Source organism: Ostrea edulis, chromosome 6 (genome assembly GCF_947568905.1).
Source record: "Ostrea edulis chromosome 6, xbOstEdul1.1, whole genome shotgun sequence".
NCBI lineage: Eukaryota > Metazoa > Mollusca > Bivalvia > Ostreida > Ostreidae > Ostrea > Ostrea edulis.
The window spans coordinates 27,395,437-27,539,615 of record NC_079169.1 but is presented as its reverse complement, the minus strand read 5'-3'; the positions used below and the strand labels follow the sequence as shown (position 1 = coordinate 27,539,615).

The window sequence follows — 144,179 nt, the reverse complement described above, 5'->3', positions numbered from 1 at the left end:
TTTACAGAAAGACATTTTTAGGAGATATATATTTAAACATCAAGCACCTTTGTTTTAAGAGTAAAAATTTTGTATCTGAAAAGGTGAACTCAAAATATCGCATCTTATTGTCGCCAATGATAAATGCATGAGAACAATGACACATAGTGAATGTACACAATCACACACACCACACGTCCGCTTAGTGAAGTACAAAGATAAACGAAAATTGTAAATTTGTGTTTGATTAAAAGCACGGGAAATATTATAGGCGAAGTGATTACGTTACAATTAATCCAACAGAGGCGCTTTCATTGTGACGTCAGAGTACAGAAACTTCACATTACATGGTAGCTATAGATAAGGAACGTTTATCAGAAAGAAATCCTTATTCAAAATGAAGATACTCCGACAGTGGAAATTAAAAGGAAAAAGCGGTCCATCAGAGAAAGAATCACCAACTATTTCACGAGGAGGAAGAAACCCAAGACGGCGGAAGTTGGTGTACAGACAGACTGGGAGCTTTACTCCATTTCTTTGAGTATCGGCTCCTTAAGAGAAGACTCTCTGATAGAACGGGAAGACAGCACTTCCATCGGAAGCCCAGACTCCCCCGTGCCACCCAGGGCATACTCAAATATTTCAATCTCAGAAATGATTGATTTATTTGAGCAAACTAGGACTCGGAGAACGTCAGTAATACGACATTCACCGTATCCGCTCGTTCTTCAACCTTGACCCCGTATCAGGAAAGTCATGTGATGTCCTCTGAAGAGAGTGATGAAAGCTATACTATACCCGGAAGAATATAATACCTCAAAGTATTATAATCTTCAAGTACATATTTTTTTTAACAAAACAAGAGGGCAAGAACTGCGATTCTTTAGACCCGAACACTTCGGAAAGCGCGTTTACAAGCGTTTCATGAAAAAGTATCTTGGCGTGAAGCGTTGCAGTTCATACCCTCATGTATTTTCAAAAATGTAATTTATTTCTTATATTTATATTCTACTTTCAAATTCTTTTCTTTTAGGATTGCTGACGGTTAAAACTCGGGCACTATATCTATAGATCTAGTTTATATAAATCTAGAAATTTATATGTACATTGTTCACATCTGCATTTATTAATCAAAACTATGTACATATACCAAAAGAGCATCATATCTTCAAAAGTTTTTGACATGTTAAACAATGACAGTTTGTAAGATGTGAATTTTTATTAATGTGTTTAACTATAATACGATAAGAATTGCTGTTTAAGAAACAGTTTGAATAGCACATATAGATTTTATGCAAATCTCCATGTGAAGTAAAAATAGACCTAACCAATAGGACTATTTGGAAAAGTTTGACTAAGCCGTTCTTGGCACACTGATTTTGACTACGGATAACTCCGTTTACCTGACCAGGATATAGGCCTCATGGCGGATGTGACCGGTCAACAGGGGATGCTTACTCCTCCTAGGCACCTGATCCCACCTCTGGTGTGTCCAGGGGTCCGTGTTTGCCCAACTATCTATTTTGTATTGCTTATAGGAGTTATGCGATTGATCACTGTCTGTTATTTTCACCTTTCATATATCATAGAGAGAGAGAGAGAGAGAGAGAGAGAGAGAGAGAGAGAGAGAGAGAGAGATTCAAACTGCTTCAAGAGCAACGAATCAATTATTAATAATCTTGATATTTTGATAGCATTGCTGTGTTTAAGATATTTTAAGAAACTTCAGCAACTCTACAATCAAAAGTCCGACTTCCGAGTAATTTGAAAATAATTACTCGAATTTCCACCAATGCCCACCTTTCCTAGGCCCTATAGCTGAATGACTTGCACGGTCTGTAAGTTTCTATGGTGTCCATAGTTTCTATGGTTCGATCTTGCGTGGAACGTTTAACGGTTTGCTTAAAACAAAACGGATCGCTTTAGGGGTGTAGTAGCACACTTCATGGTCTATATAATATATATCTATATTTACTTAGAATTTCAAATGAGTATATTGACTTAAAATATGCATTGAATTGTATAATTACTTATTCTTATAAAATAATCGTTTTAGGTCAGAGTTATCGGCCCAGGGGTAATTACGTCGGGAATGGTTATGCTGGCGGTAGACGGCGCTACACACCGCGCGACAGGTGCCCGGTTAAACCTTGTACTTTACAGCTTATTCCCCCAGAGTGCCGACAGAGAGAGTTCTTTGTTCATAACGGGAGGCTATGTGTCGGATGTTACATAGATACCTGTACAGGATCTGATGATGGATTGGGGGCCGGGATAAATCCTGTCCCGACCAATCCACTACCCCCTTCATTTGTTATGCCACAGTAATGTGAATTGTTTTTCTTCTTTTTTTCTTTTTTGTGTGTGATGTGAACACATGGGAAATCCTATTATATCTGATGTTGTAAGATGAATCCTTTTATTCTCCAACAACTTCACTGGATTTGTTTTGACATACAATGTACATTTACTAAGTCATTAATACCGGATAATGGCATGAACGACACGAGTGACGTTCAGAAACCTTATTGTGACTGGACATAACAGTGGCAGCCAGCATTCTGGATCCGTAGTACAATCTTTGAAGAAATTGACATATAATAATTAAGGTAGTTAAATCCCCAGCTTTCGTGTACAACCGCGCTGGGTACTATAACTGTTTAGATACTGGTCCAATACTTATTTCAATGAACCAAAAATATAATCAATTTATTACATAAACCTATCCAGTTAAGAATTGTATGTCGATCCAAATTTGTAAAGGATTTGGAGAGGTCTACATTTTGTGGCCGGAGGATAATTTAGTCAAAAATGCTCTAATGTGCAACATTTTGTCTTTTCTAATTTATCCAATATGTATTGGCAATATTTATACTCTAAGACATGTATTTCTCTTTTGAAATTTGTAATAAAAGTAGCATGTTCTTATGAACTGTCAAATTACATACAAGGAAATTTTCCATATTTTAGTGCAAAAAGGTCGGAATTTATTTCCAATCTACTCGCATTATACATGTTTCTATCTAGTTTGCTGGAAGACATACGTATGTATTAGTTTGATGTAATGATTAATTGGTATTGCTTATGTTGTATTGACACAAAAAAGTGCATGAAGGTCAAGTTTGACATAATGTAGCACTATGACCCAATTTTAATAGTGTGGATTGTATAGGTATATAAACAACTCAACACCAATGGTAGGGTTCTATCAGAGTTTGTATTCTTTTCTAATTAACTCTGAAATATATAACAAGAATATCACATATAATATATATCATGAATTAAAACATAGTATAAAAATAACAAAGAAAACTCATTTGCTCAGCACAGTTTACAACCAAGAGTTATTCCCCTTAATAGTGCTTATAAAGATATATTTGACTATTGATTACTATATGGTATAAATAATAAATAGATTTATCTTACTCGACTATTGCACTTAATTAATCATAGACTATTAATAAACTTGATAAGAATATTCAGAACTTATCATAATGCAAATATACAAAAAAATGCAATGTCATACCTTTGTGTGACACAGAGCCAAATTTCTGGTCAGGTCCAGAATATTCTATATGCTGGTAATAAATTTATATAGAAATAATGAAATATCAAATACTTGTGTGAAACTAATAATACATTACTTATTCACACAAGGAAATCATAAAAAGTAAAAATAGCTGAATACTACTCGAACACTCTGACATTCACACATAACATATTTAAACTACTACATTTGACTTAATCATGATTTATAGTTTTAATATACATTCATACTGATATACATTTTACTCTTTAGTTGTAATTGATAACTTAAAGATAACGTAGAAATGCATATGATGACTCTTACTCAATTACCATCATAGAAAATGCATCAAATCTAACTATTCAGCAAATGTATTAATTCAAAGTAAGCACATGTACTTTGAATTATATATGATCATAAAATCTCAAAAGAAAGTCATATTTACTTACAGTCGAATTGTACTAGGAAAATCTTCTAGAAAACACTTCTATACTCTTAGAAGACAATTCAAAATGTGAACAATAGTAAAGAGAGGGAACTTAGACAACCAATGAAATTGGAGAGTTTTATATTCTATAAATATTTACATGGTGCTATTACTGACCATTATGATCTCATAATCTATAAATAACTTTAGAGATATTTGCATATACTATTAAGTTGTACATAAAATAAATTAAAAGTAAAGACAACTTTTGCCATGTACTAATCTTCATAATCTAAATTTTTCTCTCTCTAATTCCAATATATTCTCTTCAATGTATAGTTTAAAAATATACTTCCAAAACAATTGGCAATACTACAATACACGTATCAACACTTCGCCGCGAGTTACGTCCCTTTGCGGGGTCAACCAAAGGTCAATCGGTGAAAAACCAAGTTTTCCTTCTTTACCTTACCAAATGTAAGATGTTATTACTTTGAATTTTAGCCAATTACCAAGTTTTCATACAAGTTAATGGGTTGCCCCAATCTGGGGCATATTGTAGATGACTGCAATTGATGGAAAAATAACAGATATCAAAGCTACAGAGAGGAAAATTACAAAGGCCAACGTAGGGAAATACGATTTTTATCCGGGAGATGGCGGACAAGGGACGTAACTTTCGCGAAGTGTTGATACGTGTATACTCTGGTCCGAACCTCTCTAAGACATACATGTTAGCATATTTGGTTGAACTTTCTCAATTTTTTGTTTGTTTGAAAAAGTAATTTTCAAAAAGAAATATTGATAGAAATCAATTTGATAATTGTCACTTTCTCTGTACATACTTTAATGTGTTTAGCGTGTTGAAATAAATCGTTTTCGATATCTAATCACGTGTGACGTGTAATACGCAAAAGGGATGTGCATTCTTTTGGATGCTCTTCACGTCAAAACACACAGCTCGTAAATCGCATGTAAAAGAATTAAGATTATTTCACAGAATGGAATGTCCGCAGAAACACACGTCTTTTTCTCTCCTCAATAGACAAATTAAAGAATATGAATAAAAACGGAGAAGTCCCAGCAATCCGTGGCACGGATCCAATAAAAGTACACATACAATCATATGTTCAAAAGTTTTCTATGTCTTAATAGTCGGCGATAGAATGTTTGAAGGGTTTTTATAAAGAAATCTCAAACGGATATACATTTAGACACCGTAGAATTACAGGTTATTGTTTTAGGATTGTATTTCTTAGTTGATTGTATCTTGTTTAACGTCACTCTTGAGAATTTATCACTCATATGGAGACGTCACCAATACCAGTGAAGGGTTTCAAGCTAAGGCTTATGCTCGGCGCTTACGGCCATTGAGCAGTGAGGGTTCTTTCGCGTGCAACACCTACTGAGACACGGGGCATCCGTTATTAAGGTAATCTCCGAGGACCCGTGACCTTCACACCTGGTGTCGAGCGTTTGGTGATGGAACTGTCAAGACTTAGGTCTGTCGCGGCCGGGATTTGAACCCCGGCCTTCCGCATGCGAACGTTACTAGGTTGAAACTAAAGTGTCTTATGTTATTCCAATTCACTGTAGGGAAACACCATTGGAAAAACAACACAATACTCAGTATTCAGATGATGACGACGGCTTAACCTCATATAAAACTGTAGAACGTTTAACAAACTCCATTATCATATGATCTCGTATATTGTAAATCAGATATTGGATTTAAGTAGCCTACTCAGATGTGGAAGCAAATGTAGGCATGCATGGCATAACATGGAATGAGCAGCTAACAGCTACCCTGATAAAACAAATCAAAGGATTTTGTTCCGCATGAATGGTGTTCATTTAACGGATTTGGGTAGTGGTCGGCCTGTTAAGACAATCAAAGGTGAATTGAAACAATTCTTATTTTGTAAATATAAAAATAAAACATGTATCTGAATTGGTGATGCTTATTATGCTTTGATATATATCGGAACATACAATTTAATTAACAATATTCAAATAAGATTGCTACACGTAGCCATGAATGTGTGTGTGTAACACTAAGCTTGTAGACACTCCTCAGACCATATCTTCTCTTATCTCCATTGATTTCATATTTCACATGTAGATTTACCACCAAGAGAGGGAGAACCATTTAAAGGTCAAGGTCACTACGAGGCTTCATAGAAAAAGCTTATAGTCACTTGAGTGGCAACATCCTTCGCTTCTTCGTATGTGGGTGTTGCTAAAACGCGGAACGGAAAATACTTTAGGTAATGGTATTATGAGGTCAGCATTTTGTAAAATCTGAAGGCTTATGAATCAGGGAAGCGGAAATTACAAAGAGAACGGAATCTACCGTTTCATATAAACTTCATACAAATACATAATGTATTTTAAAATCACTATAACTTACTATTAAAATAGTATTAATAAGCAAGCATCTGGATAGCACACGCTTTCCCGGACCTTGTCATATTCTGACCAATTTCCAAAGATTTGATTTTTAAAAATCATGAAGCATACTTTCCCCGAGTTTTGGTAATTTCTTAGCTTCATTAATCATTCGATTCTTGCATTTAGGTCCCGTTTTTCGTTCAATTCCGTGTTTTCGGAACACCCTTAAGCTTCATAGCTTTGTTATCAAGAGGGAAAGAAACCTATGATCTTTTATGCATATTTACAAAACATATGAAGAACAAGATCTGTTTGTGAACCACAAATGCCCCCGATAATGGCAAATTACAAAGACAGCCAAGGTCACAATGACAAAATATATTGGTACCAGTAGAATGATCTTGTCACAAGAAATGCTCATGTGCAATATGAAAGGTCTAATATTTACCATTTAGAAGTTATGACCAATGTCATTTTTTTAAAAGTAGGTCAAATTTCAAGGTCAAAAGGTTTAGTATCTTATCACAAGGAATACTCATGTGAAATATCAAAGCTCTATCACTTACTGTTCAAAAGGTATAAGCAAGGTTATAGTTTTCAAAAAGTAGGTCAAACTCCAAGGTCAAGGATAAAATGTGTTGGTATCCACGGAAAGGTCTTGTCACAAGAAATACTCATGAAATATCAAAGCTCTAACTCTTACTGTTCAAAAGTTGTTTAAGGTTAGTTTTTAAAAAAAGTAGGTCAAACTCCAAGGTCGAGTCCACAGGGTAAAAAGGGTCTTGTCAAAAGGAATACTCAAGTGAAATATCAAAGCTCGAGCACTTATTGTTCAAAAGTTATTAGCAAGGTTAAAGTTTTTAAGAAGTAGGTCAAACTCCAAGGTCAAGGGGTCAAAAACGTTGGTACCCACGGACAAGTCTTGTCATAGGGAATACTGATGTGAAATTTCAAAGCTCTAGCACTTACTGTTCAAAAGTTATTAGCAAGGTTAAAGTTTCAGACAGAATGACAATATGCCCCCCCCCCCTCCCCCTCCTCGGGGGCATAAAAATTACTGTGATAGACACGCTATAGGTAACACATTTTGCTCTATTTATTTCATGCTTGACGTGTAGTTTTCTTATCCAGTGAGGATTGATTCTTGTTTATCGTCTCTCTAGATAAGTTTTCAATCATATGGAGACGTCACCAAGACCGATGAAGGGCTTCAAATTTTGGCCTTTTGCTTGGCGCTTACGGCCATTGAGCAGTGAGGGTTCTTTAGCGTGCCACACCTAGTGATTTTGAGGTCAAATGGTAAAGGTCGCTAGAAGACTTCATGGAAAAAGCTCGCAGATACAAGTACTCTGCTGATGCTATTTTTTGCCGCATTGAATTCATACTCCACATGTAGCTTCTTTTTTCAGAAAGGAAAAATCCTATTGATTTGGGGGTTTAATGGTCAAGGTCACCACGAGATTTCATCGGAAAAGTTTGTAGACACTATACAGGCTACTTTTGCTCCATTGTGTAGTTTTGTTATCAAGAGAGGTTTAGGGGTCAAAACGTCAATGTCATAACTGGACTTCATATAAAAACATTGACATTCTACACGCCATATCTTTACTCCATTGATTTCATACTTCACCAATAGATTTGGTATTATGGGGAGATCTTACTGATTTTTCGTTCGAATCATTTGAAGGTATCAATAGGCCTAATTCATTTCATGACAAATCTAGATTGATTCAATATTGTTTAACGTCCTTTTCGAGTCTTTCACTCACCTGGAGACGTCACCATTGCCGGTGAAATCTAAGTTAAAAACATGTTTCCCGCAGCTAGATCTAGTTATTTTTCATCACAACAAATAAGTAATGATTGTAGTTGTAAAACTGTCATTTATTAATGACAAGAAGATATCGATATAAAAAAAATTAAGAGAGATCCAACTTTCTTATCAAATTGTACATAGACTTGGTTTAGGATCTCCCAAAGGTACATGTAAAGATGTAGTATGATAATTATAATCACTATGATGAAAAATAGGGTGGCAACAAACAATAGGCCACAACTATAGCCAAATGACAACGTGTAAAATATATACAGCAGGATGGTTGTAGGGGTGGCGGTGGTGATTCGCTTCAAATAAGTCAACTGTCTAACGGTAATAACTATACTGATGACGTCATGCAATAATTTATTACGTCAAGAGATAATCTAGTTAACGTCACATATGTATTAGTGCATCATTACGTCACAAGCCAGCAAAAATTATGTACCGGTGCATTGTTACATGTATATAAATGGATAAAACGTATTATTTACAATAATACCACTTTATGCCTTCTATATGATAAATCTAGAAGTTAAAACATGTTTCCCGCAGCTAGTTATTTTTCATCACAACAAACAATGATTGTAGATCATAAAAATAGAATTTCTATCAGAACTCTAAGACTATAAGAACCGGACACCAGGGAGCATTGCCAACATGCTTAAGACCTTAGATCTTCCATCTTTACAAGACGAAGGAAAGAATTGCGCCTAACGTTCCTATTCAAGGTGGTTGAAGGGCTAGCACCAGCGATACCGCCTGATACTTACATTGTACTTGGTAGCAGCCACCAACAAACGACGAATCAAGACCAAGAAATTTACTGACTTTGAAACACGGAACATCATCCATAGTACCAACAATAGCCGTTGTTCCAATATACTAGAACCGCCGCAGTGGCCGAGAGGTTAGAGCGTTCGCCCCGTATGAGGTAAGCCGGGGTTCGAATTCCGGCCGCGACATACCCAAGTCGTTGAAACGGGTATTGACAGTTCTATTGCCAACGCACGACATCAGGTGTGAATGTCCTCGGAGATGACCTTAAAAAAGGATGTCCCGTGTCACAGTAGGTGTGGCACGGTGACGTCTCCATATGAGTGAAAATTTTTCGAGCGAGACGTTAAGCAAAATACAATCAATCAATCAATATACCATCATGCAACACACCTATCAGAAGAAACTCATTCTTCATGTGTACAGTCATTGACTGGAATGAACTGAGTGACCACCAAGTGTGTTCAAAGACTGTAGAAGGCTTTAAATCAAGCCTTTGAACAGCGCGAATAAGATCTATATGCGCTCTCTCATTTCCGTTGATCATATGCCAGAAGTGGTGATTCAACGTACCTATACAGATACAGATTTTCTTGTTTGTAAGTTCTTCTAAAGCAATTACAATTGGGAAAATTTTTCATACATATTTGATATTGCGCAAGTACATATGACCATTTATTTGCAAACAATTTAGGATCTAGCACTGCCGCGTAACCTTGTGACCCTGATGCATCAGTTTGCAAATTTAAATGTTCCGAAGACATCCATTCCTAATCTGAGAAAATTGACTTGTCATTGAAGTGTTCAATGAAATCTGACCAAGTAGCCAAGTCGGCTCTCGCTTCCATATGTAAAACTTGTACGGTACCAATTTTGATGCACCAGATGCGCATTTCGACAAATAATGTCTCTTCAGTGATGCTCAACCGAAATGTTCGAAATCCGAAATAACAATAAAGTTTTAGAGCTATTATAGGGGAAAACAGTGTGCCAAAAAAGTGGAGTCAAATTCATCTAAGATAAGAGCTATGCGTGAGGGAGATAATCCTTAAGGAGGTATGCTACACCAGAGAAATTTGATGTAGATGAAAAGTGGAGGATATGTATGTAACAATATTTTGAAGTTGAAAATTTTCAAATTTACTTTATTTTGTCAAAAAATTCAATTTTAGTAGAAGGTAATCTGAAAAAAATTTAAAACCCCTGATGGACTCGAACCTACGACCTACAGTTCAGCAGTCGGCATTCTAACCTACTGAGCTACTCGGCTAGGTACTCAAATGGAAAAGGAAAAGTCAAATATTGCTGATATCGATTTTTTCATCCATGTTTTTATAGGAAGTCAGCCATTATGACGATGTAGAGTACTACCTTAATTTTGAAATGAATTTCTAAATTTTATAACAGCAATTAAATATACATCCGTATTTTCAAGGCTAGTAACGAAGTACTTATCTAACTTAATATACCTTGTAGAATCATCTAAACTACAAGCGAGATTGATTAAATACCGCAAAAAAGTTCTGCCTGGTACTACAATCCCACATGCAAAATTTAAGAGAACTACTGGAGGTTATCCCACCCACCCCATTTTAGCTCACCTGAGCTGAAAGCTCAAGTGAGCTATTCTGATCGCCTGTTGTCCGTCTGTCTGTAAACTTTTTACATTTTCGACTTCTTCTCCAGAACCACTGGGCTAATTTCAACCAAACTTGGCCACAAACATCCTTGGGTAAAGGGCTTTTAATTTTGTTCAAATGAAGGGCCATGTTCCTTTCAAAGGGGAGATAATCACAAAAAATAGGGTGGGTCATTTAAAAATCTTCTTTTTAAAAACCACTGGGCCAGAATAGCTGAAATTTACATGAAAGATTCCTGACATAGTGCAGATTCAAGTTTGTCAATATCTTGGTCCCAGGGGTTGGATGGGGCCACAATAGGTGATCAAAGTTTTACATACAAATATATAGGAAAAATCTTCTCAAGAACCACTGACCCAGAAAAGCTGACATTTACATGAAAGCTTCCTAACATAGTGCAGATTCAAGTTTGTTAAAATCATGGCCCCCGGGGGTTGGATGGGGCCACAATAGGGGATCAAAGTTTTACATACAAATATATAGGAAAAATCTTTTCAAGAACCACTTAGTCAGAAAAGCTGATATTTACATGAAAGCTTCCTTACATAATGCAGATTCAAGTTTGTTAACATGATGGGGCCACAAGGGCGGGGGGGGGGGGGGGTCAAAATTTTGCATACAAATATATAAGGAAAATCTTTAAAAATCTTCTTATCAAGAACCTCTGACCCAGAAAAGCTGATATTTACATGAAAGCTTTCTGGCATAATGCAAATTTAAGTTTGTTCAAATCATGGCCCCCAGGGGTAGGATGGGGCCACAATAGGGGATCAACGTTAAATATACAGGAAAAATCTTCTCAAGAACCACTCAGCCAGAGAAGCTGATATTTACATGAAAGCTCTCTAACATAGTGCAGATTCAAGTTTGTTCAAATTATGGCCCCCGGGGGTAGGATGGGGCCACAAGGGGGATCAAAGTTTTACATACGAATATAAAGGGAAAATCTTCTTCTCAAGAACCACTGAGCCAGAAAAGCTGGCCCCGCCGTCATAAAACTGAGAATTCTCCACACACAAAAAATTTCTCAACTCAACTCTTGAGATCTTGAGAATTACTCAGCTAAGAATATTCTCAAATCGGCCGTCATAAATCGATTTGAGAATATTCTCAAATTTATATTCTCGCGAGAACGTTTTCGCGGATTTTTTTTCAATGTTGGAAGCTGTCTAACGAAGCTCTTGTGAAAAGGACGGTAAACAATATGTACAGTCAATCAATCAAAGGGTAAGAAATATATACTTAGTAACATTTAATAAAAAATTTATTGTCTGCTTTGTTATTTTTCATCAACTTGGCAATTAATTCTGAACAACGAGAAGAAACGGCGACATAATTGGGGGTTGAGGTGATGTTATTGTTCAAGAAGTTAAATTGAGGGCACGTGTGCGTTGTTTGGGTCGTTTATGGGGAAGCGATACTACGAAAGGGAAGTATCAAAAAGAAAAGGTATGGCAGAAAATCGCGGACAAATTCAATACGTAAGTAACATATTGGGCCCCTATGTAAAGTTTATAAAGGATTGTGAGAATAAGATTGCATCTATTTTGGGTTCGCTGTTCCTGTTACTTAATTAGACTAATCGTAAAATGTTCAACTATTGGTAAAATATAGATTGATGAAACCGAATGAAAAAATGCTATGATGCATTTTTAGTTATTTCGTAGCAGAACTCATTCAGAGTTGTCGATTTCACAACCACAGCCTCAATCATGTAGCCTATAAGTTGTTATACATGTAGGCCCCGATAATGCGCTTTTATTTTATTATCGATATTGCAAACAAAGTAATAAAAATTGTAATAAAACAAAAGTTATATTTATTCTTTATTCTCGTAGGATAAAAATTCAAGGACACATAATTGTGAAAAACATTGAAAATTGAGTAGGAATGGTAACCAGGTAACCATACCCAAAAGTAAATCGGGGAAAACCCTTGATGTTCAAAAATACTACTGGCAGGCCTTAATCGGGGGCAAAGTAACGTAATACCGGTGATTGTCTAATAGATCTAGCTATTTTCATGTTTTCGTCCATAATATATTTATAGAACTAGGGCCTAATACGATATTTAAACAAGAGGTACTGTGAGCAATGCTCACTAAGAATACCCCCCGCTTACCCCAATCTCCCAAAGGGTGCTGGTAATAGGTATTTATAAACTACCTCTTTTCTGAGTGTAAAAAACAAATGGCATGACAAACCGAACCATATTGCTACTTCGATGTCCAGTGCGCATGACCTTTGACCTTTTGACCCCAAAATTGATAGGGAACATCTTCATCCCATGGGTAGTCCATATGTATGATATGGTGACTGTAGGTGGAAAGGATAACGCTTTAGAGCCCGGAAACCATATTGCTACTTCAATGTCCAGTGCGCGTGACCTTTGACCTTTTGACCCCAAAATCGATAGGGAACATCTTCATCTCATGGGTAGTCCATATATATGATATGGTGATGGTAGGTGGAAAGGATAATGCTTTAGAGCCCGGAAACCATTGCGTCTACAGACGGACGGATGGACAGACAGACGGACAACCCGATTCCAGTATACCCCCCACAACTTGTTGCGGGGGGTATAAAAAAGGAGAAGTAGATCAAAACAAATGAAATTTAAATAGGTTTGTTTACATTAAACGGACCTGGGATGAAGAAAAAGGAGTCATTGATTTAAAAAATACATGGCGCCAGATACACATGTACATGTAAATCTGGCACTTCTGTAAAATTGATTACCAAGTAGAGATAAAATTTGAATAAACATATTTTTAAATACAGTTTATGAAATTATATTTTGATTAACAAATCGATTTTAAATAGCTATATTTTATATACATAATATGAAATCAATTTATTATTTTAAAAAAACTATCACATTATACATTATATTTACATTTAAAAATATTGCACAAGCAAGTGGAAAAAACAATGAGATTAATCTATAAATTTGCCATTTATTTAATGGATAGCTAATAATATAATTTTTGATTATATCTCTGATATTCACCTTCACACTTATTTTCAAAATAATAGGCAAAGAAAAGTTGAACAGCCTTAAAAGGCCAAAAACTGTAAAGGAGGGCTTCTGACCCCCCCCCCCCCTCCCCTATTGACACATGGGGAGGAGACTTTCCCCTGCCTTTCACAAACAGAGCCTAAACAGGCTGTTCTTGGAAATTCAGTTCACCTATCCAGAGTTATTAGTGCAGCTCAGATCTGAACTATAATTTTTAAACATGTGTAAACTAGAAATAATTATGAAATAAAATCATTGAAAGCAATATTAGCTCTAAACCTGAAAATTTTATTTTGTTATAAAAATGTGTCATGATAGTTTTGTATGTATCTTTAACGAAAAATGTGTTTTGTTTCTATTGACTATAGCAATATATAGAAATCTTGTGTTTTTTGTTTGTTTGTTTTTTGTTTTTTTGTTTTTTTTGTTTTTTTTTTGGTACGGGAATTAAGTAATTTAATTTTGCTTCATTCAGAGCCTTTGAATAGAATTTCTAACACAAATTCCAATAACAAAAATTTACAAACTTTTTTTTTCTCTTTCATTGAAATAATATATCACAATTTTACAACCAAAATGACAGCTAATATTGCTTTAGAGTAGTTAATCATTATTATGGCTCACCTGACCATGTCAGGTTTTCTTATCAAATGTTGTTTTTATTGTTACATATGTATTGAAAATTTTCACATTTTTATCTTCTTCAAAACAATTGACCCATTTCAACCAAACTTGACACAAAACACCCTTTGGTAAAGAGTTTTGAAGTTTGTTCATTTCAAGTAACTTAATACATGTCCCTTTGAAAGGATTTGTGTTAATAAGGTGGGGTCATTTAATAATCAGCTTCTCAAGAACCATCATGCCAAATATAACAAAACTTATATGAAAACAACCTTATATAGTGTATGTAACAGAGCAGGTTTCACAGTAACTAAGCAAACGCTTCTTCATGGATGTCCAATTTATTCACTGACATAATGATTGTTAATAAATGCAATAAACACAATAAATGGAATAATGGATGAAATAATGATCAACACTTTGATGAAAATTAATAACAATGATATGTAGATGGAATAAAATAACATACCACATCAATGGATAAGCATATACATCATGATAATCTTTACCCTAAGGGCCTTACTAAATATTAGCTTTTCTAAACAGAAGGAAGTCCTTAAAGACTTCAAAATCTGAATACTGAATTGACTTTAAAAAGAACAAAGGAGTAGTGGAGGGAAATCCACTGACCAATAAAATACAACTTGACAACCATGCGAAAACCAAAAGAAATTGCGCACAAATACACCTCCAAAACAGACGATATATAATATGACTTGAAAGTATAATAACTAACTCGGGTAAACCCATTGGGAAATGTTCTGTCTGAATGACTTAATTAGCTAAATATCATCATAATATGGAACTTTCGGGATGTGCCGGAACGACCGATTATATTTGACGTTTATACATCACGGTCACGTGATAATAACCAATTGTAGGGCAAAGTTGACATTGATACAAATGGTGTTTCGCTAGCGGACAGCCCGTAAAGAGCTAAGCGCTGTCCTACGATGACGATCCAAGTCACTTTTGGTGCTTAGTACCTGGGAGTAAGTTAGATGGAAGGGAAAGGGCGTATATAGATGCGTATGACTGGATGCAAGGCGTGAAGTTTTACCGACATCCTCAAGATATTCCCTATATTTATTTCCCTCGCCAACTCACATTATTTAATCAAATGCATTTTCCTATAAAATGGTTGTAGTGATTCCATACTTTCAAAGATAGCATTTAAATGCAGGAATTTGATAGTAAATGAAGTATTCCATGCTTGTTTACTTAGTTGTTATTGTAATCCGGAAGTGACATGCCCTACAAATTACGTTCAACGCGCGATAAAAGTCAGAGTGGATCCGTATCTCGAAAGTCCCGTATTATTGTTTATAAATATGATTCATTATATATCAATATAATAAATCATAAATCCCATACTCCTAAATGTAGATTCAAGTTTGTTCCAGTTGTTACCCCCTGGGTTAGAATGGGGCCACAATAGAGGTCCAAACATTGACATTACACATTATTTGGAAATATTTTTGAAAAACTACTCAACAATATGACAACAATTTCTGAAATTAAATCTTAGTTTTCTTATGTACATTGTATAGTACAGATGCAAGTTTTTGTTTTTTCAAATTGTAATCGCTGAGGTCAGAAATGAGGATGCAGTAGGGGTTTTAATTTAACATAGGCTTATATAAGAAACATCTGGTAAGAAAATATCGTTCAAGCTTTGATTTGTTCAAGAAGTGCCAACACAATGTATGGGTGAAGGGAATATACAAAAATGAGGTCCAGATAAACTGATTTTTTTTAAAAATTATATTTTGTATCATAAATGTACAATTTGCCATTTTAAAAATCTATAGTTGTTTTGAGATCTTTTTGATATTGCTCAAGTGAGTGGTGTGGCCCAGACAGAGGAAGAGAGAAACAGACAGGGAGAGGAAGAGAGAGAGAAACAGTCAGATATATATAGAGAGGGAGATGGGCCTGTTGGTTTTGAATGAGAAAGACAATATATGGTATGAAAGAGATTAAAGGTCTATTTTTCAAATTCAAACAGTCTGAGTAGTCCTTTTTGATACTTAATCCACTGAAAGACATGTGTAATTAAAAAAATGCATTAGTGATGGTAGCTCGCTTCAAGATACCATCATTCCTGGTTGGTGCAGCTGGGCCCTGTACTACCAGTGTTTGGCAGTCTCTAACGTTGATGGCTATGCAGTGGTCACTGATCCTAGTATCCTGTCTGTCTATGGCTATGTTGTGAAGAATACAGGATGCTGTGATGTACACTATTGCCAGCTACTGGCGATGTCCTTAGACCAAAATAAAGGGCTTGGAACTTCCTCTTCATGATTCCGAATGGCTGTTCTATTAGAACCCGTGTACGGCATAAACTAGCATTAAACCTCTCCTCAGCAGATGTACGTGGTGTCAAGTAAGGGGTCATGAGGTATATGGTGAGGAGATAGCCAGAGTCGCCCAGTATCAGGTCATCATGAATGCCTATGAATTTTAACACATTTTCATAAGTTAAATTTCTACATTAATTAACTTGAAATAACTTAGATTAATCATGCATGTAGATCACAGCAGCAAATGTTATACATGATAATTTTAATAGATGGATTAATATCAAACTATTTAATTCAATGATATTACTTTTAAATTAATGAAAACAATCTTATAGTTATGTGTTGTACATGTTACTTGTAATGATGTGCAAGCTTTACCGTTTTCAAACTGTTGACAGAGGGATGATGTTCTCCATATCCTAGAATCGTGGCAAGAACCTGGCCATCTGGCACAAAGTGAAGTTACCCTAAAGTTAGGATCACACACCATCTAAAATTTACAAGTGTACATGCAAGGTGAAGATAACGAACAGCGATCGATCTCATAACTCCTACAAGCAATACAAAATAGATAGTTGGGCAAACACGGACCCCTGGACACACCAGAGGTGGGATCAGGTACCTAGGGGGAGTAAGCATCCCCTGTTGACCGGTCACACCCGCCGTGAGCCCCATATCCTGATCAGGTAAACGGAGTTATCCGCAGTCAAATCGGTGTGCCAAGAACGGCTTAACAATCGGTATGAAACACGTCAGACAGCATTTGACCCAATGCGAGGTTGTATTGACGAACTAGATCGTTATAACGACATATATATCAGATTTATTTGATTATATACTGTCAAATCATTAATTGTTGAATGAGTTTTTTTCACTAAACTTTATGGCATCCAAATATGTGTTGGAGGGGGGGGGGGAGACAAATTTCAATTCACTACTTTTGACAAATATGATACCTTTAATTTGTACGAATTGAATTATCTAATGCAAAAACATTTTACTAGTATGATATACATGGGAACTGTATGGTTGTTGGTAATTTGAAAAAAAATATTTTAGACCTAATATCATTACATAGTAATTCATAAAATGTAATCATTTGAACAACTCATATGCATTAATGCATTATACCTGAACATTAAGACTGTGGAACCCTTTTCTGTTGACATAGTCAGCCTCATTCTCAGTTGGTGTACACATTTTAATCTGTGTCCCATCAACACAACTCAGAACTTTAGGGAATCCTAGAAATTGTGTATTATATAATTATGAATTAAAATTTAATATAAAACATTTATTGGTATTTTAGAATTTGAAATCTTTTGATCATTGACAATGACCATTCATTCTTTACAAAAGACATTTGAGGGGACGAATTAGTTATAATGAACTTTTATCAAGAGATAATTACATGTAATATAATAAATATGACCGACATCATTTGAAAATTCAATATCCTTTTGGTGGGGGGGGGGGGGGGGGGGGGGGGTCTTGTTGGTTGGTTGTGTTAGATGAAAATATGAAACCTATAACTTGTCAATAAATGCTAGATAAGTGCCCACATATTAAATTCATGTGTAGTAAGTAAATTATAGATTAAGCCTATATAATTATTTCACATAATTTGTATGTATTAGTATGTAAAACCTATACGGTACCAATTTTGATGCACCAGATGCGCATTTCGACAAATAATGTCTCTTCAGTGATGCTCAACCGAAATGTTTGAAATCCGAAATAACAATAAAGTTTTAGAGCTAAATATAGCCAAAATGCGTCGTTTCCTTAGAGTTAAAATAAACCCAACCTTATATCATTGTCAGTATGACAATTTGTTCATTTAAAACCAATACAAAAGACTAACACCACATATTTATTTAGTTGAATCCGCCAACTTTCAGAATAACTTTTATGCAGTTATGGCTCTTACGGTGGAGCTCTGATAATTTTCGTGAATTTATTGCAGGTAAGCATTCTTTCCGATGTTTTTTTTTATGAATTTTGTATTGCTTTGGATACTCGTTGAATCTTATGCATTGTATTTGGCTCATATGTATTTTGTATTGCTTGTAGGAGTTATGAGATTGATCACTGTTCGTTATCTTCACCTTGCATTTAGAAGTTGCCTGTAACTCTCCTGAAGCCCTCCTTTACTTTGTAGCCATCTCTCCCACTGGAAACTTGATGTAATCGGAAAAGACATCAACAATGGCCCTTGCTACTGATTTCACTGCTCTTCCAGCTGAGGATTCGGACACGTTCAGAATATATCCAATGAGTCTCAGGTGGGCCCCCGTGGCAACGAAACGCAAAATATATTAAAACTTGAATCATTGGAGGAATAGGGCGGTTCCTGGCAGTGTCTGTCTCCAGGCGATTACCAACTCCATTCAAAATCAAGAAAATGTGCACAGTGATTTAGATGTCGCTAAGCCTCTCGTTGTTCATCCATCTTGACCACGAATCGTCACAGAGAATCGACTTTGGTCTAAACGAAGATTTTACATTAACCAAATTAACTTTTATAAGCGTGTCAAGTCTTCTTGCATGTATGTAGGAATCTCCATTCACCACTGACTTGATATTTGCTATTCAGGCCTTTGAGTGGGACATCTACTCTAAATTTTGAAATTCTTAATCTGCAATTTAAATTGTGCAATTTGTGTTCAATGAAACTGGAATTACGAGAAAAATACAATAAAAGCATATTGAGATATATTTATAATTATATAATATATTTGTATATACATACTAAGTCTTATATTTTATTGAAAGTAGACCTTAATGGCAAACTGACAACTCAACTGTATGGCAAATGGAATGATTTTAGCTTCTCCATAGTCAACTTCCCATATTTATTTAGGCTAAGAAATATTCCATTATCACCTGCATATGGTGTTAATATATCTCAACTGATTCGATACGCAAGAGCTTGTTCTGCGTGTGGTCAGTTTTTCAATCGAGACAAGCTACTGACAAACAAGTTGATGGTACAGGGGTTTCAACAGTTTTGTTTGAAGTCAGCATTTCGCAATTTCTATGGTCGTTATAACGATCTAGTTCGTCAATACAGCCTATCATTGGGTCAAATGCTGTCTGACGTGTTTCATACGGATTGTTAGGCCGTTCTTGGCACACTGATTTTGACTGCGGATAACTCCGTTTACTTGATCAGGATATAGGGCTCACGGAGGGTGTGACCGGTCGATAGGGGATGCTTACTCCGCCTAGGCACCTGATCCCACCTCTGGTGTGTCCAGGGGTCCATGTTTTTCCAACTATCTATTTAGTATTGCTGATAGGAGTTACGAGATTAATCACTGTTCGTTATCTTCACCTCTCATACTTCTATTCATAACAGCAGTATGTGTGTCCTCCATATCTCTCTTCACCCCTTATTGATCTGGGACAATTTGACTAGCCTGTGAATAGATTTGAAATGTTTTCTTTTGTGTTTATCGATATGGAATCATTGCGAATTTTTCTAGGCTTTTGAGTTAGGTAGTCCAATAAAAATATTTTCTTTTGATTCCTGTGGTCATAGAGAAAAATCTCTAAAACTCTGAAGATGGGCTAACATACTTTGATAGATGACCCATATATTTTACGTCGTTTCTTTTGATGATCTGCTATACCTCTTAAATCCTTTTCGACACTTTCAATAATTTTCATCATACCCCCAAGTATTTCTTTGCAGTTGGTGAAAAAAATGCCTTCTTTCTCTAGTGCAGCCTTTTTTCCAAGGGTTACTTTTGTCAAACCTTCGATAATTTTTGCATATCGTCCAGGTGAGGATGGTAAATTCTTTTTCGCCCTCCAGATGACTTTTCTTGTCGCGTCCTTAATTTTGTAAGGTGATTCATGATCTTTTTTCTGTGAATCTGTACATGTACCAATGTTCTTAAATAACACAAGTTTGATTGCCTTTTTCCCGCTTTTTTTGGGCTGCTAAATTCTTTCGCCTTTTCCTTTTGTATTCTCTTTGCTTGTGTAAACGTTCTTTCATTTTACTTGATTGATTTGTTTCTATTGAGCTATTTTCAGTTGGTTCCTTTTCACTCTCCAGATTCTGTTGTTGTTTTTTTCCTTTCTCTGTATCTTCTCGTTCTTAATTTGCTTTGTTTTTATGCCCCCGAGATCGAAGTTCGGAAGGGAGGGGGGGGTATTGTTTTTGTCCTGTCTGTAAGTGGTACAGCTTTGATATTTCCCATGAGTATACCTTGTGACAAGACCTTTCCGTGGGTACCAAAATGTATTACCCTTGACCTTGGGGATTGACCTACTTTTTGAAAACTTTAACCTTGCTAATAACTTTTGAACAGTAAGTGCTACAACTTTGATATTTCACATGAATATTCCTTGTGACAAGACCTTTCCATGGATACCAAATTGTTTTACCCTTGACCTTGGGGTTTGACCTTCTTTTTGAAAACTTTAACCTTTGCTAATAACTTTTGAACAGTAAGTGCTACAACTTTGATATTTCACATGAATATTCCTTGTGACAAGACCTTTTTGGAATTTGGAATACCAAGATTTTTTTACCCCTGACCTTGGAGTTTGACCTATTTTTGGAAAACTTTAACCTTGCTAATGACTTTTGAACAGTAAGATATTTCACATGAGTATTCCTTGTGACAAGACCTTTCCGTGGGTACCAAAATATTTGACCCTGTGACTTTGACCTTGGAGTTTGACCTACTTTAAATAAAAAAAGATATTGGTCATAACTTCTAACTGGTAAATATTAGAGGTTTCATATTGCCCCTGAGCATTTCTTATAATAATAATATAAATTCAAAGTCTCATCCTGAAATATGTACGGACAATCTCGAAGCAGAAGTAGACACGACCATGACTCTCCTGGAGGAGTTCACTTCTGTTATAGTTTCTGTGGAAACGAGGGGGTTATTTATATTCGGTCTTTCCTATCCCCCTCGTTTCTGTCCAAGCCTTCATAAAGTATGTGGGAAATCAGTCGCGCTTCGGTTTGAATTTATTTCAGCTTAAATTTTATGTGAATCGTTCGAAAACTTACATAAATCAATTCATGAATGATTTTGCCGCAAGGGAATACAATTGAAACCATTCAATTCCACACTAAAGCAACGATAATCGTCGTCATTTTAAACACTACATTCTTTCGCTATCAAATTCGCCTCCATGATAAACAATGACTTCAGCGCATGCGTCACTTCATTTTGTAAAACACTTAGAGGCCCAAAAGGGGTTTAATGACTTACTACTAGTAAATCGCACAAAAATCTAACGTTTTCAGTTTATTTCTCATCATATGTATTGCCCTTCATTTCTGTGAATGGACTTATATTATTCTTCTGAATATGAAAATGATGAATTACTGGAAACAAAATAAGTAAAAATGTAATTGGGAGTAAAAAATATTAAAAGACCATTCAAAGTGCCAGTGTGTACTGCATTTCTGAAATGGGATTATATATCATATTAAAGGAACCGCATCGCGTGTGTCTATTATTCCCCTTTTATATAATTCACTTTTATTTCATATTTTATTATTATTCTATTATTTCATTATACCTTCCTTTTTAGAGGGGGGGGGGGTGTCTCTTCTCATAGGGAATTTCATACCATGAATTGAAAAACAACGAATGTATGACAGAACAACAAACCTTTGACATAATAACTTTATCTGTTTATTCAGACTGTTAAACTGCAAATCAGTAAAGTCGATTAATTTCATTGGCGGATCTCAACGGGGGAGGGGGTTCACCGTTGCATTCCCCCTTTTGATTTTGGAGAGAGAGAGACAGAGAGAGAGGGAGAGTTTATTTATGTGGGAAAACGACTTTCAATCGCCCACGTCTCTCCAAGAAGAGGTCAGCGCTTGGAAACAGAAGTGGTCAGTCGTAGATCGAGTTGATGCTCAGTGGAATTCTTGTCGGAATTCAATAAAGATATTTTCCAACCCGCAGAAATTATAATTCTACCTCGGCTGCACCTTACCCGTTACCAACTGCAAAGCAGAAAGGTCCTTTTAATTTCAACACGTTCTTGTAAAGATATACTTACGCTCCACGATGGGCAAGGAAGGACTTTCTGAAGTGGCATTAATGAATGATTACCCCCAATATCAAACTGGACATTAATTATCTAACAAAGAGATTCATTCACATGCATCCGAAAAGAATCAATTGAACTCTTTTAGGGAAAATGTCAAATGATCAATGCCGGATCAAAATTTAATTTTAAATGTTCATGGGGGCGGGTTTCAAAACTCCTGCAAGTTTATGCGATCCGACGTTGATATTCATGTACACTGATTATTATTTTCAACATCATTAAATTTTGTTTTAAGGGGGGGGGGGGATGAAGACTAAGTAAATCAAGTTTTTTGTCAGACATTGAACATTTATCAATGAACATTGTAAATACGTTCGTCATTTTAAAATTTTTTTAAAGGATGTTTTGATCGGTAACTTATAAAACTGCATGCATGCATATGATAAAATAAGTGCACTGTACAAAACACATATCATGGTACATTGTATATTAACAACATTCAACAAATCCTTTAGTTCACTTCTCTTTGAAAATCAAGATCCGCGCCTGATATTATGATCGAGATCAATCAAATATTATTCAATCCCATATATTTCAACACTTCTTTTTTTTCAAATTATTTTTTTTTTCTTTTCTGTTGCTTTTTTGTTGTTTTTTTTGTTTTTGTTTTGTTTGTTTGTTATTTTTTTGTTACAACAATGACATTTTCAAAACAAACAGCACAGCAAATACAATATGCGCATTTATCTCAGACAATATCGAACATGCGATTGCATTTAATTTACATTTTCTTTTATTTTTCATTCCACCAAACACTTAGAATAATTGATGTTACAGTAACAACTTCCTTTTTATCTTTATTGTTTTCTGTATTTTCATATTCAGAAAACTATGTCCATTCACAAAAATACGATGCGTGTGATGAAAAAATAAACTAAAAAAGTTCGACTTTTGTGCGATTTACTAAAGTAAGGCATTTCACCCCTCTTGGGCCTCTGGGTGTTTTACAAAATGAAATGACGCATGCGTTGAAGTCATTGTTTATCATGGAGGCGAATTTGATAGCGAAAGGATGTAGTGTTTGAAATGACGACGATTATCGTTGCTTTAGTGTGGAATTGAATGGTTTCAATTGCATTCCCTTGCGGCAAAATCATTCATGAATTGATTTATGTAAGTTTTCGAACGATTCACATCAAATGTAAGCTGAAATAAATTCAAACCGAAGCGCGACTGATTTCCCACATACTTTATGAAGGCTTGGACAGAAACGAGGGGGATAAGAAAGACCGAATATAAATGACCCCTCGTTTCCACAGAAACTACTTCTGTTACAGAGGAGGAGGTAAAGAGAATAATTAAGCATTCACCTAATAAATCGTGTGAGCTAGACCCAATACCAACATGACTTTTAAAATTTTGTTTGCAAGAACTTCTACCAATTCTGACAAACATAAACTTATCGCTTAAATTTGCAAGTGTACCAGCAGCATTCAATAAAGCACATATAAGACCTCTTCTGAAAAAAACAAAACAAATCTTGAACCAAATACTCTTAAGAACTATAGATCTGTATCCAATTTGCCTTTTGTTTCAAAGGTTCTGGAAAAGGTAGTGAACTCCCGCATTGAAGACCATTTGGCATCAAATAACCTTCATGATAAACATACCGCCGCAGTGGCCGAGAGGTTAGAGCGTTCGCCCCGCATGCGATAGGCCTGGGTTCAAATCCCGGCCGCGACAGACCCAAGTCGTTAAAACGGGTAGTGACAGTTCCATCGCCAAACGCTTGGTATCATGTGTGAATGTCACGGGTCATCGGAGATGACCTTAAAAACGGATGGACCGTGTCACAGTAGGTGTGGCACGCTAAAGAACCCTCACTGTTCAATGTAAGCACCGAGCATAGGCCTAAATTTGAAGCCCTTCTGAGTGAAAAATTCACGTTAAGCAAAATACAATCAATCATGATAAACACCAGTCAGCATATAGGCAGTTCCATTCCACGGAATCTGCACTACTGTAGGTACAGACTGATATACTACTATATTTAGACCAAAATGATGTCACTATACTTGTGATGCTGGATCTTTCCGCTGCATTTGACACTATCGAACACGCCACCTTGTTGCACCGACTGGAACATCTGTACGAAATAACAGGCAAATCACTAGCCTGGATGTCATCTTACCTCAGTGACCGTCACCAAACGATCTGCATAGATGGTGCCAAGTCAAGCCCAGTGAAAATTAATTTCAATGTGCCGCAAGGATCAGTGCTGGGTCCCAAATTCTATACAATCAGGGTTTGACATTTACTTTTTTGAGCACTAGACCAGTCGGGCTACTTCAAATGCTATTTAATAGACCTGACCTTACATCCACTAGCCCTGACCAACTTTCCAGAAAAAAAAACCCGGGGATTTCTTCATATATAAATACCTAATTTAAATGAAGTTTGAAATAAAAAGTATTTAATAGTCTCTAAAAAAAAAAAAAAGTCTCGTAATTCAATTTGATGATTTTATTTTCAATTAAACGCATTTTCTGTTTCTTTAAATTCTATCCGGCGCAGAAATTCATTAAGTCCATTTGCTAAAATAAAATGACCTCTACCGTTTTATTTTTTTTTTTCTATTTCATAAGCCCTGCTTTGTTTCATCCCAACCTTTTCCTTTTTTTCTGTTCAACGTGAACCAGTCCCTTTAACATTCAAAGCATTTGAATAAATGTCCTAAAACATCAATTCCGACAGTGACTAATATAGTAGACTGAAAATAAAGATTATGTCATCAATCGGTTCAAAATTGCTCGTAAACTCTTAACAGGTATTGGGGGTTGGGGGGGTTAAGAATAAAATATCTTATGGTTTAAAGTAAAGTTTCTTATTCATCTTTTCAACACGACCAGTCGGACTAGTTTATCGACATTTTACCCGACCGGACCTATCATTGAGTAGACTCGGACGTGCCTTAGTGTCAAACCCTGACAATGTACACAAAACCAATTGGTTCCATCTGTAGATATCATGGACTTGATCACCAATTTTACGCTGATGACTCTCAGCTTTATTTGTCTTATAAGCCTACTGGCATAGCTATACAAGCAGAGACATTTAAATTACATCGTATTGAGCCTTGTCTATACGACATTGTGTTTTGGATGCATGGCAATATGTTGAAACTCAACACGGATAAGACCGAGGTCATTGTGTTTGCATCTGGTCGTAATGGAAATCTCATTTGAAACATTTCAGTGACAGTAGGTGACTCACAAATTAATCCTTCAACCTGCGTTCGAAATCTTGGTGTCATGTTTGACTCCAAGATGGATATGGAAAAACAAGTCTGTCAGCAGATCTTGTTATGCACAGCTGCGGCAAATAGGCCACATCAGAAAATATTTAATAACAGAAGCAACTAAATCTCTTGTGAACTCCCGAGTTGCATCAAGGTTAGGTTACTGTAACGCTCTCCTGGTTGGTGTTCCAAAGAAAGTCCTGAGCAAGCTCCAACATATTCAGAACACTGCCACACGTCTCATATTCAGGACCTCTCGTTACAACCCTATCATTCCAATACTAAGAGAACTACACTGGTTATCTGTGCAGTATAGGACACAATATAAGATACTTACTTATACTTACAAAACCTTAGTTACATGATGAGTGCCCAATTTATATCAAACGATTACTAGAGGTATATAAGTCTACCCGAAATCTTAGGTCTATAAAACAATCAGTCACTCTAGTTATTTCGAAAAGTCGAACCGTTACGTACGGGGATAGGTGTTTCAGAACAATAGCTCCAAAACTGTTGAATGCCCTTCCAGAACATGTAAAGGACTGTAGAACACTTTGCGTTCAAGAAGTCACTGAAAACACATTTTTTCCAACAAGTTTCCCATGACTAGTTTCTATCATTTCAGTAAACACATTTTTTCCATCAAGTTTTCCATGACTAGTTTCTATCATTTCAGTCATTCGTGTTTGCTGTTTCAGTGCATTAAGATTATCTTACCTGTTTTGACTGTGTTTTAGTTTTCGAGTACCATTTTGTGATGTTTTATATTTTTAAAAAATCCTATGTTTTAATGAAAATTGTATTATAACTGAGACATTATATGCTGTGTATGCGTGTGTGTATTTTTCATTATTATTATTATTTTAATACGCCCTGAAACTGATGTTTATTCTTATCTAGCATATTTATGGTATCTTGTGTTTTCATGTTTTATATGTACAATCAGGATAGGTACAGCTACGGACTGTTTACATGTGATAACGCCTTTTATATCATTGTTTTTCAATGTTTTATTTATTTTCTATGTATTATGTGTATAACATTCTGTTGCAAGGTATATATGCATTGTAAAGCACCTTTGAGCGTACATAGTGTATGAAAAGGGTGTTATATAAATATGGTATTATTATTATTACTATTATTATACCCCCCGAACGAAGTTCTGGGGGGTATATAGGAATCACTCTGTCTGTCTGTCCGTCCGTCCGTCCGTCCGTCTGTCTGTATGTGCAGATTCGTGTCCGGGCCATACCTTCTTTGTTCTTTGACTTAGGAATACCATATTTGGCACACAGGTGGATCACCATGAGACGATGTGTCGCGTACCTTCATGACCTCTATATGACCTTGACCCTAAGGTCAAAATTAAAGGGTTTTTTTTACAATGGATTCGTGTTCGGGCCATAACTTCTTTGTTCTTTGACATAGGCATACCATATTTGACACATGAGTGTATCACCATGAGACGATGTGTCATGTACCTTCATATGATCTTGACCTCAATGTCAAAATTAAAGGCTTTTTATAATGGATTCGTGTCCGGGCCATAACTTCTTTGTTCTTTGACATAGGCATACCATATTTGACACATATAGAATATCACACTCTAATGTTGATATCGGACCTGGGATTGGCCCCGAGAGTTGATCTCGGCCCGAGCCCGATCACTCGAGGGGCAATCCCAGGTCCGAGATCAACATTAGAGTGTTATATTGTTTATATCATATACCTAAAACACAACAAGTTGATAAACATTTTTTGAAAGATGGGGGGGGGGGGGGGGGGGGGTTATTGACCCAAACATAAATACATGGTATACTGTACAACGATATTTGACTATTTTATTCCTTCAGTGAGTTTACTTTAATGGTTATGTTTCCAGTACTATTGGCATTGTAAAACATGCTAAAGTCTGGGTTTTGTAGCTTTATTCCACTGCTGGTCACAATAATTGGATGATTTTAACATCATGGACATCCCCTCATGTGGTCTAGAATCTGGACGTTTCAATTAACTGAACTGCTTGGCTGAGAAACTCGTCATATCTATCGCTGTGCTGTTCATGTACATGTATATACAGACTACAATTAAGCAGCTCCTAGGGGCTTGCTAATGAATACTAAAATTGGAAACAAGTGAATTATTTTTATTTCTTTTTTCGGATTTACCAAACTCGCCCGTTTTCATTATTTCATATAATTTGTAAGAGTTGTAGAACTTTGTTTACGTGGCGTCATCGTATGAACGGGAATGTTTACAGATCTGATGCTGCTATTTATTTGCTTAGGGAATGTTACCTTATACTGAAGTAAGTTTTTTTTTTTTTTTTTTTTTTTTTTTTTACCGTTTCCCATCTGTTTAGCATCTATAAGTCGTTGAAAAACGTCGGAAGATATTGGTTCTGCTTTTCTCGTTTTATTGCAAAGTCCTCGGGATTTTAGATTTCAGAAGTCGTTTTAAAGCAGTTTTCTACATCAAAATTACCGTAAATTAACATTTTGGTCTCCATTAGGACCGGGAATTTCTAATAATGCTTTAGTATCACCCTCCATAATCCTCCTACTGTTTTCTGTCGCCTAGAACGTTGATTGTTTTTAAATGAAGTTAAACGTGTTATTGTTCTAAATAAACAATTGTTACTTGGGTTACCCCCCTTTGCTTAGATACTCGCTACAATTTAGCGCTGTTTTTGAAAACGTTTTTATTTAATTTTTCTGCTTAAATTAAATTTTGTCGTGGAAGAAAGTATTATATTGAAAAAAATTGTGTCTAACATCATTTTTTTCATGTAGTTATATTAGATTTCAAAAGATTAAAGAAGAAATAGCCATTTGAAATATGAGGGCGAGACAGCCCCTTGACAACGGGCCGAGACAGAGATATCTCGGCCCTTAGGGCGAGAGAGCTCTACCTACTTGCAGCTGTCTCACCCTAGCCAAGATAGGTGTATCAGGGCTGATACACTACTAGGTATATGATATATGAGTGTATCACCATGAGACGATGTGTCATGTACCTTCATGACCTCCATATGACCTTGACCTCAAGGTTAAAATTAAAGGTTTTTACAATGGATTCATGTCAGGGCCATGACTTCTTTGTTCTTTGACATAGACATACCATATTTGACACATGAGTGTATCACAATGAGAGGATGTGTCGGGTACCTTCATGGCCTCTATATGACCTTGAACTTTGACCTCAAGGTCAAAATTGATTATAAGGTTTTGACATAGTCATACCACAAGACATGGGTGTATCACCATGAGACTCAATCGGTACCCCTCGCCCTTTACGTCATAAAAAGACTCGGGTGTCGCACGGTAGGCATGTTGGGCGGACATGTTGTAAGTAGTCCCCGTCGTCAACGACTCGATGGCAGACGAAGGTAAGAGAAAGTGTGTGTCATGCGGGGACCAAGATAGACGTTTATCTCTTCTCATTGGAACAAAATTCATTCAAATCAAAAACTTTTCAATAATATTTTGCAATTTCTATACATTTCCGAATTAAAGCAGTCCGAAATTTCTCAGATAGGTTTATACATTTGTGATCTTTGTTGCAAAAAAATCGAGTCGTTTTATACTTTTAGAAGGTCTTACCTTCAACAATTAAATTCAAAACGATGTCCCAGTACCCCAATTAGAAACCAACAGAAAAGAAAACGCGTCATCGTTTCACTAATTTCCTCAGTGGAGAAATTGAAGTTGAAACTAAATAAAAGTCTGGATGATTCTAAACCTTGTTCAATACAACCTGTATCACTAGACCATGTTTACTCCCAAGGTCAACAATCTAACCCCAGTAAATGTAAAAGTTTACCACCAGACCATTCCTATTCTACGAACAAACATGTATCCGAAGCCGAAAGTCGAGGAAATTATTGTTCGGCAGCACAGACCACGACTATGATGGAATTAGTGGAATTAAACATTTGCAATATTTATCCCACCAACCCCAGCAATGTGGTGATAACTACAGTGAAATAGACAACATGGTCTCCTTCAGGCACTTTCATCACCAAAAGGTAGCACACTCTCCATTATCAATCACCAAGTTCTATCGCAGTCAAATTTATTTAAAGCAGCTACTGAAGAATTGCAACAGAACTGCCCCTTCCTGCATGATGTTTTATATGCTGCACTTGGTGATAAGGTAATTAAATACATGAAGTAATTGATTCACTTCTCTTCAAGATTATATTCATAGGGTGTCAAGCCACTTTTGGTCTTAAAAAAATACAGGATTATAGGATTTTTGTTTTTTGCAGTTTATAGGGCAAATCTAAGGATTTTTACAGCAGATTTATAGGATTAAATAAGGTTTTTATTAAAGAATTTGTATAAAATTTTATTGTTTCTGGATAAAAATCTAGCAAGCATAATATCTTACCGGAGAGGAAATAATATCAAACATAAACAAAGACAAAATCCTTTCACATGTGGACAGTTTCCCATCCAATATAGACAGTTCTTATACAATCATCATAGTTTTTTTTTCTTCATAACAATCTAATTAAATAAAATATAAATCTGGCATCAGCTCCTGGATTTTTGTTTGTTTGTTTTTGTTGTTGTTTTTTTTATTACCATTTTTGAAAACAGGACTGCAATTTTATTGGATATACAGGGCTTTATAGGGATTTTAATGACTTATAGGGAAAATATAAGAACCTTCAAGTTTATAGGAAAATATAACAATAAATAGGAACTTGACACCCTGTTAAAATTCACTTGCTTACTGTATTTAAATTCAATTTGCCTATGTAGGTCATATCTACATGAATTTATATTGTATTCGTATGTGAGATTAATATTACTTCACATTATATTAACCAAGGCTCTACGTTGATTAATTTTGGTCGAAGCCACGTTTACAGTGTTTTAGCTCTCTTTGTGTACCAGACAGGGTTGGCAAAAAAGTGGTCAATACTGGTTGATTGAAAATTGTTTGGTCATTATAGTCTGTGTTATTGGTTATTTTAAATGTTAAAGTGGTCATTATGGTAAATACATTGTAATTCATCACATGCACTATCAGTTAATAATAAACACTTTTAAAGTCATAACATTAAATAAATAATGTAAATGACTCCGTTGAATTGAGGAAGATGAAAATGTTTCTGTTGAAATCCCTTACTGTAACAAAAACTACTTATTGTTTCAAATCTTTATTTCAATTAACTCAAATAAACATTAGACAGGCTAGATTGGTGATGTTTGTATAACAATAACATGCACACTGGTCAACTCTGGTCACAGTATGTTAATTAACACCTGTCAACTCTTCCTGTGCTCAGGTAATGTCCAGTTTCCTGCTATTCTTAATCTGTCCAGGTACATGTATTAACAGGTCTGTCTCCAAAATGTCAAGGTATGCTATCCGTGACCCTCTAGTATAGTACTGAAGATATTTTGGTCTTACTTTCAGCAAACCAAATATATTACAAAATATATATTAAAAATATTGATCAATATAATGTAAAGACTTAATTCATCTTTACAAGAAATGTACAGAAATAGGAAAATGGACAGTTTAAATCACAATTGACCGGTATTGACCATTTGAGGAGTATTGAGGATGGTGAAAACTGGTTAAAGCCACTGGTTAAAACTCGGAGTGGGTTTAACTGCCTAACCCTGGTACTAGATCAATAGTTTCAACATGGATGATTATTAATTACATGCATGCATGCATAGCAAATATATATATATATATATATATATATATAAGCTTTCTACTAGACTATTATCTTATAAGAATATAGCAAAGATTTTGTTATTAAACCAATCTAATTAAGATTGGCTGCGTCTCAAATGGTAGCAGATTCAAAACAGCTCATTTTAATTAGATTGTTATTAAACAGATCCTAAAGTATTCTAACAAATATCAGATTTCAACAAATTCAAAGACTGCCACAATAGCCTCTATATACGGAATGATCATGCACTCTCTGAACAACAGGAGTTCAGCTATACAGCGAATGTTCACTACAACTGCAATAAGATACCATGCAGATAACAAGGTACACAGTGCAGGGAATTGAAAGTTTCATCACTTTTTTAAAGTTTGACATCGCATGTAGTTGATGTTTTTGTTGAAAGTGAATAATGTAATTTGCATATATAACATATTTTTAGGTGACCTGAGTTAGGAAATTGTTTCTAGAATTCATAGTCCTTTAGGTTAGGGAGACTTTTACCTAAGGTTACTGATAAGGCTAAGAAAAAGCTGAACACTGACACATGACATACTCATCTACCTGTTGATCTATGGAAGGTATTAAACTGTGAAAACTTTAAACTTAAAAACATGATTATGGGCTTAGATTCTTTTTTAGCAACCATATTGATAGTCCTCATATTTCACAAGATATTTACCAGGACATTAAGGCATCAAATGTGCCAAAGTTCCAACAAATTTTAAATCCATTCTAACATTAGTTGTCAGTGCATCAATGTGGCCAAGTATTTTCAGAAAGATATCCTTGTGCTGTTTAAGTATATCACCAATACATGTAAGCAGGTGTCTCTCAGGTGTTCTTGCTGTAAGCTGCTTTTCATCTGACATTTTTCAATCATTCATTGACATTTCATTTATGTGTAAAAATATCTTTATTTTGTTTAAAGTGTCATACCAGATGCCTTGTTTAATGTCAATCAATATTAGCACTTTTTTCAGTTTTTGTTTTGTTGTGACTGTTGACCAGTGTGCATAATTTGAGTTTTGAAAGTTTGAAACAAACTCTTTTTGTACTCTAGTTGTTGGTCACTTTTTTCCATCATGTTCATGGCTGAATACCTAAAATGTTCCATCACCATTTCCAAAAAATGTTGTCAAGGGCAATAGATCCGAAGCTAGTATGTCTATAATACAATTATCCCCCCGACATCCACAGTTGCTTTATACATATGGGATCAGTACCACAGTATAATTTAGCACTAAAAATATCATAATATTGAAATTGAAGTTTGTCATGCACAGGACATTAAAGTACAAAACAGTAACATATATACTTATGTTTTAAAAGGTTACATGGTAATACATGTATGTATGTAAAACTTATACGGTACCAATTTTGATGCACCAGATGCGCATTTCGACAAATAATGTCTCTTCAGTGATATATATTGCACATATATATATATATCAATGCATTTCTCTCAATGTTATTTGTTATGAGTTCTTATTCCTTTTGCATTGTTTACAAAATTGTAATTTGATTAAATGTAATGCCATTCCATCATTATTTGATAAAAGAATGGAGATACCTTTCTTACATTCAGCTTGATTTGGTAAGAAATGAGTATAATGATATGTGTATGTACAATTGTATTGTCTGTTATGAATATGCCAATGCTGCACTTCGCTAATATGAATGATGCCACAATAACTGATATCAACAACTGGTCTGAAAATTCATATCACATATCAGACTAAGCATGCAAAAATGTGTATCAATCCGGCGTCATATAATATATTGAACACCACGATATTTTGAACACGGGTTATAAAATATATAAAAATATATAAAATATTGAACCCAAATATTATGGTGTTGAAATAAACCTCCTAATTTTTTTGTGTTTGGTAGGTTGGGGTTGAGGTTCAAGCTATTATGACTGTGAAATGTTGAATGTCCATTAGCTTTCAGTAATGAAGAGGGAGGGGTTAAAAAAAATAATGGCTATATTATTAGTTGAGGAAGTTTTGTCACCCTCTTGTCTTGTCGTGTAAATAAAAGTATTAAACCCAAAATTCTTAATCACATACTATAATAACAATGTTAAACCACAAAAAGTGGAATCTTTATATATCCCATTCCATAAGATATTTATTTTTTGTATTTAATTCCAGGAGGCATGTTAATAATATTAAATAAGAATAATCTCTCTCTCTTGAGGTAACAGGGATATAGCACCTGTGTATTGTGTGTACACAGGGAGGTGTTATTAAGGGGGGGGGGGTCAGCTATACCCACTGTCTATTGTTTTCTCATTGATGGTTTCATTATTAAGCAACACCATGTTTATGAGTGCACACATTGAGTAGCCCATGTTGAGGATCTTTCTGGTCTTAAAATTAATTTAAACATGGCAATTGGAGTCATTAGCCATACTGGTTAAATATTTTAGGGGGGGGGGGTCTTTATATCGCAGCGAAAAGGTGAACCTGCGTTCAAATTATTATGCTATATATTGAATATATCATGGTATCAAAATATTATGCTACACCGGAAATAATATATGTGCTCATAACAATCAACATATCGAAGTTTTAGTCATGGTAAATCAGTGTAAAATAGTGTTTACTGTAGTACATGTAATTCAATATATTAGAGTTTTTACCATAGTTAATTATACCGAGCTCCAATGATTACGCAATTGAGTCACGTGGTTTGCTCTTCATCAGCTGAAAAATGATGGGGACTACCCATAATGCCTCCGGAAAAATGTCGCCGTCACTGCGGTATACTTCATTGACAATCCCGTAATTAAAATAATTAGATTATTTAGAAAGTACAATTAACGTTTTTAAATTCTAGACAAGCTTTCTCATAGCTTCAAACATTTTGTTTTTGGTTGGTTTGAGAGAAGAAAAAACATCGCAGCTAATATGACATCACAATTTGTAACTGTTTACACCAAGCGCGTTATATTTCCCGCGTTAAATGAAGAGGCGGATAAAAGTCGTGTTGCAAAATGTTAATGGGCTTCGCTCGTTTCAACGGTCTGTACAACATATTAGTTAATGTAATGAAGTTTACCAAATTTAATCGATGATGTATCAAAAAATTGGAATTAGAGTAAAACACACAAGAATATTTTAATGTGTTTTACCTTTTTACACTTTCTGTCCATTTTGAATAAGATTCATCTCACACTGTCAGCCAATTCCAAGCACACTCTTGACAGAATATGCGGATACATGGGATCACAGTTTGATTCAAGCCATATCAAGTGGGATGGATGGAAAATTAAATGGCGATAATCTGGACATTAGGGTTGAGTCAAATGACATTCGAGTTGAAAATAAATCCAAAGATTTTCATTTCTTTGCCTCAGATTGGGTTGCTGACAGAGTTAATGTCAGAACTATTCCTGAAGATGGACCACTCAGAAGTGTTCATAACCTTACTGTAGATGCTTTCATTCCTTCATCATATGAGATTACTACTTTTAAGACCTGTTTGAAAACATTGTTAGCAAGAAAGATAATTTGTTACATTGATGAATTTAAGTGGATGAAGAAACTGGTACCTGAACATATTCCTCATGAATATCAGGCAGAGAAGTCTTCAATATTCACCTTGCCCATCATGTTAAAGAATGAAGCAAGCTACTCCGACTGCATTGAAATCATGGATGAATATGTTCAAGTCACTTCAAGACTTTATACTAAGGCTGGAAGGGGTAATACTTACGAACTACAAAACATTTCTCATCATCAAAGATTAATTACTTTCTAATCACCCCCACGCTGTATCACACCCATACAGTCGAGCATCCCCTCGCAATTAATTGCGAGAAGGGATGTAGTAACTGGTCCATTCATGTGTAGGCGAAAGGTCCAAGTCACCACAGGACTTCATGGAGAAAGCTTATAAACACTTGGTATGAGATGTGCCCCATGTCGCATAGCTCTTATAGTTCTTAAAACTCCATCCACTGTTATCTATTTTAATGGAAATTTTTGTGTTCATGTCATTATAAATTAAAATATATATGTGCACTCTAACTTGATAGGAGGAGAATTGGAGAATTTTCAAATTCCTGTTGGTGGGGATCAACTCACAAGAGTTCGACTCCAAGGAGCAAAATCCTTAAGACTGGGAGCCCATCATCCAAAGGAACGTTTTGATTGTCTGGAGCCAATAGTAGTTGAGATGTTCCATACTATGCAGGATTTTCTCGAGGTATTAGGGGAGAGATAAAAAAAAATTCAATGTCCGACAGAAAACTAAGTTCACATAGTTTTTCAGCAAGACCCCACCCCTTTAAACTAAATATGATGACTGTTGAAACTTGTCAATTAACAAGTAAAAGGATATGAGTATGATTAACACTCTGTATACTTTTTCTACTGTTCATTCACAAATGAAAGTGTACATTAAACTATTTTATGTTCATTAAGATGTAATATTATGTGGTTTTTATGAGTCACTTGTCTTTTCTCTTTTTCCACTAAAGTGTAATCAATGTTGGATGGCAGAAATTCACATGAGTTTTTACCCCTCCACCTAACTATTTGAATTAGACTTTTAACCGACATCAATCTTTTGATTTCGCCCTTTAAGTAATTTCTGTCATTATCATGTTAATAATTTTGGTCAATCACAATATTTTTATATTTCATCATATCAATACCACATTTTTGAACATCTTGACCAATTGAAAAAATCAATTCATTTAAACAGAAACTGTGCGAGAAATTCTTAAAGCTTTCTTTCCCAAAGGACAGATGCACCTTGGCTAATCTAAAGATACTAGTCCAGAGAAGTAATGTAAATGGGAAAGTCAAAGTGCGTTTTGAGGTAATTATGACGAGTCTGTATTATTAATATGCATCTAATTAGTATGTCCTTTTTTCCATACTTTATTTATTTCATGTACATATATTTCCAGGCCCATGACCAGTTTATAGACACCATTGGAACATCTTATCTGCTTGCTTTGACCATGAACTTGTTTTGAATGGAAAGTCTCCATGACAAACCCACTCATCAAGTGATACCAGAGAATGTTGGAAATCTTCATCATGAGAGCAAGGAAAAGGTTTTTCATGCCATTCTAGATCACATCCTAGATCAAACATTCATTCCACCTCTAGATCAAAACACAAAGGTAAGGATAATTAATTAATGCCATGGTATTCATGATGCTTCATTGCATAATGCATCTGAGCGCAATTGACAGACCCTATTAGTTTTATGGTAAAATGGTGCATATCAATTAAGTTATAACCAATAGACTAAGTATGAAAGTGCGATTACCAGATAACAGATGGACAACGTGATTCCCACATGACCCTCTGCTTTGCAGGTAAGATATTTATTGACCTTGGGAGTGACTGAGGATCTATAGAAATGTAAAGCAGGTGACTGCAAACTAGATATATTTCAGGGGGTTCAATTGAACAGGTAACAAAAGATACAGGGTTTTATATTCGATTTACGTGGGATGATGTTTCGGTATTTATGAGAGCATCTGTATTATCACTTTGCACCAGTCTTTGAGAATTAATCATGAAGATACTATGATACTTATATATGCAGATCGACAATTTTTCATGATACGCAGGTGGTTGTTATGGCCCATGGGCCTCTTGTTATATTTGTATTCAGTTTCTGTATCAGAATTATCTTTATTTCAGAATGATCCTTATGAGGTGTTGTGTACTAGTGAGGAAAACGTTAGACACATGTCACACCAGGGACAAGAGACTCAACGTGGAAATAACACTTCTGCTTCACTAACCATTCCTGCAGAACCCTTACCGGATGATTTGCACAACTATGTAATCAATTTCTTGAACTGGCACTTCATATTGTGAGTGATGCAAGATGCAATCTCAGAGGGTAACATTGAATTGGTGAACATTGTCTTGAAATGCATGATACCACTGTTTTATAGCCATTCCAAATTGTCAAAATATCTGACAGAGTGCATAGACTTCATCCTAAAATCAGAGTGGATCCTTAATCCTAGAATGGCTCTGAAAGTTAGGACAGGGGCATTCATTAAGAACTCAGGACAAACAGGACACAACATACTGCGGACATGAATAAAGAGCATGAAGTTAAGGAGTTGAAAGAACTTATTAAAGGCCTTGGATGCAATAAGACCCAATATTCAATTCTCAAGATTTCGAAGGATTCACCAGTTATTAAGGAAGTGTCTAACAATTGTTGCAAGTTATTGGATGTAAAGACTATTCATACAACACACAGAAACAGAAGTGACTCTAGTGATATCAATCTCATTTTAGAAGCTGCTTTACGATCCAACAACCCATGGACATTCACACCTGGGCGAAAAGTGTGTGCCTTTCCACATATATGCAAATCTCCTTACAATTTTGACATTCATGCATTCAGAGGTACGGTGATGAACACTGTGCATAGGTTGAGGAGAGGTTTGAACTTTAATCAAGAAAGTGATGATGAAGATTCTGAGTGAATCTTACCTTTGATTTGATTCATATGATAGTATGCATGTGTGAAGAGAATGTGTTGAAAATATATGAAATAACTTTAAGAAATTGTGTCAACTTTATAGGCATATCCTATTTTTTGTGAACAGAATTCCTTGAATATAGATAATACGGAATTGTACCAGTATCCATACAATGTACATGTATTTCATTCATTGAACAAACTTAATATTCCCTTTGGGATTCACATTAGTATCTTACAAGGACACAAATCAATGTCAGAAATTAAAATTGCACTTAATTCAATAACCATGTTCTATTTTCATATGTAGTTACAAGCTGATTGAGTAATGCAATGACAGACAGTAAGACAAATTATGAATTTTAATTTTAAAGATCAAAATATCAATGTCGAGTTGAAGGCTGATGTTTAAACATATGACATAATGAACAGATCTAAAAGTGTACAATGTAGTCCACTGTATTCTTGTCTTTAAGGTATTCAATGTATAACAGAAGAAGATTGAAAATTGGTGAATATTTTAAAAAATCAATCAATAAGCAAAATTTTAAAAATCCCATGATGGAATATCTTTGTTTAATAAACTCATCACAATGAAACCATGATTACAAATACCCCACCATACATTTATGAAATATGATCATTGGACATTGAATACCTTAAGATCCAGATAAGAACAGAAAATAAATATATCGTGTACTTCATCTTGTTCTACAATTTGAACAGCGCATGTTGATTTCTCCATTATACAGAACAGAATCGAAACCAAAATTATTTACAATTTGTTTTCTTAAGCATGTGGTACTGTTCAGACAGAATTCTCTCATCGAAGGTGAAAGTACTTTCCTATTGGAAGCTAGATCACTCATATTATAGTACATTATGAAATTTGCAGGTTGGCCATTTCTACCAGCTCTACCTATCTCCTGGAAATATTTTTCCAGTGTTGTAGGAGGTCGGAAATGTATCACTGAACTAATACAAGGGGAATTTAGCCCCATTCCCAAAGCAACTGTAGCAAACACAAGGCGAATCTTTCGGTTAGATTTTCTTAGTTCATCAACAATGTGAGCTTTCATTCTTAATGTATAGTCCATATGAAATTGTCCAAAAATTCGATTTTCTGGAATCTTCTCAGTCTTTGGGTGGTATGCGTTGTCTTGAAGTTCATCTTCAATGTACTGATAGCAGTAACCCAACGAAGCAAGGTCATTTACGTACACAACAGTAACTGGAAAGGATAGTAACTTTCCCCTCAGTTCCCTGGCAATCGGCTCCAATGCAGCATCCAGTTTGTCCATTTTGTTCACATTTGGAAGGCCACGACATACCTGAAATTGCAAAATGTAAAATAAATGTACCAAAATTACTGGGGTTTTTTTTTTTTACCAAGGCCAAGGTCACAGTGCATATAATAAGTAAAACGTTGTCCAGGCCATAACATTTTATTGCCCACACTGATGTACATGTAAATGATGTTTCACAGAAATGTAGCCCAGGCCCCATGATTATGTAACAAACTTAGACTTGAGTCAAAATTTCAATCAGCTATAACAAGATGTTCATTAATTATAGACTGAAACTCTTAATTTGCAGATACTAGAAATTTAATGAAACAATATTGAATAAGAATTTTATTTTGGAATAGCTCATTTTTACTTGTAACACGCAATTTGATTCACAGATTATGAAGCATAAACTGCATCAAGTTGGGTTATATAGTATAACACATGTCAAATTTGGCGTCATTCCTTAAATGATTGACTTCTCTATCATTTTATCGTAATATTCAAATCTTAAAGCATAAGATGTTTCATGATCCAGGGGCCAAGACTCTAGAAAGTCATGACTTTGAACCAAGATCCTTTATGCAAGATCACTGCATGAAAGGTGAAAATATTATTACAAGACCATTACCTAGGACCAAAAGGGCTGTTATGACCTATTTGATTATATATTTATATACACACATTTTGGGATGTGAACAATTTGAGTATATATAGTACCTCAATGAATATGTTTGGACGATCTGGGTTTGATGATACAATGACTGGATCTGCAAGACATAACTCCTTTGTCAGATCTGCTACGACCATTCTTGTTGCTGTTGCTGTGAGAGCCAAGTGTACAGATGTTGGTAATGGAAAGAGGCAGGTCAACTCCGACAAATCTTTAAAGGCTGTCCGAAAATCTGGTCCCCTAACAATATACATGTATGTATATTTTTAACAAATAGCATGATAAATATTCTTTATTATAGCAATTTTTCAATAAGAAATCTACTTCCACCTTACACCACAATACTAAACATCTCAATCTGATGGAACCGATATGATGCCTATTAAATATGCAACAACATCAACCTCCAACATGCTATACTTAAATTGTAATACCATCAAGAATTTCTAAAATACTTTGCGATAATTTGACTTAATAACTACTAATGGTCATAGGAGTAGGTGCCTCAGTTAAATTAGAACTCTGAAAATCATAAAAGTGTTACCATTCTGAGATCATATGGACTTCATCAACAACAATGGCACACACATTCTCCCTATAGGTCTTTGATCTTAACATGGTAGATATGGTATGATTTCGTAACAGAGTCTCTGGGGGAGCATAAATGAGATGAAAGTGTCCATGTTGTAGATCATCTAATGAAACATAGTGAGGAATAGAAATGTCCAATTGATCACCCTCTTCGTCTCCACTGGGTTTGCCTTCGATATTGTATGTCAGACCCCCTGTGCCTGAAATAACATATTAAATATTTTAGAAATGTTACTTGATTCTAAATGGGAGAGTGGGCTTGTAGACTTATTCGGGTTAAATAATAAGAAAATTCAACTTGAACTGTAACCTAGATATGTATTGGTTGCACATATCTTGCACTAGTACTTCAAGAGCTTCTCCATAATCCTGAGACATGGTTACTGAAATGAGATCAAAATTTCAAACAACTTCAGACTTTTATACACCCCCTCCCCCTCAAGTGCAAAATTAAAGAAAGGGTTATACACATGCATCATATAAAGAAATAGAATGCTATACATTGATATTAAAGTTTCATTCTTCATATTTCTGCAATTGCTGGTAAAAGTTTTAAAAATCATGGATAGAATTCATGTCCATATTTCTTGTAATACATGTTTTAGATTTCATAAAAATTAGAACAAAAATGAATTCTGAATTATTTTTCATTTGGGTCCTTAATTGGAACAAATCATATCATAAAGGAATTCTGGGTCAAGGTGACGCAGGTGAGTGATGTGGCCCATGGGACTCGTTTTCACATGGCTCACAAATTGTCACATATTTCTAGTTCTATGCATGTCCTTCATTAAAAACTAATTCATGGTTTTATAAAATGAAGAAAACCTCGAAACATATTTTCAATGGAAAAAAACCTCGAAATATCTTTTCAATGAAAAAGTTTAGCCATTGACAAATAACAGGTAATTTTACTAGGTGCCCAAGCACCTAAACGTACACACTTGCATGACCATTGACATTCTTACTCTCAGCTTTACTAGGGTATTAAAAAAATTAGCAATTGAAAACAGAAATATACCTTCAACAGATAAAAAACACGCTTTGAGTCCTTTGTTGGACAGACTCATGACCTGATCCTGCATCAAAGAATTTAAAGGACACACAATAATTACGATTCCAGGTGTCTTGGTTTTTCTTTTAAATTGAAATAAAAATGGCAGAAGTTGAAAAATAACGCTTTTGCCGTATCCAGTTGGTAGGATCGACACACAACCTTTTCCATCATAAAGTTGTTTCAATGTCTTTATTTGTTTGTCCTTTAAATCAAAACAAATGTTTATAGATTTCTTCGCATACGACAGTGCATTTGTAAACATTGTCGCGAATTGCCTCCGAGTGTGATTAACGCATATAGTAAGTGCTAAAACCTACTAACACGTACTAAATTAGAAGAATTGAAATCATTTCATTTTTACAAATAATATGAAATGACAAAAAGTATTCAGATATGAATAAAAAAATTTGCACTTACTTGTTTATCGTTGTCATACAACCAACACTACGTCTTCGCCGAATCACGTTTCAAATCGATGTAAATCACTGCGCCGTGCGACGTCCGAGTCTTTTTATGTATGAACGGAGGAAAGAGCGAGGTGTTCCGATTGCATGAAACTATGTGTCATGTACATTCATGACCTCTTTATGACCTTGACCTTTTGATCTCAAGGTCAAAACTATAGGTTTATGCCATGGATTTGTGTTCGGACTGTATTTTCCATTTTCTTCTACAAAGGCATACCATATTTTTACACTCAGGAAAGAGGTAAATTAAACCTATTAACAACATCCTTTGGGAGATTGGGGTAAGCGGGTGGTATTCTTAGTGAGCATTGCTCACAGTACCTCTTGTTTCTTTTGACAAGATCTTTCTACTGGTGTCCTTGTGACATTGGCCATCTTTGGAATTGGCCATTATCGGGGGCATTTGTGTTTCACAAACACATCTTGTTCTCTTTGTCCAACTGGAACGAGCAAGTCTCATTTCTAAGCCATGGTTGACTTTTTGGTCCATTCTGATCACTGTTTATTGGCTTAAAGGGAAATTTGTTTAGAAATACTTACATGTATATTAAATAAGGCAGCAACCATTAAATTCTCTAAAGTTTGTATATATAAAAGAAGACCCCCCTCCCCCTACCCCACCCCCGCAAACCATTTTTGCCCCCTTTTGCTTTTGACAAAAGTATAATAAAATAAATTCAGTTTATGGTAAAACATTTCATATTTCCGTTTAGCATTGTTGAAAACTTTTTTTTTTTTGGCCAAGGCAAACTAAAGTTAAACCATAAAAACCCATTTTGGGATATACGGACGGACATTGATTAATGCCCCTACCTCCACAATAGGGGCGATAAATCAGACCCGCCCCCAACAAACACCCAAACAATATTCAATAGGGTCGGTGCCTAAATACCAACGCACATATAGTGACAGTGAACGTTTGGTGCAGATAAAAAAAAAACACAACATAATAATAGATTACGTGAATGTCTGGAACTGTTACATATACGTGACACACAAAATCTATTTAAAAACCATGGAGTTCCTTCAGATTTGAGAACAAAATAATATTTTAAATTCTATTTCATTGTGAAAGCAACTATCGGTACGATTTTGTTCAGTTCAAAACGCATAGGTCGTCTTTTTCCACTTAAAAGTCTTCTGTGTCTGGAATTGTTACGTGTCTGTTTTTATAATGTCTGTCAATTTCGATATATTTTGATTGGCCAACACATCATCTGCTATTTTTAAGTCTCCCAAACAAAGTTTGGAGACTTATTGTTTTTGCTCGGTTCATATTATTCTTCCCCTTCCTCATTTATTTCTTTATGTTTTTGATTTCGTAATTTTTCGTAAATACATTTCGCGGGTTTTTGAGCTCATGCACGAGCACTTTTGCGCTTAGTATATATACTACTGGTCAGTTTTCGGGCAGTGCGAGGTTCGTTACAAGCAACAAAGGTCGCTTTTGTATTTCTGTGCCTTGGCCTTCCCTCCCACCCAGGCCATTTTCTGTTTTGAATTCATATGCTTTCATAAGTGATTTTTCAGCTTTGTCGATTTGATGTTTGCTTATTAACAGCGATCGTGTAACGAACGCAACCAACCTATTCACTTTTTCTGTTATGTTTTATTATCAAATAGTCAAGAAAATATTTATTTTCGGACGAGAGCACTGAGGGAGAAAATAATTCCGCTTCTTTCTCGCGCTTAAAACTGTCCGACACCGGTCTCCGTAACCAGTGAATGAAAGTAATACATGTAGATATTCAAGGATATGATAGGCTAATGTATCTGAATGTGCAGAAATGTTTTTGTTTTCAGATTGAAGGGGGTTAGGGTACATTTTGGGGGGATCAAATGGGGGTGGGGTTTAACATAGAACTCTATGAGGGGAAATTAATTCCAAAATTCAACACATATAACTTGACAAATACATGTATGATAAAGAGTCTTGGGATCTTCAGAAATGAATAGAGAATGACAGGGCCTACAAATTAGTATCAAGGTCAAGTGACCTTGACCTCTGACCATAAAAATTGGTATAGCTTTGGAACCAGGACTAATAGTGACATGGAATCTTCAGAAATGGCAAGAGGATGACAGGACTTATAGGATTAGTATCAAGGCCATGTGACTCTCATGACCTTGATGTTTGACCTTAGTATATCAAAGTGATGTTAAGAACCAGGTTTGATAGAGACATAAGGTCTTCAGAAATGATGAAAGGGTGATGACATCTACAAATTGGTATCAGTCAACTGACTTGACTGACCTTGAACATACAGACTCCTATGATTTTAGAATTGATAGAGACATGGGACCTTCAGAAGTGATATGAAGGTGATAAAATCTATAAACAAGTGTCAAGGTCAAGTGACTCCAGTAACCTTGACTTATAGCCTTAGAACATATAATTGGTATTACTTAAGAATCAGGTATGGTGGAGATATGATATCTTCAGAAGTGATGATTGATTGTATCTTTTTTAACGTCTCTGTCGAGAATCTTTCACTCATATGGAGACGTCACCACTGCCGGTGAAGGGCTGTAAAATTTAGGTCTATGCTTGGCGTTTACGGCCTTTGAGCAGGTAGGGATCTTTATCGTGCCACACCTGCTGTGACACGGGACTTCGGTTTTTGCGGTCTCATCTGAAGGACCGCCCCATTTGGTCGTTCTTACGACAAGCAAGGGGATACTGATGACTTATTCTAACCCGGATCCCCACGGGATACCTTTCAATTGAAGAATTGTGCATCAATTCAATATTATGCGCGTAATAATTGAATAATTTTTCTCTTCAATTGAATATATGAAATCACTAATTCAATTAATATTCTCAAAGGTTCTTTTATAGATAACAACTATATAATTAGAGATGGTTAGAGCATCGCGCTCAAAATCACAAGGCCTCTCATCTCTGTCGGCGCGAGTTCGAATCACTTCGGTAAGTGAGAAAGTTTCCCAGTTTACTTTCGGAAGGTCGGTGGTTTCTTCCCAGGTACATTGTATCTGGGTTTTCTCTTCCACCAATACAAACTGGGCGCCACCAGATAACTGAAAAATTGTTGAATGTGTCGGAAAGCATCAATCAATTCAACATACCCACAATTGAATTCAAGATCTGTTTAATTGAAATTTTGGTTTCTTTAAAAGAATTGATGCGCGCATTAATTATTTATACACAAACATAAATAATTACAGATACCAATTACCTTCAATTCAATTGAAGCGATCATCAAATCATTTATACCGAGCTCCAAATTATATTTTGCGAGCAATAATTCCATCACATTGATGTGTGCAATAATTGAATTGATGCACGCATCAAATCAATTATTGCTTTTATCAAATGAATTAATGCTCGCATCAATTCATTTATGGTGCACAATAATTAACTTGATGATATTTTCAAATAATTTAAGATATCTTCAATTATTTGAGTTTATGTTAATTTGGCGCTCCATAATTGTGGCGTATATCAACAGGTTGCGAAATTGCCGTCTTTAGTTGAATGTTTCATTTGGCATAACTTTGTGTAGAGTGCTGTTTACTGGAGGGGGTACTGTTTTCTCCTGACTCGTATCCATATGATATTTCTATAGCTATTTCTGCAACTTTGTTCTGCTATATTTCTGTGATCGGAGGATAAAGTTGTCATGACAACCACGCCAAATTTAATATATATGTTGTTTTAATTTAGAAGCAGTGGAGGTCGGGGTTGTAATTTATTCAAGAAACTTTTCAATTCAAATGGTCACTAAATAATTGACGGTCACGACAATAGTACATATTGTCTATATTTATCCGATATGATTGCCCTATAATACCAGTTGGTCATCGGGCTGATAAGAAATACTGCAATTACAGCTGATTTCGCCACACGTAACGTATCAAACCATAGGACAATGAAGTGGAGCTTTTATATTTTGGCGTTTTTCTTTGTTTCAGGTAAAACCTCATTAAGTCACTTTTATTTATTTGAATGCTGATTTATTTGTTCACCTTCTAAAACGCCACCTAAAATAATTTGTCCCCCTTTTCTTATTGAACATAGATGTTAACGACAAACTACCAACTCAACTTTATAATAAACGGGATGACTTCAGCTTCTACCTTCGTTCACTACTGTATATCCATGTAGCATTATTCAATTATCACCTGTATATGGTGTTTATGTCTCTCAACTAATGCGATGCACAAGAGTTTGTTCTGATCAGTTTTTAAATCGAGGCAGGCTACTGAAAAATAGGTAATTGTAAAACCCACCTTATTTGATTGCAGGCAGTTCATTATGTGTTGTAGGGGGTCAGATTGCATAATCATACCTATGTGATACATATGTTCTTTTATTTTTGTTTTCGACTCATTCTGACTCCCACTTGCTATTCTGTTATATAACTTCGTCATTTTCAAAATAAATGACATTTTTTCAATTCACATCACTGTCCTTTTTTTCACTGCTTTTATCAAGTAACAAACAAAGGCTACTTGGCAAGTCATATTAACTAAGGAACATAATTAAGTTGATATTACAGGGGTTTCAACAGTCTTCTTTAAAAATCAGCATTTCGCAAATTCTATAGTCGTTATCACGATTTAGTTTGCTAATACAACTTGTCATTGGGTCAAATGATTGTTAGGCCGTTCTTTACGCACTGATTTTGACTACTGCTTACTCCGTTTACCTGCTCGAGGTATAGGTTCATGGCGGGAGATAGACGGGGTCGCTCATTGATTAATTTACTGTGCCACTCATTAATTAACTGACTATACCGCTCATTGATTACTATACTCAATCTAATTAAAATCAGATCCTAATACATGTATACGCTTACATTCGCTACTATAGGATCTGACATAACCTCATAGTGGGTCACGTACATGACCTTTTGCTTAGAATATTCATGAGAACTATCAGCCAGTCACATTGTGCTGTACAGAAAATGGTGGCTATTCAGTTCCCGGCAATTCGTAAATAAGTTACAGAAATCTCTTTCCCACGAAGTTTATTGCACACTATAAAATTGTATATTCTCACACAAGGAATTTTAAACTTTTGAAACAATGTCTAATCTATTCCGTTCATCATTACAAACAACAAAACGTACGGTATAAAATACACCGAAATTAAATTAATTGTGAATTGCGATTAATGTACGATAGGGATGGGTATAATTTGAATAGTTTTCAAGATGGTTTACTTTTAAAATTAACGCGAGGAATATCACGCCAGTCGATGTAAATGGTGCATTGTGACGTCACCTCTAGCTGCGATGTGTTTTCTTTCAAACCAAACAATCCCAGCCATTTTCCTTGAAGTGTGAACACCGTCAACTTCAAAGGTAACTCGATGATCGGCTAATATAAAGTTCATATGAACATGACCCGTAGTCGGGATATGTCATATCTTAAACAAAGTATACGGCGCTGATCTAAAAAGTATGATTTTAATTAGATTGTTAATTTACTGCGCCCCTCATTGATTTATTTACTGTGCCACTCATTGATTAATTTACTGTGCCGTTCATTGCTTAATTTACCGTGCCGCTCATTGATTAATTTACTGCGTCACTCATTGATTAATATACTGAGCCTATCATTGATTAATACACTGTGCCGCTCATTGATTACTTTACTGTCGGGTAATTGATTAATCTACTGTGCCACTCATTGATTAATTTACCGTGCCGCACATTGATTAATTTACTGTGCCTCTCACTACATATTCATTGATTTCGCTCATTGAATAATTTACTGTGTATCTCATTATATATTCATTGATTTCGCTCATTGATAAATTTACTGTGCCACTCATTGATTAATTTACTCTGCCTCTCATTGATTAATTTACCGTGCCGCTCATTGATTATATGCTGTGCCGCTCACTATATATTCATTGATTTCGCTCATTGATTAATTTACTGTGCCTCTCACTATATACTCATTGATTTCGCTCATTGAATAATTTCTGTGCCTCTCACTATATATTTATTGATTTCGCTCATTGATTAATTTACTGTGCAACTCATTGATTAATTTACTGTGCAACTCATTGATTAATTTACTGTGCAACTCATTGATTAATTTACTGTGTCCCTCATTATATATTCATTGATTTCGCTCATTGAATAATTTAATGTGCCTCTTACTATATATATTTATTGATTTCGGTCATTGATTAATTTACCGGTACTGTGTCGCTCATTGATTAATTAATTGTGCCGCTCATTTATTAATCTACTGCGCCGTTCATTGATTAATTTACTGTGCCGCTAATTGATGAATTTACTGTGTCGCTCATTGATGGATTTACTGTCGGGTCATTGATTAATTTACTGTGGGGTCTTTGATTAATTAACTGTGAGGTCATTGATTAATTTACTGTGGGGTCATTGATTAATTAACTGTGCCTCTCATTATATAATCATTGATTCCGCTAAGTGATTCCTTCACCGGGTCCAGTTCTGTTTGTTGGCAGTGTACTGTGAGAATTGTAGCCATGACGATGATTGTCAACTAGTCCACTGCTCCACAGGGTCTGTCAACTGCATTCATCATATATGCACCTGCACAGAAAATACCGGTCAAGGTGAGTTTGACATACTTTACGAATAACTGGGACGAGGTCAATGATTGGTTGTGTATATGGTGACGTCTCCATATGAGTGAAATATTCTCGAAAGGGACCTTAAACAATATTCAATCATGTAACATTTACGCTTTAATATAAGTGAGAATGGTTGCCCTTTGTACAACTTTTCAGAATATACAATGGGTAATTATAGAAAATATTGATTTTTAATTTTTATTCAAAAATACGCTTCCTTAAATTACGCTGCAATCAGGGGATTATAAGGGAGACGACTGTGACAGTTAATCTTACAGGTACTATATAGTCACTATTAGGGGTATATTCTGGAGGCGACTGTGACAGTTGATCTTACAGGAACAGTTACTGTAATGCACGGTATAGAACGAGATGAATACATACATACATGTATATTATTTTTCAGAATGTATAGTATAACTAAATTGTGTTAATATAGTATGCTATGATGTCAGGTTCATGAATTCAGCGTGTACAAGGCAAGATGGGCTAGCTGAAATTAAAGTACGATGACGTCATATATTTAGTGTTTACCAGACTAGATCAAAGTTTCTTTAAAGTTCTGTGAAGTACGGTATAATTTAGTGATTACAGGAAAATATTGTGTTTGGTGCGGCATGTCGCCATATAGAATTTGTTTTAACGCGTACTGTTCAAGAAGACTGTATTTAATGCGATGACGTCATATATATCGTGTTTCATTGTGAACCAGACGAGATTTCTGCCTGTTTACACTTTTCTGATGTTTCAGTGTAGGACATTAGGAATTTGATTAATGTTATGAAATCATTATTAATGTCTTAACCTTTACAGGGCAAGATAAGAACATTCCCAGTTCTACTACGTGATATTTATTCCGTTTTAGACTGTGCTTTCCGGCCTGGAGGTTATAAAACTTTACCGTACTCAGACTCAAACTCAGTCATTTTTGTTTTGAGTACAACTGAGCAAGCTTCGAAACATAATCGAAAAATTATGAGCATGTACTCCATTTGAGTGTGAGAATGATTTTATAAAATTTGTATAGCCTTCACTTTTGAGTATGAATACGATTTAGAGCACAGAGTTCGAGTTTGAGTATGAAAACGTGCTCAAAAAAGTTTTATAACCTCTAGGCCCGTTTTAGACTGTAAATTTTGTTTTAGGTTGCACTGGGAGAGATGACTGCGGTATCCACTGCCACCACGGACAGCCTCATTGTGTGGATGGTGTCTGTCACTGTTACGGAGATTAGGGTGCACACCTCATCCTCTACCATTGTTGTACTACGCATTCTTTAGAATTAAATGAAAAAATATCTCCGTAACAGGTTGCAATTTTATGTTTTCGTCACTGCGATCCAGAACTTAACACAATAACAGCAAGTTACACTAAGATAGAGTATACATATTATATTTTTTATTCTATGCTAATGTATGATATCGAGATATTTTTTCCAATGTAATGAATACATTTATACACATCTACAATGTAATTCTGTTAACCATATTCATTTTCATTCCTATGTCAATTCGATATTAACCCAGTGAACTTGAAATAAGACATCTGTTTCACATTTAAATGTGTCAATGACATATGTATATGTTAACTTTTTGACAAACGGGAGGATTTCTGCTTTTTCGTTATGAACTTTCAATATATATGAAGCAATATTTCATCATAACTTGTACAATTTTAGGTATTTATCCCCCTCCCCCCCATTCAAAGCAAAGGAAGAGCAGGTTCGGAGTATGATCAATTTCAATAACGTGGTAGGCCAAGGAAGTTGATGTTACAGAGATTTCAAGAGTCTCGTTTTTCGTCATCATGATTATATTTTTTTGAAAAAAGCCTCTCTTTCGGTTATTTGTTGCCTGATATGTTGAGTACAAATTGTTAGAACATTCTTTTTATACATTGTTTCACTACGGGTCAAAACAGAGGACTCACAATTGATCAATAAGGGACTCCTTTTTATTTAGGCACCTGATTCCCCTCTTGTGTTTCCAGGGGCTCATATTTGCCCTACTCTAAATTTCGTATTCTTTATAGGATTCAGGGGATGCTTACTCCTCCTAGGCACCTGATTCCACCTCTGGTGTGTCCAGGGCCGGGTCCGTGTTTGCCCAACTATCTATTTTGTATTGCTTATAGGAGTTATGAGATTGATCACTGTTCGTTATCTTCACCTTGCATAAGATTGGCCACGAATCATTATCGCCATCATAAATTTTCACTTGTGCATGAAGTTCAAGGTTGTAGCAGAGAGGGTTCTTCGTGCTTCCAACATCTTTCACGACACAGGACCTCTGTATTTATGGTCATATCCAAAGGACCCGTGACTATCGTTTTTCATACCCAAGACAAGTCGCTACCTCTGTTAAACGTCCAATTAGGTTTAACGTAGTCAGTGAGACCTGGCTTGAATTTCTCGAAAAAAATATCAAATTCGCCATAAATCAAAATATATCAAAAAGCAAATTAAAGATTCAGCTAATCATATAAATTCAAGTTGTTCCGTCACTGTTGTTTATATTGAAATAGTGTTTTAAACAAAACAAAACTAATTTGGGCATCATATAAGTATATATTCTCTCTCTCTCTCTCTCTCTCTCTCTCTCTCTCTCTCTCTCTCTCTCGTGATGAAAGATATTAACACACAAGATGCATATTGATATACACGTAATGTGATACTTGGTTCTCGGACATTGTGATACATGTAAGTTAGCATTCAGTAATACGGCTATACAAGGTGCGTGGTATGTATAAAACAACGATAATTCATGATCGTATACAAGTTGACCATCTTTTGTTTCATTTATCATTGTTTAGATAACAGTGACCGAGTGACCCTAGCACTCCAGTTCTAAACTACAACTATCCTTTCGTGACTAATTACACCCCCCCCCCCCCCCCCGAGGGACACACTATATAATGGATAAAAACAAACTTCCTCAGATCAAACCAGAAGTTGTCTAATCAAATGGTCATCTCGTATATTATCTTTTTTATTGAAAATGCTGCTATCAGTAAATAACTCAAATACTAAATATTTCCGATGATGCTTAATAAACACTATTATACCAATAAATAGGATTTTCAGAGAATTTAATTGTTTATTATCATTTCTCTTAATTTGGTACATAGTTTAAAAATTGTTAGAATATGAACACACACCCAACGCCAGCAGAAAATGGATATCTAGAAAATGAACATATCTATACATTCACTATAAATCAAAATGTAAGGTACATAAATGTTATTTTACTTTAATAAAAGAGTGTTTTTGAAATATTCTCTAGAAAAAGAGACACTTTTAGACAAATAGAAATTAGCATATCTTTCTAATACTTTAAATATTCTAATTTAAAGTAAGAAATGCATAACTTCAGTCTAAGAACAATGTATTTACAACGTTTAAATCAAATCTCTTAATGCATTTTTAAGATTCTTCTAAGTTTAAAAATATGGCCAAGTCCATAAGTAGAAAAAATCCTGTAAATGGAAGAAAAATTGTCCAATCCATATGAAAATACCAGGTGCACATCTTCATATGATGAGTAATGAGTGTACAAATTTTTAGAAAAATCCATGCTCTAGTTTCTAAAAATACATGTACCAAATCATGTCTACAGACAGACGGACATGCTGATTCCAATATACACCCTAAACATTGTTTGCGGAGTATAATAAGCGAGAATTTTAAGGAGTTTATTTCTAATATAAACAATGGTATCTCAATACTCAGATTAATAATGAGATGAAATTCTAACTATACCCCCCGAACGAAGTTCAGAAGGGGAGGGGTAAATAGGAATCACTCTGTCTGTCCGTCCGTCCGTCTGTCTGTCTGTGCAGATTCGTGTCCGGGCCATAACTTCTTTGACTTAGGCATACCATATTTGGCACACAGGTGGATCACCATGAGACAATGTGTCGAGTACCTTCATGACCTCTATATGACCTTGACCCTTAACCTCAAGGTCAAAATTAAAGGTTTTTTTTTTACAATGGATTCGTGACCTGGCCATAACTTCTTTGTTCTTTGACATAGGCATACCATATTTGATACATGAGTGTATCACCATGAGACGATGTGTCATGTACCTTCATGACATCCATATGACCTTGACCACAAGATCAAAATTAAAGGTTTTTACAATGGATTCGTGTCAGTGCCATGACTTCTTTGTTCTTTGACATAGGCATACCATATTTGACACAGGAGTGTATCACCATGGGACGATATGTCGGATACCTTCATGACCTCTATATGACCTTGAACTTTGACCTCAAGGTCAAAATTGATGATAGGGTTTTGACATAGCCATACCAGAAGACATGGGTGTATCACCATGAGACTATGTGTCATGTACATTCATGACCTCTTTATGACCTTGGATCTCAAGGTCAAAATTATATGTTTATGCCATGGATTTGTGTTTGGACTATACCTTCCATTTTCTTCTACAAAGGCATACCATATTTTTACACTCAGGAAAGAGGTAATTTATACCTATTAACAACACCCTTTGGGAGATTGGGGTAAGCGGGGGGTGGGGGTATTCTTGGTGAGCATTGCTCACAGTACCTCATGTTTCATTCAAACATCAGTTCTGTGTTATAGCTTTTTAGCTATTTTATATCTGTTAATGTCTTTTACTAGGGTCATAACTTTATAATTACCTTACTTTACAATGATTCTGTTCACTCTTTTTTCGTTAGGCTTAACATATTTCACATGATACCAGTACATGCAATAATTTTCACTTTACATACACCGATCATGAATGAGGCAAACCATTTACACAAAAAAAACCATTTATATATATATATAAGACTCCAAAGTGCGATGGTCACGCCAAACTCCGATGGTCTGCGCCAAACCCCGATGGTGTGACACGCCAAAGTGCGATGATCTGACACGCCAAAGTGCGATGGTGTGACACGCCGAAATCCATTGGTTTGTAAACGACACAGTGTTGTGTTAAAAACTGTACCAACCGTGTGTTGTTTCACTAAAATATCAGTGCAAAATCCATGCATAAAAAGTAAGAAGTTCAACTTATTGCATTACCATCTAGAGTTGTCGTGTTATTAAACACAAAATTTTCCAACGCGAAATCGTATAGAATGTTTTGCATTATAGCATATTCTCAGGGTTTTATTACGTGTACGTCACAAGTAATAAATGATCATGAATTAAAGAAGATAGTTCGACAACAAATGTACTTTGTCGTTCTCACTATCCTCAACCTTGTATACCTTGCGTGTTGCATTTCTTCGGTTTCATTTTGAACGACTTTAAGAATGACGTCACAGTGACGTAACGCCACAAACGTTACTGAACTCCGCACCATCGGACTTTGGCGTGACTATTGCACTTTGGAGCGACCATCGCACTTTAGAGTCTTACACACACACACACACACATTATATATATATATATATATATATATATAAAGCACAAACAAACAATTATAACACCCAACCTTACGTTTACCCCTAGGATCTAAACGATACATGTGAAAATCAATTAATATAAAGCACTAAATAATCACAACTAGGTACTGAAAATTTTCGCCCAAGCCCGGGGTCGAACCACCGACGTACGCTACCCACCGCCTAGCAAGATTGTCAAACCAGTGCGTAAGTCCACTCGGCCACAACGACTTCCCTAAAAATGAAGCTTTGTTATGCTCCTAAAGCGCTACTTATACACACTGATGCAATCTCACACAGTCGCTGTATCATTCAGTGTTTAAGGTAGAGACCGATAGCAACCACGTGATCAGTAAAAATCGTGTATTTTCACGTGAAATTATTTTTCGGAATTCCGTACATCGCCATAGAGTAGTTGAAAAACAAAAAGGGGTTCCGAAAGTACAAGTTGTTGCTGTGACTGAATCGATGATTGAGAGGGTCGTCTCGACGAAAGATACTATAGAAATTTGGCCATAGTTTAGATTAGGAATACGTCAATGTAATAAGAGTGGACTAAATGTTTCGTCCCTGCAGAATGGCACTTTTTACCTCACGAAATTCACCACCATGCATAGCTGCGCTACGTAAACAAAGTTGTTGATGTAGTGTGATCGTGATGTCCGAGTGCTGCGAGTTTCAATACTGTTTATGTAGTCATTGAGAGTTTAAACAAAGTTTCTTCTGAGAAGAGGAATTCGATGGATGCATTCAACGTGGACAACGAAATCATAATTTCGTTTGGTAAGTGAAAAAAATGGCAAATTGAATTTGTATTCAACCCACTTTTCCTCTGCTATTTCACAATGCGATTTTATAATAACATCTATAAACGTACAATTTGGAGCTGTTTCATTTTTTGTGCATTTATGTATTCCATATGTGCCCAAAATATAACTCCTACATGTGCATGTAATTGCAAATGGATGTCATGTATATGCCAGATTTGGAAAAAAATAGGGCTCTCACAAGTTTGAGAGGGGGGGGGGGGGTGTTGCACTAAAATTCTATTTGGTATAAATGATAGTACTTATAGTATCTTGAAATTTCATTGACCTAAGAGATATTTCAAATCTGGGGTTTCATGTTTCATGCAAGCATGTAGGTCTACAAAACTTTATTTAAAATATTTGTAAAATCACAAGCCCCCCTCATAGGCAAATAAATGTATTGTATGAAAATAAGATATGTATGTCCTTCTCTTGACCCACACTCCGTAAAGGAGACAGGTCTGATAAATCTAGAGTTGACTTGTTTTGATATTATTAGAATGAACTGGCAGTTTATGAAAACATATCTGTCATCTCATATTGTAATATGATAATTATGATGTTTATTCACCTCATCAAGGACCCGGGGGTGGGAGGGTATGCACAGTTTAAATAGAAGGTAACTATAACAATATGAAATAAATAACAATCATGCAGATGTACTACTACTGCAAGAGTTCACATTGCTGCACTGCACACATTTAACATACATGTAGTGTTACATATGTAATACTGATTTCAGACAAGATTTTAAAAATTAACATAATAAAATACATGTTATGTGTGTAATTTTCAATATATCAGCATTTTAAAGTTCACTAAACATGCATTGAGACACACAATTTTAAAATTGACATTGTCTAACACAGTATAATTAATGATTAATACTGACTGTGCAAATATTAATTATGATGATTTTTTTCTAAGCATCATCCTAAGGACCAGTGCAAGTTGAAATGGGCTTCCAGCCAACAACTTCAACAGCAATTTGCCATGAAAATCAGCAAGAAAGGTACAATATTTTCTATCTTAGTAAGATAGAATTTTTCATTTTAACACCAGACATTTATAAAGAAAACTCTTAGTATATTAGATATTAATCTTTTTTTTTCAATATTTGAATATACAGAATATATTTTTTATAACAGGTACTTCATTTACATTGATGATGTCATATCCCCTGGACCCCACAACTTTACAGGTTACAGAGAAAATTCAAGAACTTCTGCAAAATGTGGGACTTGGATAGAATCAATAATGTATTTGTGAACCCAGAGCAATGGATATATTGTGCAACATACTAAAGTGTGAATTTAATGGAAAACAAGTACATGTACTCATGTATTACATGCCCTTTTTAAAGACAATAATATTGTATAAATATAGAGGAGGTGTCATTGTTGATTATTCTAAGTTTTTGATATATCAAAATCAGTAAACATTTCTAAATGAAAATAAAATACCAATTTTATAACTTTAATCAATGTGTTTGAATTTCTCATTTTCTAACCCCCCCCCCCCCCCCCACCCCCACCCCCGTTACACACACTCAGTGCATATATACTGTGAATGCAATATGCATGCATTCTAAGTTATCCAAGCGAGTTTTTGTTTCAATGTGAGACTACAAGTAGGACTCATAAACTTATGAAGAGACATATATATTTGTGAGAGCAAGATAGCTGATATGAGCCTTGAGATCAATGGGTCGAGCCACGGTGGTGGTCTAGAGGTTAGAGCGTTCGCCCCGCATGCGGAAGGCCAGGGTTCGAATCCCGGCCGCGACAGACCTGAATTGTTGAAACAGGTAGTGACAGTTCCATTGCCAAACGCTCAGCATCAGGTGTGAATGTCACTGGTTCTCGGAGATGACCTTCAAAACGGATGCCCAGTGTCACAGTAGATGTGGCACGCTAAAGACCCCTCACTGCTCAATGGCCGTAAGCGCCGAGCAAAGGCCTAAATTTAAAGCCGTTCACCAGTCTTGGTAACATCTCCATATGAGTAAACACTTCTCGAGAGAGACGTTAAACAAGATACAATCAATCAATCCATGGGTCGATTGGGTGGAAATCTTTCCATTGATATTAAATATAAAGTTGTTATTTAAACATATTTGATGCACTATGCTGTATAATCATATCAATTTCTTATAATAGGTAATCGTGTCTGGTTATTATAAAAAAATGTATGAAAAATAACTAAATATTAATGCAATCATTGCGAGTGCAAAAAGGTCAATCGCAAGAGCACATACATAAATGCATTGGCGGATATAAGGGGTGGGGGGACGGGGACAACCGGCGCGAGTCCCCCTAAAATTTTCAAGTTTAAAGTAAATCGTGGTCTCTTGTTTAGAGAAATATATACGATAAAAGAAGCCATAATTTCCTCCACTCTCAGAGAAATAAATGTCTGACAAAATCTTTTGATTTATTGAATTACTTTCAGTGGGAGAACTGCTACTTTTTCCAAAAACCCTTAAAATTTGCGTTATTTTATTAATTTCACCTTATTAAAAATGACAGAAAATAATAAAAATGACTACATAGGAGACATATTTTAAGCCCTAAAAAATCTGTAAAATCCAGGAGTTTCTGGGGAATCGCCCCCCCCCCCTTCAAGGCGGCCCCCAGACCCCTGCCTCATACAGTTGCACCCCCCTCTCCCAACTTCAATTCCTGATCCGCCCCTGAAATAGCTTATAGAAACCTTCTTATTGTCATGTTGAATTTTCAAAGAGGTAATTTGGGAATGCTTAAACATTCTAAGTTATAAAAAGGTCAGTAGTTTATCTCTGCTGGCTGAATCTTTCTTCTCAATGCACCGAGTGCAATTCATGACGTCTATGTTCCTGCTCATTCTTGCTCCTCCATACCCTGCAGTATATTAAAGGGGTTGGGATGTAATGGAGACAGTTGTTTTAACAAATATAAATTGTATTTCAATTTTTTGTGGGGATTTTTATTTGGGAAAACTCTTGATATTAATCATCAAATATGATGACGTATGATAAATCTATATTCTGAGTGTAAGTGCACAAAGGTCAACAACGAGAACTACAACAAAATATAAGCTAAAATTTGAAATACATACTTTCTGTATTATATTTATTAATTTAAAAAAGGTATTACAAAGAATCTTCGAATTTCAGCAAGCTGTTTTTGATGGATTGTTTACAACATCTTTTAATAACCCTTTTTCTTACGAAAATGTGTAGTTTGTTAAAAGGGGGTGGGGTTAGGAATTTTTTGCTAGTTCCATATTGAACCCCATTATGGTGTATAATTTTTTTCATATATTTTACTTACTAATAGACTGACCACTTAATGAAATAAAATAAGAAATTTGATGGGTAATTTTTTTGCAGCTTAAGCAAAGGTATGACCCTGTGTACAAATATTGTGCACTGTTTTAAGGTAATTGGCCAATGTAGCTCTGTTGAAGTAATGTTGTTGCATGTTAATAATGATTGCTGAACTTGAAATTGATGTGTAATATACAATTATGTGAAAGGTTGTTTGGAACCATATATGACAAGTTATGATCCTTATGTTATAGCTCTATTTGTATATTGCTCTCTACTTATTTTTCTTCACTTTTTACGCTTTACAGGGACTAAAGAAGGTGTTGTTAAAATCGCCATATTTCTCAAAAACAAGGTCGATTACCTACATTGATTTTTTATTATGTTTTATATCGAAGCTTCATCATAAACATATATCAAAATAGAAAAAATTCAATGGTTAATTTTTTTAGCATCAACCTATCAATCTCTACCTTAAGATATTTTATAAGGAGAGTGGATCTCTCGATGCAATTGTATAGAATATTTAATATAAAACACAAACAAACAATTATAACACCCAACCTTACGTTTACCCCTAGGATCTAAACGATACATGTGAAAATCAATTAATTAATATAAAGCACTACATAATCACAACTAGGCAGCCCGGGGTCGAACCAGCGAAGTTGTGTGTGTGTGAACGGGGTTGTTTTCTCTATAAATTTTTGACATCTTTTTGTGAAACACATACTGTTACAAGCCGGTGGAGAGGTCAAAAATGACGAAACCAGGAAAAGGGGTGGTATCCACAAGCCAAGAAAAGGAGTGGTACCCACAAGCCGAAAAGGGGTGGTCTCCACAAGCCAAGAAAAGGAGTGGTACCCACAAGCCGAAAAGGGGTGGTATCAACAAGCGTTTGCTTAATATTCGTCGTAAGTTTTAATTATTTTAAAATAAATGTACGTTTAATGTAGTATAACTTATGAAGTATATGAAACGATGGAATCTGGGGATAACTTCTCACTCTTTGTAATTCACAAGAAATATCATTTCTGTATCCCTTTATCAACAAGAGAAGGACAAATTGAACTAAGATGGGGTTATGAAAAGTCTTCTTTTCTAGAGGTTCTTATTGTAGATCGATCGTTAACAAACCGTATCATTAAATGATCAGAAATTTTACTGCTCTCTGATTGGTCCAGATTATTTGTTTCTGATCTGTTCCTCAGAGTGAATTCACCTCCATATTAACTTTGGGAGTTTTACTCGGGATTTCCCTCCTGACCAACCATAGGTGTACCGACATAGTGAAACAACTTTTATTTTTGAGAATATGTTATATCTTGAAAATTCAGTCGAAAAGAATCAACAATTCATTGATTAAAACATCTCTGTGAAATCCACTTTCAATTCTTATGCATAAGAATGGTTCTATGAATGCAAGTACAGCATTTTTCGTGTAACATTGCCGCTATAATCTGTAGCGCTCTTTAATCTTAGATTCAGCTATAGTGTCAGAGTCTTTAATTTACCTATATCCCATTGTTTTTGTTTCGTATAATTTCGTGTTTCAGTCAGCACGTGTAGTACGATTCTCGCTTCTATTGTTGAATCATTGGTAGGGGATCAGTCACTATCCCTTACAGAGACGTGGACCTGCCGCATTTGTCTTCCAACACAGTCCATTCCCCGTGTTGTACCCAATTATTTCTCTACACTCAACTGTTTTAAACATTGTTATTGAATATCCATGTTAAAGCTCGTAAGTAATATTCAAACTAAGCTCTGGTAAAATGGTTTCCATGTCTTTGTCAAAAGCCTCGTTTTCGGCCACTGTGAAATGATTTTTCCATTCTCCCACTCCCCCTGCAATAGAAATAATAAATCGGTTTCAATTCTATGGCTGTACATGTATGCGTATTCCAAGATTAAATATTATAAGTTGAAGTTTAGATTATGAAATGAACAAGATCATGAACACTAATTTGATAGACATGAAATTAACAAGATCATGAACATTAATTTGATAGACATGAAATTAACAAGATCATGAACACTAATTTGATAGACATGAAATTAACAAGATCAAGAACGTAAATTCAAAAGATATGAAATTAAAGTTTGATGAAGAGGACATCTATTAGAGTAAATGTCAAACCTTTTCCGTAGAAAACGTGTGTATTTTTAATGTCTGTAATTAATTCCATATTTTGTGGAATATTTGAATTTTTATGAGCTGCCATAACATTGAATTCACATTTATCCGCTATGTCCTCTATCAACTGTGGTGTAGAATTCAAACAAAGGAAATCCGATATTCTTTGAACACTCTCCTTCAGATCCTGAAATTGATATATTTAGCATGTACATTTCATTCAGAGAATGACTAAAAAAATCAGGCATAATGTGAATGAATTGATTGATTGTATATTAATTAACGTCCCTTTCGAGAATCTTTCACTTATAAGGAGACGTCACCATTGTCGGTGAAGGGCTGCAAAATTTAGGCCTATGCTCAGCGCTTATGGCTATTGAGCAGGAAGGAAATCTTTATTGTGCCACACCTCCTGTGTCAAGGGGTCTCAGTTTTTGCGGTCTCATCCGAAGGACCGCCCCATTTAGGCGCCTCATATGACAAGCAAGGGGGTAGTGAGGACCTATTTTAACCCGGATCTCCACGGGCATCCATCATAGAGCATAAAAGAATAATAATCTTAGTGCTATGTAATAGTTCTTCTCTCTCTCCACCCATCTACCCACCCACACACAAATGCACGTTCAATAGTTCCCTGTAAACTTAATCATCGCTGACGTGCATCAGTATGAAATTAGAATCCTATATCGTATATATATATTTACAGCGGTTATCAAATGATGCAAGTTTTAGAACATGATAAAGTTGGGTCTCGTATATTCCAACACAACTTATGTTGGTTTAACGAAAGAAATATTAGAAAGATCAGATTTCAGTGGTTGTTGTATAATGAATATGAGATGACATTTATTAGTTTTAGTGTTTAGTATGACGAATGTGATTTGTCATTTCAGTAGTTTTGTATAATAATTGTGATTTCTCATTTCAGTAGCTGTCAACATGTGTTCCTAAGTTCCTCAATAATTGTAGGTAATGACCTATATGTATATTATGTTAAAGTAACACGGGATGCGCACCTGTCCTAGGTACCTGATCTCACCTTTGTGTTTCCATGGGTTTTACATGTACCTGCTGTAAATTTTTACATTCTTTGAAGGATGTTTAGATTTTATATGTGTTCGTTATCTTAACTTTTTTATCGGTGAAGGTAGCACCTTTTTCATGTCTTCGTACGCTATCTGTAACAGTGGATAATCAGGATTTTCTTTCTTGAATATATTCCATTCTTGAATCCACTGCGCCCAGCTCCGACAAAGTACTATAATGGATGATATAATGCGTATTGATAGAATCTCTTAACCAAACAGTTTCAAAAGTCAAAAACATCCAAAGAAAAATAAAATCATTTACCATTGCCACTGCGGTAATGTCTTAGGTATTCAGAAAAGCCCATATCTCCCGTACTATATTGGTGTGTAACTTTTTTGCTGAAGTTAAACAAGGAAACCGCGACGTCTTTTGGATTCCGATATACCTGAATAATCTTGCATCGTTTTGCCATAAACTGCTTTGGCATGTGTTTTGGATACATGTGAGAGCTGTAGATACGGTTTGTAGCTTGTGCAGTTTTCAAATGTTCCCTAGGGGAGTATTCGAGCATTGGCATCAACGTGTCTGTAAAGTCAGACCTTCCGGTCTTGATCATGTTACATATCTCGTATGTCCAATGTGTACCTGAAAAATACAAATTCGAGGATATTTCTATATACTGTGTAATACGCTTTTAACGAATCTAGGCTTAAGGTAAAGTGATAATTATTCTTCTGAGAGAGGGAAATTCTATTGAAACCTTTTTTCTGCCTGGTAGGTTCGCTATAACCGTGTGTTTCTGTATCCATACATGTACATGTAACATATATATTTGAAATGCACAATGAAAGGTGAAGATAACGAAAAGTGATTAATTTATAACTCCTATAAGCAATGCAAAATAGAGAGTTGGGCAAATATGGATCTCTGGATATACATGTACTAGAGGCGATGCTACACATACATTAGAATTGAAGGTATGTACATGAACCATCGGACGACCAGCACACTAAGTGCGATACTGGTGAGTTGGACAACAGTTTTATTTCTCAAGAAGATGAATCTGCAGACGAAGGGACATCAGAAGCAATCGACAATGATTCCAGTGAGCGTACACAAATGCCTCAACACAATCAGACTTGTAATTAAAAATAAAGTAAAACATGCTTATAACGAATTTATGCTCATTCCTAAGTGATATTTATTCCCTTGTGAGATGAAAATAATGACAGATTGAAGTTTCGTTATAGTGAACAAACACAACATCAGTGGGTTTCAAAACATTGTACTCCGTCAAACCTCAATGAGATCCAACTGTAAATAGCTGCAGAACTGTAGCTCTCTTAGAAAATATTGGGAAATATACTGAGGTACAAGTATAATAAACGATTTTGTTAAACAAACTGACAGTGTGTATTCCTATTTCAATATCCCATAGAAAGATAGTATCAACACAAATATCCATTGACAAACTGCTTTATGAACTTTGATTATTGTACGTTAGAATGTTTTCATTGATATATCTCACCTTGAATAATTGTAAATAAAATGTTAAATCCTTGAATTGAGTAATTGATTTTTGTTGGCAATTTGGATTATTCTGACTCATAACAAAACATACAATCTTGCATAAATATACATGTACTCTTAAATGCATTGTAATTCATAAATACTCCATTTTGCATATTTTTGCAATAAATTTAATTACCTTTTCAGTATACTTAAAAATGAATGTAGTTTTTGCCATACCTGACCTAGGGTACGAAACTATGCACATTTCGTCACCTTCGAAGCCAAGTTCATCGATGGAAGCTAAGTATTCGGCAACGTCTATATCCTGTTGGCATCCTAACATGTTTGGAAATAAGTAGCCGTCATATTCTAGCACTTCGGTGAATGGTTCCCCATTATCCTTCAAAAGTGGCTTCATTCCTAACAGGTAAATACAAAGAAATATTTTATTTCCCATCAAATGTTACAATCGTGTTCATCTCTAATTTGTAATTGACAGTTAAAGGTCAAGATGGTGTCACTATTAAAAAGCTTAATTTAAGTTTCCCTGAGAGCATACCTATTAGTGCAATTACAATGGGTAAACCTACACTTATGATCGCCTTCTATTACGGAAACCGCTAAGGATCACATACCAACAAAAGGACCAATAGAAGTTAGAATATCCCAGGAAATAACACGAAATCCTGATCTCACAGCAGCCATACGCGGAAGTCATAGAAATCGTACAAGCGTAATGGAATCGATGTCTTATACACAAATTCAATATTTAATCAGGGGAGCACACAGTTTGTATTTCCTAATTATCATAATCTGAGATGTACTTACTACTTCAATCTGAATCCAAAGAGTTGAGATTAATACGAGGTTGTTTTTCAACATATCACCCCCAATACGTACGGTATAATAGAAAGCTCGGGGCCTCCGTGGCCGAGTGGTTAGAGCATCGCGCTGAAAATCACACTGCCTCTCACCGCTGTTGGCGAGGGTTCGAATCCCGCTCGCGCCGGTAGGTGAAAAAGTTTCCCAGTTTACTTCTGGAAGGTCGGTGGTCTCTTCCCAGCTACATTGTATCTGGGTTCTCTCTTCCACCAATAAAAACTGGGCGTCATCAGCTAACAGAAAAATTGTTGAGTGTGGCGGAAAATATCAATCAATATAATGGAAAGCTTTGTGCTGATAGCGGTTTATAACTCTTTCTCTATCCATCTACTTCAATTTGTTTATTTCCATTTAAAACCCAAATGGGTTGTGGTATTCATTGGGTGTCTTTTTGAATTATGTTTTATCAAGAGGTCAAACAGTCAACGTAGCTTAGATGCAAATTGTTCGGAATATTCTAATCTCCCGTAAAATGTTATAACAATATAAAAAAAATCAAGAATTGTATTTCTCTATATTGATATAGTAACACATTTTCAAAATTTGATTTAAAAATATAAGTATATTGGCAATAATATAGTATTTCAGGGGTGTGAATACTCGATGATTGGTTTTTTTTTTTCAAAAAGAAGGTTAACGCTTGCACAATGTTGGTTAAGTCATATGATGTTAATCCGAGATTCCTCTGACTCTTACCCCCGCTTTTATATTTGACATGTGCGGGGGAGAGTCAGAGCGGACTCCATATTGAAAAGTGGGAATTCAGCGACACCAGCTGGTGTCGCTGCTTTACCTACCTCTTACAACTTTATTTCGCGGACCCATCTTCCAAGACGCGATTATTCATTTATCGGAAGATTATTCTACAAATACATCATGATTAATACGATGCTATCGCCGTTTAAACGGCCCTAACACCGACAAATGGAGCATCACTTGAATTAGGTCGCCGCCTCGCCATTTGATTTCTTTGCGCATGACGTCAGCACATATAAACACAAAATTCCATCGTTTAAACGGCGATAGCATCGTATTAATCATGATGTATTTGTAGAATAATCTTCCGATAAATGAATAATCGCGTCTTGGAAGATGGGTCCGCGAAATAAAGTTGTAAGAGGTAGGTAAAGCAGCGACACCAGCTGGTGTCGCTGAATTCCCACTTTTCAATATGGAGTCCGCTCTGACTCTCCCCCGCACATGTCAAATATAAAAGCGGGGGTAAGAGTCAGAGGAATCTCGGATTAATATGATGTATGCATTATTAGAGGATTAACATTATTAAAATTCGTCTTTAGTGATCAGGACTTAGTCTTATGGAAATCCAATGGGCACAAATTGTGTTACATTATTAGCTGACCTGTTTTTGTATTTGTATGAAAGGAATTTATTCAAAAGCTTTTACACTGTACATGAGAAGAAAACCTCTCTTGCTGTGGACTTCATATCCACATTCAGACAATGTCGTAAATCCTGTATAGAATATAAAATTAGGAGAAGGGTAAACACGAGCCCCTAGACATACCAGAGGTGGGATCAGATGCCTAGGAGGAGTAAACATCCCCTGTTGACCAGAAACACCTGCCGTGAACCCTATATCTTCATCAGATGAATTGAGTAATGAAACACCATAGGTTCAACTGACTAAATATTAACTAATGTCTCTAAATATAACAAAATATACGTCCAGGTCAGCTGTGCGTAATCCAAATTTATAACAGCGAAGTGAATTTCATTCCCTGTAGTATTAATACATATGATTGATTGATTGAATATCGTTTAACATCCCTCTCAAGAATCTTTCACTCATATGGAGACATCACCATTACTGATGAGGGCTGCAAAATTTAGGCCTATGCTCGGCGCTTACGGCCTTTGAGCAAGGAAGGGTCTTTAACGTGCCACACCTGCTGTGACACGTGCCCTCAATTTTTTTTTTGGGGGGGGGGGGTGTTGCTTGCGGTCTCATCCGAAGGACCGCCCCATTTTGTCGCCTCTTACGACAAGCAAAGGATACTAATGACCTATTCTAACTCGGATTCCCATGGGAAAGTTATTAACTATAATTAACTAATTGGATATAACGAATCACTTTCATGACAAATTAGAATTGTTCATCCTCTTGCTTTTCACAATAAGTGTGTTCTACTGTCACTGATATCTGTGTTCTACTGTATGATTGTGCTCTATAAGTGTGTTCTACTGTATGATTGTGCCCTTATCAACAGGATTTCACTGTCGGTGATATCTGTCAAATAAAGTCAAATGCGTATAAAAGATAACATTGTTTATTCAACGATTACAGATGACATAGATCAAGTACATCCGTTAGATGTACTCAAAATCGTAAAAATGCACGTGTAAAATTCACACATTCAGAAAAAATACACAAACATGAAAGTCTTCGTACAGTTAATGTTTCTGTTTTTGACAATATCATCATTAAAACAGTTCTCAATGTACTTGACCTTTTCAATATCTACGAGATTGCTGTCAATAAGAACCACAGCATCGATATATCTGAAATACAACATCTAGAAGTCGACGACTTGATTTTGAATGCCAAAAAATACAAGACTGACTGACGTGCAATTTGTCATTCAAACACCCAGTTTGTTAAAAATGAATGGAATGATTGTTATTGTAACAATTTTTAGCCAATTATCAAATAGAAAAACAGTAATACAACTAAATAGATGAACGAGTTCATGAGTTTGTTTAAATAAAATCATACGATTTCTTTACGCTTACTTTTTTACGACTTTGAATTTATTGGTTGATTTTGTTTTGTTTTAACTGTCTATTGAATTGAAAACGGGGTGTATTGTTGTTTATAATTGTTTTATTTGAAAGAGAAAACATTCGAGGCTAAATGCGACGTCACATTGCATGGTTAACGTCGGCTGGTGTTGTATTCCCCGCTTTAAATGAATAGGCGGATCCTGTAGAACTGTTATCCTCGTATATCCTCCTTTAATATCTAGATGTTACTGAGAGTTTAGTGCAAGGAAAATTTCATAAATAATATATATTTTGAAATGAATTGTTGTTTATAATTATTTAATTTGAAAGACGAAGAAAGAAAGTTGAGGCTGCACGTGACGTCACAATGCACCGTTTACATGTACATCGGCTGGTGCTATCTTCACCGCGTTGAAGGGATTTGCGGATCCTGTAATTATCCTCATATATCCCACGTTTGATACTTGGCTTTTAGCGCAAGGGGAATTTCATAAATGATATAGGGGCCGAGCTGTTAGAGCATCGCGCTCAAAATCACAAGGCTTCTCACCTCTGTCGGCGCGGGTTCGAATCCCGCTAGCGCCGGTAAGTGAGAAAGTTTCTCAGTTTACTTTCGGAAGATCGGTGGTCGTCTCTTCCCAGCTACATTGTATCTGGGTTCTCTCTTCCACCAATAAAAAATTGGGCGCCACCAGATAACTGAAAAATTGTTGAGTGTGGCGGAAAACATCAATCAATCATAAATAATACATATTTTAAATGAATTATAATTTACCGTACTTAACAGAATTATGACTATCACTTGGGACACGTCAATGACCATTTCATGTTTCGCTCGGTCCAACGGTCACACCGTATATATATATTATTTTAAAAAGATTTTAATAATGAAAATTTAACTAAATCCGATGGTACTGTTCAATACCTAGCTGACATTTAACACAATGATTTTGAATTTATTTCTAAGGAATTTTGTCCTGCAAAATGTTGAATGATTGTAGATGCGTATATCATACTCAGATAGGATACACTGCCTCAAATCATTTTGTTGGAGAGACGTTCATTCTCAGATAGGATATAATGTCTCAGATACATTCTACTTAGGCTATATACTATTATGTTGCTTGAAAATCTAATGCGGCATACAGCAATTTCATGTGGTTTCTTTGATGCAAATCATCATAATTATGAAATTAGCTAACACATCCGTGTGTTTACTTGTCTCCTAATCTGCGTTTGTTTGTCTGTCCTCTGATCTCCCTGTATTTACATGTACCTGTCCCCAAACCTCCGTGTGTTTACCTGTCCCCAATACTCCGTGTGTGTACCTGTCCCCAAACCTCCGTGTGTTTACCTGTCCCCAAACCTCCGTGTGTTTACCTGTCCCCTAGTCTCCGTGTGTTTACCTGTCCCCAAACCTCCGTGTGTTTACCTGTCCCCTGATATCCATGTGTGTACCTGTCCCCAAACCTCCGTGTGTTTACCTGTCCCCTAGTCTCCGTGTGTTTACCTATCCCCTTATCTCAGTATGACTGCGGATAACTCCGTTTACCTGATCAGGATATGGGGCTCACGGCGGGTGTGACCGGTCAACAGGGGATGCTTACTCCTCCTAGGCACCTGATCCCACCTCTGGTGTGTCCAGGGGTCCGTGTTTGCCCAACTATCTATTTTGTATTGATTTTAGGAGTTATGAGATTTACCACTGTTCGTTATCTTCACCTTGCATGATTAACCGTGTGTTTACCTGTCCCCTGATATCCGTGAGTTTACCTGTCCCCTGATATCCGTGTGTTTACCTGTCCCCTGATATCCGTGTGTTTACCTGTCCCCTGATATCCGTGAGTTTACCTGTCCCCTGATATCCATGTGTTTACCTGTCCCCTGATATCCATGAGTTTACCTGTCCCCTGATATCCATGTGTTTACCTGTTCCCTGATATCCGTGAGTTTACCTGTCCCCAAACATCAGTGTGTTTACCTGTCCCCAAACATCCGTGTGTTTACCTGTCCCCAAACATCCATGTGTTTACCTGTCCCCAAACCTCCGTGTATTTACCTGTCCCCAAACATCCATGTGTTTACCTGTCCCCAAACCTCCGTGTGTTTACCTGTCCCCAAACCTCCGTGTGTTTACCTGTCCCCAAACATCCATGTGTTTACCTGTCCCCTAGTCTCCGTGTGTTTACATATCCCCTTATCTCAGTGTGTTTACCTGTCCCCTGATATCCGTGAGTTTACCTGTCCCCTGATATCCGTGTGTTTACCTGTCCCCTGATATCCGTGTGTTTACATTTCCCCCGATATCCGTGTTTTTACATTTAACCCTGATGACCGTTTGTTTGCAATCACATGAAATTGTGCTTTGCCCTCATCAAGGGAAAAGAAGCATACTGCTTTAGGTGAAGTTGTTGAACTCAATAATATAGATATTACCAATTATAAATACCATTACCATTCATAAATACCATGAATTTCCCGTGAGGATCCGGGTAGAATAGACTCTCAGTTCCCCTTGTTTGTCGTAAGAGACGACTAAATGGGGCGGACCGTGTCACAGCAGGTGTGGCACGATAAAGATCCCTCCCTGCTCAAAGGCCGTAAGCGCTGAGCATAGGCCTAAATTTTGTAGCCGTTCACCGGCAATGGTGACGTCTTCATATGAGTGAAAGATTCTCAAGAGGGACATTAAAGCACAGTATAGAACCAAACCAAATACCATTATTAATTATCCAGAACAAGAAACAGGCATTGATTCTGTGTTATTTATCCTGCTTGATGTTTGCACGTGAATGCTACCAAGGGGTAGATATCTATTCCTGTTTGAAGTAACAACCTAAAATGCTGCTTTTTCGAAAGAACCAAATTGTCATATGATTTTTTTCTTCTTCTTGTCTCATTCTTGTTTTGTTTACCATAAGTTTCACCGAGGATTTTTTACATTAATTGAGACGCCATCACCAGCTCCACATGAATTTCCTGTCAAAAATATCTATGCATGGTGCTCAAGTTCTGTATCATACCAACACGGAATCTCGGTTTTCAAACCTGCGACTCCTTCGCATTTGACGTTTTGAAAAATGATTGGCATGTACATGTATCTGCAAAACTTGATAAATCAATCATACATTTCTTTTCACTTCCCATGACATAGTTGGGTGTCGTTAAAGATAAGGCGAGAACTAGCAATATGCGGGAATTGATATGTTGAATGTCTTTCAAAACATTCCAAATGTCTTTAAATACAGTTTGTATATTCAGTGTTGACCTCTATAAACGTGTACACAAACCCAATTCATAAAAGCCGCTGTATATGGAGGTGGTGACGTCTCAAAAGCAATGAAAAATCTTTAAAAAAGTAAACTGCCTTACCTATTTCTATCACACGAATATACAAATACCAGAGAGATACAAGTGTGTTTATACTTAAGTAATACTTCGCTGATGTTTAAAACATGTGTAATGACCTAATTCATAACAAACTATATACTGAGTATATATGGGCTCTGAGGTGGTGACCTCTCAGTAGGGGGTGAAATACGTATCAAGGGGCGATGTACTCGTGCACTAATCCAATTTATTATGAGGGCATAAATGACGAATAGCTGTAAAATAATGTCGTAAATAAATATTATTCGGTTATTCTTCTATATAAATAACAGCAGGGTATTATGATTATATTTTTGTCATATACATGTAGGTTTATGATATTTCACCCTTGCTCTTATTCTAGATAATATGAACTTACTTCGAGACGGTGATGGTAGTCCTTGCAGTATTTATAATCGTTTACTGCTAGAAAAATCGACACCAACAAAACCATTAAATGTTTTTAAAATAAGGTGCACACTGAGCGTGACAGGACGTCACCGTTTTCAGTTGACATACATTATTTTTAAGGTCACCGATAATATCCCCGCCTTAAGTATTTCGATAATATGTACAACCTGTACAGCCCACACCGACACCGAGACAGATTAATGTTTCGATAATGTTGCGGATAGGAGTATCCTTTGTTGCTTTAGTTACCTGTACACAACAAATATTTCTTACATCTCATTAGCTATGAGAATACCATCATTTACTGTCCTCCGTGAATATATTGAAAACCCAAGATTTACTAGCATGGTCTTTTATAATAAGGTCATGAATATGGGGTTTCGTATTTTCATTTAATGACAATGGTCGTCCACATCTTACATCGTCTCCGAAGTCTAACACACACGAATATCCATTTACCCCACTTCTAGTTCAACGGTCTCTGTATATTCTAAATTCTAATTAATCAGTTACTTCAGTTATTTTGTCGTCTCAGCGTTTTCTCCATGAACACAGAATTTTTATTATTGCGTTCTCATGGCTGACGTCTCTTTTTGAGAGTAGTCAGAAATATATTTCTTGTGTTGTTTTCTTTATACCTCCCTCTTTCATCAAATATCCGACATCAATGACATCAGAAAATGATATCAGCTCAAATTATCGATGTCAATCAACCAGACATTTCCAGTAACCGCTACGTGTACCCTGTGTAAAACTTAAACGGTACCAATTTTGATGCACCAGATGCGCATTTCGACAAATAATGTCTCTTCAGTGATGCTCAACCGAAATGTTTGAAATCCGAAATAACAATGAAGTTTTAGAGCTAATACAGGGGAAAACAGTGTGCCAACAAGCTGTGTTTGTGAAACACAAATGCCCCCGATAATGGCTAATTCCGAAGATGGCCAAGGTCACAAGGGCAAATATCTTGGTACCAGTAGAAAGATCTTGTCAAAAGTGCTCATGTACAATATGAAAGCTCTAATATTTACCATTTAGAAGTTATGACCAATGTAAAAAAAAAAATTAAAAGTAGGTCAAATGTCAAGGTAAAAAGGTTCAATACCAACGGAAAGGTCTGGTCACAAGGAATATTCATGTGGAATATCTAAGCTCTATCACTTATTGTTCAAAAGTTATTATCAAGATTAAAAGTTTTCAAAAAGTAGGTCAAACTCTCCAAGGTCAAGGTCACGGGGTCACAAATGTTGGTACCCACGGAAAGGTCTGGTCACACGAAATACTCATGTGAAATATCAAAGCGCTATCACTTATTGTTCAAAAGTTATTAGCAAAGTTAAAGTTTCAGATAGAATTACAAAATGACAGACAGAACAAAAACAATACCCCCCCCCACCCCCTGTGATCTGCGATCTCGGGGGCATACAAAGTGGAGTCAAATTCGTCTAAGGATAAGAGCTATGCGTGAGGGAGATAATCCTTAATTTTGAAATTAAACTTGATTTGTCTGTTGGTGTCAACAAAACATAAGCAACACAAATCAATCATTATATACCTGTACCTTATATACATAATCATGTCTTTTAACAATACAGATTTTTTTTTTTAAAAGTTGAATACAAAATAATGGAAATAAATAATGACCTTTTGGCATTTGACATGCGATAAAAATTCATAAAATCAAATTTGAGAGTTTAAAAGGACATTTAGGAGTAATGTCAATTTCTAAAATTTCACATAATTTGCATGGTCTTGTCTTTAAATTTAGAATGGAAATAAAAAGTGGAGGTTTGAGATCAAATATTTTAATTATTGGCGAAAATACTTAATTTTTATACAAAATTTCGAGTAAATCAATTCGATCTTTTTCAAGAATCGGTGTTCTGTTTGGAAAATATAATAAATTACAACATTTAAACTTCCCCCAAGTCTCAGCTATTTGTATAATAAATTACAGAACTGAATACACGTATAGGATCGATCGAATATTGTTTAACGTTGTTTCGAGAATCTTTCACTCATATGGAGACGTCACCATTGCCGGTGAAGGGTTGCAAAACTTAGGCCTATGCTCGAGGCTTACAGCCTTTGAGCAGGAAGGGATCTTTATCGTGTCACACCTGCTGTGACATGGGACCTAGATCCAAAGGACCGCTCCATTTAGTCGCCTCTTACAATAAACAAGGTGTACTGAGGATCTATTCTAACCCGGATCCCCACGGGATTACACGTATAGGAGTATAAAATAGAAGATGTATGGTTAAAAAAAAAAAAAAAAACAACAACTGTAAAATCATGCAGATTTAGAACTTTTTGACTAATCAATCCTTCCGCCATAAAATTTAGCCCATGTCAAACCCTTTCAGAATTTGAATTGACACTAAAAATTTCAACTGGATACTTAAGGTTTATTAATATATGTGTAATATAAATAACTTCGTCCATAATAATGTATTAAAAACTTACATGTTCACATTCATTTCCAATAAGAAGAAAGCTATATAAAGTGGTGTCAGTATGTCCTTGATAATGATTTGAATCATCATTCATTATCTGTATATTTACATTGTACAAGTAGTTTTTGGGGGGAGGGGTGTATATGCAGTCAGGTAGTGTTATATGTAGTTCTGTAGGTTTCATGGGGGTAGGGGTAAAATCTAGTTTTTTCTTTAAATAATCAAAAGAACTTTTAGTCAATTTAAAATCGCGATAAATTAAAGACTAGACTTTTTGACATTATGCCCATATTCATTTGACAATATCCCATTATCACCCGCATATGTTGTTTGTTTCTCTCAACTGATTCATATGCAAGAGCTTGTTCTGCATATGATCAGTTTTAAAATCGAGGCTGACTAGTGACAAACAAGTTGATGTTATAGGGTTTAAACAGTCTCGTTTAAAGTCAGCATTTCACAAATTCTGTGGTTGTTATATTGATGTAGTTTGCCAATACAACCCATCTTTGGGACACATGCTGTCTAACGTTTTTCATACCGATTGTTCGGCCGTTCTTAGCTCACTGATTTAGACTACGGATTACCCCGTTTACCTGATCAAGACATTAGGCTCGCAGCAGGTGTGACCGGTCGAAAAGTGATGTTTACTCCTCATAGTTACCTGATCCCATCTTTGATATATCAAGGGGTCCGTGTTTGCCCAATTCTTTATTTTGTATTCCTTATTGGGGTTATGAGATTGATCACTGATCGTTGTCTTCCCCTGTCATCTGTCGAATTGTTTATAGCATCGCCACAGTAATATTTCCGGGAATGTAGTGAGTTTTTGGCCACTTGTACGTCGTAAGAAATTTTTTTTTACTGACATACCAAACCTGTCTTTATACCAGTGAACAATTCTAGAAAGGGAAATAAGAATAAAGGAAACAGAAGAAAAAAGACCAACAAAAAAGCGGTAACCTAACATAAAATGATAACATGTCATTGAATACCAGAAATTCAAAAAGCGATTGTTAGAATATTTACAGTACACAACCAGTTAATATCCGAAATTCAGTTCTATCATTTAGTGGATGAAACTGAAGAAATTAATCAAGAACTACTTAACTTATGTCATGAAATAGCGTGTCTGATACCTCGAGGAAATGAAGTGTGGATAAAATACAAAATATGATTATGGATTATAATTTTTTAGAGCCCAAATAATGATGGTTTTGTGGCACTGATTAGTAATACAAATGAATTTTTCGCAAAGGATAGGTTGTGCAACAAGCAAGTTACTATATCATAGAAAATCCACTGATCAATATTCAATATACCAAGAATTATTTCCGTCTGCTGTGTACTTCTAATATAATTAAAATGGCTACCGCGCGAAAAAAACAACTGAGTACTGATTTAAACTAAATCACTCTTTCGTTGTACCTGTCTGCATTAAAACATTTGGAATTACTTCGAAGATTAGACATATCCCGTCCTACAATTACATCTGTAATTGACCAGTATCAGAAGCGGGGAAGTGTAGAAACCATTCAAAGAAAGATAAATAAGCGACGTAAAGTGACAGAGAAGGTCGGGGGCTTTTATGGTTAGTAAAATAAAGTAGAAAGAGATACTCGTCATCGACTAGTTTTTTCAACAAAAGGTAGGCGCTCTGCTACATAAAAAAGAATATCCATCGAAATTCATACAGAAAGAAGAGTAGTGCGCTTTAGCATCAGAGTGGCGAAGAGAAAACCACAACTATCCTGGTGTAGCGGCACCGTATACAAAATTGTAGATGAAAGGTAAAGATAACGAACAGTGATCAATCTAAAAACTTCTATAAGCAACACAAAATAGATAGTTGGGCAAACATAAATGCCGAAACAGAGTCATTTAGTGATTATTGCAAAATGGATGTTTGGACTGGCAATGGTGTTGTATATGGAGAAAAGTGGGCGAAATGGGATTGCCTTGTTGAATCTCCTAACACCCAACGCCACAGTTTAGTTTTGAGATAAGGCTGTATTTATTTTCGACAGTGTGGGGATGACTGTTGTCGAAGGTACTGTAAATATCAAAAATACATTGATATAATTGATGAACAACTTTGGCCAGTTATAGTACGTGTCTTTCCTAAAAATAATTATATACTTCAAGACGACGACACTTCCATTCACAAAGCATTATTAGTCCAAGATTAACCTGCGCAGAGTTCGGTTTTGAATATAATTGAAAAGATCTGGTTAAGACTGTAACGAGAATTGAAAAATGACAACCAAATATATTCCTGTCTAAAGATCAGCTGAAGGAAACTATTAGACGTATCTTTGTGAACAACCCATTATATTGAAAGACTATTCAGGTGAAATTTCAGACGAATACAGAGTCTAAGGTCCAACGGCTATAAAATAAACCTCAAGGTAAAAAATGAATATTTTCTATTTTATTTCTGTGCTTTATTTCTCCAAGTGACATATTACTACAATGACCATTTTGAATTTTGGATGATCACATATGAAACATTACTGAACCTTATCAACTGGTACCGGTGCCGTATTCACACATATAGGATAATTATATATGATTATACAATGTTTTCAGCCCAAAATATAAAGCATAAATTTCCAATCAGTAAAGGTGTGTGACATTGCAGAGGTTTTTTTTGTGTTTTTTTTTTATTTCATCACGAATTTCAATCTCTTATTATTTTCGACATGCCTGACTGGAACATTCAAACACAGATCTGACAGGGGGTCCACCCTGGTTTTCTCCATGGCTTGTTTGTTTCTCTTGTAGAAGTATAGCAGGCTCGACACAATAACAGCAACGACACCAAGACCTCCCACCACTCCACCGACAAGTTTATACAGTGAATTACTGTTCATATCAACTGACAGCTTTTTCTAAATACGCAAAATAAAACCCAAAGCTAAAACTTATTAGTATTACGTAGTTATAAATGAATAAGTAACATGATACAAAATTCAACAATTACAGTAAGAAATATAAATACTGAATAGCGTACAGCAATATATATTATCAGCCATTAGAATATGTGTTACCTTTCCAACTGATGGTTTCACGAGATGTTCGAAGTTCTGAACAGTTGTGTTAAATACATTTCCTCCTGAGAAATCGAAGTGCACGGTTTTCATGTTACTGTTTACATCAACGGCTGTTACTCTAGATCGGTATGAACAACAAGTTCCACTAGAAACAAATACAAGAATTTGAAGACTTACTCAATATATATGCGAATGCTTTTCCTGATGTGGCGTAGTTCCAGACATGACATTTTAATTCTGAATGATAATACTAATGAGATATTTGGATAACTTCACTGTGATGACAAAAGTGAAGATAACGAACACTGATCACCTTTAGTATATAATTTCTATATAGAATATGACATTAAAGGTAGGGCAAGCACAGACACGTGGACATACCAAGAGTGGGATCAAGTGTCTAGGAGTAAGCATCTCCTGTTGACCGGTCACATCCGCCGTGGGCCCTATATCTTGATCAGGTAAACATAGTAATTCGAATTCAAAATCAGTATGTAAGGAAGGGCCTAACAATTGGTATGAAGCATGTCAGACAGCGGTTGACCTCACATCATTTTTAAATACGATGATTAGAAAGACAATGTAATGTGCGAAATGCTGACTTTTAACAAGACTGTTGACACCCCTGTAACTTAAATTTATTTGTCAGTAACCTAGATCGATTCAAAAACCGACCATTGTGTGTATCGAATCAATTAAGAGATATCAACACCATATGAAAGTGTTAATAATATAATCCTAGATAGATATGGGACGTTAACGATAGACTGAAATGCAGTAATGCGATCAAGGGCATTATAGGATACGATCACATGTCCAACTGCATTTTATGTTGCAGTGAAGTTATACATGTAGATATCGAATAGTGAACAGTCTCATAATTACTAAAAAGAATACAAAATTAAGAGTAGGACAAGCACTGACCCCTTCCAGAAAAAAATCCGGAATTACCTAATAGTACCCAGGTATGATTGTGAATTGAACAAACTGTTAGCATATTGAAACTCAATATCACTAGGCGTCACAAAGAGTTTGCTCATGTTGACTGTGAATGTGATATCCATGACAAGTGACCATTGCTGATGGGAACAGTTAAAATAATTCATCATATGCTGTCCGCAATCGTCTGTCCTATTCTTTACCGTTATCTGAGGCGGTGCAACCTCTGCAACCTTGAAATGCAAATAGAAACACTATAGGTATAGAATAGTAAGTCATGTTGCACAGGTTTGAGAAATATTGTCGTTCTGTTTACCTGAATAGTTCTTTTAATGGTTTGCAAAGTTGATCCTCCATGATTTAATGTAACTGTCAGAAGGCTGGAAGATAAGTATTCATGAATTATTTTAGAGAGCATTACTGTTCTTCTTGTCGTCATCTGACGTCATGAAATAGATTAATCCCTCTCAAGCAGTGAAAAAAGATGGAGACAATGACTGATCATATCAAGAAATTTCAAGCCGTTAACGAAAAACCAAACATTGATAGGAAAGATCCTACAGTTTGACAGATTGTATCTATTATGTCTAGTTTTTGTTAAAATTGAAATACACTTACGCCAATTCCAAAGATGGAGCGGTGACTGTGATATTCATTTCCTGACTGCTATGAGCTTCTACTAACACGGTTTTGGAGGACCCAGTAATAAATCCCATAGGGATGGAAGTAGGAGTCACCTGAAACGTTTGAGCTACACTGCCTGTGTTTGTAACGCTGACCGTCACCATTGTGGGTTTTCCTACGACAACCTTCTCTGCATTAACGAAACATTAGCGAAATTCAATGTTGATATTCTGTTGGTTGTATATAGCTTTCAGCTGATCTTTAGAAATCTTTATCTCAAAATAAAAAAAAACCCACAAAAATATTGTTGGTGGCTCTCATACAGTGAGGGTTGTAATATCTCCTAATACAAGCTATCACTGAGTTGAATGCTGCCTGGCTTGTTCCATATCGATCGTTATGCCGTTCTTTACATATTGATTTTGATTACGGTTTACTCCGTTTACCTTATTAAGATAGAGGGCTCACGGCGTGTGCCTTCTCCTAAATTTACATTCTTTTTTGGAATTTATGAGATTGATCACTGTTCATTTTCTTCACTTGTTCAGTAATAATATTGTGTACAATTTCTACAGATCGCAAAAGCATTTAAAGAACCCGGATAAATAGTCTAATACAGCAATAAATACACACTGCAATTGGTCGTCGTCGTCTGCCGTGCGTTAACAATTTTTTTTTTTTTTTTTTTTTTTTTTTTTTTTTTAGAATTTTCGACTTATTGATAAACACCATTCCAATGCTATTTTTAAATTTGGTATGAAGCATGTTTGGGACAAGGGGGTCATAAATTCTAAATTTTGGGACTTCTTTACCGCTGGGGCCTAATTTTCAAAAATCTTTCTCTCTGCAGCCGTATATCTATAAGAAAATTAAATGCATAGTGATGAGAAGTTCTCTACCAAAAATTGTAAATTTCATGATCCATGCGGTAGTGGTTCTGACTCCAGGGCGGTTCCTAACTTGGTATACCAAGTTTATGTGTAAAACATTTTTTCTCAAACATCTCATTTAGTGTATGACAAACGGGATGATTTCAGTTTCTCCATCGTCAACTTCCCATATTTATGTAGCAATATTACATTATCACCTGCATATGGTGTTTATATATCTCAACTTATTCGATATGCAAGAGCTTGTTCTGTGTATAGTCAGTTTTTAAATCGAGGTAAGCTACTGACAAACAAGTTGATGGTACAGGGATTTCAACAGTCTCGATTGAAGTCAGCATTTCGCAAATTCTATGGTCGTTATAACGATCTAGTTCGTCAATACAACCTCGCATTGGGTCAAATGCTGTCTGGCGTGTTTCATACCGATTGTTAAGCCGTTCTTGGCACACTGATTTCGACTGCGGATAACTCCGTTTACCTGATCAGGATATAGGGCTCACGGCGGGTGTGACCGGTCAACAGGGGATGCTTACTCCTCCTAGGCACCTGATCCCACCTCTGGTGTGTCGAGGGGTCCGTGTTTGCCCAACTATCTATTTTGTATTGCTTATAGGAGTTATGAGATTGATCACTGTTCGTTATCTTCACCTTGCATTGATACTAAAGTGAAATTAAATAGATATTTTCAAAGAGCATGTTGTCCTTTACCAAAATTGTAGATTTCCTTACGCCAGGGTTAGGGTTTTGGTATCAGGGTGGGGCCAAAATGGTTTGTGATTAAACGTTTACTTTATAATTTTTTTATAACTACCGTCCCATTTTTTTCAAATTTTTTGAACAAGGGTGAAATAAGTTGTAAATTTCAGAGTTTTTGCTCCCCGGTAGCAGGGTTAAAAAAAATGCAAAACATTGACCGGTCGACTGGGGATACTTGCTCCTTCTGGGCATCTGATTCAACCTCTTGTATATCCAGGGGTCCGTGTTTGTCAAACTCTCTATTTTGTATTGCTTATAGAAGTTATGAGATTGATCACTGTTCGTTATTTTCACTTTTCATTGCGCAATTTTCAGAAATTTTCTTCTCTCCAACAGCACATTTGTAAGAAAAACTCAATGACATAATCATATAGAGCAGAGAGCTTCTTGGTATATAACGTGTATATGTGAGAAACGGTTAAACAATACCGTCTTTAATGTAATGACACTAATTAGAAGCTCAATTTTTATTTAGAGGGAGTAGGTAGTCCTTTACAAAAATGGTAAATTTTATGAGTTAAGGGTTTTGATTCCAGGGTGGGACCAAATTTCTTATAGTGATTATTGTCTTTATCATTTGGAAGATTTCTTTAAGGTTGTTTATACAGTATCAAACTAAATACATGTACTTATATAGAAAAGCATGAAAATGTAACAAATTTGCAACACAGGGATTTTAACTGTATGACGGGTCCCAATTAGTTATATCTTAATGTAACATGTGTTATATTATGTAAAGTCGTTCATCAGTATAGGCACTTTCGAGGGAACACTTCTTGTTTTATATTGTCGCTAAATATTAGAATTTAGGTTAAATATGCAGAACAAATTCCAAAGCCCTTGTGGCTAGTGATACGTATAACTAATACTCAGGTGATCTATAAGGCTTATTGGCCTCTTGTGAAGTTTGAATCGATGCAAATTTATTTTTGAGATTGGTGAAGAACCCGTACCTGGTTTGGATAGGAACTGAATATTTCCAGTGACAGGGGTGATGACGTCAGATACTTCTCGAGTAAATGTTCCAGTATTTAAACTACCATTGATGCTGACGTAAAACACCTATGCAAAAATATTTGCTATCATGAAGAAATATATAATATGCAAGGTGAAGATAACGAACAGTGATTAAATACTATTCTCTATACACATAATCAAAAATATATTGTTCAGACATTAATACATCCTTACACATTCAACAGAAGCCATGACAGATCTAAATATTCAGTAACAAAGTGGGGGCTTACTAGTAATTTCAAAGCCGATGTAAATATATTTTCAAATTCTGGCTAATTGTCAAAGCAATAAGAAAATCTTCATTCGAAGGAAAGTACTGTGATGATTTTCTTTCACAAATATGGAAAAAAACATTCTACACCCCCCCCCCCCTTAGTTGTTCATTCAAATATTTTCTTTTAAAGTTTAAGGTAAAAGTGACTTCTTTTCAAAACCGGCTTATTTTCAAATATTTTTTCACTGAATGAAAGAAGGAATTTATTTTCAAAACCAGCTTATTATCAAAACCGAAATGTGTTCAAAGTTTTAGGATATTTAAACATTACTGTATTTGATAAACTTTCATGGGATTGATGTATTGAATTCGGCTCTGGGCCGATTTTAAACTAATATATCATCTTCAATATTCATTGGCTCAGTCCTCTCAAATTTTACTTGATGTCATTATACGTGATGTTTTTAAAAATGCACCTCTGATTTTACGTCATACTCAGCAAAGAGAACACGACTGGCATCTCTAGATGTGTCTGTAACCGGAAGTACGTTAAGGACATCTCCATTAGGTTTCTTTAGAATTATATCAGTTACACGTGATGTAGCGGGTAAACCAGTAACTGTTACACTGATAATGATATTTGTTCCTGAAATAGAGTCACTTTCCTGTTTAATTCACAGCTACTTCCAAAATCACATCAGAGATACTTTATAATCAATGATCAAACATTGATAAAACTGCCATTTTCTTGTTTATGATTTTCAAAATCGTATCATACATGTTAAATTTATACATTAAACAGTTTGGTTTAAATTACCTGTAATCGGACTAGTTCCACTAATAGGGTATTTCAATCCATGTACATTTTCCATGAGTTTATAAGTGAAATCGATGCTCCCACTTCCGCCTACTTTCACTTTCCAGGTGCCTGCTCTTTTTTTGTGCAACATCCAAGTTCCAGTGGGCGGATTCTGTGAAAATATCATTGATACAGTCAACAGGGGATGATTACTCCTCCTGGACACCTAATCCCACCTCTAGTGTATCCAGGGGTCCATGTTTTCTTTCTCTTAATTTTGCATTCTTTATAGGAACAATGAGATTGATCACTGTTCCTTATCTTCACATGTAAAACTTGAGAAATTACAAAACCTGTATGGATAATACAGTTGTCCTTCCAATGACATCAATGGAGGATGTACCGGAAAATATTTGACCTGTACCTAGAAGAAATGAATTTCAATCATTTACGAGTCTGAAACAATGCATCTTACATGTATAAAAAAAGTTATTGTCAAGATATGTTTCATTTGTATCATCTATGCATAGAATGTCTGTCAGAAAATCAGTCTGGTATGAATATCATACCGTGAACATTATACATGGTTTGATTTGTACCACGTTAGTTTTAAAAAAAAAACATTCGTCGCTTTTATGTTTATTCTTGTCCATGTGGTGTTTCGAAATCTGTTACACAGCACTTTATAAGATTGAACAGGCTTTGAACTTTATTTGAACGTAATTGGTTAGTTGGTTATTGTGATGTCACAAAACAATTATAATCCAATGGTTGTCTCCGGAATGTTTTGCTTTACTATAAAATGATAATGGAATTAAGATATTTACCATCTGGCCGATCCAGTTTGAGAGGAGATACAGATGATAATCCCTCTATTCTTATTGTCATCAGTGATAGTTCGGCGTCTACAGATATTGGATGTACCGATGCGGAGGACATTTCAAAGGAAACGACTTTTATAACATTGACTCCCATGTTGTTCTGTAAAAACATTATTTTTACTTGTCTTTTTATGTTAACAGTTCTTGCAGAGATTAAAATCATAACGATATACAACTTCTTATATGACCCCAAGACATGCTTGATTATACATATGGAACTACCTACTGTCACAAAACTTCCCAGAATGCTCCCAAGAGATGACGAAGAGGTATGTACAATTTGTCCTCCGGTTGCTAAAGCTATTTTGTCAAATAAATCAAAGCCCCCAAGGCCACGTCGTTTTCTACCTATATTCAATTAAAAACAAGCAAATAAAGATTGAAACTATACGTAATTGAAATTGACGTATCTTAATATTTTTGCTTCCAAATTAACATGTTTAATGTATCTATCGTGGCGATATGTGCAACGTAAACTCTTTGATATCATGAGAGTGCATTCTTAACTAATCTATCTCTCGGATATCTACGGTTGGGCTAATTGTATAAAAGGTGAAGATAACGAACAGTGATCAATCTCATAACTCCTATAAGCAATACAAATTAGATAGTTGGGCAAACACGGACCCCTGGAGACACCAGGGGTGGGATCAGGTGCCTAGGAGGAGTAAGCATCCCCTGTCGACCGGTCACACCCGCCGTGAGCTCTATATCCTGATGAGGTAAACTGAATTAACCGTAGTCAAAACTAAGCATGCATTGTGTGCGCCCTCTTCACACGTTGTTGGAAAGAAAACAATTATGTTGATATGTTTTGACACCGAGTTCATCAAGTAATACGAACCTACCAAATCAAAATATTAAGGGGTAATGAAATGCACTCTGACCCACAAATTGCTGGGAAGTAGCACCTGATCAATAAGATTTTCGCACGGTCATAAAGCGCATAAATTTCTAAAACCGTAGAGTTTTGTACATATATCTAATGTTGGATTGCGTTTTCACAGTGGGGTTAAGGTGTCCCAAGTAAAATGACAAATAATAACAGCATATATATAGCTTGAACAGTTCCAATTACAAAGTCTGAAAACGGTATTCTGAATTAAACTACAGACTGGAAGCATCATGTTACCTTTCATGCCAACTTTCGGGATGCAATGTTTATTTCCGGAAAGGTTTAAAACATATGGATGTCTACGTCCGCCATGTTGTTCTCGCGGGAAATAAATAACTTTCATACTTTTGTTGTTGATTAAATTGATAATTTCGTGTTCTTTGTCTTTGTCATTTTTGTCTGCACAAGCAAAGACGAACAAGCACGAGCCAGATCTGGACATCTTTACAGCTACAAGTCAGGAAATCATTTGAATTGAAAATTGTTAAATAGAATTCTCTGAAGACTCAAAACTGATTTTTATGTGCCATACTTTCGTTATTTACAATTAAATTAAAACATTTTTCCCAATACAGGATCTTTACGATACTATCAACAAACAGTAAATTAAGGTTTGATGTTGTATTTGTCTGAAACAACACACCATTAATTAACCCAGTCAGTGTAAGTTTTGGACAATCACTTCCGTTATGAGTGCGCATCACATGTAGCCACAACTTCATTTCTGTTCCGCTTGCGGTTTTTTGAATCGTGGTGTCTATGAAAAAGTTAATAATTATGATAACCACTGACATTTACAATACATGTTTCATTTTTAGTAAAATCACTAAAACAAAGGAAAATGAAAGGAAAAACATTTCTATGACAAATGGCATTCTTTTTAAACGAAGTGACTACAGACCTGAATCATTGAAAGTTGAGAGAACGTAGTCGGAAGTTCCGTTAGATCCAACAAGAACGGCGTGGTTAACAATTTCAATGCTACGTTGAGCTGCATCTTTGATATCGCCATTCATGGATCCCTTATCGTCAACAACAAACCCCAGAGACTGGCTCCGTGTGAAACAGTTGTAGCACGGATTTATGTAATTTATACCCAGTAGCTCCTTGAATGTGTTTAGTCCCAGTACCGATAAAAGTCCAGTGTCTAATAAAGACATGCTAATTAAACCTTCACGTGTTATCTTTTTATGTTTTTTTTTTGTTTTTTTTATTTTTGTATTGGTTTTCTAATAATCATGGACAGTTTTCACATTGGTAGTGATGTTTTGTTCAACTACATTTTGACATCCGGTCCATTTGTGGGAAAAGATGTAAAAACAAACATTAGAATTACACAAAAATATATATAAACACTTAAAAAATATTTGTTTGATAGTTTCTGGAATGTTAGTGAAAATGATTATTCATGCACAGTATGTATACCGAAGACCAATCAAAATCTGACAACAAAACAATTTGAAATTGAATTCCATTCATTGTTATATTATTAAAGAATCTGACTTAACGCATTGTCTTTGATCAAATGCAAGTACCATTTCCGATAAAGAAATCAACAGAGGCCTGAATGGCAGCTTCACCCGCTTGTTGATGGAGGTCAAAATGAGGAGACAACTCCGGACTTGACGTTTCCTTACTTAGTCCCCCTGTTGCTGGAATATGTTTACTATCATCACGTGGATCTCCGTGACTACATTTACCCATACCGGGCGGAAAGTTGCCTACAGAAGAATCCGTAGTCACGTAAACTTACCTTTGTAAACAGTTACATAATATAAAGAAAAACAAATACACTGTCTCTTTCTCAAACAAAACTAACAATCCATACCTAAGGGTTTGATAATTTGTTGATAGCTCGTGTAACCACTGGTAAGCACTTGCCTTTCTGATCTCATATTGTCAATATCGGAAAATCCCCGAACACTAATACAGAAAATGGTATTTCTGACATATTATTTGTGTTATGTATCTTTTTAAAATTCTTCTCTAATTTTGTAATTTGATAATTCATGCATAATGTTAATGCTGTATTTCTACTTGAAACTTTTTAATCTATGACACTGTGTTTGTTTTGGTCTTTAAAAGAATGTTTGCTTACGCCTCACTGGAGTAGTTACGGTTGATGCATGTGACCATGTCGGGACTGGAGACATTCAAAGGGAGAAATTTACCAGTTGCACCTGAAAAAGTTTCAAATTTGTCTACTTTTGAATGTTCATCCAGATTAATAACAATGACTTTAAACAAAATATTCTTGCAATTAATTCTTTTCTAAAATGCTTTGATTCTTTTAAATTACCTAGTTCTTGACAGACTTTATCGCCAAACATTTCTACCCAATTTGTACTGCTGTAAAACTCTTGCATTGTAAAGAGATATTGGCCAATCAGTTCTCTGACAGCGTACCAATTAGGATCGACAGCTTGTGAATGGTAGATTATGTTGTCTCTCAATGATTGAAGAAGTAGATGGCCTTTATAATGAAACATAAACCGCTTTAAATATGCTTTCTCAAATAAGAGACACAAGGGCCTTAACGATCACTTATGTGTCACACAACTAAAATACATTGAATTAGAAGTTTTGCTTTCTATTCGATTGTATCTTTGAAACTTGGAGAACTGGATATAGACGGTATGTTATCAATACTTCTAGTGTTTCTCAAACAAACTCAGCTCCTCGACATTTCTTGGCTAGATGATTTGTTTCTGAATTATGACACACTGTATTTTAAAGATTAATTTGTGTTTTAAGTATACTTTCTATGTTATGGGTTAGAACTTCTTTTACCAGTCACCCTTATATACCTTGGTACATGACGTTATTCTAGTATCACAGCACACCGTCTCATGATGAACACCTTTGTGTCCAGCATGAGCTGAAGATGTTTCAACTTTAACAGATGTAGAGCCCAGAGAAACTTTTCATTCATTTTATACGACCCTGACCTTTAGTAGTTGATGTCGGTTCTGGGTAATAAAGTGTTATATGCTTAATCTTTGTATCAAGAATTGACTGGTAATGTCTTTCTAAACAGTGAAGAAGTTAGTCATGTTGTTATTTTTTATTAGATATTAGCCTTACCTAACAGAACCTTTTCAAGGTCACGAAACCTCGTTTAGTTTATAGGAGTTGCGTTATATATAAACTTCTAATGTATCGTTATTACAAAATATCACATAGGACAAAATATTTCTTACCTTTCAACTAATGACTTTGACGTGGTTAAACTGACCTTTGTACAGAATCAGAATTAAGTCAATACAAGATATTCTTCCAAGAATGGCTATCTAATGTTTTCGATCACAAAATTACGCGAAGATTGGGAGATTTATGGAAAAGCAAACAGACAAAAGACATACACAGCGATGCTTTACAGACTCTGTTTGCAGAGCTCGAGATAGAACCTAAAGGTAGTGTCTTCCATACTTATCATAAATCGTAACCATCTTACCTGCTAAATTTTCAATGACAGCATTGGTATATTGTATTTTTTAACACAAATTCATGCCATTGATCGAAATGTTAAAGGAAAAGTCGGTTACCAACAATAGTTCATGACCAGAAAAGACTTTTCGCAACATGGTCATTTACCTCCATTCTTGGACCACAGTTCAAAATCAAGGAATCGTTAATTTCACATTTTTATAGAGGTTGTTCATTATCGATATGCACTGACTTTGTCACCTATATTATTTTGCATAAACTAGGCTACTTTGAATGTATAATACATTTTTATCATATTACATTTTGTACATACTTATTTCAACCCTGGGCCCTAAACCTTGAACTAGAGCCATGTATGAAAGGTGAAGATAACGAACAGTGATAAATCTCATAACTCCTACAAGCAATACAAAATAGATAGTTGGGCAAACACGGACCCCTGGACACACCAGTGGGATCAGGTGCATAGGAGGAGTAAACATCCCCTGAATGTAGCATTATGAATATACAATTAGTTTAGATGTTAGATACCCAGGAATAAAGATGAATTCAATAATATTTTCTAAAAAGCTTGTTATATGGAGGCATTTTGGTTTCATTTGTACATATAGAGCTTCTAAGATAAGTGACAATTGTCAATATTCTTAAGCGCCTGTCACCTGCAACAATCTGTTCGCAGGTCATCGTTCTTGAAGCATCGTCCATGTAGTTTCTTTGAGCCATGTTGTTTTCATTCACGATATCCGTCACAGCTTTAGCGAAGTTTAATAACGTGTCTCGGTCTAGCAAAAAGAAATTCATCAATACTAGAATTCTTAAGATGCCTGTGAAACATTTCAAATAGCCAACCAAAGTATGTGGTATAAATTTATACAAATTGATGTCACTGGTAAGTATATTACATATACAGACAATGGTGTTAAAGCAAGTGTACTTATTTTTCTGTTTAAGATAGAGTGTTACCATTTCTATTCTAACCGCTTTGAAGGAGTAACTTCAAACTTTTTTATGCCACTATATATGCTAGAAGTGGTTTGGATCAAATCTGGATTCTAAAGAAGTTTTGATAATATTTGAAATTGCAAAACTTTTCCCAAATCAACATCATCAAACGTATGACTTTAGATGACCAGTCCTCACATCAAATTAAAAATAATTTTTTTGGCATCATAGACAACTGCTTCAGAATCTGTAATATAATATGTAATTATGGTAGATAATGCCTTTTATGTAACGTGTTAATTGGGTATGTTCTATGTGTATATTTTGGATAGGTAAATTATGGTAAATATATGTTTTGTATAACATGTTAGATTTGTTCATTTCACGTTTGATGGATGTTGGGTATGGAAAATTATCTGTTTCTGTCCTTTTTGGGATGCTTTATATGGGTATGTTTCTTATCATCGCTGTCTTGGGTGGAAATTTCCGATCAGGCAAACTGAAGATGATGTAATGTTTTGTTTTAGGGCCCCATACTTAGCATACTATATGAATGACCAATCACAGTGCGCCGTTAGGACGCTTTGGTCATTCCTCTTTGTTTGCTTGAAGTGCAAAGACTGCTCAAGTATTTGTGTACGCAAAGAAAATTAATTTGATACCCACCCTCCACATCCTCCTTTGCAATGCTCCTTTGATGCTAGTATGTGTGAGCTGTTTTATTTTGTAAGGCCTGTTTTATTTTGTAAAACCCACCTTATTTGATTGTAGGCAGCTCTATTTCGATATTTCATTATGTGTTGTAGGGGGTCAGATAGCATAATCATACCTATGTGATACATATGTTCTTGTATTTTTGTTTTCGACTCATTCTGACCCCCACTAGCTATTCTGTTATATAACTTCGTCATTTTCAAAATAAATGACATTTTTTCAATTCACATCACTGTCATGTTTTCACTGCCTATATCAAGTAACAAGCAAAGGCTACTTGGCAAGTCATATTAACTAAGGCACATAAAATGGATCATAGAAATATTCATTCGTCCAAAAACGTACTTTGTTAAACACCACTTTGATTCTACTCACAAATACTCACACGCTTATATTTAGAAATGCTGGATTTCCTCATGGACAATATCTACGTGACCTTTGGTGAGCAGATCTTTCATCAATTTGTTGGAAGTACCATTGAACGAATTAGCGGACATGCTTTTATATTCTTACGAGTCAGAATTTAAACGTTTCCATATGTGAAAGAAAATTTCTTGCTGTGACCTTCTACTAGACATTTAGATATATATACCGACGACGTTTTCATTAACAATATTAATTTTCATTCACATGTCGATTCGATATAACCCAATGAACTCGAAGCAAACGACACCTTAGGGTACCTACACCTGCTTCACATCAGCATCTTTGATTGAACATAAATGTTAACGGGAAAAAACTAGTCAACGTTATGATAAACGGGATGACTTCAGCTTCTCCATTGTCAACATCCCATATTTATGTAGCAATGTTCCATTATCATATGGTAATTCGATACGCAACAACATAATTTTGTGTATGATCATCTTTTAAAATCGAAGTCGGTTACTAACAAATAACTTGATGTTACAGTGGTTTCGATCTCGTTTATAGCAAGTATTTCGCAAATTCTATGGTCGTTATAACGATTTATTTTACAAATACAATTTAATAGACCGTTCTTTACATACTGATTTCAAGTACTGATTACTCTGTTTACCTTATCAAGATCTAGATATTGTGCTCACGGTGAGTGTGACAGGTTAGCACGGATGCTTACTCCTCCCAGGTATCTAATTCCACATCTGGTTCGTCCAGGGATCGTGTTATTTTTATATTCCTTTATAGGAATTACAGGATTGATTTCTGTTTGTTGTTTTCACCTTTTTCTTGATAAAAGAACATAGAATATTGCTAACTTGAAATCGTGTCTTTTTGTTGCAATACGGTGACGCTAAATTGATCACGGTAAAAACTGTATGTCGAGTGTTCATTGTAAATAAATGGAGAATAGAGTAAACATACACGGAATCAATTTATTTACACAAATTTGATTCAATACAAATATTAAACTTTCAAAATTCGTCAAGATAATACAAGGATTATGGTCTATTTTATTTGCAATTTGCTCAAAAGAAGACAAATTACAGTTAGCATAGTTTGAGGGGTCTTTCTCTTTCATTCACGATAGCGAAAATAGCGAACAGAAAATGTAGCAATATTCCATTATCACCTGCATATGGTGTTTATATATCTCAACTGATTCGATATGCAAGAGCTTGTTCTGGGTATAGTCAGTTTTTAAATCGAGGTAAGCTACTGACAAACAAGTTGATGGTACAGGGATTTCAACAGTCTCGATTGAAGTCAGCATTTCGCAAATTCTATGGTCGTTATAACGATCTAGTTCGTCAATACAACCTCGCATTGGGTCAAATGCTGTCTGACGTGTTTCATACCGATTGTTAAGCCGTTCTTGGCACACTGATTTGACTGCGGATAACTCCGTTTATCTGATCAGGATATGGGGCTCACGGCGGGTGTGACCGGTCAACAGGGGATGCTTACTCCTCCTAGGCACCTGATCCCACCTCTGGTGTGTCCAGGGGTCCGTGTTTGCCCAACTATCTATTTTGTATTGCTTGTAGGAGTTATGAGATTGATCACTGTTCGTTATCTTCACCTTGCATATCGAACAGTAATCTCATAAATCCTTTGAAGAATACAACATGAAGAGCTGGGCAAACACGGACACGCCAAGTACTTATATAGGAGGAACAATCATCCCTGGTAAACGGAGTAATTCGTAGTCAAAATCACTATGTAAAGAAAAGTCTAACAATTGGTATGATATACGTCAGACAAGGTCCTAATTACCACTCCATGTTTTCCCTACTCTTATTTTTGTATTATATATATATATACTAGCGGAAAAAAGAAAATGTGCATTATTCAATATATGAAAAAATAAATAAAAAATAACGATGAAAAATTTTTATTTTTTGTAATACTGTTAACAAATGTATTCGCTACAACATTTCATAATCCATTAATGTTAACGTCGAATAACGTCAATTTCAGCACACTCGAAAGACACTAGTATTCGAACTTGAATTAACAAAGTTAATAACGCGCGTGACCACCATTTGCATTCACGCATGCTTGACAACGGCGCCTCATTGATGCCACTAAAGTGTTCAAAAATGCTTGAAGGATGTTCCAGATGTTGGTTAAAGCCTGGCCTAAACCAGCAAATGTCACTGGCTGATTTAGTAAACGGCGTAGACGTCGTTCCATTTCATCCCAGACGTGCTCGATCGGCAATAAATCGGGGGAAACAGCTGGCCAAGGCAAGATATCGATATTCTGTTGTAAAAAAAGTCCCTGACTAAACGTACAGTATGTGACCTTGCGTTGTCTTTCTGCAGAGTGATGTGATTTTGCTGTCTATGTATGAAGGGTATCACACGACGCTGAATAATTTCGTCTCGATAGCGTACGTCGGTGAGATTTCCACTGACAATTTGTAGAGGGGTCCTTCCACGTGCTGTTATTCCACCCCACACCATAACGCTACCTCCACCGAATTGTCGACGTTGCACAACACAAGCGTCCTGGTACCGCTCCCCAACGCGACGATACACTCTACAACGGCTGTCACTGTTATCCAAATGAAATCTGGATTCATCAGTGAACAGAATATTGGCCCAGTCCTGTATTCTGAATCGCAGATGTCGTCTGCACCACGCTAGTCTAGCGATACGGTGACGTTGAAGCAGTATTGGGTGCACTGCTTGACGTATTGGTGTGATGTGCTAGCACAGACGATTACGCACAGTTCTTGGACTGATTGGCCGACGTCCAGGACTGCTACGAGCAGTGAAACTTGCTGTCTGGAAACGATTTCTTAGGTGCACAAGTCTAATGTGGTTGTCCTGTCGACGCGACGTCACATGAGGACGCACAGAACGTGGTCGATCCCGAGTATTATCAGATTGTTGGAAACGTCTCCATAATGACTGGATGGTGTTCCGATGAACTCCAAAGTGTTTTGCTACGATATTTTGTGCCATTCCAGCTTGAAGCATTCCAACAGCACGATTACGTTGGTTTTCGCTGAGTCGTGGCATGACAGAAGGGTAAATTTTGTCAAAACTAAAGTGCTTTCCTTAACGAATAGTGTCCAAACAAACCTTTTACACTTCTTACTCCAAACAGTATTGGCCAGTAAAACTCGTGCGTACGAACACTTCAATAAACAACATGTGTTCACTAACCATGAAAAAGTCCGTGCATCTGAGTCGGGTACTATCCAATATTGTTCAAAAACATCGCCTTTGTCGATTGTTTAGATTGTATAAATATAAACAATAAATATAGAAAAATTATACTAAATTTTATAATGCAGTTTCTTTTTTCCGGTAGTAAATAAAGAATACAAAATGAAGAGTAGGGGAAATATGGAGTGGTAAAAAAAAAAATGGTATGGTGTGATGGTACGATTCAAGCAACATTTTTTTAACATTTTGTTTTGGAATATATATTCAAACCAAAAGTTTGATGATGACTGTTTTTGCATTATGGCAATTTTATGATCTATTCATAACAATCACGTGATTACATTGCACTGTTTAGACTCAGTGCACAAGTATCTGAAGCAAATGCTTATCATAGTTCTTGTCGCTCTATGGTTATACTTAACTTGGAACGTGTACATAATGTAAAGGATAAATGATCCGCGCGCTGATTTACTATAACCGCAGTCTTTTTTCTTTTACTTTATTTTTTGGGATGGTTGCCTTTGTTTGTTTGGGTTTTTTGTCAATGTTTATTATACTCCCGCAGGGGAAGTTTGGGGGTATAATCAGCATGTCCCTCTGTCTGTAGACATGATTTTGTCCGTGTATGATCTAAGAAACTAGTGCATGGATATTTTCTGAAAATTTGTACACTTATTATTCACCATATGATGATATGCACCCGGAATTTTCATATTGATTAAACAATTATTCTTAGTTTTACAGACTTTTTTTTCTATTTTTGAACTTAGTCATTTTTAAAGAGAGTTTATCTTAAAATTGAATGCCGATATTTTATTTAAATGTTGTAAATACATTGTTCTTAGCCAAAAGTTATGCATTTCTTAGTCTAAATTAGAATATTTAAAGTATTAGACAGTTATGCTAAGTTCTATTTTGTTTAAAAATGTCTTTTCTGGAGAATTTTTCAAAAACAGATTAAAGGCCTAAATCAGACCTTTTACATACATTTATTTGTAAAGTAAAATAACATTTATGTACCTTACATTTTATTTATAGTGAACGTATGAATATTTCCATTTCATACATTTCCATTTTCTTTTGGTGTGGGTGTTCATACTCTAGCAATTTTTAAACTATGTACCAAATTAAGAGAAATGATAATACTTGCATTCTCCAAAAATCCTATCTGTTGGTATAGAGTTTATATTGAGCATCAGCGGCAATATTCTAATATTTGATTGATTCATTGATTTTTTAAAGCAACGTTTTCAATTAAAAAAAAAATGATCATTTGATTAGACAACTTCTGGTTTGATCTGAGGAAGTCTGTTTTGATCATTATATAGTGTGCCCCACGGGGGTATTAGTCCCAAAAGGACGGGTTTAGTTCTTATTATTTCTTTTGGGAATGCAACCACACACATGTCGTTTGAATATTTCATAATCTATCTTTATGACATCTATAAATTTTCACTGTAGTATTGCATTAGAGAACTAGATTTTAATGAAAGAGTTTTAATTACTCACCGATGTATTTAGATAGAGTGTCACGAATATCAGAGGCGCTGTGTTTTCTGGTATTGGCGATGCTAAGTATGACGTCAGAAGCAGCGTGGTAAATAGCCTTCTCGGTGATGCTAGCATGAGTGTAATCTGCCCTTCCATCACTGCTCTCTTCAGAAGGCAAGAAAGCTTTAGTACAGATTACCAAAGCAGAACAGATGAACACAATTGTCTTCATTTTTTGTCTGTTTTATCTGTGTCCAATATTCGTGGGGTATATTTAGGATAAAACGTGTTTGCCCTTATATACGTATAAAGCACCAACATTTTAAGCATGCCACTCAGTTGTTCAATATTGATTCAAATGATTTTTTGCTGAATTCAAGTATATCAACTCTGGAGGACTTTCCACTTGAAGACAGACATTTGATGTATATATGGTATGCCAATCAAGCAAGGTTTTTTCTTTAAAATTTCTATGTGGTATCAATAGAAAGAAATCTCAAACAATTACGACGAAATAAATCAATAAGTTGACTTGTTAGTCTGTATTAAGGGCGACGCACCTAATTCCTTAAATTTGCGATGGATTTATTTAAATGTTCAACGTATCATTGATACCTGGTAAATATTCCAAGTTACTTCAGAACGCTACGAAGAAGTCTGCATTTGGGCGTTTTGACTGAAATGTTCTTTTTATTCTTCAATACGGGTTTCAAGAATAGCCAGTACAACAGTAACCAAAATAAATATTCACTGAAATCGAAGGAAAGAAAATAACATTGCAACCGTGATAACATGATAGGATCTATGACGTAACCGTATTATTAACTAAGCACACAACTCTGATTGAAAGCTCACATTATTATGAAAAAATAATTAACTTAGATATACCAGCGACATGTTACCATTTGATAATACTGATTTTCATTCAGATTTCGATTCGATGAATCCCATTGAACTCGAAATAAAAGAAATCACAGATTATTCTATGTCTGCTTCATATTTGATATTTCATTGAACATAGATATTAATGGCAAAATAACTACTCAACTTTATGACAAACGGGATAATTTTAGCGTCTCCATCGTCATCAGCTTCCCTTATTTGTGTAACAATTATCACCTACATATGGGCCCGGTTTTTCGAAAGCTGGTTAACTTTAACACAGTGGTTAAGTTTAACGCAGTGTTAACTCCTAACCAAGTGATTAGCTAACACAATGGTTAAATTCTGTTTTTCGAAAGCAATTTAACACATTGATTAGTTAACACTGTGTTAACCGAGTTAACCACTTGCTAATCATTTGATTACCCATAATGCACATGTACTTCCTATGTAAACAATAAGAATGCAGGAGTAAATAAAAGTCTTGTTTGTGGGAGATAGCTGATGAAATGTTCATGTATTGTTTTGTTTCAAAATACATGACAGTGACTGTGAGCCATGCACTTATACTTGTATAAATGCATTTATTAGTCTATTCAATTTGAATAATCATAGAGGTATTGGATATAATGATATACACTAGGCCTTTAGAAGCCTAGTTGAGAAAAACGGTGCTTACATGTATGTTGTAGAAAGCAGGCTCATTCCATAGTTTATCAAAGTGGGGGTTTATAGGGAGTCGAACAAGTTGACTTCACAATTGTCTGAAAATACTTGACAAGCCAAAACAAAATAATTTATACATCCCCCCCTAAAATGAGTTGTTCTGTACGAGCCGAACCTAAAATCCTAAGTTGCGTGATGGAGGAGGGGGTCGATTTCATCATTTATCAGTAAAATATACGGGTTCAGTTCAAGCTTACATTTCAACTACCAATCACTAGTGCTATGATATGAAAAAGCGGTGAAGGGGGGTGTCAGACTTTGCATGTAAAAATAACAGTAAACGTATGTTGTCAGAAATAAGGGGGTGAGGTGCTACATGTTTTGGACTAGGAAATAAAACATGTGGTTTTCTATATTGTTTGATTCATAATTGGACAAAATTTATGGGAGGGGTTTAACGACGATGCTAGCCTATAAAAAAAATCTAAATTTCTAAGAATATCTAACTTTATTTTTTTTAATACTCTTTAAAAGTCTTATTTTCCCCAAAACAGTTAAAGATATTCATGAAGAAAATGATAAATAAATTTACCTTATGATAGTCTGTTCATATACATATCTATAGCATTTTATATCTATGTTCTTTATATGCATTTATTTATTTTAATATTCTTTTTATTTTAAACATAACACTTGATCCACCACTCCATTTCTACTAAGGGAGATTAATCTGGAATATCAACAATGAAAAACTCTTCTTCCTAAGTTTGTGTTAACAACTATTCTGTATTAACCTGACTTGAATACTGTTCATATTAGATAGCCTTCAAAAAGAAAATACATGTATGTACGTTTCATGCATGCAAATCTTCATTTGAATCAGTTGTAAATGATACAAGGGATTTTCAAAAGGTCAAGGCCAGTGTAGACGATAGTGTTTTTAAAGTTGGTGTTTCAATGGAGATTATCATCATGAACTAAGGGCCTACATACACTTTGACATTTGGAAGCCAAAATTAGGTAAAATTATATCTTAAGCATGTGTCCTGTTACAGGATTTCATATAAGTGAATATAATACGAGTTTTATTGACCCCCCCCCCCCCCCTTATTGAAAGTTTCTGCCAAAAGTATCTATAGATGCGTGCAAGATATTGCCACTGACAGAAAAGTGTAACACCATCATCCAACTGTACTAGTTTTTTCCATTAGCTGTTCCCCTTAGGTAAATTTCATGAGATTTGACGAATATATCAATTTATGACAACATAAACAACACACCGTCATAGTTCAGCATCAATACACACCTCAGAATGTCTAAGCCTTTGAAATTTTCATGATGTTTGGTCTGAGGCGGACAGAAAAAGAAGTAGGCGGCCATTTTTAACCACTGTGTTTAGACTTAACACAGGCACTGGAGGTGGATTAAAGTTAACACAACGTTAACACAGTGTTAACGCAAACTCGCATTTTGAAAAACAGTTAATCACATGGTTAACTTTAACACAGAAGTTCAAACTCCCCATCGAGGCCTCATTACGTCACCTACGAATAGACCTCTCCTATGTGACGCAGCACAATATACAGATTTGTATATTGTGAACACCAAAGAAGTAGTTCGCAGTTAAAAGGTTGAAGATATTGATATTAATAGCATTAATATATAATTATGGATTTTATTTTAAACATAAAATGATCAAAAGGTCATTAAAAAGTAGGGAGACTCTGTTCAAATTATTGTGTAAAGTAGTGAACTTGATGTTTACGTTCTTGTTTTGAAAGTTGTTTACGTTTGACGTTATGTTTTTTCGTCATTCTACAGTGACGTCACAGTATACGCGGCCTAAGAAATCGCTATCCCATAATGCCTAAGTGGAAGAGTTTGGTTTGTGAGCAAACGAACTCTGGTGGAAGTTTGCACAGAAGTTAACACCGAGTTAACACTGTGTTAAAGTTAATCAGCTTTCGAAAAACCGGGCCATGGTGTTTATGTTGCTCAACTTATTCGATACACGACAAAATATTCTGCTATGATAAGACCTTTAGAACTTCATTCTATCATATGAATATTTCTTTACGAAGTTTCTACTAAACAAACTGTCGTCTGGGGCTGATATGATGTTGAGGAAAATATGCATAGTATTTGAAATGATTAATGATTTGAATTTAATGTTAACTAGCTGAGTATGATGTCAATTCCTTACATGATTGCTGGTATTTTATTTTCGATATTTCAGCTTCTTCATCGTCAACTTTGCATACTTATGTAACAATATTCCATTATCACCTGCATATGGTGTGTGTATATATTTCAACTGACTCGATATGCAATTCGTATTTGACCATAATGGTTGTAGAAGGAATTTTTCAGTGAATTTAAGAGTTTGGTTTGTGTTGTCTTGACAAAGGTTGAAGCAAGAAAACACCTGTTTATAAAACACTGGAAAAGTTTTAAGAATGTCATAAGTGTTAGTTCATGTTTCAGAGGTCTTAGCTAAATAGGCTTAATCAATGTCAAGATAGGCTTAATCAATGTCAAGATTTAAAGTTTTGCAGAAACTCTGCGTAACAAGAGTTTGTTCTGCGTATGATCAGTTTTTAAATCGAGGCAGGCTACTGACAAATAAGTTAATGGTGTAGGGGTTTCAACAGTCTTGTTTAAAGTCCGCATTTCGCAAATTCTATGGTCGTTATAACGATCTAGTTTGCCAATACAACCTATCATTGGGTCAAATGCTGTTTGACGTGTTTCATACCGATTGTTAGGCCCTTCTTGGCACACTGATTTCGACTACGGATGTTTACCTGATCAAGATATAGGGCTCACGGTGGGTTTGACCGGTCGACAGGGGATGTTTACTCCTCTTAGGCTCCTGATTCCACCTCTGATATACATGTATCTAAGGGTCCGTGTTTGCCTAACTATCTATTTTGTATTGCTTATGGGATTGATGAGATTGATTACTGTTCGTTATCTTCACCTTTCATTTAGAAGATTTTGAATAGATTCTGCTTCGTAGGAATATAAAAACACGTCAGCTAATAAAGGAGTCCAATTCGTGATCATGGTATTTCCAAAAGACTATTGGATGACCTAATCATCAAAGACTACAAATGTGTTAAGGAACTCGAAGACGAAACGTATTATGGTATGACGTCGTCCGTCTGTCTATCCGGACTTTGTGGGCAGGATAAAGACCGAACTCTAAGTTCCAGGATTTTACAACTTGGTACATTTGATCACTTCGATAAAAGAAATATGTATATTGTCTTTCAAGGTCAAATTTCAGGGTCATAGCATCACTTTGTAGGAAAACCTTGTACGCAAGATGCAGATCGAACCGTAACCTCCAGGCTATTACAACTTGGTAAATTTGATTTAGATGATGAGAAGACGATGCCAATGATTAAACAAGATCAGAAGTCAAAGATCAAGGTCGTAGTATCAGTTAATTTATAATGCTTGTACGCAGAATATAGACCGAAATATCGGGGAAAGGACCGTCCAACTCGGTACACATAATCGATATGTTAAGTGGAGGAAACCATTTGGTTTTCATAGGTCAAGGTCGTAGTATCTCTTAACAGTAAAACCTTGTGGACAGGATACAGACTGAACAGTAAGCTCCAGGATTTTACAACTTGGGACATTTAATCACCATGATGAGAGGAAAATGCCTATCATTTTTCAAGGCTAGAGGTCAACCGTGAAGGTCGTAGTATCACTTAGTAGGAAAATCGTGTAGACAAGATACAAACCGAAATATTGGGGCTAGGACCGTCAAACTCGGTACACATGCACATTATGCCAAGCCGAGAATGTATATTGTTTCTCATGATCAAAGGTCAAGGTCGTAGTAACAGGATACAGACCAAACCGCTGTGGCTAGGACCATCAAACTTGGTACACATATACCGTATGTTAAGTGGAAATATTACATAGGTAATATGATTTGTCTATTTTCACGATGCAAAGAAAGTATGTCACACCCTGATGATTGTTGATACTACTTGAAGCCCTGCTCTACAAGTCACGGTGTAAGAAAAGCACCCTATATTAGCTTTTCACGGACGTATTATGTACTGCTGGTGGTACTCTTGCTATATCAACCTCAGAGTAATTGTGCTTAGCATCAGAGTGGTGTTTAAGAAATGAATTTTTTAATGATATCACTAGATTTAAATATTTCCTTTTTCCAGTGTTATTGAAGAAGCATCTTTCTACTGACAATTTGACTGGATTTAATTCCTTGCTCCTAAACGCTAAGTGTCAGCTCCGGGGTCTGCCATTTCGGTGTTTGATCCCTTGTTGCTACGATTGTTTTATATTGAATTCTTCGTCAACTCATTCAATATCAGTTGACATTTGAGTTCAGTGATGGCACCGTGCAGCCTCAATGTAGATTTTCATCAGCTACTCCCGCGACGAAGATATATATCATTCTTTTCTATCCTAATTTATCTCGAATGGGGCAACAATCCGAAATCGGGAACTTTATTTATTTTTGAGTATGACAACAAACTTTAGAATTAATATAACCAGCTTTGACATTTGGAAACAATTATTGTTTTTAATTATGTTCCTGTTGATAATATAAACACGTTCATCTGTTATACATGTATTTTCAGTTTTATTGAAAACATGCGACAATGTAAATGGAAGTCTTCCTCTAGTCAAATTGTAAAGGTTGGTTCGCTGTATGTGGTTTAACGTTTCGCTCAAGAAGTTCTCAGTCATATGGAGACGTCACCATTTCCGATGCAAATTTTAAGCCTTGCTCGGCGCTTAGGGCCTTTGAGTAGGGAGGGATATTTATCATGCCACACGTACTTTGACATGGGACCTTAAACTTTGCGGACCGCTCCATTTCTATCATAATTGATAAAGATATAATGATAATAAATTTATATAGCGCCTTATGAATAGGTGAAGATAACGCATAGTGATCAATCTCATGACTCCTAATACAAAATAAAGTGTTGGGCAAACACGGGTCCCTGGATATACATGTACCATAGGTGTTTACCAGGATGAGGAGGAATGTAATAATAAACAACTGAATTACAGTATGACTGAAGATCTTTAATCTGTAAAATTATCAAAATAAAACATTTAAATTAAGATCGGTAGCTAAAGGTTTTATTTGATGAGTGTTTCGTAATTATTACAGTCACAGTTTATACATATTAAATCTAAAAAGTTAATTTATAAAAATGCATTTTGAGGCAATTTGAAAATTAAAAAGGTGTTGACTTCTTGAAGTCATCTGGAAGGTCATTCCAGAGAGGTCCTTTAGTTCAGTTGAGTTGGTGTTGTCCATATTTATTTGTTCTGATTTTTGGCACCACAAGTCGTGACTTTGATTCAGACTCTATTGCTCGACTTGGTTTCTATTCATTTAAAAGACTTGCGATGTATGTCGGCGCCGATCCATGGAGGGCATAATATGCATAGGTCAAAATCTTGAATAGGGGTCGGTAATATGTGGGAAGGCAATGATGTTCCTGCAGAATCAGAAATATGTGTTCCTATTTTGGTGACCTCGTAACTAAATGATACTAAAGTTTCTGATATAATGAATCAGAATATCAAAATTTTAAGTGTTTATTTAGTAATGTATAATTCTTCATTTTATTGAAATATTTACTGTATTGAAGTACATTTTCATAATAACAAGATCCATAGTTTTCAAAAATGTTCCAAAATAACCCGATACTTCGATAGTCAATCAATCTAGGTTATCAATTATTCCATGATAGATCACAATATCAAAATATAGTATTCAATATTGGTTTTGTTAGCACTGTGTAGTCTGTCAAATCTCTTAAAACCTCGTCAACAAGATGGAAAACGAACTTTGGGGTTTTTTTTTCATACAGAGTTACACGTGATCATAAGGAGTTACATGTCAAAATACTGAGAAACCATTTGTTGTAAAATTTACGCCCTGTGAAATTTTTAGTGGTTTGATAAACGTTTCAGGAAAGCAATACTTCAATAATCCAAAGCAAACATAATTCTGCGATTTATCTTTGCATGCTCCACAGTAGCGCCAGTCATCCGCTTCTTCTTTCCCTCTTTGCTCTTGAATGCTTTCCTTTGTTTTAGCTTAATATGAACAGCTAGAGACACTATGACGATAATTGCAATGAGACAAGCGGCTCCGGCGCCGATCAATTCCAGAATCACAACTGAGTCTACCTTAGACATGTTTGAAAGATTCATCTGTGTATAAAACAAAGCAAAAATTCAGATTTGATTGTTGCAAATTTTATTTAATTTTCCGATACACTTCGTAGGAGATGGTCTACTGTCTAACGAACACAGGTACGTAGAGGAAAATGTTAAGTCTTGGTGGTGATTACCTTCTCATTCACGGTGGGCTTGCTTAGAAAATCAAAGTCCTCCACTGTTGTATTAAAGATATTACCTCCTGACATGTCGATGGATTCCATCTTCATGTTTCCCTGTCCATCTATCACTGTCAATCGTGATAGGTACGAGCAGCAGTTTCCACTGAAAATAAACAGTACAAATAATATAGATACAATGAAAATATCAGTATATATTCTGACTACGGATTTCTCCATTTACCAGATCAAGATATAGGGCTCACGGCAGTTATGACCGGTCGACAGGGGATGCTTACTCCTCCTAGGCACCTGATCCCACCTCTGCTATATCCAGGGAATCCAGTTTTCCCAACTCTTTATTTCATATTCCTATAGGAGTTGTGAGATTCATCACTGTTCGAAAATTTTCAACTTTTCACAGAAAAGACGTCTTCAGGTAACTCATTACTATGGCTTCTCTTATATATTTGACATTTACTTTTATGCTCCTGAGATTGAAAATAAGATATTGTGTTTTGTTTATTGCTGTCACCAACCTCCAATCGTGTGATGATTTTTGAAAACCCAAACTACATGAATCTTAATGAACCAATAACACCAATGTCCTCGTTTACATAGATTTCAAATTTGCCGCAATTGAACTTGAGTACGTCAGATAGCAGTCAGCATTTCGCAAATTCTATGGTCGTTATAACGATCTACTTCGTCAATACAACCTCGCATTGGGTCAAATGCTGTCTGACGTGTTTCATACCGATTGTTAAGCCGTTCTTGGCACACTTATTTTGACAGCGGATAACTCCGTTTACCTGATCAAGATATAGGGCTCACGGCGGGTGTGACCGGTCAACAGGGGATGCTTACTCCTCCTAGGCACCTGATCCCACCTCTGGTGTGTCCAGGGGTCCGTATTTGCCCAACTATCTATTTTGTATTGCTTACTGGAGTTATGAGATTGATCACTGTTCGTTATCTTCACCTTGCATAGCACAGTTTGGTTTGAACAGGGTATTACTATTATTATATACTTACATGAAAATTTTCAGTTGGATTCTGGTAAATAAAACCGTCGAACAAAAACGAAAGAGATTTCATTTAAGGGGGCCGGATACAGTTATTTCTGTCTTAGAGATTTTTATTAAATTTGTATCATTAATGAGTTGTACCTTCTACATTTTATTAAGAAAATATATAATGATTTTGCCCGTACAGTATTGTGTAGGGGTCGTCTCAAAATATCAGCACCTTTACTATGGGACCTTATGGGATTTTCTCCGAAAATAAAGAACTTTTCATATTTTTCAAATTTTTGCCCTAGGGTTTTCAATCTTTTCAATGTATGTGAAAGTCTTACACATATTTGACAATATAATGAAATAAAATCAACATGTCCCCGTTTAGAAAGACCATGGGACCATCTCAAAGTTTCCTCCCTGTGACATTTTTGGCTCTCATAAAACACTATTAGGCAAAAGTTTGAAGACGAAACCCCATAATTTTGTTTGTAACTTCCTCAATTCATAGGGACTTACCAAATCTATCAAAATAATCTATTGAGTGTGTATCATGATAGAAAATGAAATCTGAAGATTGATTAGGGAACGTTTCAAAGTTTTTATTGAGAATCTACTTATTATATATAGTTGTAACTTTTGCATACATCAACTATTATATATTAATGATGTTTAAACACCTTTAATTTTGTAATGACTGATAAAAATAAGAATATCATGGTGTACATGTATACGGTTCAAAGGGACTATCTCAACGTTTAATTTCCTTTTCAGCCAACTTTTTTTCTTATTCATCAATATTAGGCCAAATTTGTTGGATGAAAGCGCGTATCATTTTGTTTGCAATTTACTCATTCCATAGGAACTTACTTATGCTCTTTTAAAATCTATTTTGTATGAATCATGATGGAAAATCAATTTGGGGGAATTGCTTAGGGAATATCTCATTTTCTTCTGATAGTCTGAAATAGTTACACCCGTTACATGTAATAATGATTTTGTGTGCGTGATTTAGATGTTTCTTTGAATCTGGGATACTTGATAATTGTAGTACATTACTAACTTCCATATGATCGGGAAAATAAATTAAATAGCCATATGCATGTTTGATATAGAATAAAGAAATATCAGGAAATAGTTATAAATCTCAGAAAAGTTAAAAGAATCACAAGATTATATTCTCAAAACTTTACAAATATATTTTTCGATCTCATGCGCAAATAACTACAACGCTACTTTATAAATGATACTATCAAAAGTTTAACCATTAGACCTACCAATGGCTCCATGCATAATTCAACTATGGAAAAATATACATAGCTAAGCCAGAGAACATAATTAAAATCATCAGGTCGTTAAGTTTACTATTCGGGGGAGGGGAGCACTGCCATTATGTACCTATACTCGAAATCTCTATGAAGTGTATTGTTTTACCCAACTACATTTACACTATAGATGTGATCTGAAATATATAAATTACAGAATTTGTAATTGGAAAACGTGTACACTATACCCATAGTCTGATTTTATAGGAATGGGATATTTATTAGAGGATCTACCAACAAAATATAGGCCTACGGTGCACAATAAAACTGTTAAAACACTCCCTCCTCTTTCTCATCAGAACAGCAATCCTCATCATTTTAAAAACGTAGGTATACAATATTTAGAAATACGGATTGTATTATAATAAAAGTTGCAATGACCTTTTGATAGAAATAAATTATTTTAGTGAGAATGAGATGCTTTGAATACACAAAAAGTGTGTCACAATGCATGTTGAGTATGACATACGCAATGTGAGGTTAAAGTGTGACGTCAGCAGTAATACAATAGTGTAGAAAATGATTTGTTAGACGCGACAGATCTTTGTTGGGTTTTTTTATGAGAAACAAGTGTTCTACAATAGATTTGCGTCAAATTTTATTAACTATTAATTTACTATCTTCGATATCGCTATTATTTTTCCATTTTGGATTTTTTTTCCTTGTAAACTAGAACAGAGCATACACTTAGGAAATTTATTTTGAACAATAGGCCTATATGCAATCTAAAATAACTGACATTGTGTGTAAACCATGTGTCATGTATATCACTTCTTATTTTTGTTTTTGGCTGATGTATTTATATATTTGTGTGCATTTCCATGCTGCCCCACGAGGGCCCTTAGCGTTTGGAAAGACGATATGAACTTGTAGGGGAAAATATACATGCGTATGATAACACATATTAAAATAAGTGATCTAGCTGACTTTATCTTTGGACATAGGTCGACGTCGAACTTTTTTTCTATAAATAATTTTTTTTGTAATATCCCCATGTGTTCAAACCACCGAGAAATATTGTCTGACGTCTATTCTGGTCTTCTCAAGCTGTAAAACCACTTTTTAAACAATTTTTTCTTATTATCTTTAGAATTTACTATATTTGAACATGAATTAACAGTCCTTTAGTTTTTTTATTTAAAAAACATCGTATTTGTTAAAATATCAAGAGTTCACTTTTTACGACTTCATGAAAGTGAAACGATGCGCAACAACTGCTCAGAACGCGAAAATTCGAATTGTACTAGGCCTCGTTAAATGTGTTTAATACTCCATTTCGTTACCTTAATGTTGACACACAAGTTGGAGAAGTTGTTGCTGTCTTTAGGTATTTAAACTGAACATCGCTTGGTGTAACAAAGAGTTTACTCAGGTTGGACTTGGATTCTACTCTCATGACGACAGTCCAGGTTTGTTTGGTACAGTTGTTGTAGTTCATCATCTCTTTTAGACAGTTTACCGTTCTATTGACTGGGACAATATTTGGAGGAGGTAATTCACTCACCTTAGAAAGATAATGACATTATCAATTTATTAATTGAAGTCTAATTTGTGCAATTTGCTTAAAGTTTACTTTACCAAATTTTCAATTTCCAGGTTAAGTATTGAAAATAGAAAAGTAGTGATACCGTGAGCGTTCTCCTGATGGATTGTAACGTCTCTCCACTAATGCTTAGTTTCACGGACAGGGTTCTGTAAAGAACAAAAAAATTATAATAATAAAGATACCCATTAAAATTATCATAAATAGTTTTGTCATAATTTCGAAAGTTGATGTCGTACACAATTGACGGAGTCGGGGCTACCAGTTCTATATTCATTTCTTGGCTTTCATGAGCTTCAACGGATACTGTGTGAGTAGGCCTGATGACGAATCCTGTTGGGGAGGAAGTGGCAGTCACGTGATAGGACTGAGTTGTACTCCCCGTGTTTGTTACGTTGACTTTAATTATTGTTGACTCTCTCAGTACCAGTTTCTCTACGATGTAAAAAGAGATGTGAAGCGCGTAAATTAAAATCACAATATAGATACCGATAAAATAGAAACTTTGAATCTGAAAGTTGCAATATAAAATACTGAAAGGTGTTTTCCAAATATCTTTCTCATTATCTAGAATGATTATAATTGAACTCTTTAAAGTCTACCTGGTTTAGAAGAAAACTGAATCTTCCCAGTTACAGGCGTCACAATGTCTGACTTCTCTCGCGTGAAAATTTCAGATTTTACGCTCCCATTAATGCTTACGTAAAACTCCTGTATAAAAATAATCTTTATTCTTAGTTTATTTATTTGTTTTACAATATAGACTTCATTTTAAATGATCACATATTTTTAGAGAAAATAATTGTATACAAACTTCTGAATCGACATTATAATAAGCGTAGATGTCTCGGTTGGTGGCCCTCGATGTATCAGTAACCGGAAGTACACATAGTATGGTTCCTGTCGGTTTTCTGAGGATGATGTCCGTTATATATGCTGTTGGAGTCATGTCACTGACGCTAACGCTGATGATCACTTTTGAGCCTATATTTTGAAAATTTTACAACATTAATTGTGCCCAAATTGGTACTTTAAAAAGAATTAAAAATCAAAACACATGTGTAAGGTGCATATGTACTTTCAGGAAAAAAAAACGGGAGAACCGATGACGCGTGACCGTTAGTGTTCTCGATTTGAGCCATTAGTTAAAGAGGTACCTGTGATAGGACTGGTTCCACTGATTGGATACTTTAATCCCCCTGAGTTTTCCATGAACTTATAAGTAAAATCAATGTCCCCACTGCCGCCTACTTTCACTTTCCATGTCGTCCTCCCTCCATTATGAAGTGTCCAATTTCCCGGAGGTGGATTCTGATATTAGATAAATTCGTTATTTACTTATAGAAGAAACTTCTCTTTTCTCTAAACTGACTGTAATAAAACATTTCTATTTACGTGGATGGAAATCATGGTAGTACTTCCGATGATATCTATAGAAGATGTACCAGTAAAACTTTGAGATGTACCTACAAAACAGTTCAGCTGCAAATGACATATCTTTCTTTTATTTCAGTAGATATAATTTTCAATACAAATGTAAATGATAAATATCCCACTACAGGTTTTTGTTTTCGCACTTTCTTGCAATTAAAAAAAACATTTAAAATTCACATTTTTACCATCAGGTCGGTTTAACACCAACTCTGAAGCAGACGTCAGATGCTCTATTTTTACTGTCATTAAGGAGAGACCGGAATCTGCTGCTATAGTATGTATAGATCCAGGGGATGTCTCAAAAGATGATACCTCCAACGCTGACACTCCCATATTATTCTTTTGTTATAAAGAAAAATTATTTTCATATTTGAAAATAAAGTTTAGGCTTATATTGTACCTGTTTTTCAAAACGATACTACAATCCAGATATCATACTTGACCCTGATTTCTGAATTAAGGCCAATATCACAGCACTATGTTACCTTTACAAATGATCCAAGAATGCTCCCTAGAGAAGACGAAGATGTGTGTATGATTTGCCCTCCTGTTGCAGATGCTATTTTGTCGAATAAATCAAACCCACCAGATCCCCGACGTCTCCTTCCTAATATACATTGTAATTTTGAAATTAGCATGCTGAATCATTTTAATTGGTTGATGGATAACAATTTTCGTGAATTATTGTAACTCCCCCCCCCCCCCCCCCAAAAAAACCGAGACATATATTTATATGTGATATTGATAAGTTAAATATAATTCATAGCTATATTTGTGTTAACGATAATCATAAAAGGAAGCGAAACATTGAATATAATTTTTGTTATGAGGTTACCGTGACAAAAATCAACTAATCACAAACCCGTGCTCCCTGCCATATCGTTCGGAATACATTGGACATTTTGGGGAACAGTAAAGGCAGATCGACGCTTTCGTCCACATTGTCCTCGCAGAAAGTACACAAATTTCATATGTTTGCTGTTAATTAAATTGATGACCTCGTCCAGTCTTTCTGGATCTTTGGCATCAGCATCGGTGAAGAAAAACACACAGGAGTTTGGGTTCGCCATCTTTGCAGCTAAAGTGATAATGACGGGGAATGTTCATACATTACTACCGTTAATTGTTGATATAAAACCATTGAAAAGTGCCCTCTAGGACTTTACATAAAAGCATTACATTATGAATCGTGGCATTCAGAATATTGCAGGCTTGTAATATTGAAATGGGAAGTATTCCTTATCCAAGAGCACAAAACATTTCAGTATTACATGCATTACAATAGGTAAAACTTTAATAATTAGATGGAAAGTGTTAATTATGTCTGGTAGATAACAATCCTTAAATGAGATGTAAAACTACCGTTTACAATGCCTGCCATCGCCATTTCCGGACAGTCTCCACCCCCATGTGCCGTCATCCCATGAAGCCATTGCTTCATCTCGGATCCATCCTTTGTCTTCCGAATCGTGGTATCTTGAAATAAGATGGCATGAATATACATGTAAACAAAGTGATCATGATAGTATATCAAATTATAAAACCGCCCCTATTTTCCCTTTTTGATGTTTCTTTCATAACGCATGCAATTAAATTTCTTTGCAATTAAAAATGAAAATATCTTGAGGAAAGACGAAGATAACGAACTGTGATCAATATCATAACTCCTATAAACAATGCAAAATAAAGACTTGGGAAAACATGGACTCCAGAATATCCCAGAGGTGGGATCAGGTGGCTAGGAGGAGTAAGCACCCCCCCCACCCCCCCCCCCCCACCCCCATCGACCGGCCACACCCGCCGTGAGCCCTGTATCTTGATCAGGTAAACGGAGTTATCCGTAGCCAAAATCAGTGTGCCAAGACCGGCTTAATAATCGGTATGAAACACGTTAGACAGCATTTGACCCAATGGTAGGTTGTATTGACAAACTAGATTGTCATAACGACAATATAATTTGCGAAATGCTGACTTTAAGCGAGACTGTTGAAACCCCTGCACCATCAACTTGTTTGTCAATAGCCTGCCTAGATTTAAAAACTGATCATACACAGAGCAAGCTGAAATCATCCCGTTTGTCATAAAGTTGAGTTGTTACATGTAGTTGGCCGTTAATATCTACATGTACTTTCTATAAAATATCCAAGTATGAAGCAGAAGTGGACGACTCAGTGTTGTCTTTTATTTCGAGTTCATAGGGATATATCGATATATGAATCAAAATCATCATTAATACAATGTACGTCGTCGATATATCGAAATGTTGAAGTGAAGGCCATAGCAAGACTTTTTTTATTCTGACGTAGAAGTTTTTGAATAAAGTCTGCTTCATAGGAACATAAAAACAGGTCAGTAAATAACGAACCGCAATTCGTATCCATGGGAATTCCAACAGACTGTTGAAATACCTGATCACCAAAGACTACGAAGATATTGTCAATGAGGAACTCCAGCATAAGTTTTATTTTAACTTCAGAGTACTTGTTCGTTGAATCAGAGTGGCGTTTAACAAAGTAATTTTTTGGATGACTGATCAATAGATATGAATATTTCCATTTTTGTTAAAGAAGCAACTGTCTGTGATGACACCAAGGTCTAGTCTTTGATTCATTGCGAGGAATGATCGTGTAAAGTGTTGAAAATTCCTGTGTTTTGATGTTGATCAGAGAAAGGTTTTGCGATTTAAAATTTACTAAAAGTTCTCTATAGTTTTTTCCACTTCTGGCATATGTAAATAAATCATTTGATTGAATAATTTAATTAACTTTCATAAGACTTTCTTATGTGTCTTATGGTGTGACCGTTGAGACAAGCGAAGACCCTTAGCATCTTACAAGATTTTAGACATTTATCGGTAAATGTATCTTATTATATCACTGTATATACATGCACCATGTCCATGGAAATTCACTTAGATAAATCGAAATGATCACAGGCGCACAGGAGACAAAATGCTTTTTGCACTTATTGCATGCAATCATCACAGCGGATTATACCAATTTTTATTATTGTACAGCGGATACCAAGATCCTGATTGGTAAACATTTGTAGTATTATTTTTATTATTATCATTATTTGTTATTGTGAAGTCATGGAGATTTTTATAGGTTTTTTTTTTTTTTTTTTTTTTACATGAAATAAAGGAATGCAAATACTGACTTAGAGACTATCAGTGACTTAATTCTGGTTAATAAAAGGAATCACTTTGCCACAAAATTCCTCCCATCAATCAATACCATTCTATTTCTCTTACCAAATTATTATTCATGGTTATACTTAGTGGGGGACTCACGGATACTAAAAATTAAAATAATCGAAAATATACAGGATTGTGTAATAATTCAAGAAAGATGGTAGTATGAATAACCCGAAAAAAGACACAGGTTAAAATGTAACGATAATCAGAACAAATGTTTTATTTTTAAGAGAACATTGTCTACGAGTTCCACCCAATTGTAACGTAAATGTTCTATAATGTAGACGCCACCCATGCGCTTCGTTTTATAAGCACTGATTAAATCTTTCATCTGAGTAATTTTGATTAGATTATGCCATCATAACTGTATTCAGTACCACCTGTTTCAAACTGGGGTAAGTTATCCCAGATCAATTCAAACAAGAATAATCAAACCCACCAAAATTTTGCCCGCATCACTTTCATACAAGTGGTTTAAGTTAGGCCAATATACTTAACTTGAAATGAGTTGATTTAATCCACTGTGAGTGTAAACACGAAATATCCCATAAAACAGCAAATTAAGGAAAACGTAATGATAAAACAAAAGCTTCATGTTTTTTTTGATGAAATCGGATTAATGATTGCGAGAGAAAGAGATAGAGAGAAGAAACAGTCTTCTTGGTGAACTGTTTTTCAGCTATACCTGGATCGTTAAACGTCGACAGTATGTAGTTAGATGGCCCATTTGGGCCAAGAAGGGAAGCTTGGTTGACAATATCTACACTGACTTTAGTTGCGCTTCCTATTTCTTCACTCATGGACCCTGTATCATCAATGACAAACACCACAGACAGGCCCGGAGCCAAACAGTTGTAGCACGGATTCTTGTAGGCCATCCCAAACACTTCTTTGAATTTGCTAAGCCCCAAAATTGAAAGTAGTCCAGTACCTAAGTGATAAGAGTTTATTAAAGAAAAAGGATCCGTCTAATTCATAATGTCACGTGGACTCTTTTAGGAATCAATTAAGATTTCTTACCATTTCCGACCAGGAATTCGTAAGTGGCTTGTATGGCTGCCTGGCCCGCCTGTTGATGAAGGTTAAAATGGGGAGATAACTCTGGACTAGACGTTTCCTTGTTAATACCACCTGTCGCTGGTACGTCCTTGCTACTATCGTATGGCCCTCCGTGACTGCATTTCCCCATGCCAAACGGAAAATTACCTAAAATATATACATGCAACTACAGTACCCGCAATGTTATTCTTGACATTCCTATCGTGTTCTATCGTGCGTGTATCCTATCGTATTGTGCATGTATCCTATCGTATCGTGCGTGTATCCTATCCTATCGTGTATCAGGTTTTCCGTTTTCTATCGTGTTTTGCGTTTATCAGGTCTATCGTGTATCGTATTATGCGTGTATCAGGTTTTCCGTTTATCGTGAGAATCGTTTATCGTGTAGCTTCGGAAACTATCGGGATCGTATATTAAATCTAATGAAAAAGTAAGATACTTTCCGAAAGCTTTATTCGTTTTGTTAAAGAAGCTATTTTTAGGAATCGAGGAAAGACAGTATATTTGAAGGAGAACATAAAGCTGTTGATTTTAAAGCAGAAAAAGAGCTATATGTCTGTCCAGAGAGGTTGAAAATTTATCGCAATGTCATTCTGTCTGGAAAGTAGGCAGTGGTTTGCCGAGCAAACCGAGGACAATAAAACTGAAAGCTCCTTCATCTGGAGTTCATAAACAGTTCCTTGTCTAGAAACAATTATTTGTAATTAACACTAACAGAGAAATAGAAATTTCCGATCTGAAAGGAAAAATCAGTAAATTACATTGTTTATTACATATATTTTAATAATGGTTCTTTTTCTTCCGATTTTGTTCACCTGTATTCAACTTAATATATATCAACTACTGAACATGTGCGCGTTCTCATCTATCTGATTTTGTGTATCACCCGTGTTTTGACAGTAAACATTCTCAGGGGCATTGTATTTCACACATTTAGAAGATTAAGTTTTAAAAGAGTGCAAGGGTATATTGCATCTCCCAAAGTTCTGCTCAATTGGGCACGATTCAGCTGTCATCGTTGTTTGGTTTTTTTAATTGTACATGTACATGTACACATATACCAATAGTCGTACGTGTAGATACTGGAAATGTATGCCGGTTTTGATGATTATTTGAATTTTTTTTACATGCTAAACACAAATATTTAATTTAAAGCGTTTCTAAATTGCGACTTTAAATCAAGTCGGGTTTCGTATATGTTTTTAATAGTTTATTTATTTTTTGTTAACAAAATATCAATTCATATGAATATGTTCCAATTACTTATGACTATCAATTATCACTCATAGTGTAGAAATATCTAACATCTGAGCATATGGTGTAGTGCAGTGGATTGAATTTAAAGCGGTCATTATGAAAATAATTGTAGTTGTTGAAAGAGCGGTGAACTCAAAGCTTGATGCAAAATAACCCCCCTCCTCGCTACACACAAAAGATTACTTAGTTTTATTTGATATCCAAGATAATAGACAACAGAATAAGAGAGCTATTGAAGCATGATATCACTACATTATATTCCATTTTGTTAATTCCCTGTTTAATTGCTAAACACTCGGTATCAAGTGTGAATACCACGGGTCCTCGGAGATGACCTTAAAAACAGACGCCCCGTGTCACGGTAGGTGTGGCACGCTAAAAACCCTCACTGCTCAATGGCCGTAATTGCCGAGCATAAGCCTAAATTTAAAAGCTCTTCACCGGTCATGGTGACGTTAAGCAAGATAAAAATCAATCACTCCATTTATGATTCATATATTAAACATTCAAGGTGACAATATACGTTTTAGAATCATTGGCTGAGAAAATTCATATAGATATCAAATAATGAATTCAATACCGTATATAGTTTAGCTTCCGGATTTTAGCTTTAATGACGTTAAAGAAAACATAAATAGAATTTAAAAAAAATAAAAAAATAAACGTACAACCGTGGATAATTACATTATATGCTTTAGGTATATATTAAGTATTGAAATTCTTCAATATTATTATCAACATAATGAAATTATTTTGTACGTATCAAACTTTCGTTCTGTCTAAATTGTTTCTAAATTTACAACATTTCTATCAGGTTTTCCGTTTATCGTGAAGATCGTTTATCGTGTTTTGCGTTTATCAGGTCTATCGTGAAGATCGTTTATCAGGTTTTGCGTTTATCAGGTTTACCGTGTATCCTATCGTATCGTGCGTGTATCCTATCGTATCGTGCGTGTATCGTGTTCTATCGTTTATCATGTCAAGAATAACGTTGCGGGTACTGTATCGTGTTGACATTTACAGAGATAAGTGTATAAATAATGTTCACTTAAATCAAATAAGAAATGTTCCTTATAACGATATATTGTATTTAGGAATTTTTTCTATACAAAGTAACAAATACACCGGTAATTTCATATCTATGCAAGATTGATTCATTGATTATATATTGTTTAAATAACGCCCCTCTCGAGAATTTTTCACTCATATGGAGACGTCACCATTGCCGGTGAAGGGCTGTAAATATTAGGACTATGCTTGGCGCTTATGGCCTTTGAGCAGGGAGGGTTCTTTAACGTGCCAAACCTACTGTGACACGGGACCTCGGTTTTGGGGTCTCATCCAAAGGATCGTCCCATTTAGTCGCCTCTTACAACTTAGGAGTACTGAGGACCTATTCTAATCCGGATTCCCACGGGATTCTTTAAAATAATATCAGTAAAAATGATGGATGCTCCCCGATATGCATCTAACCAATGAACTACTTCATCTGACGAGTGACTCGCACAATGATTAATAACTGTTGAAATGAAGGTTTATTTTTCAAATATAGTGTAAATATATGTTGAGTGACATTGACTTTTGTCTGAAAGTCTTTTTCCTATTACTTATTTGTGTGATAAATGATCAATACCTGTTCAAAAACTGTTGAAATAAGACACTTTTTCCTTTTATAAGGTATATGTTCTGAGTGACCTTGACTTTTCGAAAATGACCTAGAAAGACCTTGGTCCAAAGGTCCTTGTCTCCAGGAACATTTGTGATCAAGTATATCAATTTTTGATGAATGGTTTATGAGTTGTGAGCTCGGACGGACGGACGGACGGACATGACAGCGAACATTTTCGGGGAGCATAAAAATAGCAAAAACACTTCATAACGTGTACTGTACCTATCGGTTTATTGATGTGCTGGTAGCTGGTGTAGCCGCTAGTGAGAAGTTGACCATCTGATCGCATATTATCAACGCAAGAAAATGCCTCAACTCTGAAAGCAGACAAAATAGCTTGAGATTTAGGTCTCAAATTCCCGTAATACAATAATGTCATTCATTATGTGCGAAAATTTCAATAAAAATCAGACACTCACGCCTCTTTGGAGTAATTGCAATTGACACACGTGACCGTGTTTGGATCAGACACGTTCAATGGAAGTGACGTTCCTGAGACACCTGAAAAATGAACATACATGTTTGCTTATCAGTAAAGAATTGAGACAAATGATGACTCGTGTCAAATAGGTTCTTTTTTCTAAATTTCATTCAAGAAGAAACTGATAATTTATTGACTTACCCAGTTCTTGACAGACTCGATTACCAAACATTTCAACCCAGTTAGTGTTGCTGTAGAACTCTTGCAGTGTAAAGAAATATTCACCAATTAAATCTCTCACAGCGTCCCAATGTGGATCGGTTGCCAGTGATTGTTTTATTATATTTTCTCTCAAAGTTTGGAGGAGCAGATTTCCTTAATAAGAAAATTGGGAACAACTAATTTACACGTTTCTTTTACGACACCTTCGACAGTTGACTAGATTTTCTCCAACTCTAATTGTTATTTTATTGCCTTCACAGAGGGCAACATCGGGCACATTACCAGTATGGTGTCATAAGCCGGAACGAAAGGAAGCATAACAACCGGAAATGATATAACATATAGTCGTAGAGCGATGCTCCTCATTTCTGTTAGCATTATTTTGTGTGTGTGTGTGTGTGTGTGTGTGTGTGTGTGTTACAACGTTTATTTCCATATGATTACATGTATATACACTATTATGTGCGTGCCGGACCCACTGTATAATTGTTTAAGTGGTTACAGAGAATGGTTCTTAATTTTTTACTCATGAAAGGTGAAGATAACGAACAGTGATCAATCTCATAACTCCTATAGGCAAACACGGACCCCTGGATATACCAGAGGTAAGATCAGGTGCCTAGGAGGAGTATGCAGCCTGTAGCGGTCGGCCGGGTTCGATCACAGGTGGCCAGTTAGCTCAGTTGGTAGAGCACCTGACTAGAGATTCAGGGGGCCCGGGTTCGAATCCCGGTCTGGTCCGTTGCATATTCTCCCTTCCCGTTACAGATTTGGTGCCGTTGACCACCCCTGGACTTGGAGGTGAAAGTCCTCCCAGGGGCTAATAAGAACTTGGGTTGATGTCTTCAGGGTGTGAAGACATTTAAGGAGGGAGGAATGTAGCGGTCGGCCGGGTTCGATCACAGGTGGCCAGTTAGCTCAGTTGGTAGAGCACCTGACTAGAGATTCAGGGGGCCCGGGTTCGAATCCCGGTCTGGTCCGTTGCATTTTCTCCCTTCCCGTTACACAGCCCATGCATGTAAATATGTAAAACTAATACGGTACCAATTTTGATGCACCAGATGCGCATTTCAACAAATAATGTCTCTTCAGTGATGCTCAACCGAAATATTTGAAATCCGAAATAACAATGAAGTTTTAGAGCTATTATAGCCAAAAACAGCGTGCCAAAAAAAAAAGGTGGAGTCAAATTCGTCTAAGGATAAGAGCTGTGCATGAGGGAGATAATCCTTAATTTTGAAATTAATTTCTAAATTTTATAACAGCAATTAAATATACATCCGTATTTTCAAGCTAGTAACGAAGTACTTAGCTACTGGGCTGTAGAGACCCTCGGGGACTAACAGTCCACCAGCAGAGGCCTCGACCCAGGGGTCATAATGTAAAACTTATACGGTACCAATTTTGATATACCAGATGCGCATTTCGACAAATAATGTCTCTTCAGTGATGCTCAACTGCAATATTTGAAATCCGAAATAACAATGAAGTTTTAGAGCTATTATAGCCAAAAACAGCGATAGATATATGATGATAATAGATGAACATATATTATCATGAAGACAAACATATCTAGATCATTTATCTAATATCACAATATTACATAATCATCTAATTGTACAGGTATATATAATGCAAGGTGAAAATAACGAACAGTGATCAATCTCATAACTCCTACAAGCAATACAAAATAGATAGTTGGGCAAACACGGACCCCTGGACACACCAGAGGTGGGATCAGGTGCCTAGGAGGCGTAAGCATCCCCTGTTGACCGGTCACACCCGCCGTGAGCCCCATGTCGTATTTAGAGGGAAAGAATTAAAGATCATCAATAATAAAGGACCAGTTGGTATTGAAATCTATAATTTATTTAGTTTCATATGCAATTTGCTTTAAAGCTCTTAACACACTATTTACTTCATTATCAGACTTTACATCTCATTCTATATATATAATGTGTCATGAGCATTAACATACTATCAAGTGTTTTGGCTGATTCACTTTTGTTTAAATCTCCAAATATGAAGATAATTGCATCATTTCTATTAGCATTATTTAATGTAAATGGCATCGGTCATGGAAGATGACACAGCGTGAGGTTTGAAGTGACTAAGGGATTGTGCTGTAACAATGTATAATGAGATATCGACAAGGAGAAAGTTAAATAAAGTTTTCTAAATAACTGTGGACCGACTTAATTTATAACACATCTACTAGTAGTAATGACACATTGCTCAATATTTGGCATTATTTTCCTAACAAATTTCAACGAATATAGGTATAGATAAATGTGTAACGTTTTGAATATTCAGACGAAGGTAAAATGTAATGACCCAATGACATCGTTAATGTTGTAAATAATTTGAATAGTACATGTACCAACAATTTTCTGTCTTTGTACTTGAAAACTACCCATTGTTTTGTATCATTTCAGACTGATTGATTGATTGATTGTATCTTGTTTAACATCCCTCTCGAGAATTTTTCACTCATATGGAGACGTTACTAAGACCGGTGAAGGGCTTCAAATTTACACCTACGCTCGGCGCTTACGGTCATTGAGCAGTGAGAGTTCCTTAGCGAGCAACACCTACTGTGACACGGGGCATTTTTTAAGGTCATCTCCGAGGACTCGTGACATTTACACCTGATGCCGAGCGTTTGGCGATGGAACTGCCACTACCTGTTTTAACGACTTAGGTCTCTCGCGGCAGGGATTCGAATCCCGGTCTTCTGAATGCGTATCTTTTCAGCGATCACATATACCAACAGTGAACTTGACCGTTGAGACTCTTACAAATTATATAATAAGTGTTATTATCAAACAATCACAGCGAAATAATTCATTCATCTTCTTTGAAAACTGTCTTGTTGATTGTGTTTGCTGGAATTGTAGGGGGGGGGGGGGGGGTCAAAGACAGGTATTTCTAAACTTTTATACAATTGGACCTAAGTACTCCCCACCACATTTAAGATAAATTGTTGAAAAATAGAATACAGATATTGTCTTACCCGCAACAATCTGTTCGCAGTTCATCGTCCTGGATGCGTCATCCCTGTAAATTCTCTGGGCCTCGTTGTTGCTGTTCACGATATCAATCACCGTTTTAGCAAAGTGAATCAGTCCGTCCCGGTCTGAGAGGTGAAAAAAATGACAAGTTATCTGACACATAACAGTAAATAATTCTCAAGTAAGTAATATTACGACTAATGATATTTTGCAATTAAAAAGTCGACCTTTTCCCTTTTTGATGTTATTGTAACCTCATCTAAGTAATCGATGCATAAAAAACAAAAAAATTACCGAAGTAAGTATCGATGGTGCTGTCGGGATCAGAAGTGTTGTATTTTCCCGGATCTATGACGTTAGCTATAACGTCAGCAGTAGCATAGTAGATGGCGGCCTGAGTGATGCTGGCATGGGTGTAATCTGCTCGCCCGTCAGTGCTTTCCTTGGAGGGTAAAAATGCCCATGTCATGGGGACACAGCCAATTAACAAAGCAATAAGAATTATCATTCTCATTATAGCGCTGTCCTTTGGATTTAATGCATTTCATTCTATCACGTTCCTTTTCAGAATGATTTCTTAAGAAGGAAGATAATCTTATATACCCTCTGCCTGTACACCTTGGGATACCTGTGTTTCGTGTGATCTCCGTTATAACTTGTCAGATTTAAGATTTCCTGCAATGTTTGCTGTTTAGATCCGCTAACGTAGATAAGTTTCTATGAATTGGCCAGTTCCAAAAATTGTCTCGTTTGTACGAATGTTTTACGGTTTGGGGAGTTATGCATACGGTAGAGGTTACAGGAATTCGCCTACATTATTGGGTTCCGTCGTCTCCATTGTGTGTGCAAAGATCACCCGTGTACTTTTTACAATTACTTCACATACTTGTAATGCATTTATTTATTTACAGTTGAATTTGTAATTCATAGTAAATCCTAAGAATTCCTTTTTCACAATGCTGATTTTCAAGCAGGATGAATTTACCACGACTATGACAACCTTTGATTGGCCAGATATATGTATTGCACAACTAGAGCTGAATAAATTCAGTGCAAAACTACGCTTGTGTGATTTAATCACGGAGGGTGTGATCGGTCAACAGGAGATGCTAACTCCTTCTAGGCATCTGATCCCAGCTCTGGTGTGCCCAAGAGTCCATGTTTCCCTATTCTTAATTTTGTATTCTTTATAGGAGTTATGAGACTGTTCGTTATCGTCACCTTTTCATATTTGAAAAGTGATATACTACATTGTAATAAAAAATAGAAAGATGCTAAAACTTAATGTTCATTCGGAAAAAGGCTCATTATATTATGACAACCAGCCATGTTCAGCGAACTTGAATTAATGGTGGAAGGTTGTAGCGAGATTCAGTGTAGGCTTTAGTAAAAATATCGCAGCCAAGCCTAATCTCGCTAAGATTAACCCTGATCTCATTTTTTTATTTTCCCATAATGCATCTATATGTACAAACCACCTCAACATGATTAATTCCTTCAACAATGTTTGAACTTCTACACTTATGGTATTTAAAATAATTTTAATGATCTGTAAAATTCCAAATGAATTTTAGCCAAATGAGTTCTAGACACTCCAATATAGTATATATATTGATTGATAATTGATATTGGTGGATAATCAGCAATAGCTAATTCATTAACATATACATATACTTAATTACTTATTAAGGCGCGCATTACGGTATGTATTACTTGATAACCGGAAATCCCGCCTTCATTTTAATACGTACGATATTTTTATTTTTGCATATATGAATGAAAAAAGACAGGTTCGATACGCAATAAAGGACTGAATGGGGATGCTTACTCCTTCTAGGAACCTGATCCCACCTCTGATGTGTCCGCAGATCCTTGTTTGCCCTACTCTTAATTTGTATTATGTGGGGGATTTATGAGTCACTGTTCGTTATTTTCATCCCCCCCCCCCCCCCCCAGAAAATACATAGAATCGATACGGGTATAATAAAACAACTAAATTTCTATTATTGAAGAAGTAATCAATATGAAATTCCAATTGATTAATTGCATTGATTTGATACTTTAACTCTATAATGAATATGAACGTGAATATTATTTGGTTGTACTGCTTTTTTAAACATGTATGTAGATCATACCGTGTGTAACCGTACTGATCCTAGTACTTATTCAGTGTACTAGTAGTACTTAGATAATCACTTAGTAACATACCGAGTGTAGTACTTATTCAATATACTAGTAGTACTTAAATAATCACTTAACATACGAAATGTTGTATTATTTCAATATACTACTAGTACTTACACAATCGCTAAGTAATATACTGAGTGAAGTACTAACTCAATATACTAGTAGTACTTAAATAATCAGTTAGTAACATACCGACTGTTGTACTATTCCTTGTACTAGAAATACTTACATAATTACTAAGTAACATATCAAGTGTTGTACTAATTTAATATACTAGTAGTACTTACATAATCACTTAGTAACTTATCGAGTGTAGTACTATTCATTACTAGTAATACTTACATAATCACTAAGTAACATATGAAGTGTTGCACTAATTTAATATACTAGTAGTACTTCCACAGTCGCTAAGTAATATACCGAGTGAAGTACTATTTCAATATACTACAACATTTGTTCGCTGTATGGAACGGAACATAGTATGTTGATGTGTCGCTGTAACTGTGTTTCAAATTGTGATATACGTTTTTACAAATATCTACTGAAATAAATTTTTCTTGCAGTGCAATTTAAAGTAGCGTTAAATATCCTTAAAATTGTAAGCTACTGCGAATGTTCCAGGTGTGTTACCTCTACTGCACAGAGAGGAATGCACGGTGCAAGGTCGACTAGAATAAATACGACAAGTTTGAAAATATTGATCTATTTAAAAATATTGATCTCTTGCAGATTACTGCGAAAAATCCTGTTCAAATTATTTGCAATAAATTTACCTGAGATATCTTTCACATCAAGTACATTCGGAGAACTGTGTGATATGATTAAATTGAAGTAGATTTCTTAACAACAGCGGAACTAAGATCTCCCAACAGAAAGTGATGCCTAGGTGCATTTGTAATGTCTTTGAAATGGTTTATGTAAAGCAGTTTGAATTATTACCATATCCAATTGAATCTTTTTTGTCGGGGGAATTTGATTGTTTTTCAAATATGCTCGCGTTTTCCATGTTGATGTATATTTTTCTGGTATATTTCAGAATTAACACGGCTGAAGATGTTTTTCTTCCATATTACAATCGCATAAAATAATGCTGAAGTAAAAGAAAACTTTTCCGCAATTATTGATATAGGTAGATTAATGAACTTCAATAAAGTAAAGATATGAGGTGTTACATGTATATCGTTTTCTATAAACAATGCAAATCATGGTAACAAAGTAAATTGTATAATGTATTTTAATTTCTACTGACAATTGGGGAGTTTATAAAAATAACTTTGATATGCTTGTGACATAAAAGTGTCAACCATCATCATTTTGTCATCAATTTCTCAACAGTACATATTACATTTCAGTGGCTTGTCCGAACCATAGATGAAATAAGAATTATTTATATTCATATGAAGCAGAATTTATTCAAAAACTTACGCGAGAAGAAGAAATCTCTTCAATTTGACATTTAGATATATCGACGACGTTTTGTCTATTAACAATGATAACTTTCATTCATATGTCGATTCTATATATCCCTGTGAAATAAAAGACACCACATGGTTGTCCACTTCTGCTTTATACTTAGATATTTTATTGAAAATAGACATTAACGGCAAAGTGACAACTCAACTGTATGACAAACGGGATGATCTCAGCTTCTCCATCGTCAACTTCCCATATTTATGTAGCAATATTCCATTATCACCTGCATATGGTGTTTATATATCTCAACTGATTCGATACACAAGAGAGCTTGTTCTGCGTATAGTCAGTTTTTAAATCGAGACAAGCTACTGACAAACAAGTTGATGGTACATGGGTTTCAACAATCTCGATTGAAGTCAGCATTTCGCAAATTCTATGGTCGTTATAACGATTTAGTTCATCAATACAACCTATCATTAAGTCAAATGTTATCTGACATGTTTCATGCCGATTGTTAGGCCGTTCTTGGCACACTGATTTTGACTACGGATAACTCCGTTTACCTGATCAAGATATAGGGCTCACGGCGGGTGTGACCGGTCGACAGGGGATGCTTACTCCTCCTAGGCACCTGATCCCACCTTTGGTATGTCCAGGGGTCCGTGTTTGCCCAACTACGTACTTTGTATTGCTTATAGGAGTTGTGAGATTGATCACTGTTCATTATCTTCACTTCTCATATGTATGAAATATACAGTTGTATGTAGCTTTGTTTCATGAATCAAATTTCGAGGTGGGTGTACTTTAATATCATCATCTTTAGATGATATTCAAGTATCGAGGTTCATCCTATGATTTAAATAATTCAACATACGCAATATGATCAGTCGAGAGGCAGATGATGTCAGAATAGAATGGATATTTTCTATTTTCAATCACTGTTTGATGTGTTTCATATTACTTGTTAGGCCGTTCTTTACACACTGATATTGACTACGGATTACTCCATTTACCTGATCAAATTATAGGGCTCACAGTGGGTGTGGCTGGTCGACAGGGGATGCTTGTTCCTGCTAGGACCTGATCCCACCTTTGGTATATCCTGGGGTCCGTGTTTGCCCAACTTTTAATTTTGTATTTCTATTAGGAGTTATGAAAATGGTCATTATTCGTTATTTTCACCTTTTCAGTATAAACGTTTAAGTCTTTATCTATTATGATAGAAATTGGGGCGGTTCTTCGGATGATACCTCAAGAACTAAGGTCCCATGTTTGCCTAACTCTTAATTTTGTATTCCTCACATGACTAATTGTATATTTTTTAACGTCCATCTCGAGATTTTTTCACTCATATGGAGACGTCATCATTACCGGTGAAGGGCTGCAAAATTTAGGCTTATACACGCACTTAACTGCATTTGAGCAGAGAGAGGTCTTTATCGTATCACACCTGCTGTGGTATGTGACCTCGGTTTTTGGGGTCTCATCCTTATAGGAGTTCTGTTCGTTATCTTCACCTGTTTTAAAAGAATGCAAATATATTTATTAATAATGTCAATTTATATGGACATTGTCTTTAGGTAATACACAATGAAATCGAATCCATCTACGTTTATGAATGGGTATTACAATATACTATCGCTGTAATCAGAACGTTTAAGGGAAAACAGAAATGTCATAATACAAAACATATGTTTTAGAAACTTATCCTTCGTGTGGTAACATTAAAAAGGATTCATTTTACATTTAGAATGTTTGTAGCTATAGTGAAAAGTATGGGTCATCTACTTGTCAGAGGCACCCATGATAAATTAGTTTGATCTCTTAGGATACTGCATCAACATTTTTAATCAACCAATCGTTTGAGTCATGACCTTTGACATTGTGACTTGAAAACCAAGTCGAGTCATCCACTCTTTTTGGGACACCAGTGTACGAAGTTTGATGTCTGTCGAGGGAAGAGTTCTCAAAATCCTCAGTAGACAATATCCTAAATCCAGAGTAATTTTATCTTTGACCACAATGTCCAGAGTAGTTTCTCAAGATATTGAACGGACACTATGCAAGGTGAAGACAACGAACAGTGATCAATCTCATAACTCCTACAAGCAATACAAAATAGATAGTTGGGCAAACACGGACCCCTGGGAACACCAGAGGTGGGATCAGGTGCCTAGGAGGAGTAAGTATCCCCTGTTGACCGGTCACACCCGCCGTGAGCCCCATATCCTGATCAGGTAAACGGAGTTATCCTAAGTTGTCCTAAGTAGTTTGACAATTGACCTTTGTTCTCAATTTCCAGAGTAGTTTGACCTTTGATAAGCGCGTACATGTAGCTGCCGATACGCAATTGCGTACACATCATTTTCAGAGAGAGAGGGACAGACAGAGAGGGATCTGTCGTTAAGATATTTGTACCTAAAACTAAAAAATTACTGCGTTATACAGTTCAGATTTAAAATTTAATCAACATTATAATGCCCATTCAATCAAATTTAATCCTTTTTGAATCTCAAATTATCAACTATGAACTCAAAAACAAACCAAAGAAAACGAAAAGGTGATATATTCATAAAATCTAGAACCTCAAGGCGGACACCAGACCCTTTGCCGTACTTTGCGAACACTTCATTTTCTTTCTGGCTACAGGAGTCATCTACTTCTCAGAGGAAACCAATGTACCTAGTTTGATATATGTTAAGCAAGGTGTTCTCGAGATATTCTGCAGACAATATCTTATTATATCCAGTTTACACGTAACCCTTGTTCTTGTGACCTGAAAACAGAAAAGGTATTTACTCTTTAGAGACAACCAGCACACTAAGTTTGAAGTCTGTCAATCAAAGGGTTCTTTAGATATTGAGCGAACAAGACATTGTCTACCGATCAAGAGACCGACCGACATGCGCAAAACAATATGTCCCCTATTTTTCAAAAACAAAGGGTGGAATAACAATAAATGCTATACAAGGCTTCCATTGTACACAAATACTGCTGTTTTGATGACATTCAAGTTTTAAACTAGAAGTTCCAGAATCCTGATAGGGATATTCCCAAATTCCTTATGATATAGAGTATCACACGGGTAAACGCGTTATCGGACATTCGGTTCAATGATGTTATATGTTTGGGAAACCTAGGTTTTTGATGATAAAGTCACATTCTATGCAGCGGTAATTGTAATACTACTTAGGTTTATGATCATCCTTTCAACAGCTAAAAGCTAACTTCAAGCAATTCCCGTTTAAGAGTTTTAAGAACACCGAAAATATAAATTTCGTTATGTATTCTGTAAAAATCTTCCAAAAATGTGATACTAAAGCAGTAAAGAATTGTATTTATTCAAGACGGGATATTCATTTGCATTTTTAAACTTAGATAATCCTTTAGGAAGTAATACATAATGTAGATCGAAATAAACTTACAGTAAGAGAACAGTAGAGATTAAAAACATCGGGTGGGATAAAAACATCTATCGACAATGAGGTAAATGTTATCGGAAAATTCGGTTTTTCAGAATTTATGTTATCGGAAATAAGGAATCTATTGTGTTTCAAAATACCTTATATAGCATTAACTAGACACTAAATTGGTGTTTTAGTGATAGAAAATTCTTGAAACTCGAGTTGTTAAGTGTCCGGAACGAAGTAATAGAGATTTATATTCATAGTATTAGCATTGCGTCATCTCCATCGGCTGGGTACTGAGCTGATGGATCTAATAGAAATTAACGAGTTTTTCTGGTGACAATTTGATTGATTGATTATATATTGTTTAACGTCCCTCTCGAGAGTATTTCACTTATATGGAGATGTCACTAGGGCTGCGAAATTTAGGCCTATGCTCGGCGCTTATGGCCTTTGAGCAAGGAGGGATCTATATCGTGCCACACTTTGTGACACGCGACCTCGGTTTCAACGGTCTCGTCGAAAGGACTGTCCCATTTAGTCGCCTCTTACTACAAACAGAGGGTATTGAGGACTTCCTCGAACCTGGATCCACACGGGCAATTTGTATATGTGTGCTTAGCTGTCAGACGAAATAGTAAGGTAGTACATGTAAGGTATGGGGCATTTTATACTAGGATCAATTGATTGATTCTATCAAAAGAATTTTTCACTCATATGGAGACGTCACCAAGACCGGTGAAGGGCTTCAGATTTAGGCCTTTGCTCTGCACTTACGGCCATTGAGCAGTGAGGGTTCTTTAGCGTGCCACACCTGCTGTGACACGGGACATCCGTTTTTAAGGTCATCTCAGGGGACCCGTGACACTCACACCTGATGCCAAGCGTTTGGCGATGGCACTGACACTACCTGTTTTAACGACCCAGGTTTGTCGCGGCCGGTATTCGAAACCCGGTCTTCCGTATGCTTTTATACTAGGAAGAGGGGGTTTGGACTGATGTCAAGTTATAAATGATCGAGTAAAATAAAAATTCCAAAAAATGTGAATTTTTGAAATCATTTTAAAAAATGTAAGCCCTCATTGAATCCGAATTTTATATTTTTATTTCAGATACCATGGATGATTTCACGTGCTACTACTGTAGCTTGTCGACGTGCCATTTCGAAAAAAGTAGAACATTGCACATGTAACGGCATTAAATACAGGCAATAAGTCATTAATGATTTAACACGTGAAATACCAAGGCTATACAATGAGAAAATGACCAAAATTCGTAATATTACAGAGACACCCAAGCGAAAATACATGTATATGTTACAGTAACCTAATAAGAACTAAACCTTGATGTACTACCTACCAAAGACCAAACCACATGTAAATCAAATGTAACAAATATTAATTTCTACATAGAATATATAGTGGCTGACACATACACTAAAACACACTAACATAAAACTCAATCGATATGGATGGACAGGAATAAATATACGCCCCATTCTCCATGGTGATTAAACCCTAACTTGATGGTACAGTCATTTTCTAACAGATGATGGCATGTTTTCTGACCATGCATAACATGCAATTTGGTCCCAATGCAATTTAGTCCGATAATTATGCAAAAAAGGCATTTTGTTATGCACTTTGCACATTTATTCACTGACCATTTGTTATTATGCTATAGGACTGGTTATTGCCCGATTGTTTGATTATTTTTCTCTTTCGACACATTTCTCATTTTCATTGCATTCTTTGAATTTCACACTACATATACCTACATTAATTCAAATATTCACACTTATTTGAATAACATTGCAATTTAAGCCTGATTAAGTTTGTCATCATAAGTAGAGTATGATATGTCTCTGTTATAAGATAAAAAGATCCAGAATTCCACGTATTTTTGTTTCTGATAGTCATTTTTTTTTTAAAAAAATCTAACTTTAATGTAATATACATTGAAAAGAAGCAAAAACCCGATGAAGAAATCATACAACTTGTTTATAAAAGCAAAAAGGCAAATAAATTGCACTTCTTATTAGAAGAGAAGTCTTTTCCACCTCATTTTATTTCATATACAACTCATTGAGTGGTTAACGGACACTGATCATATGTTATATTGTTGATAGTAAGTAATGGTTTATAAATTGCTAAAAATCTCGGACTGCGTTTACATACAATAAAAATTGTGACCAAAATGCCTAACAAAATTGGTAAATTCTACACTAGTAAACTTCCTATTCTTCTACACCATCATTATAGAATACATCAAAGCATTTTTCTTGACTTTTCATATTTAAGATTCAACGCAAATCCTTAAAAAACGTCAATCAAAATGATATTGAGCAAATAAACTTACCAGTTAGAAGCCACTTTCAACCGAATGTCCGATAACAACCGTATAGCCGATTACGCGTTTAACCCTGTGAATATACACATGCGGAAATATCATCATCGTAACATACACTGTATGGCATATCACGAGGGGATGCCCCTGTTTGTATAAGTCTCGCTTTTTTAATGCACATATTGCACGTATTGCTGTCATAAATGATTTTTTATACACATATCGTGGTTAGATTCATCTGCATCGTAAAATCTATAAGATGAAGACATTTTGCAGAAAATAGTTCAAAAGTTGGCGTTGGAAATTGATCAGTTCATGTGCAATTATTTTCTGCATGTCTTCGATTATAAAGGACAAATAAATTTATACTTTTTTCAATGTAATTGTTCGATGTATAGAAAGATATAAAATTTTATGATAGATAATGTGGTTTAGATAATAGGAAATTCGCCTGTCGCTGTGTCTACACCTTCTAGTTAAGTTTCTGTTATGAAGGAAATCACCTGTATTGTTAGATCTCGTGCAGTGTGGAGAAGAGATCCGCCTCTGTTTTCGTCAGGGGAGACGGAGGAGGTGCTGAGAAGAAATTGACACGGCCCGTGCTAGGCGACAGTTTGATGTACACCAACATTCCGCTTTTATAATTACTCATTAACTGCAGGCACCTTACAAAATGTTTCACCAAACGACAGGTAGGTTTGCATGTCTTAAATTCTGTTTTCAAGTCCTCGTATTTAAATTTTAATCTCGCAAATTAAAGTTGGTTAATTGAAAAGATGAAGATAACGAACAGTGAGGTTGCACCTCATAATTTCAATATCGTCAAAATTTCTATATTTATGAGATGTTGTTGTGGTAAATCCATATTTATCATAACTTTAAGATTTCTTTCTTTTTCGAAACCAAATGAAATTACTTACATATAAATATTTGTACAGGTAATGATAATAAAAATGTTACACGCGTCTTTCTGTTTGCACTTTAAGAGATAAACATCTTTCTTTTTATAAGAATGATTAACCTAACATTAAGTTACAGTTAGTAGGTATGAAGTTATCTGACCCACGATGTATTCTCCTTGGGTCTCATATTTCACAACCGGACACTTCCTTTGGTCGCACAGTTAAGGAATCCAGTGTCCTCCCGGGGGTGCACTTTGTGGTACTTTTTTGGCATGAAAAACAAATAAAGGACTAGTAATTTACTACCTCGGTTTCCATTACAACGTGAACACGCTGAAAATTAATATGATTTATAGGGCCTACTCCATAACTGTTTCTCAGGTATTTTGATACAATGATAGCATGTAGGGTATTCTGAAACCAGTATACACTCAATTTTAGTTTCTCAGTTATTTTGATAAAATGGTAGACTACAGAGTATTCGTAAATCAATATGATGATTATCACACCTATAATTAATTGTTTATCATGTACTGTCTCCTGTTGAGGCACTGTGTTGATTTTTATCACAGTTTAGAGGTTTTTGCTAGTCACAGCACCTCCAGTGTGCTTACGTAGTGGTAATTGACACTTTTAAAGAAATTAGTTTTTGCTAATCACTGTAAAATCATTAAGCATACTTTGTTATTTTGCGTGTCACTCATATGGTCTGTTACAAGACACTCTTTAAAGAAGTTTAAAAGGTTCAATGAATACAGAATTTTATCATTACCGGAGTGTGTTGTTCTTAACCCAGGATGTGAAGACCAGTGTTTGAAGTTAATTGTATGACTACATTATTCACAAAATGAATTATGGCCGTTCAGTGAACACGTTTGAGTAGTTTGTAATTGAAAACACGTGGTATAAGGACAAAATGTTAATGACGATCATCTGTTTAAGTGTAAAGTTGTCAGATGAGTGACAGGTACAAATAGCCTTCTTTTTTGACTCCGACACTAGAGAGTCATCTAGAGACGAAAATCTAATGGTTACAACGACCATCAGCCGGTGTGACAAAACTCGTGTAGATTGTACAAAAGGAATTGATTTAACTAAGAGATAGTTAATGTGGATTTATAGACACATTAAATGTCTCACTTTCTGTTTCGTCCCCCACAAACAAAAGAAACAATGAAGCTATAAATTTACAATTCATATACATTTTTTAATCAAACAATAATGTACTGACTGCAATAAAAATGAATTAACTTACTCTTTCGTCGTTAATTTTGTAAACAAAAGCTGCTTTTACATCGTGGTACTAAACTGCGCGGGACGAAAGATAATTGGATTAAGAGAGTCTAGAATGTTATGAAAATCAAAGTACTTAAAGTACTCGTGGGAGTTGAACATTGTGGAAATTCAGTTAGAACAGACAGCACTGGAAGGGGAGGGGAATAAATGACTGAATATTATCATGATTTTAGATACAAATCAACTGTTGTTGTTTTTCAAAGCGTTACAACAGCAAACATGGATAATGGAAGGCCCATGGACCACAACGCTCCTCGAGTAACTGAAGTCGTGTTGTTGTTTTCTAGAATTTCACCCCTTTATATTCTCATGAAAAATGTGACCACATATTATGGCCCAAACATTCAAATCAATATGGTTATCAATGCCTTGCAGTTATGAAGAAGTTTTTCCCCTGTATATATACATTCAAGTTTAATCCTAGTTATAGCTAATTCTAAGGATTCATTACTTGAAAAGGTAGTCCAATATGCTAAACTGTCACCTGAGTATACTACAGTCCTGTAGAGGATCAATGGAATGGAAAATAATTGTATAATAACTCAAAATAAATGAAATGCAAAAAAATTAAAAATTGTCGGGCATCGGAAATGCACAAGCTGAGTTGCACAAGGAATGGGCATAGAGGGAACCGGCAGAAAAGTTTTCAAGAATTATCAAGCAGGGAGCAAAATTTTGCGTACATAAATTTCAGCCGACTTAAATCCTTTGTGACCTTGACCTTTAACCCTTGACCAAAATCAATAGGCTTCTTTGTCTCATCAAGGGCGATAATCCATCTAAGTTTAATTGAGATCCTATAATTTGTTAAAACATTATAGTGCCGAAAACAAAATTTTCTCCAAATTTCAGTCTATTTATAGCCAGTGACCTTGACCTTTGACCTAGTGACCCCAGAATCGATAGGCTTCCTCATCTTACTGAGGGTGACAATCCATCTAAGTTTGAATGAGATCATATAATTTGCTCAAGAGCTATGGTGCGGAAATGAAATGTTGATGCGTGCCCGCCTGCCCGCCCAAAGGCACTTCATCAGATCATAAGCCGAGTTCGACTTCATCGCAACTCCGCTAAAAATGAAACACTAGTCAAATAATGTTATTTATTGCCAAGGTATTTGGGATATTATACTGTGGCTCAAACAGGGGGTGAATGAACCTGACAGTATGGAAAGCATATAGTGGAATCAGACTTGTGATGCTGGAAATCTATAGTGATCAATAAACTATACATGTACAAGATCCATAACTTTTTTTTTTTTCAGTTTGTGAGGGAGAATCCTCATGTCTCTTTCATCAGTAGACAAATAAACAATGTGTTTTGACCAGAGCAATTTCCAATCCTTTTTGCAGCATAAATTCAACATTGTGGCAACTGGGTTAAACTTTGATAGTGAAGTAATACATGGCAGCACCTTATCCCATGCTCTTAAAATTTCTGTTTGACAAACACTCATGACATCCACTCAAACATTAGAGAGTGCAGCAAAATCCCATTGTAATAGGGGATTCAAAATGGATAACTGGTACAAAATATGGTACATACTATTAAAAAAGGATAATGAATTTGACATATTGATGTCTTGGAAAAGGAAATTCTGACATCGGGGCTCTAAGCGTTTTCAAACATTGTCATTTGATAAAAGTGTTCTACATTTTTAAAAATAGAGATTAATATGTCTTTACATACATAGGTGAGAAAGTTTCCATTATTCCTAGTCGAGACATACCATGTATGCGCAAAAAATTCATAAACAAATATCACACTACTCACGTAGAAAATGTGGACCTTACCGTCATCAAGCGCAGCGAAACACGCCATTTCGAGATTATAGTCGACGAAAGCTCGGTAACAGTAATGAATAAGGTACACTCATTTTGTATCTATTTTGTGACTTCCTTTATTAAAAGGAACAGTTCTCTAATGTGTAACGTGCAATTACTACGTAATTCAATAACTTGAAGCATGAAGCAGTTTCACTTTGCCACCGGATATAAGAAATTTTATTTCGTATTCCGATCCCAATCGAAAGTTGTTGACTGGGAATGACGTGTTTTAATTCAATCTACATGTAACATCAAGCATCTTTTATATCACATTAAAAAAAATCCCAAATATATACACATACACAATGTTGTAGAGTTATTTCTTGTAAATTTTCTGAGGTTTCGCACCATATTCGATATTTCGCGCCACGGTGTCAATAGGGCTTGTGTGCAGTTGTCGTTCGTTTCCCTATCAATGTTTATAGGTGACGCTGCGCTACAAACGACAATTTTCAACCTTATCTTTTATTTTTCTATGTCTATCAGTATCAATTTGATCGAAATCTTGTATTCAAATTGATTTGAATACAATATCATTGCATTTATTTACATGTCAATTATCAAAATTAGATTAATTCAGAAAAGTTACATGGATTATTTAATGGCGGATGTTTATAAAAGTTTATGTTGATTTACCTAGGAGTAAATCAGCTGACACAGAACCCCCACTGACGACCACTATACAATTCAATACAAATTACTGCGCAGAAAAGTGCGTGATGACCCAGGGAGATTGAACATAGTTCAACTCCCAAAAATTAGAAAAGATAAAAAGGAGAATAGGAATACAAACATTTCGTATGAGAAACGTTAAATCAAAACTACTTTTCATCTATCCTTCTGTGTTTAGTAAACCAGAAGTGATAAAACAATTAGATAGGTTACATGAGGAATATGTTTTGGTTCCAGCTGACAAAGCTTGTAACAACATGGTCTTCGTTTGTCAAGCTCATTATTACACCTGTATTTTAGAAGAACATGGCTAACTTGAATTCTACATTTAGTAATCCAACTTATGTTTCCAATTTTCCTTTGAAAAGACGAATTGTTTAAACATCAATTCTCAGTTATAGACACATTTTGATATTCCAGTCAATGGGACTATTGGATATTACATTTGTGGTTACCATATTTACGCTCAATTCGAATCTGTTAAAAGAAAAAAAACCTCCAATCCAGTAATTGTTCTACCAAGCTCTTATCTTTACTCCTCATGAAAATATTAAGTACTGTGGATGAGAAACTTCAGGCAAACTGTACTATAACATATGCGAGACGTGGTGTAAATTTAGTATTTGAAATGACCAATCTTTGACACTACGACTCATTTTGCACAAACATCGTGAATTGACATTTTTGACGAAACTTCCTCACCTTTTTTTTCATAGTTGAATATATGAACTTTGCGAAAATAAAACAGAGCAAGATGAAACTCATGCTCAACTAAAAAAAATGTCTTGGGGGATCAATACGATCGTTGGATGAACAGGCGAAAAAAAAAAACAACTCTAAAATAAAAAAGATATCCCAACGCGTGCAATTTAGTCTAAAACACTGATTGACAAATAGGGACATAGCAGAGTTACCGTTAACGAAATGTTTGATAATTACTTGATTATATGAAACGGGGAATTTTCCCATTATTGACAAAGTGAGTATTCAAACAAACCCCCTAAGGGATATTTGAAGTATTATGTTGATAAAGAAAATGTCATTCAAAACCAGGTGATGTAAATATACATTTAAAAGTCCGGGTAAGCAGGAGGAAACCTTTGAATTTCGAATGATCTCAAAGTACAGCTGGGAGCAAACTGAGGTATTCAAATTGCTCAAAGTTGTCAAAATTGATATGATTGCTATACTATATAGATAAACGGGTTTTTTAAAACCCACATGATTAAAATGTGGAAAATGAACCGTAGAGTCTGTTTAAACCAAAATTAACAGCATCACAAAGTATGACTTTTCAACACTTTACACGACCATTCCTCACAATGAGTTAAAAATGATTTTATGAAATCATAGACAATCGAAATGGAACTAGAAAATATTCATATCAAAAAATCATTTTCGTGAGCACCATTCTGATTCTACACACAGGCTTTCTGAACTTAATATCTAAAAAAGAAGATGCTGGAGTTCAAAATGGACAATACTTACGTAGACTTTGGTGATCAGGTTGTCCAACAGTAGATTTGAATTCCCTTAGGCAACAATTGTGATCATTTATCTTATGGTGTTGCCAGTGGTCCTTGTTTGCCGTTCTTTCAACATTTGGCCTGCGATGTTTCAATTTCTCTTCTTAGGAATGAAAATAAAGCCTGGCTCGCATTTGGCCTGCGATGTTCCCACGGAACCCGTAATCTGGCCGTATTTACCTTGCTGTTAGGCTCCCATAAAATGGCAGGTGTTTATTGAGATTTTCATACAGACTCACCCGTTCTGTGTTAGTTTTTTTTTTCAAGTTTCAATATTTATATTTATGAAACAAGACAAAACATATACAAATACACAAAACAAATGAAATACATGTATAAGATACAATGCGTGTTAGTTAAAAGTTTTGAAATCGTAAGCCCGTAGCTTGTCCACATGTCGTAAAATGTATTACATGATATGTTGTAAAATGTATTACATAAGTTGTCGTAAAATGCATTACATGATATGTCGTAAAATGTATTACATAATCTTAGCACGGTCATTTTGTGGAAAAAGTGTGCTGACTTGACAACTAACGCACGGTTGTTTTACAAAAAACATTTGGGCAAAAATTTAATCGTACGGAGACCGTATTCTGGTGGGACATTGAAAGACTTTTCCACAACTATCACAAGGACTCCGTACGATTTCAGAGAGAGACTTACGGAAATCGTGTGGAACTATTATTTAATTGCAGAGTGTTCGAACAATATCCACAACAATCATCGTGCGGATTTTATGCGACCTTTTACGACATTCCGTGCAGAAAATGGAACGATATCCGTATATATGTCAATAAAAACGCCGTATCCCGTAGCTTCTTGTGAATCTCTAAAATCGTACGGGAAATCGTACACCAATTAATCGCATGACCACCGAGGCAAATGTAAACCATGCTTTAAATTGTTTTCTACGGAGTTCATTTTATACATTGCTTGGTATTTTACCGAGGACTATGTTTGTTCCAGGACTTTTTATTGCGTTGTGTCTCGCTGGGGGATCCGTCTCACCAGGTAGATCTGAATTGATGCCAGGATCGACTCCCTCTTCACCAAACCCAAACCTGAAGGATTGTTTGACAAGCGCCGGGTACTATAACGTTACTGACACGCCCACTAACCCGAACTTCACAGACACACCCACAAAGTACAACAATCCCTTTGCTAAGGCTATGCAAAGATGGTGCAGGTAGAATTTTTTTGTATAACTTTAAGTGATTTTGAAATATGTATAAGACATCAAGTTTTTCCCATTATGCAAACCAGTATTCCAAAGTATCTATACCTATTCTTACTATTCTGACAATATAATCTAAATGTTGAAAAGAATTGAGTTTTTAATGCCGTCTTCATATCAGTAATATAATTCACCATGGATTGATCACTGCACACGTGCCTCTTTTTAAAAGGAACCTGCATATGCTTCAATAATCGGGAAAAAAAACCAATTGAATATAAAGAACTAATCATTTTCAAAACTTCCATTTGCTTTCTTATTCCATACAAAGCCTCCACAAAAGTGTGTTTCTTCTCCGTTAATATACATCCAGCAAATTGTTTATTTGCTCCTCACGAAAACGTTAACTGTTGTGAGGACAAACCCATACATATTATGTGATAGATGCTCCACTTGTTTGGCACGCTGTTTTTGGCTATATTTAGATCTAAAACCTCATAGTTATTTCGGATTTCAAACATTTCGGTTGAGCATCACTGAAGAGACATTATTTGTCGAAATGCGCATCTGGTGCATCAAAATTGGTACCGTATAAGTTTTACATGATGTAAATAAAATATGGATTCTATACCATTCCAACGAAACTTTGTTAAATTTTAAATCGCTAAACTTTTGCCAAATCATAAAATGCATCAAAATGTATGCCTTTTTAAAATTCTACACGAGCATTCCTTACGATAAATGAAAGTATAGGCTTTCTGACATCATAGACAGCTACTTCTTTAATAAAAAAAAAATATCTTGTGATCAGTCATCCAAACATACTTTGTAAAACTACACTCTGACTCTACGTAAAAGTACTCTTACGTTATTATCAAAAACATTCTAGAGTTTCTCAATGACAATATCTACGTAGTCTTTGGTGATCAGGTCTTCCAACAGTCTATCAGAATTCACATGGGTACGAATTGTGCTCCTTTATCACGAAGTGTGATCCTTTATCAACTGCCTGTTTTGTATTCTTAAGAGGAAGACTTTATTCAAAAGCTTCTATATGAGAAAATAAAAAATATCCTGCTGTGGTATTCAAATCGACGTTTTGATACATTGACAACGTTTTATCTATTAACAATACTCAGTTCATTCATATGTCGATTCGCTTTGTCCAAGTGAAGCTGTAATAAAAGATACCACAGAATCGTCCATATCTCCTTCATATTTAAATATGACATTGAACATAGATGTTTATGGCAAACTAAACCCCCAGATTTATGACAAATGGGATGAACAGCTTTTCCATCCTCAAATTCTCGTATTTTTGTGACAATATTCCATTATCACCTGCAAATGGTGTTTATATCTCTCAACTGATTCGTCACCCGGTAGTATGTTCTGCGTTTGACCAATTTTGAAAAAATGACTGGCAACTGACAGATAAGTTGATGTTGCAGAGGTTTCAATAGTCTCATCTAAAGCCAGCATTTCGCAAATTGTATGGTCATCATAATGATTTAATTTGGATTAACAACCTGTCATTAGGTCGAATTTAGTCCGACGTGGTTCAAAGCAATTGTTATGGAATATTTCGAGTGCGAACGGTCAACAGGGGGTGCTTGCTCCCCCTAAATGCATGACCCTACTTCTGATGTGTCCAGGATTCAGTGTCTGCCGTTCTGTGCATTTTGTATTCTTTTTAAAAAATTTGAGATTGATAGCTGTTCGTTATCTTCACCCTCTCATTTACAACAATATTACCATACAGAATATTGGAATTTTTTTTAAAACTTTCGTTTAAGTGTATATGAAGTCGTGTTACCATGTGCTGAGGATTCCACCAAGAGGAATCATTTAAGGAGCCCTGCGGATTGGTTCTTCTCAATGATTTTTAATTCATCTATAGCCAATCAAACTTCGATCATTATGTGTCAGAAGCTCGACGGTAAGCCTCTTACTAAGGTACATATCCTAAGGGGGAATATTATGAACCAGCTTAACCATTTCTTCAAATATAACAGTTCGATGCTGATATTGAAGCTGCGTACTGCGAAACGAAGCTACCGATATCTACCGCTACAAATCAGTAAAATTAGAAGTTACATACCGATTTTTGTCAAATAGTTTATCTTGATTTACCTATAATTAGAGTTTGGAGGGAAACTGACCTGTATGAAGAAAGCCCAAGAACTTCGGGCGTTAAGGTGTGTGAACGCCCTAACAAAGCCGATAAAGAAGGTCCTCATGAGTGTTTACCATGGCAATATCTCATCTATGGAATCTCTAGCGCAAAAGGCTTCCTGTTTGTAAGTATATCTTTTGGATAAACGTCACTTTATACGTTTTTGTGATGATCAATCGCCCCTGAACAAGTACTTGAATATTTCATATACTTGTTGACTTCTTGTAACTATGGGGACTTGGTCGTAGAACGGGATCAACCAACCGTTTTCACGATTTTTTTTTTTAAAAAATTCTTCATTAGTGTTAGAATTAGTGCATTATAATACACCATAGTAATAACTCAACAGTTAAAAACTAGAAATTGTAATAAAATGGGTTTTTTTCTTTTTCACGTTGTAGTTGATATTCATTTGATAATGATTAGTAATGTTTGGTAAAGCCAGTAAAGTATTGAATTTGAATTACCGATATATGCTTTTAGTGCACAATTAAATTGATTGATAACTATGCCACTTAACCTATAGTTAGTCACGAGGGAAACCTCAAATAAAAGTTTCCAAAGATAATATTGGGGTAAGCTCAGTCTGAGGTACACACCAGAAAGGGTCGCCTGGACCAATCAGAGAACATCAAAAGTCCTGATCCGTTAATGATATACTTCTAATGTTTGATTATTGAGTAGTTTTATAACCTTATCTTTCTTCAATTTGCCCTTCTTTTTCTTGATTTTATGTATTGACCTAATGTCTTATTTGATCAGGATATCAGCAGCAACAGCGACATGTTTTAGAGAAAAGGTTAACTCCTGCAGAAGTTACCTCAGGGACTACATTGGCGCATATAACTTAATATTTGGGGGTAAATGCATCGCAATGCTTCAAACACAGGACAACCAAACCAAAAATAATGGGTCAAAGGTCAAGCAATCGCCGGACCAACAGTGGATGTCTACCATTCAGTCACTTCTCAACGAGAATAATGGAATCAGTACATATTCCAACACAACCAGGGTCAAGAGTCGTGGGAAACAGCATTACACCTCTCCAAAGATTAAAGGTGTTTTGGTTCCGGAAACATTACCGCAGAAACCTAAAGATACAACCAATGTATCCGATTCACGCGAAGGTTATCCCATCATACCTCTGATCAGCCGGGAATCTACCCGGAGTCCCTCGGATTTATTTGGTACAAATGAATTCAGTCGAACTTTCTCGGTTATTACAGAACAGAGTGATACAACTCCTGATTCTTCTGATTTGACGGGAAAGGGTCAAGGAAATAGGGATATAAATTCATATTCAAGGGGAGATAAAACACCAGATAAGATGCTGACGTCAGACGATAGATCGTGCGGATACCAGGTCAGGACCTCTGAATTATTTTCACTCTTTGTTGTTTTGACTGTTCCGCTGCTTTCTCTAACGTACTAGGTAATCTGTAATTATCTTATTTCTATTATTTTTTTAATGTATTACTTTTATACTTGTTGGTTTCTTCCCTTTATACTATTCATGTAATTACTATATGTTTGAACTCTTAAATGTTCATCTTAAGAGTAGTGTTTGTATAATATAACCGTTATATTTTAGAGAAAGTATTATATTTAAAACATACCGGTATCAGGCAATGCTATGGTATCTTGTATGGATTTAAGTTTAGATTGCCAATGCGAAAACAACATTTCATAATTATACAATCCTGAGGCTTAAAGTTAATTCAACGTGTGACTTTTGTTTACACTAATTTACATCTACATTAATTGTTATACATTTGTTAATGTATTGTTGATACTTTATATGTAAATAAATTCAAAACCTGTGTGTTATGAATTAGTACATCTTCATCAATGACATTTAACAAATGAGTTGGTGTCTATTCAAAATCTCTTACATAAGAAGAAATTCTCTCTCGCCTCTCTCTCTTTCTCTCTCTCTCTCTCTCTCTCTCTCTCTCTCTCTCTCTCTCTCGTGTGTGTGTGTGTGTTAAGGAGAAAATACGAGAACTGTCCATTTCTGTGAGAGAAAGAACTGTTCGAGGCCCGAAGGGCCGAGAATAGTTCTTTTCTCTCACAGAATGGACAGTTTGGGGACTTTATCCTACTTAAAACCTTTTCTCTATTGTTAACTCAATAGACTGTCCCAGGTGATGGTTATTATATATCGCACTCAATTGATTTCCTGGAAACTGAGTTCCGTTTCAAAACACAACCACAAAAGGGTAAAAATAAAAAGGTGTATTGTTGAACTTAATGGACAGTGCCAGGTAAATTTATATTTAGATGGTAGCTTACTTGATTTCTGACTATTTCCCATGCAAACTGTCATAGTGAACATGTCTTCATCAGATGGAGAGAGTTTATTTCTAACGCAATCAAAATACACGGATACTAAGGATAGCATAAATACAGACAGGATTTTAAGCAATATATTCCAAGGACATGGAAAAAGAAAATACCGCTGAGGTACACACAAGCCGAAATCTTGTATGCAGATGCCCCAGTTGGCGTTCATATTTTGACAAAAACTATTGCAAATCTTTGTGAACGAGTGGGATTCAAGGGACACTATACAAATCACTCTTTGAGAGCAACAGCGGCAACCCGCTTGTATAAAGCTGAGATTAACGAACAGCTAATTACAGAAAAAACAGGCCACAAATCTATTGCAGTTCGATCCTACTAACATACAAACAACGAACAGCAGCAAAGAGTTAGTAAAATTATCCGTGGAAAAGTGGCAAATTGAGATGATGGAAAGTAAGTGAAAAGGATGAAAAGTTATAGCTCCTGTCCTGAAGATGATTCTGTTTGCAAGGTATCTACTAGTAGTGAGATTAACATTTCTTCAGGAAACATGTCATTCTAGTTCAAATGTTGATCAAGAAAAAAAAATGTTAATGGATATATTTTCAACCATTTATGGAATGGAATCATTATCTATATATTTTGTGTGAATAATATGAGACGTTTTGTTTATTACAAATGTTTGAAATGTGAATTAAATCCAAAATTAGCTTTTTCTCATTGCAGAAAAAATGCTTTCACTGTATTTTGCTTTCAGCATTTAAAACCTGTTCATGAATATACCTGTACCTGTACGTTAAGTTACTTGTAGCAGTACATTAAGTTACTTGTAGCAGTACATTAAGTTACCTGTAGCCGTACATTAAGTTACCTGTAGCCGTACATTAAGTTACCTGTAGCCGTACATTAAGATACCTGTAGCCGTACATTAAGTTACCTGTAGCCGTACATTAAGTTACCTGTAGCCGTACATTAAGTTACCTGTAGCCGTACATTAAGTTTCCTGTAGCAGTACATTAAGTTACTTGTAGGAGTACATTAAGTTACCTGTAGCCGTACATTAAGTTACCTGTAGCCGTACATTAAGTTACTTGTAGCCGTACATTAAGTTACCTGTAGCAGTACATTAAGTTACCTGTAGCAGTACATTAAGTTACCTGTAGCAGTACATTAAGTTAGCTGTAGCAGTACATTAAGTTAAGAATCGATAGTTTTTTCTCAACTTATTGTACAGTTACAGGTGACTTAATGTACTGTTTTTGAAAAATTCAAATCTATTATGCTATATAATGTACAACAAACAAAAGATTACATAATGAAAATGTTATATATATAGAAAAAACTCTAAACACTTAGTTGAAATATTTCAACCGTATTACCGGTCTTCTTCAGTCATGTTTATCTCTCATAGCAACGTAACGCACGACTACATACGCGAAAGTACTATAACGTCAAAGTTGATATTGCGCGAAAAACATTTAAGAACGGTAAGAGTCGTAATAATAAAATGAACAATACTCACCCGACCTCGTGGACACATCCTAAAATATGACTATGAGTACAATTAAATATTTGGTATTAGTAATGAAACAGAATTTTAGAAATGTTTGTTCACAAAGCAGTCAACAACTGGCCTAAGTGAATACAAACAAGAAATATTACAGTAAGTAGCTAATCGTAAATACATCAATATAGAAAGCTTGCAAGCATGGAAATTTTCTGGAATTTAAAAACATGTATGGCACTTTCCAAACTATTTATTTGTTTTACAAGTACCTACTGAGTTAGCAAAGAAATATACCACAGTCACGGCGACATTTTCCTGGAAGCATTATGGGTAATCCCCATCATTTTTCAGCTGATAAAGAGCAGATCACGTGACTCATTCTCAATTATGTAATCAATGGAGTGAGCTCTTCGCGACGCGATCTTCGCTCGCTATGATATCACCCATTGTCAAGTAATGTTACCCATTTCGAGATACTATCACCCTGGAGCGCGTGCTTTCTATTCTCAGTGGGAAATATTGTTATTTCAACTGTTTCTTGACCAATCAGATTCGAATATTTCACATGAAAGTATAAGATAGTTTGTAACCTAGAGCCAATATCAAATGCTGAAGGTCAGGGTCTTATGAAATGAGAAATAGGTTTCTATGGGCTATAGATTTGTTAAAGCTGAAACATCTGAAGCTCATGCTGGACACAAAGGTTGTTCATCATGAGATGGTGTGCTGTGATCCTGGAACAACGCCATGCACCAACGTAGATAACGGTCACTGGTAAAAGAAAGCCTACCTCAAACATACATGTAGATAGAAAGAATACTTAAAACACTGCTTAATTTAAGGATTTTGAAATTACCGCGCAACTCCGAATGACGTAAATAAATCCTATGTCGTTCGCATCTCCTGTTTGATTCTGAGTATATGTTAGATAATATCTACAATGCAATTAATTTTATAGATATATTTTACATAAACTATGACAAAAATATTATTAGATTCGAAATAAAAACAAATCGTGTAAATTTTACGACTTTAATTACTTTTCGGCAATGTAAACATAGTGAGACTTTTGACATATTGAAATGCGGGGAAACGCGGATTTCAGTCAGCAAAAGCGATCCAGCGTTACAGCAAGGTTTCTTTGGCCCACAGAAGACGATGGAAAGCTGCCTCACCAAGACACCAGACGCCGGATCATCTATATTCGCAATCGCAGACGCATGACATCTGTTCAGGTTTGTCAATCACTGTTAACAGGTTAATAAATTAATGCCGAGTACTCACGTACGTCACATAAGAAGAAGAAAATTGTTCAAGTGCAAATCATCCCAAAAATTCCATGAAAATCGATGCTTGAAAACAATATTGAAATAGGGTATGAATTCACCGGCCTTATTAAATTGCCAATGTCAGCTGATTGTTCATAGACTTTGTAGATTAAGACCAAGCTAAATTATTTAGCGTAACATACAAAGTGTATGATACAAGCATCTGAGTATGAATATGGTAAAGTATTTGTCAAGTTTTAATATATATCTCTATAAATTTAAATATCTTTTGGAGGAGGGGTTATATAAAGCTAGGATATACACAATAGATCAGTGGTGGATCTTTGGTTTTACATAATTTGACGAGTAAGATTTGTTCTTCCTTAGTTGATGTTCGCAGTACAGAAAACAGAGACAGGACACTACAAAAATCTACCACCACATACAAATTATACAAACCCAGTGACTTGCTTTGATTTATCTTCACTTTGTGCAACATATACAGCATAATGCCATAAATGGGTCAACTTTTATTTATTTTACTATATAATTCATACTAACCTTTTACACCATTAACAGCACAAATATCTCCAGTATCTTGTTTCAGTGTCTTATTTTTCCCCCTGAACATTGCAGCCATACACATATTATATTATTGTGTTCCACTCTTACAAAGGAATATAATTATAAGAAAATGGAATGATAAATTTCATTAATCATGCATGTTTTCTGCATCTAATGTTGCTAAAAGTTTTTGAAATCATGAATAGAATTTATGTCCAGATCAAATGTTTTTTGATAAATGTTTTAGATTTCATAAAAATGAGTTTAGAATGATTATTTAAACAAAGGTTATTTTTCAATGAGTTGTAGGCCTATAGGCCTAGCGTAAGATGCGAAAGTTGACTCATTCATGGCAGTATGCAGCAATTGCATGCCAGCATGAATGTGTTGAACAATAAAAAGAATATGAATTGTCACTCAGCTTCCTTAGGCCCCAATATTAACACTTCATGTAAATAGCCGAGGTTCAATGATGTATCAATATTGTTTTTCAGTTCAGTAATTCAAAACTCCCCTCCCCCATAGTAACAAAAACAAAGTAATTTTATTACAAAGGAATAGTAATACACTAATTGATAACTGATTACAATAAAATCGTAAGGTAACCATGACCTTTTTCGATCATGCAGGAAGATGGACGCTAGGTATTTTCTGCCAATTAAGTCTTTAAATTCAGCCCAACAATTTCAACACTATGACGCTACTATTATACATGTACAACACTAAATATTTTTTTTTAACAAGACGCTTCATTAAAGAAATTTATTTAACATTATTAGTTTTCTATTCACCTATTGTATTATCTAGTTTCTTTGGGCCAAAGTGTCCACTATTAAATGTCAGCTAGACCATGTCGACAGATTCAATGATGAAATCTAGTTGTTTCACCTTTTTTGTGTTCCACATACCATGTGAGAGTAAAATATAATTGTCCTATCTATTTCATGTAAACAATATTTGGGAATTGTCAAGCTAACTGGATAATTTTGCTGCAAGGCATTTGATATCATTATATCATATTGTGCTTGTTTTTAAATTTATATATGCAAATTAAAGATTGCCCAATTCCTATAATGAAAAAATTGACAAGCATGGTATTATGATAAATATGTACGTTTTTGTTATATGCATAATTTTGCAAGAAAGTCTAGGTTTTTTTATGCATACATACCTACATGTATATATTACTGCCCACAATGAATAAGTATACACTCACCAAAATAAGTTACTTGTGCATAAAAAAGAAACATGGGTTACATCATAGATACAGATCTTTTGATGCAAATACATAACTCTTGCAAATAAATATATAATGGTAGGCTTTTAACTTTTCATATCCTTATGGTTTTTTTTATTCAAATACTTGATTTTCTGAATTCTCTAAATAAGAGATATTATGTAAACTTTAAATTGAAACTGTTTCGAACTATTTACTAATACATATTATTTTGTATTTGATGTGAATATAGTAACTTTTATAGGACCCTTTGATTTTTCAACTGAAATGAATCAATATCACAATTTAACAGACTATAACAAAATATTGAAAGTCCATTATTGTTTTACATATATTAAAGTTGTACCCTTAACTAATTATTTTATTGAGCTTAATTGAAAGTTATACTCGGTGAATTAATTTGGCTATTTTTCATTATATTGAATATATTTCATGCCAAAATGTGTTAAAAGCTTTTGTGTATACTAATTTATGATGGGTACTGTATATACATGTATATAATGATTGAATAGGTATGTGTATCCCATATTGCGGATGTTGATCATGAAGAGGTTGTAGCTGAACAGATGGTGAAATCCACTAATAATTGAAGACATGGGAGGAGGGTTGTTGAATTAGGGGTGTTGACAGATGCTCTAAAGGCCTGTGGCATGCCGTTACAGCTCACACATGTTGTAGATATCCAGATTTATGGACTATTGGCTATCATAAAGGTACAATGTATTTAGGTTTAATTGCACCTGTTATTAAGTTAGTCCTAATACTAAATGCTGTTTGGGCAAGACACACATCAAATATTTGATGCAAGTGTACCTCTAAGTTTTGAGAGGAATTCTTAAATCACTTTACATGTTAAGGGGCGATGGCGAAATCGAAAGTTCAATGTCTGACAAAAACTAAATTCACATCAAAATTGGTACCGTATACGTTTTACATAGTTTTCACGAAATCACACCCCACTCCCCTTAAATCTAAATATTATGAACGTTGAAACTAATCGATTAACAAGTAAAAACATGCGAGTATAAATAATACTGATATACTTTCACAAATTAAAGTGTACATTTAAACTATTTAATGTTCATTAAAATGTAATATATTATTATGTGGTTTTTAACAGCCACTTGTTTTTTTTCCACTAAAGTGAAATCGATGTTGGATGACAAAAACTTATTTGAGTTTTTACTCCCCCTGAGGTCCCCTAACTATTTGAATTTAATTTTTTTTCCCGACATTCATTTCTTGATTTTGCCCTAAACATGATGGACACTCAACAACCATGGGTCAAATTCTGTA

The 144,179-nt window shown here is 35.5% G+C and overlaps 6 protein-coding genes, 1 long non-coding RNA gene and 2 pseudogenes across 7 annotated transcripts; 4 read left to right on the top strand and 5 right to left on the bottom strand.

Moving 5' to 3' along the window:
- Window positions 1–16,253: 16,253 nt before the first annotated feature.
- On the bottom strand, window positions 16,254–16,991 carry LOC125647090 (putative nuclease HARBI1; annotated as a pseudogene).
- Window positions 16,992–34,806: 17,815 nt separating this feature from the next.
- On the top strand, window positions 34,807–38,290 carry LOC125647089 (uncharacterized; annotated as a pseudogene).
- On the bottom strand, window positions 37,546–40,155 carry LOC125647878 (ATP-dependent DNA helicase RecQ-like). Its single transcript, XM_048874704.2, has 3 exons — window positions 40,023–40,155; window positions 38,936–39,347; window positions 37,546–37,556 (listed from the first exon to the last, which is right to left on the bottom strand). The coding sequence occupies exons 1-3, from the start codon at window positions 40,110–40,112 to the stop codon at window positions 37,546–37,548; spliced, it is 513 nt and encodes a 170-aa protein (XP_048730661.2). The 5' UTR covers window positions 40,113–40,155.
- A 5,748-nt stretch (window positions 40,156–45,903) lies between these two features.
- On the top strand, window positions 45,904–49,988 carry LOC125647879 (serine protease inhibitor Cvsi-2-like). Its single transcript, XM_048874705.2, has 3 exons — window positions 45,904–46,023; window positions 48,554–48,664; window positions 49,828–49,988. Exons 1-3 carry the CDS (start codon window positions 45,981–45,983, stop codon window positions 49,914–49,916), a joined length of 243 nt encoding a protein of 80 aa, XP_048730662.2. The 5' UTR covers window positions 45,904–45,980; the 3' UTR covers window positions 49,917–49,988.
- A 4,770-nt stretch (window positions 49,989–54,758) lies between these two features.
- Window positions 54,759–56,441, top strand: LOC125660708 (uncharacterized). The gene is made up of 3 exons (XR_007364441.2): window positions 54,759–54,886; window positions 55,840–55,924; window positions 56,061–56,441. It is a non-coding gene; the product is annotated as an uncharacterized LOC125660708 (long non-coding RNA).
- A 2,948-nt stretch (window positions 56,442–59,389) lies between these two features.
- On the bottom strand, window positions 59,390–70,400 carry LOC125647875 (amine sulfotransferase-like). The gene is made up of 6 exons (XM_048874701.2): window positions 70,270–70,400; window positions 63,135–63,317; window positions 61,707–62,030; window positions 61,511–61,614; window positions 60,360–60,543; window positions 59,390–60,067 (listed from the first exon to the last, which is right to left on the bottom strand). Exons 2-6 carry the CDS (start codon window positions 63,313–63,315, stop codon window positions 59,955–59,957), a joined length of 906 nt encoding a protein of 301 aa, XP_048730658.1. The 5' UTR covers window positions 63,316–63,317; window positions 70,270–70,400; the 3' UTR covers window positions 59,390–59,954.
- Window positions 70,401–73,543: 3,143 nt separating this feature from the next.
- On the bottom strand, window positions 73,544–117,643 carry LOC125647088 (uncharacterized). The gene is made up of 39 exons (XM_056141841.1): window positions 117,367–117,643; window positions 117,075–117,197; window positions 114,041–114,214; window positions 113,838–113,919; window positions 113,641–113,735; window positions 110,454–110,639; window positions 110,119–110,364; window positions 107,600–107,713; window positions 107,100–107,315; window positions 106,723–106,844; window positions 106,423–106,576; window positions 106,199–106,269; window positions 105,961–106,114; window positions 105,618–105,787; window positions 105,406–105,514; window positions 105,043–105,238; window positions 104,889–104,952; window positions 104,544–104,764; window positions 100,935–101,085; window positions 100,566–100,794; window positions 93,040–93,204; window positions 86,935–87,057; window positions 84,934–85,008; window positions 84,364–84,549; window positions 84,254–84,270; window positions 83,730–84,057; window positions 83,472–83,585; window positions 83,066–83,278; window positions 82,160–82,281; window positions 81,880–82,033; window positions 81,406–81,476; window positions 81,071–81,224; window positions 80,730–80,899; window positions 79,976–80,084; window positions 77,371–77,566; window positions 77,069–77,132; window positions 76,765–76,985; window positions 75,811–75,958; window positions 73,544–75,651 (listed from the first exon to the last, which is right to left on the bottom strand). Exons 1-39 carry the CDS (start codon window positions 117,584–117,586, stop codon window positions 75,424–75,426), a joined length of 5,955 nt encoding a protein of 1,984 aa, XP_055997816.1. The 5' UTR covers window positions 117,587–117,643; the 3' UTR covers window positions 73,544–75,423.
- Window positions 83,999–93,281, bottom strand: LOC125647877 (uncharacterized). The gene is made up of 5 exons (XM_056142261.1): window positions 93,040–93,281; window positions 86,935–87,057; window positions 85,128–85,301; window positions 84,657–85,008; window positions 83,999–84,549 (listed from the first exon to the last, which is right to left on the bottom strand). Exons 1-4 carry the CDS (start codon window positions 93,251–93,253, stop codon window positions 84,923–84,925), a joined length of 597 nt encoding a protein of 198 aa, XP_055998236.1. The 5' UTR covers window positions 93,254–93,281; the 3' UTR covers window positions 83,999–84,549; window positions 84,657–84,922.
- Window positions 117,644–133,627: 15,984 nt separating the features above from the next.
- On the top strand, window positions 133,628–137,819 carry LOC125647581 (uncharacterized). The gene is made up of 4 exons (XM_048874308.2): window positions 133,628–133,839; window positions 135,624–135,766; window positions 135,971–136,127; window positions 136,766–137,819. The coding sequence occupies exons 1-4, from the start codon at window positions 133,679–133,681 to the stop codon at window positions 137,433–137,435; spliced, it is 1,131 nt and encodes a 376-aa protein (XP_048730265.2). The 5' UTR covers window positions 133,628–133,678; the 3' UTR covers window positions 137,436–137,819.
- The last annotated feature ends 6,360 nt before the right edge of the window (window positions 137,820–144,179 follow it).

Coding starts and splice junctions, on each gene's coding strand:
- LOC125647878 (XM_048874704.2), bottom strand. CDS start 40,112: ATGGTCGTAGCAGATCTGACAAAGGAGTTATGTCTTGCAGATCCAGTC. Junction 39,348..40,022: donor GTCCAAACATATTCATTGAG/GTACTATATATA, acceptor TTGCAATTTCAG/GTATGTCGTGGCCTTCCAAA.
- LOC125647879 (XM_048874705.2), top strand. CDS start 45,981: ATGAAGTGGAGCTTTTATATTTTGGCGTTTTTCTTTGTTTCAG. Junction 46,024..48,553: donor GGCGTTTTTCTTTGTTTCAG/GTAAAACCTCAT, acceptor GTTTGTTGGCAG/TGTACTGTGAGAATTGTAGC. Junction 48,665..49,827: donor CACAGAAAATACCGGTCAAG/GTGAGTTTGACA, acceptor ATTTTGTTTTAG/GTTGCACTGGGAGAGATGAC.
- LOC125647875 (XM_048874701.2), bottom strand. CDS start 63,315: ATGAAGCCACTTTTGAAGGATAATGGGGAACCATTCACCGAAGTGCTA. Junction 61,615..61,706: donor ACATTACCGCAGTGGCAATG/GTAAATGATTTT, acceptor CATCCATTATAG/TACTTTGTCGGAGCTGGGCG. Junction 60,068..60,359: donor ACACGTTTTCTACGGAAAAG/GTTTGACATTTA, acceptor TTTCTATTGCAG/GGGGAGTGGGAGAATGGAAA.
- LOC125647877 (XM_056142261.1), bottom strand. CDS start 93,253: ATGAAGACAATTGTGTTCATCTGTTCTGCTTTGGTAATCTGTACTAAA. Junction 85,302..86,934: donor CTGCGAACAGATTGTTGCAG/GTGACAGGCGCT, acceptor TTCATTATAAAG/GCCATCTACTTCTTCAATCA. Junction 85,009..85,127: donor TAAAGTCTGTCAAGAACTAG/GTAATTTAAAAG, acceptor AAACTTTTTCAG/GTGCAACTGGTAAATTTCTC.
- LOC125647088 (XM_056141841.1), bottom strand. CDS start 117,586: ATGAGAATGATAATTCTTATTGCTTTGTTAATTGGCTGTGTCCCCATG. Junction 100,795..100,934: donor AGCCCACCGTGAATGAGAAG/GTAATCACCACC, acceptor TTTTATACACAG/ATGAATCTTTCAAACATGTC. Junction 93,205..100,565: donor TATGTTTGCTTTGGATTATT/GAAGTATTGCTT, acceptor TCTGTACTAAAG/CTTTCTTGCCTTCTGAAGAG.
- LOC125647581 (XM_048874308.2), top strand. CDS start 133,679: ATGCCAGGATCGACTCCCTCTTCACCAAACCCAAACCTGAAGGATTGT. Junction 133,840..135,623: donor GCTATGCAAAGATGGTGCAG/GTAGAATTTTTT, acceptor CTTTCGTTTAAG/TGTATATGAAGTCGTGTTAC. Junction 136,128..136,765: donor GCGCAAAAGGCTTCCTGTTT/GTAAGTATATCT, acceptor TTATTTGATCAG/GATATCAGCAGCAACAGCGA.